Source organism: Phyllopteryx taeniolatus, unplaced genomic scaffold, assembly GCF_024500385.1.
Source record: "Phyllopteryx taeniolatus isolate TA_2022b unplaced genomic scaffold, UOR_Ptae_1.2 contig_27, whole genome shotgun sequence".
Lineage (NCBI taxonomy): Eukaryota > Metazoa > Chordata > Actinopteri > Syngnathiformes > Syngnathidae > Phyllopteryx > Phyllopteryx taeniolatus.
In genome coordinates, this window is record NW_026903195.1 from 211582 (window position 1) to 355760 (window position 144179).

Genomic DNA, 144179 nt, shown 5'->3' on the forward strand with positions numbered 1-144179 from the left:
GTAAATACGAAACCCTAATTTCACCAATATTGATATCAATTGCTGTTTTTGCAGCCATTCTGACATTTTGTGGATGTTGTTGTATCCCATGCATTCGGGCATTAATCAGTAAATTAATCACCACAGCAATTACCCCCATGGAGAACCGTATGGAGCTGATGTATCCATTACTCTTTGTTGATAATGATAATGATAATGATGATGATGATGATTTTGCTTTAACTGATTTGTTTCCTGATCCAGATGATTATGATGTTTAAACTACAACATTCATGTATGACAAGTTTACTCTGAGTGCAAATGTATTTGTTTCATAAAAATTATTCTACAGTTAAAAATCGAAATGAAGTGACTGTAAGATGATATGAGAATTTGTGCAAATACATGATAAACAGGAGGGAAATGTTAAATATATTTTAGAAGTTATGATTTATTTGCTTAGCTTGTATTCATGTTATGGACGATTTTGAGAAAGGAAGATGTCTCGCCTTCAAGAAGATGACTCAGCATCATCCACCTTGGAAGGGCGCCTTGACCACGGACGTGGTCGGATGTGGTCGGGGACGTGACAGGTGTTGGTCCCATGTTTTGTGTTGTGTCTTGTTGCTGAGAACGTTATGTCTGGTAAAACCGTCCTATTTTCAAATAAATGCAGGAGCGACGGGAGAGATTGTTTCGAGCGTATTGAGAGGCTGTAATCTGAACAATCTCCCATACGCCCTCCTCATGAGAAAGAGATACCAGCGTCTTCATTCCTTTTGTGCATTTGTATTGGTGTTGGGTGAGATAAACCCAACAGTGTGTGTACCAGCAAAGTCATTTCGCACATTCAACAACAACAAGGCGTGGTTCACTGCCAAGCTAAGGATATCAGAGCGGGGACAGGGCCGTGTATAATCGCGCTAGAAACCTGCTGACTAAAGAAATTAACATTGCAAAGAGGAACTATGTAGCAAATTTGGAAAAAACAGTTTAGCGCTAACGACTCTAAATCAGTCTGGCATGCATTCCAATCGCTGACCAATTACAAGCGACGATCCCCCCAAGCTGAGAACAATAACACACTAGCCAACGACTTGAATACCTTCTACTGCAGATTTGAAAAGGACACTTTCACACCCCACACCCACCCAGCTGCACCACCGACCACAATCACACCACCGACTTCTGCGTTAACCATCCACGAACAGGATGTGAGACGCATCTTCAAACAACAAAAGATTAACAAAGCGGCAGGCCCAGACCATGTGTCCCCATCCTGCCTCAAAGTCTGCGCGGACCAGCTCGCTCCAGTCTTTTCACAGATATTCAATAGATCTCTGGAACTGTGCGAAGTACCATCCTGTTTCAAACGCTCCACCATCATTCCAGTCCCCAAGAAACCTACAATCTCGGGTCTAAATGACTACAGGCCTGTCACCTTGACATCTGTGGTCATGAAGTCATTTGAACATCTCGTGCTGGACCACCTCAAGAGCGTCAAAGGTTCCCTGCTGGACCCCCTGCAGTTTGCCTACCGAGCGAACAGGTCTGTGGATGATGCAGTCAACATGGGACTGCACTTCATCCTAGAACACCTCGACAGTGCAGGGACCTAAGCGAGAATCCTGTTCGTGGACTTCAGCTCAGCGTTCAACACCATCATCCCTGAACTCCTTTCATCCAAGGTTCTCCAGCTCAGCGTCTCACCTGCCATCTACCAGTGGATTTACAGCTTCCTGACGGGCAGGACACAGCAGGTGAGGCTGGGGGAGGCCACCTCATCCACACGCAGCATCAGCACTGGGGCGCCCCAAGGTTGTGTCCTCTGTCTGCTGCTCTTCTCTCTCTACACGAACGACTGCACCTCAGCGCACCCGGCTGTCAAACACCTGAAGTTTGCAGATGACACCACTGTCATCGGCCTTACCAAGGACGGTGACGAGTCTTCTGAGAAAGCACGGCCTACCACAGGAGCTGCTGAGGCAGTTCTACACAGCGGTCATCGAATCAGTCCTGTGTTCTTCCATCACAGTCTGGTTTGGTGCTGCTACAAAAAAGGACAAACTCCGACTGCAACGGACAATCAAAACTGCTGAAAGGATTGTCGGTACCCCCCTACCCACCTTTGAGGACTTGCACGCTGCCAGAACTAAGACAAGAGCGTGCAAAAATCCTCTCGGACCCTCCACATCCCGGTCACTGGCTCTTCAGCTCCTTCCCTCAGGTAGGCGCTGCCGATCAATGCAAACTAGAACGAGCAGACATTCCAACAGCTTCTTCCCTCTTGCAATCAATTTCTTAAACACCTAACCTCCAATTCCATTACAACATGCTGGCAATTGTTTGACTTGAGTTTGTTGTCACATTTCTGTTGGGCCAATTATACATTACTCGTGCACTCACTGTAGTAGTCTCGCCACGCTGCACTATTTGCATATCTGTTGTTGACCAATACTGGCCACTCATGCCAGAGTAGCATCTGCTCCATTTGCACACTGATTGACATTGTCCCAGATTATCGCACTACTCGCTTGAAGTCTCGGCGCCCTTTGCACAATGGTCATTGCACCGGACTATTGCAATATTAGTCTTTCGACCTGCTCTAAGTGCTAGAGGACTCTGCATCTTTTTGCACAATTGTCAAAAAAAATATATAATAATAATAATGTACCGGCATTACCAGATAACTAGCAACCTTTTATTGCTCAGTGACTGTTTTTTGTTAATGTCTTTATGTCTCAAAAGTGTTCTCTGTCAATTGACTTTCTGTTGTCGTACTAGAGCAGCTCCAACTACCGGAGACAAATTCCTTGTGTGTTTTTGGGACATACTTGGCAAATAAAGATGATTCTGATTCTGATTCTGAACTCACATGTTTGCTATGAAGCTGTTTATGTCTCTACCGTTATGCAAGAAGTGTATTCCAGGAGGCCACCACTATTCGCCCTGTCAGTGGGTTCTATCAACAAAGCTGGCGCCAAATTTAAGTCGTTATCATGGTTTATGATTTTTCCCATATGAAAATAAAACATCTTGTTGTTCATATTATTTATCTCTTGTTTGTCTTTACTATTAGGGCCTACAATTTTTAATTGACCTCCTATGATTCACTGTGGCATACGCTCGAATTGAAAGAAACCAAGGGGACAAATGAATGCTGTCTTTTCTTTGTCCTCCTCAGCCATCTTTATCTGGTAGCAGCCACTACTCAGATCCAACACCGAAAACCATTTGCTACCCGACAATGAATCCAGAGCATCATCAATGCATGGGATTGTGTACTGGTCCGGTATGATGGAGTTATTCAATGTTCTGTAATCAAAACAGATTCTTAGAGTCCATTTCTTTTTCCAGACTACAACAATTGGGGAGGCACAGGGACTACGTGACTCATTTTATGTTTGCCTTTTAGGAATGAGGATTCTCTCACCTTCTTCTAAAGGTAAGTCTCTCACACAGTGGTCATAGTTTGCTTTGTTTTTCAGATGGATCTTTGTAGCGGCATTTGCTGCCAGTTGGTATGGTTTCTGCAGCGCTTTCCTCGTGTTTGTAATGTACTGTAGGTACAAAGACTCACTTTCACGATCTGGTGAAATTCCCAAAATGTCTATGGGTAATCTGGCTTCTCTTCCAAACTTGTGATAATAAGGGTTGTAGAGTTTGATTAAACCTTTGGTTTGTGTATCACCTTGAGGGGTAGGGGGATTTTCTTCATTTTCGGACATCCAGCATGCACAACAGCTCTTTAATCAGGCAACTTTCAAAATCATGGTCCTGATCAGAGTGAATCCAGATGGTAGTGCACAAAATACTTTTCCCACAATACCTTTGCAACTTGCTTTTTGATCATTGGTAGTAAATGTCTTTGGATATCTGTATATAATGAAATGTAACTACCAACACATCAGCAACACCTTTAGAATCAAGGCACTATCTGAAAGAAGTCAAATACAGACTAAATCTAATGGGCAATTGCTTGTAATTTGACTCAAACATGAACCAGGCTGTGGGAGCGTCTTCCTAGAGATACATCTTTTAACCTTGGAGTCTTGCCACGTGGGTGCATAATTTGGTGAACTCAGAGAAAGGTCTGACAAATGGAGGAATAGTTTGCAATAAACCCCCAATAGTAAACCACAGAATCCTAGGAAGGATCTGAGCCATTTCAGGTGAGCGGATGCTTCCCAATGTCAGAATCATCTTTATTCTGAGTCAATGTTTTACCACTTCCACCTTTTCTGGATCAATGCCTATTCCATTAGCAGAAACTATATGACCCACATATTTCACCTGAGGTTGACAAAATTTGCATTTATCAATTGAAACATTTAGCCCAAACTCTTCAAGTCTATCCAGAACCTTGAGAAGGCAATTTTCATTTTCTTCAAGAGTTTGGCCCAATGATGTCATCCAAGAACACCAGGGCTTACAAGCGATGCATATCTCCCACCCACCATTAAACGTTGGAAGATTGCAGGAGGTTGGATTTGGGATAAATATTTTGTGTGGTGGGCCCACAATATATTTATTGAAGTTGTTGCTATTGACTTGTTTTCATTTTCAGTGATGATGTTTTTATTTTGTACAAAAGCAGTAATTTCAAACTAATTTTCAAAAGTCAGATATATTTTTATAGCTATAGATATAATTTTGCTGAGATAGGCGCCAGCACACCCACGACCCTAGTGAAGATAAGCAGTTCAGAAAATGGATGGATAGATACAGATTTGCATACAACCCCAATTCCAATGAAGTTGGGACGTTGTGTTAAACATAAATAAAAACAGAATACATTGATTTGCAAATCATGTTCAACCTATATTTAATTGCATACACTACAAAGACAAGCTATTTAATGTTCAAACTGATCAACTTTATTGTTTTTAGCAAATAACTTAGAATTTTATGGCTGCAACACGTTCGAAAAAAGCTGGGACTGGGTCATGTTTACCCCTGTATTACATCACCTTTTCTTTTAACAACATTCAATAAACGTTTGGGAACTGAGAACACTAATTGTTGAAGCTTTGTAGGTGGAATCTTTTCCCATTCTTGCTTGATGAACAGCTTCCAACCATCCATCCATTTTCTACCGCTTATCCGGGTTGGGTCGCGGGGGCAGTAGCTTTAGCAGGGACGCCCAGACTTCCCTCTCCCCAGCCACTTCATCCAGCTCTTCCGGGTGGATCCCGAGGCGTTCCCAGGCCAGCCGAAGGACGCAGTCTCTCCAGCGTGTCCTGGGTCGTCCCCGGGGTCTCCTCTCGGTGGGACGTGCCCGGAACACCTCACCAGGGAGGCGTCCGGGAGGCATCCGAATCAGATGCCCCAGCCACCTCATCTGGCTCCTCTCAATGCGGAGGAGCAGCGGCTCTACTCTGAGATCCTCCCGGATGACCGAACTTCTCACCCTATCTCTAAGGGAGAGCCCGGACACACTGCGGAGGAAACTAATTTCGGCCGCTTGTATCCGGGATCTTGTTCTTTCGGTCACGACCCCCAGCTCATGACCATAGGTGAGGGTAGGAACGAAGATCGACCGGTAAATTGAGAGCTTCGCCTTTCGGCTTAGCTCCTTCTTTACCACAACGGACCGATACAAAGTCCGCATCACTGCAGAGAAATTCTGGAAGGAGCTGGGCGAAGTAGTTCTGAGCATTCCAGACAGAGAGAGAGTCGTAATTGGTGCAGATTTTAATGGACATGAAGGAAAACAGGGGTGATGAAGAAGTGATGGGTAAATTCGGCATCCAGGTAAGGGACCTCGAGGGATAGATGGTGGTAGACTTTGCAAAAAGGATGGAAATGGCTGGAGTGAACACTTCCAGAATAGGCAGGAACATGGGGTGACCTACAAGAGCGGAGGAATAAAACACACAGGTGGATTACAGAATACGTAATCTGAAGGAGGTTACTGACTGTAAGGTAGTGGTAGGGGAGAGTGTGGCTCGACAGCATATTATGGTGGCGTGTAAGATGACTATGGCGGTGGGCAGGAAGATTAAGAAGACAAAGGCAGAGCAGAGAACCATGTGGTGGAAGCTGAGAAAGGAAGAGTGTTGTGTGGCTTTTCAGGAAGAGGTGAGACAGGCTGCTGGTGGACAGGAGGAGCTTCCAGAAGACTGGACCACTACAGCCAAGGTGATCAGAGAAAAAGGGAGGAGAGTATTTAGTGTATCTTCTGGTAGGAAAATGGAGAAGGAGACTTGGTGGCTGTTGGATTTATCTTACCCAACATTATAATAGACACAAAAGGAATGAAGACGCTTGTTACTTTTTCTCATGAGGAGGGCGTATGGGAGATTGTTCAGATCACAGTCTCTCAACACGCTCTAAACAATCCCCCCCCCTCGCTCCTGCATTTATTTGAAATAGGAGGGATTTACAATCATAATGTTCTAAACAATAAGACACAACACAGAATATTTGATAATAAGAGGGTTTTTTCCCAGACATAGTATTCTAAGCAATAAGACACAACACATAATATTGGATCAACACCTGTCACGACCCGACCACATCCGATCACGTCCTTGGTCCAAGCGTCCTTCCATGGATGATGCTGAGTCTTCTTTTTGAAGGCGAAACATCTAAAATTGTCCATCATACTAATGCAAGCTAAGCAAATAAATGATAACTTCTATAATATATTTAACATTTCCCTCCTGTTTATCATGTATTTGCACAAATTCTCATATCATCTTACAGTCACTTCATTTCGATTTTTAACTGTAGAATCATTTTTATGAAACAAATACATTTACACTCAGAGTAAACTTGTCATATATGAATGTTGTAGTTTAAATATCGTAATCATCTGTATCAGGAAACAAATTAGTTAAAGCAAAATCATCATTATCATCATAATCATCATTATCATCATTATCATCATACAGTAAGGGATACATAAGCTCCATACGATTCTCCATGGGGGTTATGGCTGTGGTGATTAATTTACTGATTAATGACCGAATGCATGGGATACAACAACATCCACATAATGTCAGAATGGCTGCAAAAACAGCAATTGATATCAATATTGGTGAAATTAGGGTTTTATATCTACCAAAAACGTCCATCCAGCTGTCCCACAAAGAAGTGTCCACCCCAGAGTGGTTCTTCATCTTGTGATTGAGGGTCCGTAGACCATCGATGGCTCTGGTCAAGCTCCCATCCGAAGCTGTATTGTTTGGAATGTATGTACAACATTGTTCTCCAAACATACCGCAAACACCTCCCTCTCTTGCGAGGAGCATGTCGACAGCTATGCGGTTCTGGAACGTCATTAAAGAGGTAGCCTTGAGCTGCTCATGCACAGCTTCCAACCCACTCTGAGTCCAATTACCTAATCTCTGTACATTGAAGTGGATGTAGTTTATCCTATCAACATTTTTATTAATCGTACACCACCAGCATATGAAAGACTCAAATCCTCCTGCAACTTGGTCAGCCAATTTGTATTGATTTGGCACCCCACGAGGAACTCCTATGGCGTCTATGTATGTTGGATTATTTTGCCCCTGCCAGGACAAATCTCTTTTTTGTCTATGTTCTAGATTGGACAAAAACATTGGTGTCCTTTCCATTAAATTTTGAACAGGAATAGGGTATACTGACACATGCAATATCAAAGTAATAATAGCGCATAATCCAGATTTATCTTTAGGTAATCTATCAAACAGTCTATCATCTCCGCACCACCACCAGATGTCGCTCCGTGATATTGGCACAAAATTTGGTTTGACTTTTAAGATTACTTTACACTGTGTGTCGTTCAGTGGTCCTAATTTTTTTCCTTTATTAATCATGTTTATACAAGTGAAATTATTTGGTGCTACTAAAGTAGAAAACATTGGTTTGTGTTTATCTGCTTCTGTTACGGGATATATAGGATCCCATGATTTACACCTCTTTGTTGGTACAGTAGCGTTCATTAATGGAATAATACAATCTTGTGATATTTGTGCCGGAACTATGCGCAACAAAGGCCTGGGACCCATGCAAACTACACAATCTTTTCTCGTTACATTTGCTGCTTGTTCCACCAATAATAACCAATTATTATTTTGTCCTGAAACTCCTGTGACAACAAGAAACCAATCATCAGTAGTTATTTCGTTAATCGTTAAAATGTATCCACCTTTATTTGAAGTTTCTGATGGCATTTCTGGTTCGACATGGTTCCCATAACACAATGATACTTGGAAGTGGGGATCTTTTCCGCCAGTATATGCCCACAAGCTCACCGTCAAACACATTGGTTGATTTGATTCGTATTTCAATATTAAACTATGGACCGTTTTGCTTAAGTTAAATTTCTTTCTATGTTCTTTTGCTGTTCTTTTTGACCAACTGGACCAATCATAACCTGTTTCACCAATAAGGTCTTCCCATTTAAAGCCTATAGTTGCATACCAGTCATATCTATATCCCCAATTTTGCCCATTCTCTTGAGCGTCATTTGTGAGAGCCGCATATGGAATTATGATTAAAGCAGCTTGATTTTGGGGGGCACAAAATATTAAACCCTTTTGCCGTGTTTGGAGGCCATGCCCACAATCTTGATCATCAGTTGTACCCCTTTTGACACGAGTTAATGATTCAAATTTTTTTATTATTGGGTTTGTCATATTGGTCCAGTTGGTAGGTGATTTTCCATCAAAAAAATGGGTTCTATCATTTAGGGTGGGACGTCCCATGTACCACAAAAACAAAACCAACACCATAGTAGCCGAAATTACTACGTATCCACTTATCAAATGTCGTAACCAATGTGGGTGTGCCATTCTGCTGAGTTCTCACTAAACGGGTTGGTGTCTTTTTTCTTCACTGACCAGCAAGCGTTTTCAGAATCTACACATCTGCTCCCGCTCCGTTATCAGACTTTAGCTCACCTTCCCTATTTGAGTACTCAGCTGAAATGACTCTTTTACAGTGTGTTAAATGAACCCACGTATTTCTTTCTGCTATTTTTAGGGCTGTTGGTGTTGTCAATAACACTTGATACGGTCCTTCCCACTTTGGTGAATGCCAGTGCTTCTTTTTGATGCTTCGAATTAGGACCCAGTCTCCCGGTCCAACCAACTTGGTTTCCTGCTGGGAAACATATTTACTTTTAGCAGATTCTTTTAAAACATTTTGTTTCTCTAACAACTTTCTCATGTAATCAGCTAAGTTTGTTTCGTCATCAAGTTCCCATTTTTGTTTAAATAACGGAAGTCTATAAGGTCTTCCAAACAACGCTTCGTAAGGTGTTAAACCTGTGGTGCTTGTAATGTTGATGTACATTTTAACGAGGTCAAGACACTGTGTCCATGACCTTCCTGTCTCTTCCATACATTTTTTCAGTCTATTTTTTATTGTCCCATTCATTCTTTCCACTAGACCTGCACTCTGAGGGTGGTAAGCACAATGGTTTTTTAAATTGATGTGGAACATGGTTCCTATTTTATTAATTATTTGGTTTACAAAATGAGTCCCATTGTCGCTGTAAATGGTTTCAGGTATGCCATATCTTGGAATAATGTCTTTACATAGTGCTTTTGCCACCGTCAGAGCATCAGGTGATTTTGTTGGGAATAATTCGATCCATTTAGAAAATGCATCTATGATAACCAAGCAGTACTTCTTTCCTTCACTTTGACTTAATTCTATGTAATCCATGTGAATGCGTTGAAAAGGGTATGTAGGCACTGGGAATGTACCTCGAGTAGGTCGCAATTGCCCTTGCGGGTTATGTCGTGCACAGATCATGCATGCTCTACAATAATTCTTTGAATATAAATTGAAACCATAGGTTGTAAAGTGTCGATTTATCTGTGCCACCATCCCTCCAGTTGAGACATGTGATATACCATGGCTCAATATCGCAGCCCATTTAAATAGGTTTTTTGGAAGTATTTGTTTCCCTTCTGTGCTAATGTAAATCTCATTTTGTAGTTTTGCACCTTGTTTTTCCCAATTATTGCGTTCTTGTTGTGGACTTTGTTGTTGCATATCTTTTAATGTTTGGTCATCTAATGTTTGTTGTTCAATCTGTTCTTTTAAACCTAAAAATGGTTTAAAGGCTGCTTCTCTCGCGGTTCTGTCAGCGAATGCGTTTCCTTTAGAAACCTTGTCTGTGCCTGATGTATGCGCAACACATTTACAAATTGCCACCTTTCGCGGATGTTGCACTGCCTGTAATAATTGTTTAAGTAATTCAGCATGAGTTACTGGCTTCCCTGTTGACGTAATCATTCCTCTGTTATCCCAATATTGCGCAAACACATGAACTGTGGAATAAGCATATTGGCTATCAGTATAGATTGTAACATCTTTATTTATCATTAGTTTGCATGCTTCGGTTAATGCTACTAATTCAGCAGCTTGGGCAGAGTAATGTGATGGTAGTGACTCAGCTTTTAGTATAATGGTATCAGTTACCACCGCGTATCCTGTTTTTGTCTTACCTAGTTCATCTTTTTTCGAAGAACCATCTACATATAGAACCTGTCCATTACTTAATGGTTGATCTTTCAAATCACATCTACATTTAGCAGTTTGTTCAGCCAATTCCTGACAATCATGCTGTGTGCCTTCATCAGGTAAGGGTATTAGTGTGGCTGGATTTAAGGTTGTGCATCGCTCAACAGTCAAATGTGGTTGTGACAGCAAAATGGCCATGCAAGATAAATGCCTTGCAGGTGATAAAAATGCCATATTGGTTTGCAATAGTAGAGCAGACACTGTATGCGGCACTTTAAGAGTTAATGGATGAAATAACACTATTATGGAACTGCTTTCTATTGCCATTGAAGCTGCCACAACTGCTCTGACACAATGAGGTAATGCACATGTCACGTTGTCTAATTTAGTCGAAAAATAAGCTATTGGTCTTAGCTTATCACCGTATTGTTGTGTAAGTACGGAGGTCATGTAATAGTTTTTACAATCTACCATTTGAATGAATGGTTTATCATAATTTGGAAGGGCCAGTGCAGTGCTGGACACCAAATGTTGTTTAATGTCACAGAAGGCCTTTTCTGCCTCTGTATTCCATTGAATAGGTGATGTCATTTTAAGGTTTGTTTCATACATCAATTTTGACAATGGTGCAACAATTTCTGCATAGTTTGGAATCCATGCTCTACAATAATTTGTCAAACCTAAAAATGACATCATATGTTTCTTTGTCTGTGGTTTAGGGGCTTTTAAAACTATAGCTTTTCTGTCTTCTAATATAGTCCTTCCTCCTTCACTTAAATTATGGCCTAGATATTTGACTTGTTTTTTACACCATTGTAATTTATTTTTGTTAACTTTATGTCCCTCTCCTGCTAGATGATGCAATAAGGCCAATGAATCTTTGATGCATGTGTCTTTATCTAGAGATGCCAGCAGCACGTCATCCACATAAAGTAAAATTTGGCTCCCTCCTGGGGGAGTGAATTTAGACATGCTTGTTTTCATTATTTGTGAATAAATGGTTGGACTTTCACAGTAACCTTGTGGCAATCTAGTAAATGTGTATTTTTTCCCTTCAAATGTGAATGCAAACCAAAATTGACTTTTCTTTTCTACTGGTATAGAAAAGAAAGCATTACTTATGTCTACCACTGTAAACACTTTAGCGCTTGGTTTCAATGAATTTAACAATGTGTGTGGATCTGGTACGCATGCTGCTCTCTGAATTACTGCAGAATTTACTGCCTGTAAATCTTGCACCATTCGCCAACCAATTGAAGGTGGGGCCTTTTTTACTGGAAAAATGGGTGTGTTACATGGTGAATCTGGACAATCCACTATAACTCCTGCCTTAATTAGTGCTTCAATTACTGGTTTGATTCCTTCATGTGCATCTGGTTTTAACGGATATTGACGAATCCCTGGTCTATATTCTGTTTTGGGTTTAATTTGTACTGGTAAAGCCCCTTTAATAAGGCCTATATCAAATGGTCCCGTGGACCATAATTCTTTGGGGACTTTTTTCAATGTTTCTTCATCAATTTCAGTGAGAATCATTTGGTCTAATCAAACAGGTTGCATGTGTTTCCCTTCATCAACCTGTATTGTCCAAAACACCGCCTTTCTAATTAGACCAGTTGATGCACTGTATTCCAGTTTGTTTTCTATTTGCTGCCAATCATCTATCTCTTGTCCTTGTTTTACTAATGTTCCCATATGTTTCCATTGTGACTCATAATCTTTGCACAACGAAACATGTGGGACACTTGTATTTTTATACAGTTCCTTTAATTTGTCTGGTAAAATAATTCCTGCCGCGACTTTTGCTTCATTATCTGAGTATAGATAATCTACAGTAATCTCATTAGGTGTCGCATGTCGTAACTTGTTTTCATATTCTAGGTCTGGCCCTTGTGTGTTATTGTACCACAGAATTATATGCAGCTGATCACATTGTTTTTTATCTTCAAATTCTGTGATAAGCTGCAAGGCTGCAGACACTAGGGCCTTCCCCATGTTTAACGGTGGTTTGTTTGTGATATCGATTGTGTAATAGAATGTATTTTCTTTGTTTTCCAGTGTTAAATAGAGGTCCTCTCTCTTTAATTCATGTTTTCGTTTCACTACAATATTTCCATTTGATGATGGAATGAGTACAAGTCCTAATTGGAATAAGCCATCTCTTCCCAACAAATTCACAGGGCACTCCGGGACTTCGAAAATGGGCATTCTACAAGTTTTTCCCTGTGGGTCTCTAATCCACACAGGCTCAAGTTCCATGGCAAAAGTAATTTGTCCATTTGCAGATCTCACTAGTGCCTTATGTCCCGATAATCTGGAACCTGGAATCTTTTCCCGACATGCAGTCCTACATGCCCCTGTATCGCAAAGAAATGTCATTTGTTTACCATTTACTGATAAAGTTATTTCAGGTTTTTCAGTGTCCAAACTCAGAATGTCCTGTAAATTGAAATCCACCTCCTCATTCTCTGTAATGTTTACACAGGAGGATTTGTTGAGTTGGGAAGCAGGCTGGCTTAGTCATGCAGTAGTTTGTCCGTATTCTCTTTTATTTTTATTAGGGCAATCACGCGCAATGTGGCCTTTGTTTCCACAGCACCAACAGATGTTCTTATCACAATAATTTCGATTTCTATCATTTCTTACTCTCCAACGGCCTCTGCCGCGTCCCCTAAAATTATCTCTTTCTCTGCCTTGATAGTATATTTCTGCTCTTTCGTCGAGGAAGACATCAATTTTTTTTTTCTTCTTTTTCTCTAACACTCTCTCTGCGTGGAGGGCATGATTAACATATTCCTCCAGTGGGCCAGTTGCTAGGTTTATCCAATGTTTATCTACCCATCTGTTAATGTGTTCTTTTGAATTCGCATGTAAAGCATTTTTTAACTGCTGTTGATAAGGGCCCTGAGGACTAGCATCCTCATTCAAGCCGCTGTTTGCTTTAAAACAAGCAGTCATTCTAACTCTATATTCTTCAAAAAGTTCGTCATCCTTTTGTTTCACCCTATTAATTTCCGTGTAATTTGCTCTTTTGCGGAACCTGGCTGTGGTTCTCTCTATCAAACCCCTAACTCTATATTGTAATTCTTTGTCATCATGTGGCATTATAACACCATGGTGCTTTGGGTCCCAATCCCCTCGGCAAAGATGCCAATCAGGCCCCATTGCCGTCATCCAAACTTGTTGAGTCTCTGTCCCATTTAAATGATAAGATTGTCTAAGATTTTCTATTTCCTCAACAAACTGGACAATGTCTACTTTGTAAGGTGTGATGCCGGCTACGGCCTTTTTCACATCCTCATTTGTCCAGGTCCTATAGACCAAAAGAGTTTCTCTGCGATCTTCTTGTACATTTGGATTTGCCACTTCAATCATCGGAAATAAATCCATATCTCCCTCGTCTGAGGTTATATTTGTTATTTTGGGAGTGGGAGAAAATGTTTCTCCCAAATTTCTAGACCAATTCATTTGTACCCCTCCCGATCGTAAAATTCGTTGTGTTTGTGCCTCTTGAGTTGGAGGATTTTCATGAGGTGGCAAAACCGGGTACAATGGTGCTGATGCTTTTGTTTCCTTACTTTTTTTACAACTTTCTTCAATTATCTTTTTCTCGCTAGTTCTTATTATTGGTCCTGTCTCGTCATCTTCCTGTCTTTGAAACAACATATTTTTATGTCTACCTTCCTGCTCTTTTTGTTCATTTGTTAAGTGTTTCTTATTCTCCCTTCCTTTTTCTCTTTTTGACGCCATGTTTAACCAGAAGAGTAAGTCGTCAAATCCATCTTTTTGTATTTGTGATATATCATTTTTGTGTCGACACTTTATTTCGTTTTGAAGTTTCACTATTTTTTGCGAATTTAGCTGGCCAGCGAAACCGTATTTGGTTATCCACGTGTTTAAATGTTCTATTTTGGAAGGGTTTTGGAGTTGAACATATTTCCAATCTTTACATGTTAGGCCTATTTTTGGATCCGGTTTATTGTTGTTATTTCCCATTTTTGTGAATTTGGAAGTCAGTTCATTTGCACCTAGAGTGACCTAAATACTGACTTTATTCAAAAATGACAGGGTGACAATTAATGTCTGAGTTTTGGTAATTCTCAAGCTTCTACCCTAATTGGGGCGGAGAATTCTTGCCTTTGCTTCCAAACTCAGTTGTCACTTACAATCCTGTCTTATAAATTCATACTTTTACACATACACACGATATTAATAACGTTTTTATAAACACACGAAAACACGGAAACACAGAAACACAGAAATACAGAAATACGGAATTTAAGTACGTACAGGACTCCGCCGTCCCCACGGATTTTATCGGATTCCGTCCTCCATCTTTCTCACTTGCCAGTGACTAGTATTACACAAGGTTTATTCTGCCGCAGACTTCTTCGTCGCGCAATTCATTCACTCTTTTATTCCTTTTTCCTAAAATTTTTTTAAAATTTAACTCACCAAAGTCGTCTTCAATCCTGTGGATTGTCGTCAACCTCCAGATCCCAGTTGAGAAGTCCGAAGACCAGTCCCGGAAAGGGTCTCAAATGCCGTGGCCACGGTCTCTTAACTGGATGTCGGCTCCACAACTGGAATCTTCGGGTGTGTTGACATCCGGCTCGAAGGACCAATTTATGTTGGATTTATCTTACCCAACATTATAATAGACACAAAAGGAATGAAGACGCTTGTTACTTTTTCTCATGAGGAGGGCGTATGGGAGATTGTTCAGATCACAGTCTCTCAACACGCTCTAAACAATCCCCCCCCCTCGCTCCTGCATTTATTTGAAATAGGAGGGATTTACAATCATAATGTTCTAAACAATAAGACACAACACAGAATATTTGATAATAAGAGGGTTTTTTCCCAGACATAGTATTCTAAGCAATAAGACACAACACATAATATTGGATCAACACCTGTCACGACCCGACCACATCCGATCACGTCCTTGGTCCAAGCGTCCTTCCATGGATGATGCTGAGTCTTCTTTTTGAAGGCGAAACATCTAAAATTGTCCATCATACTAATGCAAGCTAAGCAAATAAATGATAACTTCTATAATATATTTAACAGTGGCGGAACCTCAAAGTACAGGAAATCAAACAAGGAAAGAGGTTAGGTAAGAAGAAGTGGGACACTGAGAGGATTGAGGAGAGGAGAAAGAAATACATGGAGATGCGACGTAGGGCGAAGTTAGAGGTAGCAAAGGCCAAACAAGAGGCATATGATGACATGTATGCCAGGTTAAACACTAAGAAGGAGAAAAAGATCTATAGAGTGAGTTGGAAAATGGGAGTGATTGATCATCCAGGACCAACGCACGAGTCCTGCCTCCACCCAAAGAAATAAGGACTAACTGTTTCTTTGTCACAGCAAATGTCTTTTATTCTTGTAGTTATTTATAGGCCTCCCACATCAAATGCCGCTTTCTATGAAAAGCTGGAAATGTTACTGAAACAACTCAATCTTGCAAAAGAGGTGATAATAATGGGTGACCTAAATGTTAATTGGGAAGTTAACAAAGTTAGGAAAAAATTGAAAAGGGTTATGGATGATATGGATTTGACTCAGGTTATTAATGGCCCTACGAGAATTACAAACTCCACCCGAACTCAGATTGATCTAGCCTTTACTAATAGGCCAGAAAGGATCTTGAAGCCATACAATATGCTCACAGGATTGTCTGATCACAATCTTATAATGGTTTCAAGAAAATTAAATAAAAAGCGCTTCAAACCCTTGGCCACCACTGAATCCAATAGGATACCAAAACATGAACAACAAAATTTCCAAGATTCCATCCAAGAAGTAAACTGGGATGTATTACTCGCTGGTAAAAATTTAGATGAGGATTGTTCTAAATTTGCCAACAAAATACAAGAAATTATTATACAATTTACACATATAATTAAACTAAAAGCTAGAAGGAATGGCCTGCCTTGGTTAAACACATTTATTCTGAAACTGATGAAAGAACGCGATCATTCCTTGAAGTTGTCGGTCAAATCAGGATACAATAGACAGCACTTTATCTCACTGAGAAATAGCCGGGCTGGCTTGAGGAGGCTGACGTGAAAAGCAGGGTGGACCTGCATCGACCTTGGGAGCCTAAGCTTCATGGTGACAGGGTTGATGATCTTTGTGATGGGGAAGGGCCCAATGAACCTGGGAGCGAGCTTCTTGGACTCCACCCGGAGTGGAATATGTTTGGTCGAGAGCCAAACTCGCTGACCCACTTTGTAGTTCGGGGCCGGTGTCCTCCGACGGTCAGCAGCGGCTTTGTAGGATCGTCCCTGGTGCAGCAGCATCTGGCGGGCTCGCTCCCAGGTCCTCCTGCAGCGTCTCACCAAGGTCAATGCCGCTGGAACTGTGGACTCGGGGGCTATGGCAGGAAACAGAGATGGTTGGTAACCATGCACAACGTGAAAAGGCGATAGACCAGTGGATGCAGAGGGGAGGGAATTGTGGGAGAATTCGACCCAAACCAGTTTCTGAGACCAGGATTGCGGCTCCTGTGAAGCGAGACATCGGAGCCCAGTCTCCAGGTCTTGGTTCAGCCTCTCGGTTTGGCCGTTGGTTTCAGGGTGAAACCCAGATGACAGACTGACGGTAGCACCTATGAGATTGCAAAACTCCTTCCAAATTGCAAAATGAATTGGGGACCCCTATCAGACACCACATTCTTGGGGAAACCATGGAACTTGAAAACCTGATTAATCATCAACTCGGCAGTGTCTTTAGCTGAGGGGAGTTTTGGAAGTGCAATGAAGTGTGCCATCTTAGAGAACCTGTCAACAACTGTAAGAATGGTGGTATTACCTTTAGAGGCCGATAATCCTGTCACAAAGTCTACGGAAATGTCTGACCAAGGAGGTTGTGGTATTGGCTGGGGTCGCAACTCCCCAGAAGGACGTTGACGAGAGGGCACATACCTGGCAAGCATTGACGTAATTGATAACATCCCTCCTAACATTAGGCCACCAAAAGCGCTGTTCGACCACTGATTGCGTTTTGGCAATGCCTGGGTGACATACGGTACAATTCGTGTGAGCCCAGTGGATGACTCTTCCCCTTAAGGTCGGAACCACATAAAGCCTGTTTTCAGGGCAATTTCAGGGCTAAGAATGTTTTTCAGAGCCTCTTTAACCGCAGTTTCAACGTCCCAAACAAAGGCGGAAATGAAACATGACTTGGGCAAAATAGTCTTAGGGTCGGACAAAGAATTCTCTTCGCAGAAAATACGTGACAAAGCATCTGGCTTACCATTTTTAGAACCAGGTCGGTAGCATAACATGAAATTAAATCTAGTGAAGAACAGAGCCCATCTAGCTTGCCTCGCATTTAGTCTTTTAGCAGATTTAATATACTCAAGGTTCTTGTGATCTGTCCATACTAAAAACGGAGTCTGTGCCCCCTCTAGCCAGTGCCTCCACTCCATCAAAGACACCTTGACTGCCAGCAGTTCACGGTCACCAATTTTATAATTTCTCTCAGCTGGGGTCAGTTTTTTGGAGAGAAAAGCACAAGTATGTAATTTACCATCCTTGAGAAATTTCTGGAAGAGCACTGCTCCTATTCCGACATCAGACGCATCGACTTCTACCACAAACTGCTGTTTGAGATCTGGCAAAGTAAGGATGGGGGCGGAGGTAAAGCTCGATTTAAGTTTCTGAAAAGGGTTCCATACAAAAGGTCTGTGTGGCGAGGTAAGATCATGCAAAGGAGAGGCTATAGAACTGAAATTTCTGAGAAATTTTCTGTAGAAGTTAGCGAACCCTAAGAACCTTTGTACATCTTTGCGTGACGTGGGAGTAGGCCAATTAATAACGGCATCAACTTTGCAAGGGTCCATTTTGACTTCACCTTGAGCCAGGACGAAACCCAGAAAAGAAACGGACGCCTTGTGGAACTCACATTTCTCAGCCTTGACATATAGTTGATTCTGCAGTAACCACTGCAATACAGAGCGGACATGAATAATGTGAGTCTCCTCATCCGGGAAGAATATCAAAATGTCATCCAAATAAACAAAAACATACACATTCAACATGTCACGCAGGACATCATTGACAAGGTTTTGGAAAACAGCTGGAGCGTTAGTAAGTCCAAAAGGCATTACCAAATACTCATAATGTCCCGTTGGTGTGTTGAATGCTGTTTTCCATTCATCCCCCTCCCTTATCCTGACTAGATGATACGCATTTCTTAAGTCTAGTTTGGTGAAAATCTTGCTCCCTCCAGGAATTCAAAGGCGGTTGAGATGAGAGGAAGAGGGTCCCTGTTTTTTTACAGTTATCTCGTTGAGACCCCGGTAATCGATACAGGGTCGCAGGGTCTTGTCCTTTTTGTGCACAAAGAAAAATCCTGTTCCCGCAGGGGATGAAGATGGGCGAATGATCCCGGCTGCCAGTGATTCTTCCACATACTCCTTCATGGCCTTGTGTTCCGGCCCTGACAGAGAGAACAACCTCCCTCGTGGGGGTGTGGTTCCAGGCAGCAAGTCAACAGCAGTCATAAGGTCTGTGGGGTGGAAGGGATTTGGCCTTGCACTTGGAAAAAACGTCTTTAATGTCATGGTAACAGGTGGGCACTTGAGACAAGTCAGGTTCAAAGTCAATAAATACAGGTGTATGAATTTCTTGATCTGGAGAGCATAGTGTCACTTTAGGAAGAACCCGGGTAGGGTCTTCCTTAATGAAATTTAGATTCAACTCTCCCATCCCCTTGCTACCGGCACCGGCAACTTTGATGTGACACAGGCACAGGGGGGATTGTTGGGAGGTTGAGGCAGCAGATGGCGTACGGGCCAATGTTGGGTCTGCATGTGAGAAGAAAGAGAAAAATGAGAGGATGCATGGAAAGGGATGACGACTGAAAGACGCATACGCAGATGTTGTCTCCAGCATTACCTTTGATTGTGCCTCGTCCCTCTTCTTCTCAGCGAGCCAGTCTTCCACTGAACGCCCTGCCGACTGAGAGCAAAAGTGCTCGTTCCTGTAACAGCTGTGGCCAAATGCTTTGGACTTGGGGTTTCCACAGAGCTTGCATGTATGTTGAGTCGCATTTCTCCTTTTGGGACCACCACTGCTGCCAGGGGGGGTGCTGACACTTGGAGTGGCAAAGCCCAGCGGACGAGGACGAAGCGGACACAGCAGACGAAGCAGACACAGCAGCAGCAGCAGCAGCGGAGGAGGACGAAGCGGACACAGTGGCGGAGCAGGGCGAAGCGGATGCAGCAGCAGCGGCGGCGGCGGAGGAGGAGGAGGATGAAGCGGACACACACGCTGCAAAAAGCTCTGGCAGGACAGGCCCTCTGTGAGTGACTGCCAGACCAGAGGTGTCGTTCGGGTGGTGGTATTCCAGGCCTTTACTGGGCTGCACCGCCTTCTCCAGTAAAGGCTTGGACGGTGGGAGTGCCTCTGCTGCGACCTGGTCTGCGGTGGGCGCTGGAAGCACTACGCACAGGCCCCTGGCCAGTTCCTCCTTGCTTCTCCAGTTGTACCTATTAAAATAAATAAATAAAAGGCAAAATAAAAATGCACAAAATATACAGGCTCGGATGCGTGCAAGTGAGCGAGTCTTACCACTGTGAAAGGGTCCGTTGATTGACCTCCACCAGCTGGATCGCAGCGGCGGTCAGCAGCTGCACAGACCTGCAGATCTGTTTGATGCGCCCGAAGTCACGCATCACTAGCCCCCATCGGCTCATCCGGATTCCGGCCAGGCTGTGCCCCTGAGTGTGGATGTGGCACAGCTCGATGAAAATGGCCTCCATCAACCTGCTCACACTCGGGAAGTGCGCCACCTCCGTGCCCTTTCCGATGGCGAGACTATCCACAGAAAACGCTGCCACATGAGTTGCCAGCCTGGAAACATCTCACATACCTTACAGGACAAACCGCACTTACCGTTTGGCACTGTCCACGCCCGTCGAGTGGCGATTTCTGGCCGAGGTCTTGAAGCGGCCCTTGGACAACCTGTCCTTGTGCCGCATGGGAAGGGCAAGGGGGGCCTTGTCCCTGGAGTCCAGCTTCAGCCACAGATCCCTGATGTTGGCCACCTGAGACTGAGTGACAAAAGGACACAGACGCAGCTTCACCAGCGCCGACGCCAGGCGACAGACGTGCTGGTAGCCTGTGCGTCCGTCTGGTCCGAGGACGTCCTGCGTCAAACGGGCGGCTTTTGGTCAAACTGGCTACTTCAGCAAAAAAGACAAATGGATGGAGAGGCCTCCATCCTCTACGTGGGCATCTGGAGGTGGTGGAGGCGCAGCAGTCCTGTCCCTGTCCCTGTCCCTGTCCTGGCACTCCATCATAGACTCAGACAAGGCCATGAACTCCGGGTCTCCTTCGTCCGGCTCTTCCACGTCGACCGCCCCGTCCTCCTCCTCCTCCTCCTCCTCCTCCTTGTCCTCCTCCTCCTCCTCCTCCTCCTCCTCCTCCTCCTCCTCCTCCTCTTCCTCCGCCACCTTGTCCATCCAAGCAGTCGGGTCCTCATCCTCCCCCTTCTTGTCACGACCAGGGTCCGGATGGAGTGCGGCGCCGGTCTGGGCGTACAGGTAGTCCAAGCCGATGAGCTTCCCTGAACGCGAGCAATTTCAAGTCAGAACGTGTCACGCCGGTGGGAGAGAGAGGGAGGGGGTTGGCCTGGCACATATAAAGTGGCGTTTTGGGGGGGTCCCACCATAGCTGGAGATCCGACGTCAGGATAATTTTCCCACGGGAGCGTTTGACGTAGAGCGCTTTGGCCAGCCATTCGTTCTCGGTCTCCGGCAAAGTTTGGCGCCAGCCCTTCGGCAGCACGTGCGACAGACGGACGATGACGACACGTAATAAGTGTGGGGCACCCACACAGGCACCCGTGTGCCTGCCCGCGTTGCAAAGCCTACCTTTGTGTCGGGGGTCGACTCTGTGCCAGCTGTCTGCCCTCTGGCAAGTGCACCTACGCCAGAGGCGGACGCGGCGGAGGTTGCGGTGGCTGCTGACGGTTCCTCAGACACTGTCGAGTCGAGACATTGCTGTCAATCTAATTTCATTCTCACTCAGACTGCGCAGTAGAGACATTAAATTCACTCACGCTGAGACTCGACTTCTGCGGCAGCTTCCATTAGCTGCTGGTCAGACGGCTTACCCTCTCCAGTAAAGAAACGCCTGTAAGTGTCAACAATCATTTTTAATAATGATTATGGTCTCTATGATGAACACGTTTACCTGCGTTGTACTTGGCCTGTCTGTCTCGGCCCAGAATGTACTGTTGGAAGGAGTGCAACCGCGAGCCCTGGAACACCTTGGTCTTCCTCATCCATGCCACGTATCGAGGATAGGATCATTTCATTTAACCTAACCTCCCTCATTTTGGTTCATGACATTTTTCACAGGCAATAAGACAACTTACGATCGATGCTCCTCACCGGGGGAGTCGTACAGGAAGTGATAGGTCTCATGGCGGTACTCCCCGAACTCCAGCAGCTTGTCATCCATCTCCCTGACCACCGGCGCGCCCATGAGCATCATGCGGTTGCGGACGGCCAGGGGCATGTCCGGGAATAGCTGCGCGTAGGATGCCAGGGCGTCTTTGTTCCGAGCCAGGGGCGACTGTGACGTGTCTCCGTCGTCCCGCTCCTTCTGGTGAGAGGCCAGGACAAAGCAGGCGTAGCCCACGTCATTGCTCAGCACCCACTTGAAGGTCCGGCCCCGGTACTGACCAAACTGGAGCTCACACTCGCTGATTACCAGCTGCCAGTCTCCTCCACCCTGGACCACACGAGCCTTGGCGTCCGCGGTCACCTGATCCGCCATTTTGCAGGTCGTGACCGTAGCTGCAGACCTACGATCATGACCAATTTGTCATTATAATCAAATAATGTCACACGTGATAGCAATGTACATTTATTGAGAGGGGGGGGGGGGGGGGGGGGCATCATCATCATCATCATCATCACGCTCATCCTACAGTGTACCTCGAGGCTCGGGCTATCTTGGAGGCTTCCTTGGAAGACTCCAGAGTCAGCTGTTTCGAGAAAGCCAGGTAGCGGAATTGAGGAGGGAAATCCATTGTGCTGAAAATAAAATCATATTATAATTTCTATCTACCATTAACAACTTTCTGACTGACTGGAAAGTCACGTGTGTCAACACAAACAATTAATGTGACCCAATAACAACGACGTAATAGGCTGAATACTATTATATCATCATTCAGTTAGAATTTTTCACAGACACCTGTTGAACTGTTGCTGTACTCATGACTCAGGAACAACGTGTGTGGACACAAACAAATTCATTCGCTACAAAAAAGTCATTTTAACCCAATAAAAACGATGTAATAGGCTGAATGCTATTATATCATCATTCAGTTAGAATTTTCACAGACACCTGTTGAACTGTTGCACTAATGACTCGGAAGCATCATGTGTGGACACAAACAAATTCATTTGACGACGCAAATAAGTAATTGGACGGACCCAATAAAAACTATGTAAAGTGAAGAAATTAATCAAAGGAAGCTTACCTTGAACGGCAATGGCGTCTGTATTACAAACGGCGGCGGAGGGTGGGAGGCACCCTCACTGAGGACAGCCAATCGTGAGTGTAGAGAGTTTATGGTGTACGCTGATTGGCCATCCTAATAAGTTAAGTGGACCCATCAGCGAACCCCGAGTATGGCTTCCCACGGGGTATTTGAAACAATCTTGCCTTTGTTTTAAGTGGTATTAGTAATTGCTCTCCCCACATTCCATTGGTAGGGTCCGACTCCTTACGTTCGGGTTAAAGTCTAGGTTAAGGTCCTGGATTAAAGTCCTTAGGTTCGAGTCCAGTTAAAGTCCAGGTTATAAAGTCTCCAGGTTCGAGTCCGATGTGGTTAGAGGTTCGAGTCCCCTACAATTACAGGTTTGAGTCCGACAATCAGGGGTTCGGGTCCCAAGGTTCGAGTCCGATAATCAGGGGTTTAGCTCCCCAACAATTTCGAAGATGTTCAAATATTGTGAAAAAAAGAGAAGCGCTTCTAACGGGTATTGGAAAATGGGAGGTGGGAAGAACAAAAACGAATTACTAGTGTACACGTCACCTATTATGTCTCGTATGAGGGAAGAATATGGAGAGAAGTCTGTGGAATGCATGGAGATGTGGATAAATGAATGTGGTTTCCCGGCCTGTGTACAACAACTAAAAAGGTTGAGGGAAAAAGAAAGTTGGTTGAGAAAGAACAAAGAAAGTCAAGGATTTGGAACTTTTAGATAGAACTGTCAAATGTCTGGAAATGTGGTTTACTGTTAGATTTAGTTAGAGCGTCAGCCTCACAGTTCTGAGGACCCGGGTTCAATCCCCGGCCCGCCTGTGTGGAGTTTGCATGTTCTCCCCGTGCCTGCGTGGGTTTTCTCCGGGCACTCCGGTTTCCTCCCACATCCCAAAAAACATGCATTAATTGGAGACTCTAAATTGCCCGTAGGCATGACTGTGAGTGCGAATGGTTGTTTGTTTCTATGTGCCCTGCGATTTGCTGGCAACCACTTCAGGATGTACCCCGCCTCCTGCCCGATGACAGCTGGGATAGGGTCCAGCACGCCCGTGACCCTAGTGAGGAGAAGCGGCTCAGAAAATGGATGGATGGATGGATGTTAGATTTAGATGCAAACAGGGACAGAAGCTTTCTGACAAAACTATGTGTAGGGCAAGTTACTGATAACTGTGTATCGCCTGTGGTCTAATCTGTCCGAGTTGGCCAGGGGTAGGATGTCAGGTTGTGGTCGTGAGCTGGGTTCCACAGTAGTCTCCAGTCAATCACCCTATGACAAAGATGAAGAAGAGTGCAATCTGGAAGAAGACCAACAACACAACCGCCTCCTGCGACCCACAGCACAGCTCTCCACTTCCAGCACTTTTGCGGCCCCCCCACCGCCCCTCACACAGCCTGCTGCAGTGTCACAACAAGAGTAGCCGTCTCCTTCCTACACTCAATGATGGCCAAAGCATGGAAAGCAAAGCACCGCTGCACCAAATTTGAGGAGGTTGAGGCTGGGAGCTGAACATTGGAGGGGATGTGGAGGGTGCAGAAGATGGTTCCATTGTGGAAAGAAGAGACATTGGATAGACATTGGATCAGAGACTGTCCGAAGGAGAAAAAAAAAAAAAAAAAGTCTTTTGTACACATGATGGTGATCGATGGTGCGGGACCCAGTTCGTCTGACGTCTGGCTGACTCCCGGCGGCCCCAAAGACAGAGCGGCGCTTAACTGGTTATATACAGACACACACACACGCATCCAACATTGTTTTCTTTTTGTTATTTTTCTGCAGTGAAGACGCGCTTGGCACTGATAACACTGCTTTGCTAAGGCTAGTTGTTTAATTTACAGTCACCACCAGACATTCATTTACACACTTATGGAATTAATGTATGCAACTATGAAGTATAATTGATAGATCCCTTTGAATTAGAAAGTTCTCCTCCCCTCTCCAAAACCAGTCCAAATTGATAGAATTAGCATTATATTTGGAACTCTCAGTGCTGTTGTTTGTTGTTTTTTTTTTTTAAAGTTTGTTGTCTTGTCATGACAACAAAAGATGAGATATAACAAAGATACATTGAAAATTGAATTACTTGAAATGTAGAATCATGACTTGTAATTGTCTGAGGATCTATTCCCCGCGTTAGATGTTGTAGATTTTTGATCTGGAACCTAAGGTGTAGCAGTTTGGAACTGCTTGAACAAATCTACAGTAGACCAGGGACGGTATAACTTGGTTTGGGGCCTAAGAGAAGGTGATCGAGGTATCACTCGAAATGTAAGATGATTTGTAATTTTTCAAGGTTTCGAGAAACTAATCACTAGTGGATATTTGGCCTGGGAAAAATAATTAAAAATGCATATTTTTAATTGATGATTGAACATTTTAAATAAACATTATTATTATTTTTGGGTACTAGATAAATCAAAATTCTGGTTAAACTCATGGTTAATCCCACTGACATAAATAAATTAACACAAATGTGAAACGCAAAATGTTAACTACTTAATGTGAGGGGTGAGAATATCGGGTTTGTGAAATTCACAACACTGAGTTCAGAACCTTACCCAACATTATAAAAAATAGACACAAAAGGAATGAAGACGCTGGTTTCTTTTTCTCATGAGGAGGGCGTATGGGAGATTGTTCAGATCACAGCCTCTCAACACGCTCTAAACAATCCCCCCCCCTCGCTCCTGCTTTTATTTGAAATAGGAGGGATTTACAAATCATAATGTTCTAAGCAATAAGACACAACACAAAATATTTGATAATAAGAGGGTTTTTCCCAGACATAGTATTCTAAGTAATAAGACACAACACATAATATTGAACCAACACCTGTCACGACCCGACCACATCCGATCACGTCCTTGGTCCAGGCGCCCTTCCATCGGATGATGCTGAGTCTTCTTTTTGAAGGCGAGACATCTAAAATTGTCCATTATACTAATGCAAGCTAAGCAAATAAATGATAACTTCTACAATTTATCTAACAGAACCACAATTTGTTTGCACTCACAGATTAACAGTTTTGTTTGAAATAATGTTTGTTTCAAATGCTGTCAAATGATCAAAGCAAATGTATTTATATAGCACGTTTCATTAATTAAAAATGTAACACCTAGTGCTTTACAGCAATTAAAAGGACAAAAAAGCTTTAAAGGTATTTGAGAATGAAGAGATAAGACTATCTGACTGACAAGACGTGTGTTCAATTTATGGACGAAAATGACTTGGTGTGAGTGACTGTGCGGTCTGCTGATTACTGGTGTGTTGGCGTGTTTAGCTATGTGTGTTGTGTTTGAGAGACGAATGCTGGAATTTTGGCCAAGTGTTTGATGAAAGTACGTTGTTTGATTACAGGAAGATCTGTTTTTCGCTGTGGCTACAGTATATATCTGTGTGCGTATTACAACTTAAGCAATGTGTTTTGAGCTGTTGCTCCAGGGGAAAAGAAGTTATGGAAATGTATTTATTTATTTGAGGATTCGATTGAGGATTAACTAGTGTGATGCTGTGATATTGTTGATCAAGAGTTTTGTTTTGTTTTTATGAAGTAGTGACAATGAGGCCTAGAGACCTGAACGAGAGTAACCTACTGATAGCAAGATAGAGTCCATTGGGGGGGGGGGGGGGGGGGGTAGTACAACTTTAACAATTTCAACATCAAACAGATATTTAATCTTTAAAAGGATTGTTGTATGCTGCAACCTCCAGTAATGACTTTGTGCAGCTGTGTGTTTTTATTTAATGTTGTGTTGTCTGTGTGTTTATGCGCAGCTATGTGTCATGTGCACATTTCTCTGGCGGAGCAAACTTCAGCGCGATTAGAAGAATGTCAGCCTTTTGCTTATCTGTTGGCGCACGATTAATTGGGAACGTTTTTTGTTTAACTCTGTCAAAGAACACAGATTTTTCACAACACGCATACGTGCTTTACATCGCGTCCTTCTTACGAATTGAACTTCATTTGCAATGTTCTTTTCTGCTTCCTTGACATTTCCCAAGTCCCAAGTAAAATCCCACCAATTGGGCTACCAGCAAATATAGGGTTAATCCGGAACTATCCGGCGATTTGATTGAACCTAAACTGCCCACCCGCCAGCATCCACTTGGCACGGACACTGTTGATGATATTTGTCCAGTATTGGAGTCGATACCCATTGGGCCAAATTCTGTCCGGTATTAACCACTTTTTGGTTGTCGAGAATGTTTTTTTGTTTTTGTATTTTATGAAAGTGAGCATGGATGGGACCATGTGTCACTTTATCAAAAAAAGGGGGAGTTTTGTCTGGAATTGTTTTTGGTTTTGTGTTGTTTTGTGCTCTGGAGTATGAAGGTCGCATTACACGTTGTTGCAGTGTTATTATGCTCGACTCGTTTGGTGCTGCTACAAAAAAGGACAAACTCCGACTGCAACGGACAATCAAAACTGCTGAAAAGATTGTCGGTACCCCCCTCCCCACCCTGGAAGACTTGCACGCTGCCAGAACTAAGACAAGAGCGTGCAAAATCCTCTTGGACCCTCCACATCCTGGTCACCAGCTCTTCCAGCTCCTTCCCTCAGGAAGGCACGACCGAACAATGCAAACTAAAACAAGCAGACATTCCAACAGCTTCTTCCCTTTTGCCATCAACTTCTTAAACAGCTAACTTACAATTCCATTGCAACATGCTGCCAATTTTCTCTTGAGTTTGTTGGCACATTTCTGTGGGGCCAATTATACATTACCCGTGCACTCACATAGTAGTCTCGCCACGCTGCACTATTTGCATATCTGTTGTTGACCAATACTGGCCACTCATGCCAGAGTAGCATCTGCACCACATGCACACTGACTGAGGAGTATCTGCAACATTTGCACAATCGACATTGTCTCAGATTATCGCACTGTCGTCACTTTAAACTGCATACATTCCTTGAAGTCTCGGCGCCCTTTGCACAATGGTCATTGCACCTGACTATTGCTATATTAGTCATTCAAACTGCTCTAATTGCTAGAGGACTATGCATCTTTTTGCACAATTGCTAAAAAAATAATAATAAATGTATCGGCATTGCCAGATTACTAGCAACCTTTTATTGCTCAGTGACTGTTTTTCTCAATGTCTTTATGTCTCAAAAGTATTTTCTGTCAATTGACTGTCTGTTGTTGTACTAGAGTGGCTCCAACTACCGGAGACAAATTCCTTGCGTGTTTTTTGGACATACTTGGCAAAATAAAGATGATTCTGATTCTGATACATATGGTGATTGGTCTACAAACATTTAATGACAATAATTTTGAACTCATTATGGAACATTCACCTATTTGGGTTGACATATGAAGCGATATAAAATTGTGCACATTTGTGATTAGGTCAACATGGTATGATATAGTGGCTGGCCACATACAGTATATATACTACAAATTGTAGGCAATAGACTTGTAGACAATAGAATGTTCATGTTTGAAAAAGCCAGACATGGGCCTTACTGAAATTCTTAGCTGATACTGGCATACAGTTAGCAAAGATACATTTTAAATGTCGTCTGAAAAACAAAATTTCTAAATTTAAAATCCCTGAACCTTCAGACGAAAAACCTAATAATGATACAGATGTTACGTTTGAGCATGACAAATTACTGCAGGTCCTGGATCAGTAATTATGCTTAACTGACTGTGTCACTGGCATCCCTTGGACAAAAAATGCTGAGGCAGATTTGATCCAACGGAAGAAAGTCTTCGATTGCCAGACTACTCAAATCCCTTCACTCGTTATTTACATGATCTCATGTTGACACAGACACGGGCTTTCGGGGGAAAGGAAAAGTACCGGTTCCTAGCAGGAGCTTTAATTCCACCCAAATTTTTGTAAAGTGTCTAGAGCAGGGATGTCAAACTCATTTTTGACACGGGCCACATCGTGACTGACTTCCCTCGGCGGGCCGCTACGACTGTGAACCCACATAAATCAAAGATTACCTCATAGATGGTAATTACGTACAGTATACACAACATATTGATGAATAGCCAGTTTTGAAATTAGGGCCCTATAAAATCATGTTTTTCAACTATTACAGTTGTTTTCAAAGGGGGATTGGTAACACAAAAATGTTTGCAAATATCTTAATGGTATTACACCAGAACACAATTAACAATTTTGATTTGCTTTCGTGGGCCACATAAAATGATGGGATGACCAGTTTAACACCTGTGGTCTAGAGCATTTTTTTATGTACAGTATTTACATTGAGTAATGTTTTGATTATCAGTCTCAAAGATAATGATAATATACAAATGTTATATTAGTTTAATGCTGACAATGGATAATGGGTCGGCCCATATTGACCCTATACTGATAATGTATCGAATGAAATAACGATCAATGCGCTTACAAAATACTGTCTAGATATGGTAGACATGTTAAAGTAAAAATTTAAGTAAGTGGTGGTAGCACAATTGACCAAAATTATTTTAAGAATTTTATTACAATTGTTCGAAAGCTTTTCTCTGACAACATCTTTCTGACAGATTTCAATTTGACTGCAGAACACATGATAGCTACCACCCGGAAATAAATACTGGGAAGTCAATTAAATTAGGTCAAGTATATATGAGGATGTGTGTGCCCCCTATCCCTTTTTTAAGATTGTCTTTGCAGGCACTCCATTGGACCGGATCCATTCGGGTCTACCAAAGCCAGATCTGGTGATGGGCATACAAATCGTTCAGGTATAACACATTATCGACTAATCAATTTCAGGAAAAAAGTCCAATCAGCACTCCCAAGGCTGGCCGACGGACCCCTGCATGTCATCAAACATTGCGACTTCATGCTGATTAAGAAATTCTGACGGAAAATGTGGCGACATCAGTTCTGGCTGGGGCCTTTCCAAGTCCTCCTTCTGACCCACACTGCAGTGGAATTTGCTGAAAGAGCTACGTGGGTTCACACGTCACACTGCAAGAAGGTCCCAGCGCCTCCTCTGGTCCCGACTCCTCCACTTCCCTCACCTTCTACGACGTATGACCGTAAGGGTCGGCCTAATAAGGCTAAGTAATCACCTCTAAGAAAGAGGATTCACTGTTAGCATGCACTTTTAGCTACAATCAGTGCTCGTAACTCATTGCACATTGATAGGTCATAGAGGAGCAGAAGATAGGTCATAAAAGCCGAGCAACAACCAATCATCTATCTGAACTGATGCGCGCGCACACACACACAAATGTATGTTTCATATATACCAAATATTACTTCTCTTAGTTTATACAACTTTCACATGCTTTATTGTTCCACGTTGTGACAGTTTTCCGGCCATGCCGTGCATACTAGTTGTTCCCAGCCATGTTGTGACGACTTGCTGTTTTTCGATAAAGATATGTTGAGTGCAGCTGGACAAAGACAATTGTTTTGCTTTTCTTCTGTCTTTCTCACTTCAATACAACAAAGGTGTTTTTTTTGTCTGGGCTTCAGTAAAGGGTGACAAGTCGTAAGACGTGTACCGTTTCCTCTCTTTGCAAAGACTTTTCCTTTTTTCTTGTAATAAAAATCCACAAAGACAAGATTGCTTCCTTACTTATTCTGTCAGAAAAAGATTTGCCAAAACAACAGGTTGGCCAGACAGGGGGATAGAGATGGGAAGGATGTGTAGCAGATGAGGGTGATTAAGGATAGAGAGCGACATAGATGTGTTGACTTGTACCAGGAGTGTGCTGGATAGATAGAAAGAATACTTTGAGTAGTTGATGAAAGAGGAAATTCAGAGAGAAAGAAGAGTAGAAGAACCTTCGGCCCAGTCTGAGGTCCTGAGCACTCTGGAGAAGGTTTTCATCCAGGATATCCCTGTACTTGGCCGCTTTCATCTTTCCTTGGATTGCAACCAGTCGTCCTGTCCCTGCAGTTGAAAAACCCCCAAAGCATGATGCTGCCACCACCATGCTTCACTGTTGGGACTGTATTGGACAGGTGATGAGCAGTGCCTGGTTTTCTCCACACATACTGCTTAGAATTAAAGCCAAAAGGTTCTACCTTGGTCTCATCAGACCAGAGATTCTTATTTCTCACCATCTTGGAGTCCTTCAGGTGTTTTTTAGCTCCATGCGGGCTTTCATGTGTCTTACACTGAGGAGAGGCTTCCGTTGGGCCACTCAGCCATAAAGCCCCGACTGGTGGAGAGCTGCAGTGATGGTTGACGTTCCAGAACTTTCTCCATCTCCCGACCGACTGCATCTCTGGAGCTCAGCCACAGTGATCTCTGGGTTCTTCTTTACCTCTCTCACCAAGGATTTTCTCCCCCGATTGTTCAGTTTGGCCGGACGGACAGCTCTAGGTAGGATTCTGGTCGCCCCAAACGTCTTCCATTTAAGGATTATGGAGGCCACTGTGCTCTTAGGAACCTTAAATGCAGCAGATTATTTTTGTAACCTTGGTCAGATCTGTGCCTAGCCACAATTCTGTCTCTGAGCTCTTCAGGCAGATCCTTTGACCTCATGATGCTCATTTGCACTGACATGCACTGTGAGCTGTAAGGTCTTATAGAGACAGGTGTGTGGCTTTCCTAATCAAGTCCAATCACAATAATCATACACAGCTGGACTCCAATGAAGGTGTAGAACCATCTCAAGGATGATCAGAAGAAATGGACAGCACCTGAGTTAAATATGAATGTCACAGCATAGGGTCTGAATACTTATGGCTGTGTGATATTTCAGTTTTTATTTTTTAATAAATCTGCAAAAGTTTCAACAATTCAGTTTTTTTCTGTCAATATGGGGTGATGTGTATACATTAATGAGGAAAACAATGAACTTAAATGATTTTAGCAAATCGCTGCAATATAAGAGTGAAAATTTTAAGGGGGTCTGAATGCGCCGGCACGGTGGGCGACTAGTTAAGAGCGTCTGCCCCACAGTTCTGAGGACCGGGGTTCAATCCCCAGCTCCGCCTGGGTGGACTATGCATGTTCTCCCCGTGCCTGCGTGGGTTTTCTCCGGGCACTCAGGTTTCCTCCCACATCCCAAAAAACATGCATGGTAGGTTAATTGAAGACTCTAATTTGCCCGTAGCTGTGAATGTGAGTGTGAATGGTTGTTTGTTTATATGTGCCCTGCGATTGGCTGGCAACCAGTACAGGGTGTACCCCGTCTCCTGCCCGTTGAAAGCTGGGATAGGCTCCAGCACTCCCCTTGTGAGGATAAGTGGCTCAGAAAATGGATGGATGGATGGATGGAGGGTCTGAATACTTTCCGTACCCACTGTATGTTAGAACAGTACAGGACGTGTATGAGGGCAGCAGAACAGTGGTGAGGTGTGCTGTAGATGTGACAGAGAAGTTGAAGGTGGAGGTGGGACTGCATCAGGGATCAGCCCTCAGCCCTCAGCCCATTCCAGTTTGCAGGCTAATGGATGAGGTTAGACTGCAGTCTCCGTGGACCATGATGTTCGCAGATGACATTGTGATCTGCAGTGAAAGCAGGGAGCAGGTGGCGGAACAGCTAGAAAGGTGGAGGGATGCACTGAAAAGGAGCGGAATGAAGATTAGCCAAAGTAAGACTACAACTACGTAAGAATATATGTGCATGAATGAGAGGGGTGGAGGGGGAAGAGTGAGGCTACGGGGAGAAGAGATACCGATAAGAGATAATTTTAAATACTTGGAGTCAACAGTCCAGAGCAATTGTGAGTGTGGTCAGGAAGTGAAGAAACGAGTTCAAGCAGGTTGGAATGGTTGGCGGAAGGTGTCAGGTGTCTTATGTGACAGAAGAGTCTCTGCTAGGATGAAGGGCAAAGTTTATAAGACAGTGGTGAGGCCAGCCATGATGTACAGATTAGAGACAGTGGCACTGAAGAGACAACAGGAAGCAGAGCTGGAGGTGGCGGAAATGAAGATGTTGAGGTTCGCTCTTGGAGTGACCAGGTTGGATAAAATTAGAAATGAGCTCATCAGAGGGACAGCCAAGGTTCGATGTTTTGGAGACAAAGTTAGAGAGAGCAGACTTCAATGGTTTGGACACATCCAGAGGAGAAATAGTGAGTATATTGGTAGAAGGATGATGAGGATGGAGCTGCCAGGCAAGAAAGCGAGAGGAAGACCAAAGAGAAGGTTGATACATGTCGTGAGGGAAGACATGAGGGCAGTTGGTGTTAGAGAGGATAGAGGAGATAGGCTTACATGGAAAAGGATGACACGCTGTGGCGACCCCTAACGGGACAAGCCGAAAGGAAAAGAAGAAGGAGAATATTGTATATCTGTGACGAGCTTCGCCAAGTCAAGAAGACGAAGCTTTCCGCGGAAACAAGGTGAGCTGGCCCGAGTTGGAAGACCAACTCGAGCAATGGATTAATGAGCAAAGAACAGCCGGGAGAAGCGTCTCTACAGTCACCATTTGACTTAGTGCAATAACTCGGAGCTTGCCATCATTCCGAGAGGCTCGACGAAGGAACTCCAACCGCTGGAGATTGGTGTAAACAGGGCGTTCAAAGTGAAGTTGTGAGCGGCATGGGAGCCATGGATGACAGATGGCTAACACAGCTTTATGAAGACTAGGAGGCAGTTACGCGAGTTACGCCAGAATTTGTGAATGGATTGTGGATGCTTGGGCTAACGTGTCTGCTTGCACTGTTGTTCGAGCTTTCATAAAAGCTGGCATCATTTCTGAGGAACCGCATCGCAACGAGACTGACTCCAACAATGACAAGAGGGAACCTGCCGTGTTTGATGGAGAACTTGCCCAGCTGTTCATTTCGGATACAGAAGAAGAGGACTTTGATGGATTTGTGGATGAGGATTGCTCAAAAAATAACATTAGTACATTGTTAAATACTTCAATAAAGTACAACCAAACTCAGTTTTGCTCCCACTGCCTTTTTAAAAACATTGTTTTAGCGTGCATGCATGCTACCGTATGTTGTATGCTAGCATATGTTTTACCATGCCTGCGCCCAATAATACGGTGCGCCTTATGCATCTGTTAAATACAGAAATAGACCCCGTAACTGAGACTGCGCCTTTTAATACGGTGCGCCTTATGGTCGTGAAAATGCGGTATTTTTTTTTTTTTAGATTCAGATTTATCAGATTATGAAGATGGCCCCGTTTTAGTTAATCTTCTTTGACACCGATTCAGACCTCAATTTAGTTTTTTACGGTTATTCCCGTAGTCATTTTTCTCATCCTCGTCAATTTTTGTCACATTTTCCGACCTCTGCGAGTCCAAGCCCAAGTCATTTCCCTCTGACCTTTACTTGGGCACCCGTTTGGCCATCTCTCCGCGTGTTTGCCAACGGAGGCGCCCAAGTAAAGGTCAAATTTTGTCCTCCCGCTTTTCTGCCCCTGTTTCAAAGTCACATAATTTTTCAACAGTTTCCACACCTTGTTCCACACCTCCAACAAAGTCACCTCCGTCCAAACCTGCCCCCAAGTCACCTCGTTCCATGCCTATTTCGTCACCTTGTCTCGTACCACCCGTGTTTCCTCATCCACCGTTCCTGTGCACTCTCCCCTCTTGTTTCTTGTGTTCCCAAACCTCTATGGCGGCAGGCTGAGGAAGCGCCTGCAAACCCTATCTGTGCTCCTCGGCAGCTGCGGCAGGTCCCCGTGCCTGCTCCTCGGCAGCTGCGGCAGGTCCCCGTGCCTGCTCCTTGGCAGCTGTGGCAGGCCCCCGTGCCTGCTCCTCGGCAGCTGTGGCAGGCCCCCGTGCCTGCTCCTCGGCAGGTGCTGCAGGCCCCTGTGCCTTTTTTTGGAAATTATTTTTTGTTTTAATATTCCTGCACTCCTGCCTTTCCTCCCTGCTTCCCTGCATTTGGGTCCTCCATATTTTGTCTTGCCTTCCAACACCACAAAAACCCAACCGTGAGATTTACAACTTCAAAAAAGTCTCATCAAGCTCAAAACAAATTCATGAAATTGTCAAAATACTTGTAACTTCCTGTTTTTAGTTTTTTATTTCTTGCTGGAAGCTCCTAGTTTGTCAGTCCACTTCCCATTAAAGGGACACTGTGAAGGATTTACATTTATGTCACTGGTCGCTAACTTTTTTTTTTTCACCTTGTCACCCTCGCCCTGTTGTCTCTTCATGCTAGTTTGCATCCATGCCATGCTCATTAGCTTCCTAGCCGTCTCATGCAACATGCAAACTCTACATAGGAGGGCCTGAGCCAAGATTCAAACTCTCAACTGATGTAAAGATGCTGACCACTACACTACGGTGCAGCTTGAAATTATAATTACTAGAGAAATACATTTCTAATAGTTGTATGTATACACTTGTCATCATATCATCACAAAATTTCCCCTGATTTCTCATAGTATTTTGGACAAACTGATAAGAGATGTGTTGTGTGTGTGTGTGTGTGTGTGTGTGTGTGTCATCCTCTCCCTCACAATGGCACCATGATGAAGATGATGAGGCTAAAGGCGAGAAAAAGAACAAGCATGAGTGACGGTGGGGAAGGTGAGGAGGTGGCACTCGTCATGATTGGAATGTCTTTCTGAGCTATTGTGAAGATTGGTAGGCCCTCCATTCTTGTTTCTTGTTGTCCTGCCTTTGAATCCACCTCCTTCCTCATGGCTGACTTCCTCTGGACTGTAGTGGGGGTCTGTGGGGGTGGAATGGTTCTGCTAGTGCTGCTGGTGATGTCCGCTTTGTGGTATGACTCTGTTGTTGTGAGAGGAAGAACAGGCACACCCTCCTCCTCCTCTTCTTCACCCGAGAGGAAGTTGGATTTGGATGTCACGAGAGGAGGTAGAAGACTGGGAGTCGGTGGCGGAAGGGTGGTTTTGCTAGTTCTGCTGATTCTGGTGGTGACGTCTGCCTGGTGGAATAACTCTGTTGTTGCGGCAGGAAGAAGAAGCATACCCTCCTCCTCCTCCTCTTCTTCGCCATCCATGTCATCCATGTCGGGAACTGCGAACCACACCACCATATAACATCTTACTAACATTTACCAGTTTTTTTTTCTGAACAGACGTTACATTAGCTACCATACTCTACATATTTCATTAAGCAAGTGTCCAACATCATTTATTCCAAATTATTTAGTGTGTAATACGTGTAACACGGTGGCACTGAAGTGCAAAACACAAAAGAAAATAATTAAACGCAACGGCAATTTAAAAACCACAACAGCAAATAATTAATCACGACAGATAACATAATACAACAGCAAATAAAAAATGACACAACAACAAATAACTGATCACAACAACAAATCAAAAAACACAACAAATAATTAATCACAACAACAAATAACTAAACACAACAACAAATAATTAATAACAACAACACATAACTAAACACAACAGCAAATCAAAAACACAACAAATAACTAAACACAAAAGCAAATAAAAAAACACGGCAACAGCAAAAAACACAGCAACAGCAAATGAAAAATCATAACAGCAAATAAAAAAACAAAACCTTTAAGCTACCGGAAGAGGTACGTACTGGTGAGGGAGACTCATCGCTGATTGGATGAGAGGGAGGACTGGATGCTTTGACCAGGAAGTTATTCTGCATCTGATTTTGTGCCTCTGAGTTGTGTTCTCGGTCACATAACTATGGCGATGCTTCGTGTGCGGTCGACCACACCAGGGTTCCAAACCACACTTCCACCGTGTCATGTATTGGTAGTACACAAACTGCTAACTCAGCGGCCAGCGCCCTCTTTTAAGAACTGGCGAGTGAGGTTTCTTAACGTATATCCACGCAGCCTAGCTTGTGAGTGCAAATGGTTGTTTGTTTATATGTGCCCTGCGATTGGCTGGCAACACGTTCAGGGTGTACCCCGCCTCCTGCCCGCAGTTAGCTGTGATAAACTCCAGCATACCCGCGACCCTAGTGAGGATAAGCAGTATGGAAAATGGATGATGGATGTTCGATAGTGCTTAACTGAGCAAAGGAGCTGGAAGAGGCGGTGACCAGGATGTGGAGAGTCCAAGAGGATTTTGCATGTCGGGTGATTTGAGGTGCAGTCGTTCGTGTAGAGAGAGAACAGCAGCGGAGAGAGGACACATCCTAAGGGCGCCCCGGTGCTGGTGGTGCGTGTGGATGAGGGGGTGTCGCCAAGCCTCACCTGTTGTGTCCTGCCCGTCACGAAGCTGTAAATCCATTGGCAGGTGGCAGGCGGCACGCTGAGCTGGAGAAGCTTGGAAGAGATTAGTTCGGGGATGATGGTGTTGAATACAGAGCTGAAGTACACAAACAGGATCCTCGCATAGATCCTCGCGCCGTCGAAGTGTTCTAGGATCAAGTGCAGTCCCATGTTGACTGCGTCATCCACAGACCTGTTTGCTTGGTAGGCAAATTTCAGGGGTCCTGTGATGCTCTTGAGGTGGTCCAGCATGATGCGATCCTTCATGACCACAGATGTCAGGGTGACAGGCATGTAGTAATTCAGACCCAAAATTGCAGCTTTCTTGGGGACTGGGATGATGGTGGAGCGCTTAAAACAGGATGGAATGTCACACAGTTCCAGAGATCTATTGAAGATCTGTGTGAAGACTGGAGCGGGCTGGTCCGCACAGACTTTGAGGCAGGATGGGGACACAAGGTCTGGATCCGCCGATTTGTTGGTCTTTTGTAGTTTGAAGATACGGCTCACATCCTGTTCATGAGTGGTCAACTCAGAAGTCAGAGGTGCCATGGTGGTCTGTGGTACGGCTGGGTGGATGTGGGGTCTGAAAGTGTCCTTTTCAAATCTGCAGTAGAAGGTGTTCAAGTCGTCAGCTAGTCCTCTTTTGTTCTCTCCTTGGGGGTATAGTCGCTTGTAGTTGGTTAGCGATTTTAATCCTCGCCAGATTGATTTAGAGTCGTTGGCAGTGAACTGTTTTTCCAGCTTTTCTGGATAATTTCTCTTTGCTATGTTAATTTTTTTTGTCAGCTGATTTCTAGCGCAATTGTACAGGCTCTGTCCCCACTCTGATGGCCGTCCTTTTTAGCCTGCCGAAGTTGCTTAAGTTTGGCAGTGAATCAAGGCTTGTTGTTATTGAACATGAAAATGTCTTTTTTTGGCACACACATCTTCACAGGAACTGATATAGGATGTGACAGTGTCTGTATATTCATCCAGGCTGCCAGTTGACGTTTCAAAGACACTCCAGTCTGTGCAGTCTAAACAGGTTTGAAGTTCTATCTTTGCTACATTGGTCCACTTCTTCAGTGTTTTCACTATATATAGGCGAGAGGTGGGTAGTAACGCGTTACATTTACTCCGTGACATTTACCCAAGTAACATTTTCCATAAACCGTACTTGTCAGAGTACTTTAAATGCACTGTACTTTTTACTTTTACTTGAGCATTTATGTGAAGAAGGATCAATACTTTTACTCCGTTACAATGATCGACATGCCGTTGGCTACTTTTATTTTATTCAATGCGCTAATGTTGTTTCGTTCGCGAACATTTCGTTCAGAAGAACGAATATTTTTAGTAAACAAACTGAACCAAATCAGTTTATGAAATGATTCGTTCTTTTAGCTTGGTCGCTGCCATGAGACAAGCGAGTCGGCTGGGAGCGGAAATGGAACTGCTGAAGCGTTCTGTCACTCACTTCTGAATGTTCGGCGAGTGACCAATGAGCAGCCAGCGTAAGGTAGCGCTGTGCAGGCAAGGGAGGGGGACTTAAGTGAACTGAGTGATTCATTCAGTGAACCGGTGAACTGGTGTACTGAGGAACTGAAGAACTGAAGAGTGATTTGTTCGTTGAACTTATCGTTCGCGATCCGTTAGACACGAGTGATTCGTTCATTGAACTTCTTCGTTTGGAATCCGCTAAGGAGCGATGTACTAGTACGATGAGTGATTCATTTGCGCAAGGGACGACGTAGTACGCAGTGAACATACTCATGATTGATTTTAACCGCAAGTCCTGAGGTCCTCACGGGGATAGCTTTCACTAGCAGCTTCAAGCTAACGGCTAATTTTTGAGTCAGTCAAGCACATGAAAACAAGCACACATATTTAAAATCAATGTAAATTAATAATAAATGTTTTTACGTACACATACACATTCCCTCAGTGTCTCTAATGAGATTATTAAAGTTTTTATTTCATCCATCCATCCATCCATTTTCTGAGCCGCTTCTCCTCACTAGGGTCGCGGGCGTGCTGGAGCCTATCCCAGCTGTCATCGGGCAGGAGGCGGGGTACACCCTGAAGTGGTTGCCAGCCAATCGCAGGGCACATAGAAACAAACAACCATTCGCACTCACAGTCATGCCTACGGGCAATTTAGAGTCTCCAATTAATGCATGTTTTTGGGATGTGGGAGGAAACCGGAGTGCCCGGAGAAAACCCACGCAGGCACGGGGAGAACATGCAAACTCCACACAGGCGGGGCCGGGGATTGAACCCGGTTCCTCAGAACTGTGAGCCTGACGCTCTAACCAGTCGACCACCGTGCCGCCTCTTTTATTTAATAATAATAATAATAATAATAATAATTATACATTAACCTTCAGCGCTTCTCAACACTCAAAGACACTTTGACAATAACAGTGAGTGAGCAGAAAGCCCGGCTGGTGGGTGCTGGTGTCAGCGACGCTGTCCACCGCGGTGGAATGCAGAAAAGTCACGCCGGCTGGCGAGAGCCTAGCTAGACGTCAGGGGACGCGGAGTATATTCGGTAGTTGAGCTCGCTGCACGCATCTTCAGAGAGAAAGATTGGTAGTTGATAATTTAGCAGTTTTTTTTTTTTTTTAAATAATAATAACCTTTCCTAGTTTATAATACATGACAACAACAACGCATAGTCTTTCGGTGAATGTGTTGAGTGAACATGAACCTCAGGGATGGATAATTAAATGAATGAGGAAGCACCTGAATGATTTTGTGTAAAAGAACTCGATTCGGCGAACGAATCTTTTTAATGAACTGATTCCAATGATTCAGTACACTCAAAAGAACTGCCATGCCCATCACTACTGTGTGCGTCTATTTTTAGAATCGATCTTCGACATCTGCATAGGGTGCCCGTTGCACCAATCAAACGGGATCACTAATGTCATTTGACTCCAATTCACTAATCAGATGACACAAGGAAGTCACATGACCACGTACGTAGCGTTCGCGAGCCAATCAAAATGACAAATTTTTCACCAATCAGACAACACAAGGCATTCGCCTGACCACGCACATAGCCTTCGCGAGCCAATCAAAATGACTCATTTTGGGGGGAAAAAACAGCCGCGCGACTGTGTTTATTTTACAGACTCCTAAAAACTTAAATTATGAATGCCGAAACTTGGATTTTTCACCCCACTTCTAGCTTGGGAAAACACCTTGCGGTAAGTTGCAGATGTTTCTATTGTTGTTTTGGCAGTTGATATGGCAAAATTAACACTATGCCTTGATGTCGCACACGCACACACATAAGTCTGTTCAGGAAACAGCTTCTTCATGAAGTCATTTAAGCAAATAAAGAAAATAATGTTTCTGTAGGGCCCAATCTATGTGTTGTAGGTATTTGGGCAGATAAAAATTTAAATGGTGGCAGGTGTGTCAACGCCCATATATTATCCATCCATCCATTTTCTGAGCCACTTCTCCTCACTAGGGTCGCGGGCGTGCTGGAGCCTATCCCAGCTATCATCGGGCAGGAGGCGGGGTACACCCTAAACTGGTTGCCAGCCAATCGCAGGGCACATACAAACAAACAACATTCGCACTCACATTCACACCTACGGGCAATTTAGAGTCCCCAATTAATGCATGTTTTTGGGATGTGGGAGGAAACCGGAGTGCCCGGAGAAAACCCACGCAGGCACAGGGAAAACATGCAAACTCCACACAGGCGGGACCGGGGATTGAATCCCGCTCCTCAGAACTGTGAGGCTGACGGTCTAACCAGTCGGCCACCGTGCCGCCCCCATATATTATTATATTTTTTAATTTTATTTTATGTTCATGCTCTGATAAAAAAAATAATAATCAGAAGTTACTCACAAGTTAATCTTTACTTGAGTAGTTTTTCCATTTAGTACTTTCTTACTCTTACCGAAGTAAATATTTGGATGCCTACTTTTTACTTTTACTTAAGTTATATTATTCTAAAGTAACAGTACTCTTACTTGAAAACAATATTTGGCTACTCTACCTGCCTCTGCTATAGATGGTATGGGTCATTTTGCGTGGTATAGCAGTGGTCAAGAATGTTGTTTTCCCTGGTAGGATGACAGTTGATGTGCTGCTTGTATTTAGGGAGTTCATGGTTGAGTTTAGGGTGGCATGGTGAGCGACTGGTTAGAGCGTCTGCCACAAAGTTCTGAGGACCGGGGTTCAATCCCCGGCCCCGCCTGTGTGGAGTTTGCATGTTCTCCCCGTGCCTGCGTGGGTTTTTTCCGGGCACTCCGGTTTCCTCCCACATCCCAAAAACATGATCGGTTAATTGACAACTCTAAATTGCCCGTAGGTGTGAATGTGAGTGCGAATGGTTGTTTGTTTGTATGTGCCCTGCGATTGGCTGGCAACCAGTTCAGGGTGTACCCCGCCTCCTGCCCGATGATAGCTGGGATAGGCTCCAGCACACCCGCGACCCTGGTGAGGAGAAACGGCTCAGAAAATGGATGGATGGAGGGAAGATGATTGTGTTTTACCTCAGACAACACGAAAATGTTACATCACAGACATTAAGTGTACTTAGCCACCAAATAAGGTTGAAACACTCATTGCATAGATTAACCATGGTGTGTGAGACAATGCAAACGCTGGGAATTGATTTCTTAGTTTAGATCCACTGCGTTTAGACCACAGATAATTCCAGAGTGAAATTCAATATCAGAGGTGTGGTCTGTCCTTCCTGCTCTGGCCTTTTGGGGCAACTGCCCTTTTTCTTGGTACAAAAGACCAAAGCCTTTTGTTCTCTCTTGCTGGTCTTCCTGCTCTGCTGGCTCCCAGCCAAAAAGCCCCACTCCTCACCACGAGAAGGAGATGGCGAGGCAAAATGGGCTAGGCCCGGCCAAATCTTCCTTGCCGCGCCGACAATCGCTGACCGCAGTTATTCTGCCAACTCCCCAACTACACTTTTGTGTGAGGGTGAGTCACCACCAAGAGGAATCTGGCAGGAAGGATTTGCATGTGAAAGTTTTCTCTTAGCATGTGGTGAACATCATCACACAGGCGCTTTGGCCACTCTACCCTTGCTTTTTCTTTTTCCTCCTTTTTCTTCAAATCAACCTGTCGACGGCCGTGCCCAGCCATCGGAAGGATTGACCCGCCTGCCTATTTGTGTTCTGTGCAAATGTGAGTACAACTTTCTGATTACCAAGTACAAATTGGTGTATAATTGGGCTTAAACTAGCGGTCACCTAATTCCCAGCTCTAGCATCGCTCACTGCACATCCATTCACCCCACACTTACGTCACAAGTTCAGGCTTCTTTTACGAATGTTTATCTGTATCTTTTTGTAGTAAAGTCCCTCTGCATTGTTTCCCCAACTTCCCCTGTAGATTTAATTAAATGTTCTCTAAAATTCCACTTCCTGTTGTGTACTTTGTGTGTTTGAGTGAAATAGTAAAACTGCTGTAATCGAGAACTATGATTTCATCCATGTTGCGAGCCTTCTAAAGTACTGAGATTGATTGAGGTTTTTCGTCACTTTTCCTAAATTTTACCAATATAAAAAGAGACGTGGTGCCCTACACGAGACAAATATAATTGGATTACAACCTTCTGGAGTTCGTTGGATCCTACCGGAGGTAGATGCAGGCATCTAACTACCGACTTTCCTTTTCCCAAATAACTTAAGCTTTTATCCAAACCCAATATAAGATACATTCCCAATGATTCCATTTTAATGGTTTCAAACTTTAGATTCTGCCATACTAAATTTTTCCTCAAAGAATAAGGAAAATAGAATTATTTTATCCACTCATCAGAAAAGTAAACAGGGGGGAGGCAAAAATGCTCCCAACATTTAACACTATTATTTAGCTAACCAATTAAAATACCTTATCAAATGGATGCACCACATCTTTCTTCTTCTTTCTTTTCCTTTGGGCTTGTCCCTTTAGGGGTCGCCACAGCGCGTCATCCTTTTCCATGTAAGCCTATCTCCTGCATCCTTCTCTCGAACATCAACTGCCCTCATGTCTTCCCTCACGACATGTATCAACCTTCTCTTTGGTCTTCCTCTCGCTTTCTTGCCTGGCAGCTCCATCCTCATCACCCTTCTACCAATATACTCACTCTCTCCTATGGATGTGTCCAAACCATCAAAGTCTGGTCTTTCTAACTTTGTCTCCAAAACATCAAACCTTGGTTGTCCCTTTGATGAGCTCATTTCTAATTTTATCCAAATGGTCGCTTCCTGTTGTCTCTTCAGTGCCAGTGTCTCTTATCCGTACATCATGGCTGGTCTCACCACTGTTTTAAAAACTTTGCCCTTCATCCTAGCAGAGACTCTTCTGTCACATAACACCTGATACCTTCCTCCACCCATTCCAATCTGCTTGGACCCGTTTCTTCACTTCCTGACCACACTCACCATTGCTCTGGACTTTTGACCCCAAGTATTTAAAGTCCTCCACCCTTGCTATATCTTCTCCCTGTAGCCTCACTCTTCGCCCACCACCCCTCTCATTCATGCACATATATTCTTACATAGTTACAGTCTTACTTTGGCTAATCTTCATTCCTCGGCTTTCCAGTGCATGCCTCCATCTTTCTAACTGTTCCTCCACCTGCTCCCTGCTTTCACTGCAGAGCACAATGTCATCTGCAAACATCATGGTCCAAGGGGATTCCAGTCTAACCTCATCTGTCAGCCTATCCGTCACCACTGCAAACAGGAAGGGGCTCAGGGCTGATCCCTGATACAGTCCCACCTCTGCCTTAAATTCGTCTGTCACACCTACAGCACATCTCACCACTGTTCTGCTGCCCTCGTACATGTCCTGTATTATTCTAACATATTATTCTAACATACTTCTGCCACTCCAGACTTCCGTACCACAGTTCCTCTCTGGGTACTCTGTCATAGGCTTTCTCTTGATCTACAAAGACACAATGTAGCTCCTTCTGACCTTCTCTGTACTTTTCCATCAACATCCTCAAGGCAAATAATGCATCTGTGGTACTTTTCTAGGCATGAAACCATACTGTTGCTTGCAAATACTAATTTCTGTCCTGAGTCTAACCTCCACTACTCTTTCCCATAACTTCATTATGTGGCTCATCTACTTTATTCCTCTATAGTTCCAACAGCTCTGCACATCACCCTTGTTCTTAAAAATGGGCACCAGCACACTTTTCCTCCATTCCTCAGGCATCTTCTCACCCGCTAGAATTCTATTGAACAAGCTGGTCAAAAACCCCACAGCCCCCTCTTCTAGTTGCTTCCATACCTCCACAGGAATGTCATCAGGACCCACTTCCTTTCCATTTTTCATCCTCTTTAATGCCTTTCTAACTTCCCCCTTACTAATCATTGCCACTTTCTGGTCCACCACACTTGCCTCTTCTACTCTCCCTTCTCTCTCATTTTCGTCATTCATCAACTCCTCAAAGTATTCTTTCCATCTATCCAGCTCATTACTGGCACCAGTCAACATATGTCCATCTCTATCCTTAATCACCCTAACCTGCTGCACATCCTTCCCATCTCTATCCCTCTGTCTGGCCAACCTGTAGAGATCCTTTTCTCCTTCTTTAGTGTCCAACCTGGCATACATGTCATCATATGCCTCTTGTTTGGCCTTTGCCACCTCTACCTTTGTCCTATGTCGCATCTCAATGTATTCCTTTCGCCTCTCCTCGGTCCTCTCAGTGTCCCACTTCTTCTTAGGTAACCTTTTTCATTGTATGATGTACCTGTACTGTGAGGTTCCACCACCAAGTCTCCTTCTCTCCTTTCCTGCCAGAAGATATACCAAGTACTCTCCTGCCTGTCTCTCTGATCACCTTGGCTGTAGTGGTCCAGTCTTCTGGAAGCTCCTCCTGTCCACCGAGAGCCTGTCTCACCTCTTCCCGATAAGCTGCACAACACTCGTCCTCTCTCAGCTTCCACCACATGGTTCTCTGCTCTGCCTTTGTCTTCCTAATCTTCCTCCCCACCACCAGAGTCATTTTACACACCTCCGTCCTATGCTGTCTAGCCACACTCTCCCCTACGACTACCTTACAGTCAGTAACCTCCTTCAGATTACATTGTCTGCACAAGATGTAATCCACCTGCGTGCTTCTACCTGCGCTCTTGTAGGTCACCCTATGTTCCCGCCTCTTCTGGTAAAAAGTGTTCACTACAGCCATTTGCATCCTTGTTGCAAAGTCTACCACCATCTGTCCCTCCAAGTTCCTTTCCTGGATGCCGTACTTACCCATCACTTCTTCATCACCCCTATTACCTTCACCAACATGTCCATTACAATCTGCACCAATTACAACTCTCTCTGTGTCTGGGATGCTCAGAACTACTTCGTCTAGCTCCTTCCAGAATTTCTCTTTCACCTCTAGGTCACATCCTCCCTGTGGGGCATAGCCACTAATCACATTACACATAATACTCTCAAGTTCAAGTTTCAGCCTCATCACTCAATCTGATACTATTTTCACCTCCAAGACATTCTTAGCCACTCTTCTTAAAATAACCCAGAATCCATTTCTCTTCCAATCTACACCATAATAAAATAATTTCAACCCTGCCCCTAAACTTCTAGCCTTACTGCCTTTCCACCTGGTCTCCTGGACACACAATATATTAACCTTTCTCCTAATCATCATGTCAACCAACTCCCGAGATTTTCCTGTCATAGTCCCAACATTCAATGTCTCCACATTCAATTTCCTCTTCAATTTCTGCCGAAGAACCCGCTTTCCACCTCTTCTTCGTCTTCGACCCACAGTAGCTGAATTTCCACCGGCGCCCTGCAGGTTGACGGCGCCGGTGGTGGACGTTGTTAACCCGGGCCACGACCGATCCGGTATGGAATTCTTTGGATGAATGCTCATATTTGTTTTGCAAAGTTTTAAGCCGTATGCCCTTCCTGACGCAACCATCTGCATTTATCCGGGCTTGGGACCGGCCTACAGTTTGCACTGGCTTGTGCCTCCCATAGGGCTGCATAGGAGGCACCACATCATTATTGGCTAGAAACATCAAACTCCCAAAACTCCAATTTATTTCTACAAGTCTCAAAAGCCATAACTGTTTCAAGAACCCAATAATCGCATGGTGGAAAAGTCTAGAAGCTACAGAGTCTGACACAATCCATATTTTGAAATTAACAACATATCCTTTTATTTTAACACATGGGAACAATGTGGAATTGACCACCTACAACAACCACCTACAACAACTGTTTAACAATAATAATAATACACGTGATGAATTGTTCCAAGAATTAAAAAAAAAAAATTAAAATCAGCAATAATAAAAAGAATACCAACACTTCAGAGCACCCTTCAACCGGAGTTTGTTGAGCAAGCTTCCTCTACAAAGAAAAAAAATCTTCTCAAAAGTTTATATATTTCATCTCATTTACAAAATCAATGAACTTACCAATCACTAAATGGGAAGAACACGTTTCTGTCTGCTGACCATAATTACTGGATGCAGATATGTAACAATACGTCTAGGATGACAAAAAATACGAATTTACAGCTTATACAATATAAAGTGCTCCACAGAACACACTTTACTCAATACACGATACATTAAACGGGCTTCTCTTAATCCAACATATGCACTCAATGCACTAAAAATACCCCAGAAACCTTTTTTCATGCTGTATGGGAATGCACACCAACTCTGGTCTTTGGTGACGCAGAAAGTCTTTTGAACTGAAGAATTCAACTTTCTCCAAGATTGTGCATACTCGGTGACTTAAGCATAGTCAACTTCCCAAATAAATTTTCAAAATCAATACTCGTTGCAGGAGCCATCGCAAACGGATAACTTGACCGGCCTCTCGGCGTGTGCTGGTGATGGATTTGCTCATGTTCCGCGGGTACTGGGGAGGTGCCAACTGGCGTCCGCTTTGGTTCCCCGTTCCGGCTGCTGGTGGGCGACAGTCGCTCCTCGGGCCTGCTTCCTCCTCATTTCTCCAGTCCTTGCGTCCGGCTGCGGTCGCTCCCCCTCTTCTCACAGCAGGCAGGAGGTTCCCTGGTGACCGTGGGGCCTGCTGTGGGGTTTTTCACTGCCTGGTCTCGGGGCGGATCCACCTCCCGCACTCTGGGACGGGTAGCAGGCGCTGGCTGGGATGGGGCGGTGGGGTGTTGGGGTTCCGAGGGGCGGTACTGCGGGGCTGGGTGTGGCACTCCTTTGTCCAGGTGGTTGTCCCACCGGGTAGGCCCGGCCTTCAGGAGCCCGGCCTTCAGGAGCCCGGCCTTCAGGAGCCCGGCCTTCAGGAGCACACACTCACACCATTTACTGTAATTTTTTCAGTAATCACATCCCGGCACACACACATACTCAGGGTTTCTTGCTGGGTTGGTGTAGGGTCGGGGGGGGGGGGGGGGGGGGGGGGGGGGGTGCAGTATTCAGTGCTGGCTCCTGGTCTAGACGTTTTGCTCCTCCACCCTGCCTGCCCCCCAGGTCTGCATTACACACACCCGTCCCTGTTTTTTAATGCCCTACATACACTGATTTCTGGGGGGCGGTGGAATTTGGGTTGTGGGGTTTTGGATGTGGGGCAGCAGTGCCCAGCAGCTGTAACGGGGGGAGGTGGGTTTCCACTAGGCTCACGGTGGTGCTCATGGGGCTGGCCCCCTCTGGCTGAATGGCTGCTCGGGGGCTCCCCTCTCATGCCCCGTGGCTGCTCTCCAGGGTGCCCCCTTTATCGTTCCCCTGTTATCGTCCCTACCCGCCATCCTTTCCACCAAGCGGATAGAAAATAAAAAATATATTGATGGATGGATGTAATCACGATTATTAATCACGATTTTTCCTCATGTTCGGGAAAAATCTTTGCTTCTATTGCATAAAAAAATCTTTACTTCTATTGCATAACTTTTCAACAAACAAGATGTAAAGCATTTTACACTTAAAACTATGTGAGTCCCAGGATGCACATGTCGGGAAACAATGAGTCTCAGCCCTATAACAATGAGTCCCTGCAACTTAACGGAAGACAGATACAGTTATCCTGCGCTCTATCACAGTTCTTGCTTCGCTGTCCTGCTACATTGCAGATTTTTATGACTGTTGTTGCTCTATTTTTATACTGTTTGTACAATATATTTTGTTATCCATTACTCTCGCTCTCAATATACAGTATTATATGTGTTTAGTTCATCCATCCATTTTCTGTTCCGCTTCTTCTCACTAGGGTCGCGGGCATGCTGGAGCCAATCACAGCTATCTTCGGGCGAGAGGTGCGGTACACCCTGAAATGGTCGCCAGCCAATCGCAGGGCACTTATAAACAAACAACCTTTCGCACTCACATTCACAGCTACGGGCAAGTTAGAGTCTTCAATTAACTGGTTAGCACATCTGCCTCACAGTTCTGGGGACCGGGGTTCAAATCCCGGCCCCGCCTGTGTGGAGTTTGCATGTTCTCCCCGTACCTGGGTGGGTTTTCTCTGGGCACTCCGATTTCCTCCCATATCCCAAAAACATGTGTGGTAGGTTGATTGAAGACTCTAAATTGCCCATAGGTAAGAATGTGAGTGTGAATGGTTGTTGGTTTCTATGTGCCCTGCGATTGGCTGGCAACCAGTTCAGGGTGTACCCCGCCCGAAGAAAGCTGGGATAGGCTTCAGCACGCCCGCGACCCTATTGAGGATAAGCGGTAAAGAAATTGAATATCGGCGGCACGGTGACCGACTGGTTAGAGCGTCAGCCTCACAGTTCTGAGGACCCGGGTTCAATCCCCGGCCCCGCCTGTGTGGAGTTTGCATGTTCTCCCCGTGCCTGCGTGGGTTTTCTCCGGGTACTCCGGTTTCCTCCCACATCCCAAAAACATGCATGAATTGGAGACTCTAAATTGCCCGTAGGCATGACTGTGAGTGCGAATGGTTGTTTGTTCCTATGTGCCCTGCGATTGGCTGGCAACCAGTTCAGGGTGTACCCCGCCTCCTGCCCGATGACAGCTGGGATAGGCTCCAGCACGCCCGCGACCCTGGTGAGGAGAAGCGGCTCAGAAAATGGATGGATGGATGGATGAAATTGAATATCTTCCCCAAAACTATCACAACAAACGATAGTATCATTGATGGTTTTATACCACTGATATAGTGACATTAGAGCATAATACTTCAAATACATCCTTTTTAAGAACAATTCGCGCAAACAATATGTTGAACATTAGCTTTGTAATGTCGAACAATAAATAAATATAAAAAATAAGAAAACACTGAGGCTCTGTTCACAAAAATTGCACTTGAACAAACAAATATTTGGCATAGATTACAGATTACACACATTCATGCCTGAGCAGGCAATACACTGCCAATCCAGTTTCCAGTTGATTATGAAAAAATGCAGATTAGTGCAACATTAACAGCACAAGTAGATCAAAGCAACCTCTTTTGATTCAAGATTTGTACTACTTTTCAAAAGTATGCAGCTTTTCTTGAAACGTTGCTTTGTGAACAAGAAATTGGGTGGGATAGTTATGTTTAAAACGGATTTTGTCACTTTGAAATTTGAAATTTTGTCTTTGTTGCGACTTCAATGCAGCCCTATGGGGGCACAAGCCAGTGCAAACTGTAGGCCCAAGCCCGGATAAATGCAGAGGGTTACATCAGGAAGGGCATCGGTCTTAAAACTTTGCCAAACAAATATGAGCGTTCATCCAAAGAATTCCATACCGGATCTGTCGTGGCCCGGGTTAACAACTTCCGCCACCGGCGCCGTCAACCTGTAGGGCACCGGTGTAAATTCAGCTACTGTGGGTCAAAGTCAAAAATAAGAAGAGGTCGAAAGCGGATTCTTTGGCAGAAAGAGAAGAGGAAAGCACAGAACCTAGAACTGAATGTAGGTACTTTGAATGTTGGGACTATGACAGGAAAATCTCAGGATTTGGTTGACATGATGATTAGGAGAAAGGTTGATATATTGTGTGTCCAGGAGGCCAGGTGGAAAGGCAGTAAGGCTAGAAGTTTAGGGGCAGGGTTAAAATTATTTTACCATGGTGTAGCTGGGAAGATAAATGGAGTCGGAGTTATTTAAAAGAAGAGTTGGCTAAGAGTGTCTTGGAGGTGAAAAGAGTATCAGATCGAGTGATGAGGCTGAAACTTGAAATTGAGGGTGTTATGTATAATGTGATTAGAGGCTATGCCCCACAGGTAGGGTGTGACCTAGAGGTGAAAGAGAAATTCTGGAAGGAGCTAGACGAAGTAGTTCTGAGCATCCCAGACAGAGAAAGAGTTGTGATTGGTGCAGATTGTAATGGACATGCTGGTGAAGGAAATAGGGGTGATGAAGAAGTGATGAAGTACGGCATCCAGGAAAGGAACTTGGAGGGACAGATGGTGGTAGACTTTACAAAAAGGATGCAAATGGCTGTAGTGAACACTTTTTTCCAGAAGAGGCGGGAACATAGGGTGACCTACAAGAGCGGAGATAGAAGCACGCAGGTGGATTACATCTTGTGCAGACAATGTAATCTGAAGGAGGTTACCGACTGTAAATTAGTGGTAGGGGAGAGTGTGGCTAGACAGCATTGGATGGTGGTGTGTAAAATGACTCTGGTGGTGGGGAGGAAGATATAGGAAGACAAAGACAGAGCAGAGAACCATGTGGTGGAAGCTGAGACAGGACGAGTGTTGTGTAGCTTTTCGGGAAGAGGTGAGACAGGCTCTCGGTGGACAGGAGGAGTTCCCAGAAGACTGGACCACTACAGCTAAGGTGATCAGAGAGGCAGGCAGGAGAGTACTTGGTGTATCTTCTGGCAGGAAAGGAGAGAAGGAGACTTGGTGGTGGAACCTCACAGTACAGGAAATCATACAAGGAAAAAGGTTACCTAAGAAGAAGTGGGACACTGAGAGGACCGAGGAGAGGCGAAAGGAATGCATTGAGATGCGACAGGGCAAAGGTAGAGGTGGCAAAGGCCAAACAAGAGGCATATGATGACATGTATGCCAGGTTGGACACTAAAGAAGGAGAAAAGGATCTATACAAGTTGGCCAGACAGAGGGATAGAGATGGGAAGGATGTGCAGCAGGTTAGGGTGATTAAGGATAGAGATGGAAATATGTTGACTGGTGCCAGTAATGAGCTGGATAGATGGAAAGAATACTTTGAGGAGTTGATGAATGAGGAAAATGAAAGAGAAGGCAGAGTAGAAGAGGCAAGTGTGGTGGACCAGGAAGTGGCAATGATTAGTAAGGGGGAAGTTAGAAAGACATTAAAGAGGATGAAAAATGGAAAGGAAGTGGGTCCTGATGACATTCCTGTGGAGGTATGGAAGCAACTAGAAGAGGTGGCTGTGGGGTTTTTGACCAGCTTGTTCAATAGAATTGTAGTGCGTGAGAAGATGCCTGAGGAATGGAGGAAAAGTGTGCTGGTGCCCATTTTTAAGAACAAGGGTGATCTGGGAACTATAGAGGAATAAAGTTGATGAGCCACACAATGAAGTTATGAGAAAGAGTAGTGCATACTAGACTCAGGGCAGAAGTGAGTATTTGCGAGCAACAGTATGGTTTCATGCCTAGAAAGAGTTCTACAGATGCATTATTTGCCTTGAGGATGTTGATGGAAAAGTCCAGAGAAGGTCAGAAGGAGCTACATTGTGTCTTTGTAGATCTAGAGAAAGCCTATGACAGAGTACCCAGAGAGGAACTGTTGTACTGCATGCGGAAGTCTGGTGCGGCAGATAAGTATGTCAGAATAATACAGGTACATGTACGAGGGCGGCGGCACGGTGGCCGACTGGTTAGAGCGTCAGCCTCACAGTTCTGAGGACCAGGGTTCAATCCCCGGCCCCGCCTGTGTGGAGTTTGCATGTTCTGCCCGTGCCTGCGTGGGTTTTCTCCGGGCACTCCGGTTTCCTCCCACATCCCAAAAACATGCATGAATTGGAGACTCTAAATTGCCCGTAGGTGTGAATGTGAGTGCGAATGGTTGTTTGTTTGTATTTGCCCTGCGATTGGCTGGCAACCAGTTCAGGCTGTACCCCGCCTCCTGCCCGATGATAGCTGGGATAGGCTCCAGCACCCCCGCGACCCTAGTGAGGAGAAGCGGCTCACAAAATGGATGGATGGATGGATGGATGGATGTACGAGGGCAGCAGAACAGTGGTGAGGTGTACTGTAGGTGTGACAGAAGAATTTAAGGTGGAGGTGGAACTGCATCAGGGATCAGCCCTGAGCCCCTTCCTGTTTGCAATGGTGATGGATAGGCTGACAGATGAGGTTAGACTGGAATCCCCGTGGACCATGATGTTTGCAGATGACATTGTGATCTGCAGTGAAAGCAGGGAGGAGGTGAAGGAGCAGTTAGAAAGATGGTGCCATGCACTGGAAAGCAGAGGAATGAAGATTAGCCCAAGTAAAACAGAATATATGTGCATGAATAAGAGGGGTGAAGGGTGAAGAGTGAGGCTACAGGGAGAAGAGCTAGCAAGGATAGAGGACTTGAAATACTTGGTCCAGAGCAATGGTGAGTGTGGTCAGGAAGTGAACGCTCTGGGTCCCTCGGTGTGATACGAGTCCCGTCCGCTGGGCAGCTCTCGGGTGGGCTCCTGGGCGCGGTCCCACCTCTCAATTGATTGGGTGAGGTCCTCAGCCTCGGCAGTACAGGCACAGTAATTACAGGACATTTCTGTCAGGCATTGTGTATGTGAAACGATGCGAATTCACTTGCATGTGTCCGCAGGCACACATCCCTGGGACCTTTTTGCTGGGTTTGGGGCCACTCAGTCATTGCGACAAATAACTCATAAATATGCGAATTGCTTTGGTATTCCTTCACTCACACTCTGGTCATATAGATATTTATAATTTACATAACCACTCCCACCACACTTCATTTGTACAGCCGGGTTCACGACCCTTGTCCAGCATGCTTCCTCTCCTGTCTCTGTCCTGTCTTGTCTTGTCCTATCTTTCCCTCAGAGGGTGTAGCACTACTGCTCCATACACCACTCATATCTAATGTGTCATTGTTCTAGATATATAATGATTTACTTTCCTCATCTTGTTTACAGTTAGTGCTTTGTCTTTTGTTGTCTTCTTTTCTCACTCCCCTCTAGAAACCTTGCTCTGTTCGACTGACCGACTCTGATTCTCAATAAATATCCATTATAAAGCTAAGAAACCACAGCGGCAGCTTAAAAATTCCACTGTGACACAGTAAAACTGTAAAAGGGATATAGATCCTCCATTCTGCCTGACCTATCAGCCAAACAGGACACCCAAAAAAAATCTGATAGAGAGTATGAGGGTCCCGCCCCCGCCCACCCTTCACTATCTCTGATTGCTTTAGAGACCAGATTGGTTTAATGTGTCTGCGTTCAAGTTGCAGAGATTTTTTTTTCTTTCTCAAATGGCTGGGCATACAGGTGGACCATATCCTACTACATTATTTGACTGTATTACACAAATTTTTTCGATTACAGTAATCCCTCGCTATATCGCGGTTTCACTTCAGTGCATCGCAATAGGTCAGTGTACTGCAGTTACTCACCTGCACATCTCTGGTACAGTTAACTTTACTGCCTGTATGATTTGAATGTGGCAGCAATGACTCACCTAAGGTCAATTGCCATATTATTCTTAGCAGAAGAAGAAACCTTTCTGAGTAATCGCAACTGTAATACAGTCAAATAATGTAGTGTAGTCAGATAATGTTGGTTGCATCAGGAAGGGCATCCGGCTTAAAACTTTGCCAAACAAATATGAGCGTTCATCCAAAGAATTCCGTACTGGATCGGTCGTGGGCCGGGTTAACAATGTCCTCCACCAGTAACGTTAACCTACAGTCCAGAGCAATGGTGAGTGTGGTCAGGAAGTGGAAAAAAACGGGTTCAAGCAGGTTGGAACGAGTGGAGGAAGGTAACAGGTGTGTTATGTGACAGAAAAGTCTCTGCTAGGATGAAGTGGTGAGGCCAGCAATGATGTACGGATTAGAGAGAGTGGCACTGAAGAGACAACAGGAAGCAGAGCTGGAGATGGCAGAAAGGAAGTTGTTGTTTCACTCTAGGAGTGGCCAGATTGGAAAAAATTAGAAATGAGCTCATCTGAGGGACAGCCAAGTTTAGATGTTTTGGAGACAAAGTTAGAGAGAGTAGACTTCGATGGTTTGGACAAATCCAGAGGAGAGACAACGAGTACATTGGTAAAAGGGTGATGAGGATGGACCAGTTATGCAAGAGAGCTAGAGGAAGACCAAAGAGAAGGTTAATAGATGTAGTGAGGGTTGACATGAGGGCAGTTGATGTTCGAGAGGAGAATACAGGAGATAGGCTTACATGGAAAAGGATGACACACTGTGGGGACCCCTCACGGGACAAGCCGAAAGGAAAAGAACAACTCAGATAATGTAGTATGTCGAGCGTGTGTGTGTGTGTGTGTGTGTGTGTGTGTGTGTGTGTGTGCGTGCATGGGTGCGTGTGTCTGTGTATTAGTAGTAAGATAGTTAGAATAATGTTTTCATACCACAGAGGTTGTTTTCACATGTTTGTAGTTTTTCCGGACATTGGGAGCACGAATCTCCTTCCACGTAAGGACGCTCGTCTTCGTAGTTCCCCCTGCACGCATGCACACGTTCACGCACACATGCACACAGACACAGACACAGACACACACACACACACACACACACACACACACACACACACAAACCCACTTAAAAAGTAGTGTTAGCACTGGGTTGCAGTACTCTTAACATTAGCATTAGCTCTGGTAATTAAGAGAAAGTAGCACTAACGCTGAGTAGCAGTACTGTTAGCAATAGCATTGGCTCTCATGGTAATGATGTGAGAGTAGCACCGGTATTGGGTAGCAGTTCTGTTAGCATTCGCATTAGCTCTGGTAATCGAGAGAAGTTAGCACTGACGCTGGGTAGTAGTTGCAGACCAGGAAAGAGATCCTCTCCCACTCCAGACCCTCCATGTTGTTACACAGGTGGACTGCACAGCCCACCCTGTGTGTATCTGACCACACCATCTGCAAAGTCAGAGCAAGGTTTCACGTCACGTACTTCCACCAGACTGCGGAACCATGCAGCATCCTTGTCGGGTGTGCTGAACATGACAAACACTGCGATGGACTGGTTGGCTATCTTCCTTTAGGGATGACATACAGTGGGAGTCCATTGTGAGATTAGCAATGTTTTGAAAGCCCTTGAACAGGGAAGATTAGCGGCGTTTAAAGGCCAGACCTTGGATCAAATGGGAATACAATCAGATGGTCATTTTATGTCATTTTGACAATTTGTGGTTGGAGCAGTGGTGTCCAAAGCTCCGGTGCTTCCCAGGGCAAATTTATATTATTTCAGGCCCCCTAAAACAAATAATCAGTGGTGGTGGTGTTGGTGTTGGTTGTGGTGGTGGGGATCGAACGTTTAATGCCCCCGAAAACGTATCCTCGATCTGGGGTGTTGATCCAGCTTTTGTGATGCCCCCCTCCAGGTGGATGCCCTGGGCCACGGCCGCCCGCTTTGCAGACCCATGGTTTGGAGCCTGTACTTTTGATGAAAAATGCTACAGCCGCTACTCTGTTACAGTAGAGGAATACACTGCAGTGACTTAGATGCACAGGCAGTAAAAAAGTCATTTATTACTTTGTGACAGCAAAGATGAATGAGAAATGTCAAATGCATAGAACTGCAAAAATGTTCAATTCTACATTTACAACCCCATTACAGCCAGGAAAAGAAAAGTGCAATGTGAATAGTGTGAAAGTAAAGTCAATCAAAGTTATACTACTATACAATACCATACTATTCAATGCAAGTTCAGTGAGCAGTACTTCTACTTTAGTAACTGAAGCTGATCTGCAAGAAGGGCATACCCGCAAGTAGATAACCCCCTCACGTTGCACACCTCGGACCGGGGGACACCTCCCGCTCGACAACTGCACTAGCTGTGTGTGCGTGTGTGTGTGTGTGTGCGTGTGCGTGTTGTACGTGCCTGCGTGCGTGAGCGTGCGTGCATGTGCGTGTGTGTGTGTGTCACTGACCTGTGTGTAGTGTCCACACATCTTGTCATCATCACAACTGTTGTTACGGAAGTCATAGTAGAGATGTTCTACACGCACACACACACACGCACACACACACAGACATTTTAGTGATTGAATTTGGAGCTTGTGACGACTCTCAACTCGAAGCGATACTTAATGAGCTCGTTAGGTTCTGTTGTTGGGGTTAGTAACAGAGTTGAAATGGACTCAGCAGTCTTTAAAATAAAGCTTCTTAACTTGTTCCAGTGGATGCTGCAACTGTCTTACTGCTTTTTAATTTCAACTGCACCAAATAAAAGTCTCCCCCCGAGGCTAGACCCCTCCTCTTATGCAGGATATGCAATGTGGTCAAATAATATGGTAAAATTGTGTAGTAATGTGGCTCAGTGATCAACAGTATGGTTTTGTGAGAGTACCACAGATGAGTTATTTGCATTGAGGCAGTTGATGGAGAAGTACAGAGAAGGTCAGAGGGAGCTGCAGTGTGTCTTATTAGATCTAGAGAAAGCCTATGACAAGGTACCCAGAGAGGAACTGTGGCAGAGAAGTATTTAACAGTAATATATGACATACTGTATGGGAGAAGTAGAACAGTGTTGAGGTGTGCTGTAGGTTTGCCAGAGGAGTTTAAGGTGGAGGTGGGACAGCTGGGAGCGCTTTCCTCTTTGCAATAGTGATAAATAGGCTGACAGATGAGTGGAATCCTCATGGAACATGATGTTTGTAAATGACATTGTGATCTGCAATGAAAGCAGGGAGCAGGTGGAGGAATATTTAAAAAAGTGGAGGCATGCGCTGGAAAGGAGAGGAATGAAGATTAGCCAAAGTAAGATGGCTGGGGGAAGCCACCTCATCCACACGCAGCATCAGCACTGGGGCGCCCCAAGGTTGTGTCCTCTCTCCGCTGCTCTTCTCTCTCTACATGAACGACTGCACCTCAGCGCACCCGACTGTCAAACTCCTGAAGTTTGCAGATGACACCACTCTCATCGGCCTCATCAAGGACGGTGACGAGTCTGCATATCGACAGGAAGTGGAGCGGCTGGAACTGTGGTGCGCCAGACACAACCTGGAGCAGAACATGCTCAAGACTGTAGAGATGATCGTGGACTTCAGGAGGCATCCTTCGCCACAGCTGCCCCTCACATTGTCCAGCTGCCTTGTGTCAACCGTCGAGACCTTCAAGTTACTGGGAATTACACTCTCTCAGGACCTGAAGTGGGCGACCAAAATCAACTCTGAGGTAGTTCTACACAGCGGTCATCGAATCAGTCCTGTGTTCTTCCATCACAGTCTGGTTTGGTGCTGCTACAAACATGGACAAAAAACATGGACAAACTCCGACTGCAACGGACAATCAAAACTGCTGAAAGGATTGTCGGTACCCCCCTACCCACCCTTGAGGACTTGCACGCTGCCAGACTAAGACAAGAGCGTGCAAAATCCTCTCGGACTCTCCGCATCCCGGTCACCAGCTCTTCCAGCTCCTTCCCTCAAGTAGGCGCTACCGATCAATGCAAACTAGAACTAGCAGACATTCCAACAGCTTCTTCCCTCTTGCAATCAACTTCTTAAACACCTAACCTACAATTCCATTACAACATGAAGATGGTTCTTTCTAGGAGTGACCAGGTTGAGTAAAATTAGAAATGAGCTCGTCAGAGGGACGGACGGCCAAGGTTAGATGTTTTTGAGACAAAGTTAGAGAGAGCAGACTTCCATGGTTTGGACACATCCAGAGGAGAGAGAGTGAGTATATTGGTAGAAGGATGATGAGGATGAAGCAAGTGATTATGTAGTAATTAACTACAGTTTCCCCCACGTCATAGGATTCTGGTTGACATCACACAGAGAGTTACTGTATTTTGTAGCAGAAGCCACGTGGCTTGCAGTATGCTTTGTACCATGAAATGTTGAACTGTTGCCGTTTATCCTTAAATGGGACATATTTGGTCAAACATTTTCTTGTATTTGGGATGAAATATTGACTCTATGGTGCCTCAGTAAATATGTGAAACATGTTCTCCCCGTGCATGAGTTTTCTCCGGGCGCTTCGGTTTCCTCCCACATCCCAAAAACATGCATGGTAGGTTAATTGACAACTCTAAATTGCTCGTAGGTGTGAATGTGAGTGTGAATGGTTGTTTGTTTGTATGTGCCCTGCGATTGGCTGGCAACCAGTTCAGGGTGTACCCCGCCTCCTGCCCGATGATGGCTGGGATAGGCTCCAGCACGCCTGTGACCCTAATGAGGAGAAGAGGCTCAGAAAATGGATGGATGGATGGATGAATTAAAATCGTCCATACATTCCTGAGTTAGTTTTTCTGAAATCAGGTCATTCGAATTTGTCGATCTTATCTACGTCACTAGCGAAGACCTTCCCTTTCCGCTCCGAGCCAGCACTGTCAACATAACAAACACGTGTACTCTCTCAAGTGGGTCTTCTACACAGAGGAAAGGGGGCGGAAAAGGATGCGTTCTTAGCCAAATATGGACAAAGCGGATACAAAACTGGGTCAAACAAGTATCTGTCAGAGGGGCCTTTTCTGAACACTTGAATGACAAAAGATTTTGAAATTAAATTGACACTTTTATACTAACTCCATGTTAGAGAGTCACATTGCAGTATTTTACTGAATGGTATGTGATAAGTAACTGCAGAATTTACAGCAATGTCAAGTGTACTGTAATATATGTTCCCAGCATGCATTGTAATATTCCACAGTGTTTAAGTATTTCGGTGTAAGTATCATGACACGTATATAACAAGAGACACATGCAAGAAATACAAGAAAGAGAAAGATTATAAAATCTATTGTGTAGAAATACTGAACACCAGTATGGCACCGTATAACCAGAGGTGGGTGTTAACGTGATACATTTACTAAGTAACATTTTACATAAACTGGACTTGTCAGAGTATACTTTAAATGCACCGTACTTTTTACTTTTACTTGAGTATTTATGTGAAGAAGGATCGATACTTTTACTCCGTTACAATGATCGACATGCCCTTTGCTACTTTTATTTATTCTTCTTATTTTGTTTTACCAGGAAAAACAAAAAGCTTTAGTTTTCCTTTTCATGTGTGTCCTCTGCTGTCTCACTCACCCAGGAACCACTTCTCCAGCGCTGCCCGCAGGTCTACGGGCCCAGTGCCAGCATATAGGTTCTCTCCAGTGTCCTCCAGGTCCGGGTTGTGGTTCCAGATGCACTTGGTGGCGTAGCTCTCTGCCAGCAGCTTCAGCACTGGGTCCCATTTCTGAAGAAGCAGCGAGTGAGTGAAGGTTTCACAGGTCAGTGCAAGCATCGTATTCATGTCTCGTCAAATCTTAAACTTCAACACTCAAGAGCATCAGAATCAGAATCATCTTTATTTGACAAGTATCTAACTTTGTCTCCAAAACATCTAACCTTGGCCGTCCCTCTGAGACGCTCATTTCTCAACCTGGTCACTCCTAGAAAGAACCTCAGCATCTTAATTTCTGCCACCTCCAGCTCTGCTTCCTGTTGTCTCCTCAGTGTCACTGCCTCTAATCCGTACATCATGGCTGGCCTCACCACTGTCTTATAAATGTTGCTCTTTATCCTAGCAGAGACTCATCTGTCACCTGAAAAAAACCTCACACTTTCTTCCAACCTTTCCAACCTGCTTGGAACCAATTCTCACCATTGCTCTGGACTGTTGACCCCAAGTACTCTCAAGTCCTCCACCTCTGCTAAGACTTCTCCCTGGAGCCTTACTCTTTCTTCTTCCCCTCTCATTCATGTACATACTGTATAGTCCACCAGAATCAGAATCATCTTTATTTGCCAAGTATGTCCAAAAAACACACAAGGAATTTGTCTCCGGTAGTTGGAGCCGCTCTAGTACGACAACAGACAGTCAATTGACAGAGAACACCTTTGAGACATAAAGACATTGACAAAAAAAAAAAAAAAAAAAAAAAAAAACAGTCACTGAGCAGTAAAGGGTTGCTAGTTATCTGGTAATCTGGTAATGCCGGTACATTTTATTTTTTTGGGACAATTGTGCAAAAAGATGCAGAGTTCTCTAGCACTTAGAGCAGTTCGAATGACTAATATTGCAATAGTCCGGTGCAATGACCATTGTGCAAAGGGCGCCGATACTTCAAGGAGTGTATGCGGTTTAAAGTGACGAGTAGTGTGATAATCTGGGACAATGTTGGTTGTGCAAAGGTTGCAGACACTCCTCAATCAGTGTGCAAGTGGAGCAGATGCTCCTCTGGCATGAGTGGCCAGTATTGGTCAACAACAGATATGCAAATAGTGCAGCGTGGCGAGACAACTACAGTGAGTGTACGAGTAATATATAATTGGCCCCACAGAAATGTGACAACGAACTCAAGTCAAAAATTGCCAGCATGTTGTAATGGAATTGTAGGTTAGGTGTTTAAGAAGTTGATTGCAAGAGGGAAGAAGCTGTTGGAATGTCTGCTAGTTCTAGTTTGCATTGATCGGTAGCGCCTACCTGAGGGAAGGAGCTGGAAGAGCTGGTGACCGGGATGTGGAGGATTCGAGAGGATTTCTTCAAATGGGGCCTTTGTTTACCCAACTGCTGTGGAGGGGGGCCTGTATTTGTCAGATTAAATGATACGAGACAAAGTTCTCGCTGTATGAAAATTGATGTCAAGTGAAAGTAACATTCCATCCATCTTCTTCCGATTATGCGAGGTCAGATTGCAAGGGCAGGAGCCTAAGCAGAGAAGCCCAGAATTCACTCAACCCAACCACTTTGTCCAGCTATTCCATTGCATCCGAGGTGGCCTGTCAGGAGATATAGTCTCTCTAGAGCATCCATCTCTTCCCCGTGTCCGAACCAACTCAATAGGGAAGTGTCCAGGAGGCATCCTAACCAGATGTCCAAGCCATCTCATCTGGCCTTTCTTGATATGGAAGAGCAGCGGCACTACTCTGAGCTTCTCACCATATTTCTAAGGGTAAGGCAACTCAACCTTTTGCCGCTTATGTCCATGATCTCATTCTTTCGATCGCTCCCACAGTTTGTGACCATGGGTCAGGGTGGGACTATAAATCGAGGGGTAAATTGGTATGTCTTCACCACGACAGACCAATCATCACTGCAGATGCTGCTCCACTCCATTTTTCCGTCACTCATGAACAAGACCTCAAGATACTTAAACTCCTCCACTTCGGGCAGGATCTTATCCCTGACCCAAAGAAGGCACTTCAACCTTTTCCGACGTAATACTCTCAGATTTGGTTCTCGTGTCATTTTCGGTTGTGAACCGCTTGAGTAATAGTTAAAGCTCATGGCTTGATGAAGCCAATGGCCTGTTAAAGTAAAAAGTTTAAAACAAACAAATAAGAACTATGAGGGATGGGAGAAGCAGTGTGCGCCTATCCTTATTAGCAACTCAAGGCACTTCTGATGACAAACGGACATGTGTGGCAGTGTTGGTTTATGAGCATGTCTCCAAAGACACACGCATATGAGAGGGCCACTCTTAAATTGATATACGCAGCCCTTTTGAATAATCCTGACTTCCTTGAATGTCCTCTAATCCATCCATCCATCTATTTTCTGAGCCGCTTCTCCTCACTAGGGTCGCGGGCGTGCTGGAGCCTATGCGAGCTATCATCGGGCAGGAGGCGGGCAACACCCTGAACTGGTTGCCAGCCAATCGCAGGGCACATACAAACAAACAACCATTCGCACTCACATTCACACCTACGGGCAATTTAGAGTCTCCAATTCATGCATGTTTTTGGGATGTGGGAGGAAACCGGAGTGCCCAGAGAAAACCCACGCAGGCACGGGGAGAACATGCAAACTCCACACAGGCGGAGCCGGGGATTGAACCCCAGTCCTCAGAACTGTGAGGCCGCCATCTTTATGAGGGACTCCTGCAATGGGCCCACCCTTCCACTCCATTCATTTCTTTTGAGACTTTGAGTTTAAGCACGCTAAAAAAAAATCATAACTGCCTAGACTCACATATGATATAAAGTGATATCCCATTTAATATGATGTTGGCCTACCATTTACAGCTATAACAGCTTCAACTCTCGTGGGAAGGCTTTCAACAAGGTTTAGCAGTGAGGTTATGGGAATTTTTGCTCATTCTTCCAGGACCATATTTGTGAGGTCACACACTGATCTTGGACGGGAAGGCCTGGCTCACTGTCCACTCCAAATCAACCCAAAGGTGTTCTCTCAGGTTGAGGGCAGGACTCTGTGCAGGCCAATCAAGTTCATCCATATCAAATTCCATGGTGGACGAATGGTTAGAGCGTCAGCCTCACAGTTCTGAGGACCCGGGTTCAATCCCCGGCCCTGCCTGTGTGGAGTTTGCATGTTCTCCCCGTGCCTGCGTGGGATTTCTCTGGGCACTCCGGTTTCCTCCCACATCCCCGAAACATGCATGAATTGGCAACTCTAAATTGCCCGTAGGTGTGAATGTGAGTACAAATGGTTGTTTGTTTGTATGTGCCCTGCGATTGGCTGGCAACCAGTTCAGGGTGTACCCCGCCTCCTGCCCGATGATAGCTGGGATAGGTTCCAGCACGCCTAGTGAGGAGAAGTGGCTCAGAAAATGGATGGATGGATGTCTTTTTGGACCTTGCTTTGTGCACCGGTGCACAGACATATTGGAACAGGTAGGGGTAATCAAACTGTTTGACTGTCCAAAATCTCTTGGTATACTGAAGCATTTTGAGTTCCTTTCATTGGCGCTCAGGGGCTAATATTTTGCAAATTTCCAATGTTAGGAATTCCGAGCGAGACCCAGGAGTTGCTCAGCCAGGCTCACAAGGAAAAATTCCTTGATGGAATTCCTTCTTCACAGTTCTTTTAATGTTTGGTGGTGATCCTGTTTCCAAATAAGAATTCTGATACACTAAAATTGTCTTTTGAGAATTTAATACAACAAAATCAGGCATACAGATTTACAAGCTAGGTGAAGTAGAAGGCAGCCCACCTGCTGGACTCTCTTCCCTCTCTCGTGGGATCCGGAAGCCGAGTGGCTCCCCTTTTCAGATAACAGTCTGTTCCTTCAGTGGCTCCTTATCAAACCAGTTATTGCCTGTTCTCAGTCTGAATATTATCATAACAATGTCTGTGGCGCATGTGTGTGCGTGTGTGTGTGTGTGTGTGTGTGTGTGTGTGCATTTATAACAGTCTGTGGTCAGTTTTAACAACCAAAAGCTAATGTGTGTGTGTGTCCTAGTGTCCTGTAAGCAGCAGCAAAGAAATATACTGTATCTAACACCAACTTTGTTGGAACAGTTTGGAGATTTACCATTCCTGTTCCAACATGACTGTGCATCAGTGTATAAATTAAGGCTCATAAAGACACAGATGAGAGCGTTTGATGTGATGAACTTGACTGGGCTGCACAATCCTGACCTCAACCCTATTTGAGGGTCCAAACACTTTTGGATGAATTAAGAGCGGAGACTGGGAGCCAGGCTTTCTTTTCCAACACCAGTGTGTGACCTCACAAATGCACTTCTGGAAAAATGGTCATAAATTCCCACAAACACACTCCTAAACCTTGTGGAAAGCTTTTCCAGAAGAGTATAAGATGTTATAATTGTAGAGAGTGTTCTAATGTCATATTAAATGCTATGGATTCACTTAAATTCACATCTGAGTCAAGGCAGGTGAGCAAATACTTTTGGCAATGTAGTGTGTGTGTGTGTGTGTGTGTACGAATGTATATATATATATATATATATATATATATATATAATTTATTTTTATTTTTTTACGTGCAGTGCATTTTGGACCTGGGCCTTCAACGGGCCTAAAGTGTCCAAATCCACATCTTAATCCCACCATAACATCACAAAATAATGTCCATAAACGCAATATAAGCGTGGCATGGAGAGAGGCGTTTAAGCGTATTTCAGGATGTATACCAACGTGGTGCTCGCACGCCTGTTCTAGAAGTTGCTCTCCCGAGATGGGACATTGCGACTTTCTAGATCTTGCAGAAGTGATCATTTGAAAATGTAAACACTGGCAGAGATTTATATAAATAGTGTTGCATATTGATATACATGTTTCCTAATTATTGTGAGAAATTATTAACGTGATCAATGTCTTTACACAAATGAAGATCATTAATAATTAATAATAACATTATAATAACATATTAAAGGTAATTTGAGCATTTTTGTTATTTCAGAAGTGTGTATCAAACTTCGCATTAATCAGTACCCAAGAAGTAGGTCAGTTTCATTAAGGTTGGTGACCCCTGATGTATACCATTCAGGGATCTCGTTTGAATTGCATCCTGCGTCTGAGATGCACAAAAATTAGCCGGGGATGCATAAGGTACGATCAATCTGCATCTTAGGACACAGAGCTATGGCTTAGTACTCCGTCGAGGTGCTGGAAATCCGGTGTGTGAATTTCTTTATTTTTCTTCTGGCGAGACAGGACTCGAGAGTGCTACTAATGTGGTAGCATATGCGACTTAATTCCTGAATGGTGCGGCAAAAAAAAAGAGGGTGCGAACAGGTGCCCAGTCATTTGGGGAAGGAAAAAACATTTCCTTTACTTCAAAGCACACACATGAAACCCATCGTGGTCTCTAAACCAGTCAGACATAGTGAAGGGTGGGGACGGCTGGGGACCCTTCCGGTGGGGACCCTGCCTCTGGGGACCTTCCCTCTGATTGGCCATGTGGTCCCCATCCTCTGATTGGCCATGTGTGTGTGTGTGTGTGTGTGTGTGTGTGTATGTGTGCGTGCAAGCGTTTGAAATTTCTGACGGCGAGCTGGTAGCTATACAGTTACAGAAAATTGAGCGGTATTGATGGAATTAAGTTCCCAAGCCTAACACCACCGTGATGATGTGGGTATATTTTGGACTCAAACCAGATGGACACAACCATCCCGCTAACACCAGCGAGCTGGTATGTCGAATTTATATGAAGTCGCAACAAAGACAACACAACTTAAAACCTCAAAGTGACAAAAATCCATTTTAAACAACTATCCCACCCAATTTCTTCAGCTGGGAACAAAAAACACTGTGGGACATTTCCCGTTACCTGTCAGCTTGCAATTATGGAACCCTTTGCCCAACAATACAGATACAAACGTGACAGCAAATATGGTGCACGTATGCTCACATTATATATAGTATAGTATAGCGTACCCACTATTGTAAGAGATATAGTCACTGAACATGTTGACAAAGCAGCGTTTAAAGAAAGGCTTTTGAAATGTAAGTACAAATCTTGAATCAAAACAGGCTGCTTTGATCTACTTGTTGTGTTGTTATTAATGTTGCTATTTTGCACTTTTTCTTAACTGTTAACTTGATTGGCAGTATATTGCCTGTTAAGCCATGAATGACTGTTTATACCTCTGTGCCAAATGTTTTTTTAAGTGCAATTTTTATGAACAGAGTTTGAGTCTGTTTTATAATTTTTTTTTATCCAAGATATTTATTGTTCTACATTACAAAGTCCATCCATCCATCCATCCATTTTCTGAGCCACTTCTCCTCACTAGGGTCGCGGGCATGCTGGAGCCTTACCCAGCCATCATCGGGCAGGAGGCGGGGTACACCCTGAACTGGTTGCCAGCCAATCGCAGGGTACATACAAACAAACAAACAATCATTTCCACTCACATTCACACCTACAGGCAATTTAGAGTTGTCAAATAACCTACCACGCATGTTTTTGGAATGTGGGAGGAAACCGGAGTACCCGGAGAAAACCCACGCAGGCACGGGGAGAACATGCAAACTCCACACAGGCGGGGCCAGGGATTGAACCCCGCTCCTCAGAACTGCGAGGCAGACGCTCTAACCAGTAGGGCCACCGTGCCGCCAATTACAATTACAATTGTTCTTAAAAAGGATGGACTTGCATTATTATGCTCTTATATCATTATGTCAGTAGCATAAAAAAAATCGATACTATCGTTTGTCCTGATAGTTTTTGGGAAAATATATCGTTCTAAAATATTTGCTATTGTGACAGGCCTAAACACATATAATATATTGAGAGAGAGCAGGAGCAATAGATAACACAAAAAGTATTTTACAAACAGTATAAAAAATAAAGAAAAGACTATAATAAAAATCCACAATTATAGTGGGACCGTGAAGCAAGAACCGTGATATAGCGGAGGATTACTGTACCTGTATTCCATGATGATAAGTTGCAGGGACTCATTGTTCCCGGGTTAGGACTCATTGTTTCTGTGACATGTGCATCCCGGGACTCACATAGTCTCAAGTGTAAAATTATCTATGCCAATATCACTGAAGCAAGGAACAAATACTGTAATGAAACCATTAACTTCTAACATCAACTCCCAAAAAATTTCAAACCTCTACACTACAATATGTCAGTTCTAAATTCTAATAACATGACAAAAGCATAAATAAAATACATTGTACGCACCAAAGATGCATATTATTTATAGACACACTGCGATATTGTTTGTGTTGGGTTGTCAGAGCTACCAGTAGCTTGCAGTCACAACTAGCAAGTTGTTGCTGCTCTCGAAGTGAAGCGAATAAACCCGTTCTGGGTTCAAACAACATCTTTAAGGCACCTGCGCGAACCCCAATGAATCCCCCTGTGTGGAGTTTGCATGTTCTCCCCATGCCTGCGTGGCTTTTCTGCAGGTACTCCGGTTTCCTCCCACATCCCAAAAACATGCATCGTAGGTTAATTTAAGACTCTAAATTGCTGGTAGGTGTGAATGTGAGTGCAAATGGTTGTTTGTTTATATGTGCCCTGCGATTGGCTGGCGACCAGTTCAGGGTGCCTCTCGCCCAGAGTCTGCTGAGATAGGCTCCAGCACCCCCGCAACCCTAGTGAGCATAAGCGATACAGAAAATTAATGAATGAATGCGAATGTCAGTGGTTATCATGTTTAGGCCAAACAGAGAAGGCTTTGGGCCAGCAGAGAAGGCTTTTTCTTGTCATATTTGTTCGAGTGCAAGTTTTAATGGTTGAAAGTCACCTTTTTTCCACTGCAATCTTCTCCTCTTGCACTAGAGAGAGAAAGAGAAAGAGAGAGAGAGAGAGAGAGAGAGAGGGAGAGAGAGAGAGAGAGAGAGAGAGAGAGAGAGAGAGCACCCTGTGACGCAGTGTTAGTCATTGTTCTGCATTCCATTTGAGTTCAAAGCGACCTGCTGCAATATGATTGGCTGCCTGCTACAACATAAATTTAAATCCCCAAATTGACTGCTTTCACAAACAGGCCAGTACGTCATTGTATCTGGCCAGTGGTGTGGCCACCACATACCTCTATTGACGCTGGCCCGCTACTTATTCATTTTAAATGACAAGTGTGAGCCGCCAACTCATCTGGACTATTGCTGAGCAAGCTAGCTAGTTCACACCTACCTTGTGAAGTAAAGTACTCCCGCTGCAAGTCACCTACAGCTAGTGATGGAGAGATGAAACTTCATGACGCATTGAAACTCTTCAGCCATTGGTTCGAGTGATGGTTCATTTCTTGATGCTTCATGTGCAAACGAAACCACCTGCTGGCCATGTGCATAATCACAGGCAGCTGTATCTTAAAGTGACTAAGACGAAAGACGAAGCAGATATCCGTTTTTTGTTTCTAAATACAGTACATTAAATATGTTTGACGATACGGTAAGTGCTGAAAACATATGTAGAGACATATAGTGCTGAATAGTTGAGATAGAGCTTAAGCATCTTTTTCACTGTTAGAATTTTCCTGATTTTGTGGGCGGGGCTAAAACAGCCCTGTGAATTCTCTGAGCTGGGGCTTATACTCTTTAGCGCGAGTTCCCTCCCCCACTATATTCGGACAAAGTGACGTGTTTGGCTATGCTGCTCAGTTGTGAGTTAGCTGTGTTTAGCTTCCATAACAAGGCCTATTTACCACTCCAGCGTGCAGTGAGCAAGCTAACGACGGCTACACCCCGAAAATGAATCTTTGCTGGATGGCTCAATTTACAGAACAGCTCGGTGACGATTTAAAAAAAAAAAAATAAGGAAATACAAAAGTGATGGATTCACATTTTGAAGAGACACACAGAAGGCGAGTTGAAGAGCAGCAGTACCACCTGACTCTGCAGTGCGCTTTTTACGACCGATAGTTTTGTCAACTTTCACCAGAGACAACATGGCTTCGTAGGTAACTTGATACTAGTGACTAAAAAGCGATGATTGACTTTTTGAAAACACGCAGATGGCGAGCTGAACTATCAACACCACCACCCGTCTCTGCAATGCGCATTTTGCAACGGGTAGTTTTGTAAACTTTCACCATAGACAACATGGTTTCGTGGGTAACTTGATACTAGTGAATGGGGCAATGCTGACTGTCTAACAACCTGGGCTTTCTCCTACGGTCCCGCTGTTCTCAGGTGCCATTTTCGGCTCTGACATTATGTCACCAACAATAAGGAGGGGGCTCTCCTTGAGCCATCACCTTATCGTGGTGGAGGGGTTTGTGTCCCAATGATCCGAGGAGCTAAGTTGTCTGGGGCTTCACGCCCCTGGTAGGCTCACCCATGGCAAACAGGTCCGAGGTGAGGGATCAGACAAAGCACGGCTCCCAAAACCCCAATGAAGAATACATTAAATGGATCTAGGTTTCCCTTGCCCGGATGCGGGTCACCGGGGCCCCCCTCTGGAGCCAGATCTGGAGGTGGGTTCGAAGGCGAACGCTTGGTGGCCGTGCCTGCACCCATGGGGCCCAGCCGGGCACAGCCCGAAAGGGTAACGTGGGTAACCCTTCCCATGACCTCACCACCTGTGGGAGGGGCCATAGGGGTCGGGTGCAGTGTGAGCTGGGCGGTGGCCGAAGGCGGGGACCTTGGTGATCCGATCCCCGGCTACAGAAACTGGCTCTAGGGACGTGGAACGTCACCTTTCTGGCAGGGAAGGAGCTGGTCTTTGAGGTTGAGAAGTTCTGACTAGATATAGTCGGGCTCGCCTCAACACACGCCTTGGGCTCTGGTACCAGTCCTCTTGAGAGGGGTTGGACTCTTTTCCACTCTGGAGTTGCCCATGGTGAGAGGCGCCAAGCAGGTGTGGGTATACTTATTGCCCCCCAGCTCGGCGCCTGTACATTGGGGTTCACCCCGGTGGACGGGAGGGTAGCCTCCCTCCGCCTTCGGGCTGACTGTTGTTTGTGCCTATGCACCAAACAGCAGTTCAGAGTATCCACCCTTTTTGGAGTCCTTAGAGGGGTTGCTGGATAGCGCGCCCGCTGGGGACTCCATCGTTCTGCTGGGGGACTTTAATGCTCACGTGGGCAATGACAGTGAGACCTGGAAGGGGCTGATTGGGAGGAACGGCCCCCCCAATCAGAACCCGAGTGGTGTTCTGTTATTAGACTTCTGAGCTCACCATGGATTGTCCATAACGAACACCATGTGCAAGCATAAGGGTGTCCACACGTCCACTTGGCACCAGGACACCCTAGGTCATCGTTCGATGATCGACTTTGTGGTCATGTCATCGGACTTATGGCCGCATGTCTTGGACACTCGGGTGAAGAGAGGGGCTGTCAAATGATCACCACCTGGTGGTGAGTTGGCGCCGATGGTGGGGAAGATGCCGGTCTGACCTGGCAGGCCTAAACGTATCGTGAGTCTCTGCTGGGAACGTCTAGCAGAATCCCCTGTCAGAAGGAGTTCCAACTATAGGGGGATCACACTCCTCAGCCTCCCTGGTAACCTCTATTCAGGGGTGCTGGAGAGGAGGGTCTGTCGGGAAGTCAAATCTCAGATTCAGGAGGAGCAGTGTGTATATTTTCCTGGCCGTGGAACAGTGGACCAGCTATTCACCCTGGGCAGGGTCCTCGAGGGTGCATGGGAGTTCGCCCAACCAGTCTACATGTGTTTTATGGAATTGGAGAAGGCGTTCGACCGAGTCCCTTGTGGAGTCCTGTGGGGGGTGCTTCGGGAGTATGGGGTACCGAACCCCCTGATATGGGCTATACGACCGGTGTCAGAGTTTGGTACGCATTGCCGGCAGTAAGTCGGACTCGTTTCCAGTGATGGTTGGACTCCGCCAAGGCTGCCCTTTGTCACCAATTCTGTTCATAACTTTTATGGACAGAATTTCTAGGCGCAGCCGAGGCGTAGAGGGTGTCCAGTTTGGTGGCCTCAGTATTGCAACTTTGCTTTGTGCAGATGATGTGGTTCTGTTGGCTTCATCAGGCCGTGATCTCCAACTCTCACTGGAGCGGTTTGCAGCCGAGTGTGAAGCGGCTGGGATGAGAATAATCCGTTATGCATCATCGTGAGTTGTATTTTAAATGCATTTAACATTTGTTTTTAAGCTGGTCGCATTAATAAATTTTTTTGCAATATGTTTATATGCGGCGGCACGGTGGCCGACTGGTTTTCTCGTGGGTTTTCTCCGGGCACTCCGGTTTCCTCCCACATCCCAAAAACATGCATTAATTGGAGACTCTAAATTTCCCGGAGGTGTGACTGTGAGTGCGAATGGCTGTTTATCACCCCCTCAGTATGTCTGATTCCTTTTGGCGCATCCATTCGACACACCCACAGCATCTGAGAGCTGAGAGGTTCCCCTTATAATTCAAGTTGAAGCCGGATTTTATATACTTAGCGATTTATTCATTTATACATCTTCCATTCCGCTTATCCTCACTAGGGACGCGGGCGTGCTGGAGCCTATCCCAGCTATCTTCGGGCGAGTGACGGGGTACACCCTGAACTGGTCGCCAGCCAATCGCAGGGCACATATAAACAAACAAGCATTCACACTCACATTCACACCAACAGGCAATTTAGAGTATTCAATTAACCTACCCTGCATGTTTTTGGGATGTGGGGGGAAACCGGAGTACCTGGAGAAAACCCATGCAGGCATGGGGAGAACATGCAAACTCCACACAGGCGGGGCCAGGATTTGAAGCCCGGTCCTTAGAACTGTGAGGCAGATGTGCTAACCAGTCGACCAGGTTTGAAGTCACTCGATCACCATCCGCCACGCAGAGAGTCGAGTCCACCAACCGCTGGGTTGTTTCCTGCCTGTTTCAAATATTCCCAGGTGTGACGTTTGACACCATGCAAGCTGTAATCAGTTCCAGCGATCTCCAAACTATAAACATTATAAAAACTCTACAAACTAGTAAGCTATACAAAGTACTGTATAAAATATTGGTCAAACTCTGAGCTGACCGGGACTTTATTTGAAAATTTTTTTGGGGGAATTTTTGAATGTTTAAATTGCTGTCAAACCTCTCGGCAAAATCTGAAGCGCTTCTTGAATCGGTCACATGGTACAGTGCAGTTTCGGACAGGAGTTGTGACGTTCACCAACGAACCAAATCTTTTAACCGGCTCATTAACATGAACGATGGGAACAGAGTCTCGTTTGGCTGGGAGCCGTTCTTTTTTCTCTCTCACACAGATGCTCACACAAGCTCCTCCACTGAGTGAGACGGAGAGTGCATGTGGAGGAGCGCTTATTTCATATACAAATGTCGCATGAGTTGTGCACGCTCCCTTCACGTGAGTGCTTCAGTGAAAAACGAAAACAAAAAAGCGAGTGCCTAAGAGTCGCCAGTGCAGTCAACATGTTGCAGACTTTCCTCACCGACAAGAACCCCATTGTCTCCACCCTGGTCGTCACCAGTGCACCTGTCTACCCTTTATCTTCAGAAAAATGGACTACATTCCAGGAGTTATGCACCCTCTTGAAGCCATTTGAAGAGGTGACTGTTGAACTCAGTGCAGAAAGGTATGTAGTCCAACTGGTCAGTGGGAGTTTCCTACAGCATGCATGAAAAATAGCTGATACTAAATGACGAATATACATAAAGGATACTGTATTATGCATTATAGTATTTATTATTGTTGGTACAACTTCATCATTGTATCATTATAATAACATTTATCTTTTTTCTCTCGAGCTACGTGACTGCCTCCAAAGTAATACTGCTGGGCAGGCGACTGCAGAGAGCCACAGCTGATTTCCAGAGGAGGGTAACAACACAGGCAACAAAAGACATGGTCAACTCCCTTTCTTCTGGCATGTCAGCTAGATTCCATAGAATGGAATCATACCACTTCCCATGGGCTCACCACCTGTGGGAGGGCCCATAGGGGTCAGGTGCAGTGGGAGCTGGGCGGTGGCCGAAGGCGGGGACCTTGGCGTTCCGATCCCCGGCTACAGAAGCTGGCTCTCGGGACGTGGAATGTCACCTCTCTGGCAGGGAAGGAGCCTGAGCTCGTGTATGAGGTCGAGAAATTCCGACTAGATATAGTCGGACTCGCCTCCACGCACAGCTAGGGCTCTGGTACCAGTCCTCTCGAGAGGGGTTGGACTCTCTTCCCCTCTGGAGTTGCCCACGGTGAGAGGCGGCGAGCAGGTGTGGGTATACTTATTGCTCCCCGGCTCGGCGCCTATACGTTGGGGTTCACCCCGGTGGACGAGAGGGTAACCGCCCTCCGCCTTCGGGTGGGGGGACGGGTCCTGACTGTTGTTTGTGCCTATGGAGCAAACAGCAGTTCAGAGTACCCACCCTTTTTGGAGTCCTTGGGGGGGGGGGGGGGGTTGGAGAGCGCTCCCGCTGACTACTCCATCGTACTGCTGGGAGACTTCAATGCTCACGTGGGCAAGACAGTGAGACCTGGAAGGGCGTGATTGGGAGGAACGGCCCCCCCCAATCAGAACCCAAGCGGTGTTCTGTTATTGGACTTTTGTGCTCATCACGGCTTGTCCATAACGAATACCATGTTCAAGCATAAGGGTGTCCACACGTGCACTTGGCACCAGGACACCCAAGGTCGCAGTTCGATGATCGACTTTGTGGTCGTGTCATCGGACTTGCGGCCGCATGTCTTGGACACTCAGGTGAAGAGAGGGGTGGAGCTGTCAATTGATCACCACCTGGTGGTGAGTTGGCTCTGATGGTGGGGGAAGATGCTGGTCCGACGTGGCAGTCCTAAACGTATTGTGTGGGTCTGCTGGGAACGTCTGGCAGAATACCCTGTCAGAAGGAGTTTCAACTTCCACCTCCGACAGAACTTTCCTCATGTTCCGGGGGAGGAGGGGGACATCGAGTCCGAGTGGACCATGTCCATTGCTGAGGCGGCCAACGGGGCTGTGGCCGTAAGGTGGTCGGTGCCTGTCGTGGCGGCAATCCCCGAACCCGTTGGTGGACACCAACGGTGAAGGATGCCGTCAAGCTGAAGAAGGAGTCCAATCGGGCTTTTTTGGCCTGTGGGATTCCTGAGGCAGCTCATGGGTACCGGCTGGCCAAGGGGAATGCAGCTTTGGTTGTTGCTGAAGCAAAAACTCGGGCATGGGAGTTCGGTGAGGCCATGGAGAAAGACTTCCGGACGGCTTCGAGGAAATTCTGGTCCATCATCTGGCGTCTCAGGAGGGGGAAGCAGTGCACCATCATCACTGTGTATAGTGGGGGTGGGGAGCTGCTGACTTCGACTCGGGACATGGTGAGCCGGTGGGGAGAATACTTCAAAGACCTGCTCAATTCCACCGACACGCCTTCCCATGAGGGAGCAGAGTCTGGGTTCTCTGAGGCGGGCTCTCCTATCTCTGGGGTTGAGGTCACTGAGGTGGTTAAAAAGCTCCTTGATGGCAAGGCGGTGGATGAGATTCGCCCGGTGTTCCTCAAGGCTCTCAATGTTTTAGGCCTGTCCTGGTTGACACGCCTCTGCAACATCGCGTGGGCATCGGGGACAGTGCCTCTGGATTTGCAGACTGGGGTGGTGGTCTCCCTTTTTAAGAAGGGGGACCGGAGTGTGTGTTCCAACTACAGGGGGATCACACTCCTCAGCCTCCCTGTTAAGTTTTATTCAGGGGTGCTGGAGAGGTGCCTCCGTCGGGAAGTCGAATTTCAGATTCAGGAGGAGCAGTGTGGCTTTCGTCCTGGCCGTGGAACGGTGGACCAGCTCTACACCCTTGGCAGGGTCCTCGAGGGTGCATGGGCGTTCGCCCAACCAGTCTACATGTGTTTTGTGGACTTGGAGAAGGCGTTCGACCGTGTTCCTGGCGGAGTCCTGTGGAGGGTGCTTCGGCAGTATGGGGTGCCGAACCCCCTGATATGGGCTGTTCGGTCCCTGTACAACCAGTGTCAGAGTTTGGGCCACAGTAAGTCAGACTTGTTTCTGGTGAGGGTTGGACTCTGCCAAGGCTGCCCTTTGTCACCGATTCTGTTAATAACTTTTATGGACAGAATTTCTAGGCCCAGCCGAGGCGTAGAGGGGGTCCGGTTTGGTGGCCTCAGTATTGCATCTCTGCTTTTTGCAGATGATGTGGTTCTGTTGGCTTCATCAAGCCATGACCTCGAACTCTCACTGGAGCAGTTCGCAGCTGAGTGTGAAGCGGCTGGGATGAAAATCAGCACCTCCAAATCTGAGACCATGGTCCTCAGTCGGAAAAGGGTGGCGTGCCCTCTCCAGGTCGGGGATGAGATCCTGCCCCAAGTGGAGGAGTTCAAGTATCTGTCATGTGTGTGTGTGTTCCAGGTTTTGTCGCCCCCTCCCTGTTTCACACACACCTGCTCCTGTGAGCATCTTCACCACCTGTGCCTCATTCCCCCTAATTACCTATTGTATTTAACCTCATGTCTCATTCCCTCTCATTGCCAGTCCGTTGTACCTTGTTGTCGCGTTCCAGCATTCCTTGTTTCCACGTCATAGACTCACAGTAAGGCTTGACCCTGTTCCGATTATCGACCGTGCCTCTTTGCCTCATGTTTTTGGATACTGTTGCCTTTCTTGGATTGCCTGCCTGTGTACCGACCTATGCCCGTCTATTAAACCTCTCTTTTTGGAAACTGTCCATCTGTTTTGGAGTCGTGCATTTTTGAGTCCTATCCGCTGTTCCGTTCATGACAGAACGAACTGGCCATAACATGGACCCAGTAGACTCAGACCCGGTGCGCAAAGCCCTTCAAGCGCAGGGTCAACGCCTCATGAAGCAGGATGAGCAGATTGCTCCCCTCCACCTTCATCTAGAGGGACTGTCAAGTTATCAGGACAATATGATGAGACAGGTGGCCTCGCAGTTTGAACTTCTTATGAAATTTTTTCAAGAGAAGGAACCAGTTGGCACCACACCCAGTACCGCTACGGTACTTCCATGTGAAGTAGTCACCATGCAGCCACCTGCCACCTCCGCTGCTGTCTGCCCACAGCTCTCTCGACCGGAGAGGTTCTCTGGAGATTCTGGGAACATTAAGCCGTTCATCACGCAGTGCGAACTCCACTTTGAGCTGCGGGCAGCTGCATTCCCCACCGAGCGGGCAAAAATCGCATTCGTCATTTCCCACCTGATTGGTCGTGCGGAGGCGTGGGCTACTGCTTAATGGAGCCGCAATTCCGCCGCGTGTCATTCATGGGCTTTTTTCGTAAAGACTATGGCGCAAATTTTTCAATTCTCCACTCCTGATCGTGAGGCAGCTCGCTCCCTTGTCACCTTACAACAAGGCAAGCGCCGGGTGTCAGATTACGCGATTGAGTTTCGCATTCTAGCAGCTGAGAGTCATTGGAATAATCGGGCGCTACTCAATGCCTTTTTTCAAGGACTATCCCCCGCCGTCAAAGATCATTTAGTCCCGCTTGACCTGCCGACCGACTTGGACACTCTCATTGCTCTCGCCGTAAAAATCGACAAGAGGCTTTTGCATCGCAAGCTAGATGGAGATCGGCGGAGGGCTGCGTCAACGCGTACTTGGAGGACGAGCCTCGGTGACCAGCCAAACCAGGGCAGATCCCCTGGTTCCGGTCTCAACCCACTGGCTAGCGTCCCCACGGAGGAACCCATGCAACTGGGCAGGTTCCGTCTCTCCCCTGAGGAACGTCAACGCCGGCTGAGGGAAGGGCGGTGCTTCTACTGCGGTCAGTTGGGTCATTCCGTGAGCAACTGTCACGTCAAAGTTGCCGGTGCCGGTAGCCAGGGCACGGGAGAGGTGAGTCTGAATTTCATGAAGGAAGACCCTACACGGGTTCTTCCTAAAGTGACACTATGCTCTCCTGATCAAGAAATTCATACGCCTGTATTAATTGACTCTGGTTCTGATGCAAACTTACTCAACTCATCCTGGTTAGACATATGCACCTTAGAACCTTTGGAATAAAACGCCACCGCAACACCTATGCTGCAGACGGCAGTTTTATGGGCAAGATCACTCACCGCACCCAAACACTCACATTGACATTCCCTGATTCTCACTCGGAACGTATTAGTTTTCATGTTTTTGATGAATCATGACGTTATCTTAGGGAACCCATGGTTGAAATTACATAACCCCCACATTGACTGGTCCTCTGGGCAGGTTATGTCATGGGGCAGCAATTGCGCCCGGAACTGTTTCAAGCCGCCACGTGATGTTCAGGGTCATGTTTCTAAGGACACTCCACAGACCCCATCTGGGGATCCTGATTTATCTCAAGTGCCCACCTGTTATCAGGATATTAAAGATGTTTTTTCCAAGTCCAAGGCCAAATCCCTTCCACCCCACAGACCTTATGACTGTGCTGTTGACTTGCTGCCTGGAACCACACCCCCACGAGGGAGGTTGTTCTCTCTTTCAGGGCCGGAACACAAGGCCATGAAGGAGTACGTAGAAGAATCACTGGCAGCCGGGATCATTCGCCCATCTTCATCCCCTGCGGGAGGAGGATTTTTCTTTGTGAACAAGAAAGACAAGACCCTGCGACCCTGTATCGATTACCGGGGTCTCAAAGAGATCACGGTAAAAAACAGGTACCCTCTTCCTCTCATCTCCACCGCCTTTGAGTTCCTGGAGGGAGCCAATATTTTCACCAAACTGGACTTAAGAAATGCATATCATCTAGTCAGGATAAGGGAGGGGGATGAATGGAAAACAGCATTCAACACACCAACGGGACATTATGAATATTTGGTAATGCCTTTTGGGCTTACTAACGCTCCAGCTGTTTTCCAGAACCTTGTCAACGATGTCCTGCGTGACATGTTGAATGTTTATGTTTTTGTTTATCTAGATGACATTTTGATATTCTCCCCGGATGAGGAGACTCACATTACTCATGTCCGCTCTGCAGCAGTTACTGCAGAATCAACTCTATGTCAAGGCTGAGAAATGTGAGTTCCACAAGGCGTCCGTTTCTTTTCTGGGTTTCGTCCTGGCTCAAGGTGAAGTCAAGATGGACCCTTGCAAAGTCGATCCAGTTATTAATTGGCCTACTCCCACGTCATGCAAAGATGTACAAAGGTTCTTAGGGTTCGCAAACGTCTACAGAAAATTCATTAGAAATTTCAGTTCAATAGCCTCTCCTTTGCATGATCTTACCTCGCCACACCAACCTTTTGTATGGAACCCGCTTTGTCAGGCAGCTTTTCAAAAACTTAAGTCGAGCTTTACCTCCGCTCCCATCCTTACTTTGCCAGATCTCAAACAGCAGTTTGTGGTGGAAGTCGATGCGTCTGATGCTGGAATAGAAGCAGTGCTCTCCCAGAAATCTCTCAAGGATGATAAGTTACATCCTTGTGCTTTCCTCTCCAAAATATTGACCCCAGCTGAGAGAAATTATGACATTGGTGACCGTGAATTGTTGGCAGTCAAGGTGGCTTTGATGGAGTGGAGGCACTGGCTAGAGGGGGCACAGACTCCGTTTTTAGTATGGACAGATCACAAGAACCTTGAATATATCAAGACTGCTAAAAGATTAAATGCGAGGCAGGCTAGATGGGCTCTGTTCTTCACTAGATTTAATTTTACGTTATCCTACCGACCGGGTTCTAAAAATGGTAAGCCAGATGCTTTGTCACGCATTTTCTCCGAAGAGAATTCTTTGTCCGACCCTAAGACTATCTTGCCTAAATCATGTTTCATTTCCCCGTTTGTGTGGGACATTGAAAATGCGGTCAAAGGGGCTCTGAAAGACACTCCTAGCCCTGAAGATTGCCCTGAGAACAGGCTTTATGTGGTTCCGACCTTAAGGGGAAGAGTCATCCACTGGGCTCACACGAACCGAACTGTATGTCACCTAGGCATTGCCAAGATGCAATCAGTGGTCGAACAGCGCTTTTGGTGGCCTAATGTTAGGAGGGATGTTATCGATTACGTCAATGCTTGCCAGGTATGTGCTGCTAACAAGCCCTCTCATCAACGTCCTTCTGGGGAGTTGCGACCCCTGCCAATATCACAAACGTCCTTGGTCAGACATTTCCGTAGACTTTGTGACAGGATTACCGGCCTCTAAAGGCAATACCACCATTCTTACAGTTGTTGACAGGTTCTCTAAGATGGCACACTTCATTGCACTTCCAAAACTCCCCTCAGCTAAGGACACTGCCGAGCTAATGATTAATCAGGTTTTTAAGTTCCATGGTTTCCCAAAGAATGTGGTGTCTGATAGGGGTCCCCAATTCATTTCGCAATTTTGGAAGGAGTTTTGCAATCTCATAGGTGCTACCGTCAGTCTGTCATCTGGGTTTCATCCTGAAACCAACGGCCAAACCGAGAGGCTGAACCAGGACCTGGAGACGGGGCTCCGATGTCTCGCTTCACAGGAGCCGCGATCCTGGGCTCAGAAACTGGTTTGGGTCGAATTCTCCCACAATTCCCTCCCCTCTGCATCCACTGGTCTATCGCCTTTTCACGTTGTGCATGGTTACCAACCATCTCTGTTTCCTGCCATAGCCCCAGAATCCACAGTTCCAGCGGCATTAACCTTGGTGAGACGCTGCAGGAGGACCTGGGAGCGAGCCCGCCAGATGCTGCTGCGCCAGGGAAGGTCCTACAAGGTCGCTGCTGACCGTCGGAGGACACCGGCCCCGAACTACAAAGTGGGTCAGCGAGTTTGGCTCTCGACCAAGCATATTCCACTCCGGGTGGAGTCCAAGAAGCTCGCTCCCAGGTTCGTTGGGCCCTTCCCCATCACAAAAATCATCAACCCTGTCACCGTGAAGCTGAGGCTCCCAAGGTCAATGCGGGTCCACCCTGCTTTTCACGTCAGCCTACTCAAGCCAGCCCGGGAGTCTCCTCTGGTCCCGCCTTCCAGGCCCCCTCCTCCCCCCCGGTTTGTGGATGGGGGCCCTGTCTTCTCTGTGAAGCGGCTGTTGTCGTCTCATCGGAGGGGGAGGGGGTTTCAATATCTGGTGGACTGGGAGGGCTATGGGCCTGAGGAACGTTCATGGGTACCGTCTGCGTTTATCATGGATAATTCGCTCATTCGGGACTTCCACGTTGCGCATCCAGGGGCCCCAGGGCCGTCTGGGGTCGGCCGTTAAGGGGGGGGGGGTACTGTCATGTGTGTGTATGTTCCGGGTTTTGTCGCCCCCTCCCTGTTTCACACACACCTGCTCCTGTGAGCATCTTCACCACCTGTGCCTCGTTCACCCTAATTACCTGTTGTATTTAACCTCGTGTCTCATTCCCTCTCGTTGCCAGTTCGTTGTACCTTGTTGTCGTGTTCCAACATTCCTTGTTTCCACGTCATAGACTCACAGTAAGATTTGACCCTGTTCCGATTATCGACCTTGCCTCTTTGCCTCATGTTTTTGGATACTGTTGCCTTTCTTGGATTGCCTGCCTGTGTACCGACCTATGCCCGTCTATTAAACCTCTCTTTTTGGAAACTGTCCATCTGTTTTGGAGTCGTGCATTTTTGGGTCCTATCCGCTGTTCCGTTCATGACAGTATCTTGGGGTCTTGTTCACAAGTGGGGGAAGAATGGAACGGGAGATCGATAGACGCATCGGTGCAGCGTTTGCAGTGATGCGGACTTTGTATCGGTCCGTTGTGGTAAAAAAGCAGCTAAGCCGAAAGGCATAGCTCTCGATTTACCGGTCGATCTACGTTCCTACCCTCACCTATGGTCACGAGCTGTGGGTCATGACCGAAAGAACAAGATCCCGGATACAAGCGGCCGAAATGAGTTTCCTCCGCAGGGTGTCCGGGCTCTCCCTTAGAGATAGGATGAGAACCTCGGTCATCCGGGAGGATCTCAGAGTAGAGCCACTGCTCCTCCACATCGAGAGGAGCCAGATGAGGTGGTTGGGGCAATGGATATGGATGCCTCCCGGACGCCTCCCCGGTGAGGTGTTCCGGGCACGTCCCATTGGGAGGAGACCCCGGGGACGACCCAGGACACTCTGGAGAGACTACATCCTTCGGCTGGCCTGGGAACGCCTCGGGATCCCCCCGGAAGAGCTGGATGAAGTGGCTGGGGAGAGGGAAGTCTGGACGTCCCTGCTAAAGCTACTGCCCCCGTGACCCGACCTCGGATAAGTGGTAGAAAATGGATGGATGGATGGAATCATACCACATCCTTGCGGTTGCTGCTGCTTTTGACCCAAGATTCAAAAGGATGGCATTCAGGGCAGAACTGCAGATGAGGCTTTTCAAAGAGTATCCACTGCAGCAGCAAGACTCGCAATTAGCAGCAGCGACCGCATCCAGCAACCGGTGCAAGAGGAGAAGGCAGGCAGTGCTGCTCAGGAATCAGTTGTTTGGAGCTATTTCCATCACAATTTTTTCTCTAAATCTAGGATGACATCAATCTAATATCACAATCTCATAATAAAATAGTTTTATCTCCACCCCATGGTTGCATCTCCCACCTATATGAGCAGGTAAGCTGGAACAGTGGCAACTCGGAACCCCACAGCAGACGATGTCATGGAGGTGCGGCCGTCCCAAGAGGAGCCTCGTTCCAAAAAATGAACATCCTCTCAAGTGGTGGAAAAGTCAGGTGCCTGTGTACCCCAGGCTAAGCAATGGCTAAGAAGCTTTGCGTTGTGGCCACATCAAATGTTATGGGGTCAGTTAAAATTCATATTTGCATTGTTTATATGTTATGTAGCGGCACGGTGGCAGCAGCAGAAAATGGATGGACGGATGGATATATGTTATTTAATATGTTTGCATGTAATACAACCCCAATTCCAATGAAGTTGGGACATTGTGTTATACATAATTAAAAACAGAATACAATGATTTGCAAATCATGTTCAACCTATATTTAATTGAATACACTACAAAGACAATATATTTAATGTTCAAACTGATAAACTTGATTGATTTTAGCAAATAATCATTAACTTAGAATTTTATGGCTGCAACACGTTCCAAAAAAGCTGGGACAGAAGGCAAAAAAGACTGAGAAAGTTGAGGAATGCTCATCAAACACCTGTTTGTAACATCCCACAGGTGAACAGGCTAATTGAGAACAGGTGGGTGCCATGATTGGGTATATAAGGAGCTTCCCTGAATTGCTCAGTCATTCACAAGCAAAGATGGGGCGAGGTTCAGTGATAAATTAGTCAAACAGTTAAAGGACAATGTTCCTCAATGTAAATTGCAAGCAATTTAGGGATGTCATCATCTACGGTCCATAATATAATCAAAAGGTTCAGAGAATCTGGAGAAATCACTGCATGTAAGTGGCAAGGCCGAAAACCAACATTGAATGCCCCAGACCTTCGATCCCACTGCATCAAAAACCGACATCAATGTGTAAAGGATATCACCACATGGGCTCAGGAACACTTCAGAATACCAATGTCAGTAAATACAGTTCGGCGCTACATCCGTAAGTGCAACTTGAAACTCTACTACGCAAAGCAAAAGCCATCTAACAACACCCAGAAATCTCGCCAACTTCCCTGGGCCCGAGCTCATCTAAGATGAACTGATGCAAAGTGGAAAAGTGTTCTGTGGTCCGACAAGTCCACATTTCAAATTGTTTTAGGAAATTGTGGACATCGGGTCCTCTGGGCCAAATACGAAAAGAACCATCCGGACTGTTATGGACGCAAAGTTCAAAAGCCAGCATCTGTGATGGTATGGGGCTGTGTTAGTACCAATGGCATGGGTAACTTACACATCTGTGAAGGCACCATTAATGCTGAAAGGTACATACAGGTTTTGGATAAACATATGCTGCCATCCAAGCAACGTTTTTTCATGGACGCCCCTGCTTATTTCAGCAAGACAATGGCAAACCACACGTTTTACAACAGTGTGGCTTCGTAGTAAAAGAGTGCAGGTACTAGACTGGCTTGCCTGCAGCCCAGAACTGTCTCCCATTGAAAATGTGTGGCGCATTATGAAGCGTAAAATATGACAACGGAGACCCCGGACTGTTGAACTGCTGAAGCTGTACATCAAGCAAGAAAGGGAGAGAATTCCACCAACAAAGCTTCAACAATTAGTGTCCTCAGTTCCCAAACGTTTATTGAATGTTGTTAAAAGAAAAGGTGATGTAACACAGTGGTAAACATGACCCTGTCCCAGCTTTTTTGGAACGTGTTGCAGCCATAAAATTCTAAGTTAATGATTATTTGCTAAAAACAATAGTTTATCAGTTTGCACATTAAATATCTTGTCTTTGTAGTGTAATCAATTAAATATAGGTTGAACATGATTTGCAAATCATTGTATTCTGTTTTTATTTATGTTTAACACAACGTCCCAACTTCATTGGAATTGGGGTTGTACATCCACGTCACTTCCAGCAAGTTGTCAGCTATAGTTTAGCTAAAAATGAAGTTTTTATTCTGTGCATTGAGCACTCCCCGAATATTCCCGAAGCTCAAGAAGTGGTTACTCTAATCCACCGCAAGGGCTACCGGAACTGACGTGACTAAAGCCAAACACCGCGCATGTGTTCATCAAATAAACAAGGCAGGTTTTATTCCTAAAGAGTATTTTTAATATTACTGTAATAGTCAAACATTATGCACAGTTACAGCATCAACATTGCACTTGAAAATAAGAAAATGAAAAAGGTGCATTTCACTGACTTTTTTTTTTTTTTTATTTTTTTTAAATTAACATTCAGGGTCTACAGGTACATTGCATACAGACGATTCACACGATGGATCTATCACATCCTTGGGAAGAAAAACAGAAGAGTTCTGTGTTGTTAGTGGAATACGTGCTCAGTGAGAACTACAATTATTGTGGATTTAAATATCCAAAAGTCTAATTAAACCAGAACTTTAAAGTAAACGGACTGATGTTTTTGTAGGTCTGGTATAGGCAAATACTCAACCAAGGACATTTCAGGAGTCATCCTCAGGGTTTAGCTCTATTTTTATTAAATTTTTTACAAAGCAACTATATGCACCTCAGGACAATTCAGTAGTCCATTCTACAGTTTGTATTAGTAATACTAGTGGGGTGTGTGCACATTTTTTCTCTAATTTATTGTAGTTTTATCTATTTTTCTAATACTTGAAGTATTGTTTTTGAGTTTTCTATCAAAGTATTCTTGTGTGAAACGTTTTTCTCTCTCAAATTTGCACTAAAACAAGACACGGTGTTACTGACCAGCAACTTAGTATTTTTTTTTACAGCACCTTTAATCTTTATTATAAGCCTTCATTATATCATTTTAAAATATTGTTTCGAGCTTTTCTGTATTGTTAAAAATTTTCTTGTGTGGAATTTTTGCACTAAAAGCTTTTGCAAGGTACTTCATTGTAGCCTGCTTTGTTTTGTTTTTTTATTGTGTATTAGCTAAAAATGAGGTTAAGTGTTGAGGTGTTTCACGAATGACATATGTCAAAGTAGTTTTACACACATACACACACTTTATACAAAGGGTAAATAGTGATCTCACTGTCAACTCAGAGGGATATGGCAGTGGAATACAATGAATCCATATCAGACTTTAAAATCTTGTCCACACGTCAAATTCTATAATTAATGTTTCACAATAATTCAAACTCAAATATTGGTGGGAAATCTGAGTTCAAAATTATTCTGATACAAAGCTCAGCCCATCATTCCTCCCTGTGATTATTTCCAGGATAATGAATTAAACCCAGGCTGGCTTCTTAAAAGTGAATAAATCTAAAAATGAGCTAGTCTTTAGAATGGCTCTTTGAAATGAACAGATCCCAAAGATCTGGCTCCCTCCAAAGAGCCATAAATTCAATCTCTACTTCGGACGTCATCACTTCCTGCTCCTCCTCTAAATGAAGCAAACCTCGATACTCGCTTTGCAGAAAACCCGAAACACGTTTCAACACATCTCGTAACATAGCTACCTACAGCTTTTCTTTTTTTTTTTTACACACATTATCAATACTCCTACATTTCTCATGGGTAAAACCAAAAGTTATTTATCTGTGTGACGTCACGTATGATCATCTCAAAATTACAAGGGTGTGTTTGTGTGTGTGGGGGGAGGCTATACCGCGCACTGCAGAGACTGACTTCTTAATGTGTCTGTTGTTTTCATTTCACTCATTATTACAAACACAGAGTCATGTGCAAAGAGGTGGAAAGCGGGTTCTTCGGCAGAAAGAGAAGAGGAAAGCACAGAGCCTAGAACTGAATGTGGGGACTTCGAATGTTGGGACTATCTCGGGAGTTGGTTGACATAATGATTAGGAGAAAGGTTGATATATTGTGTGTCCAGGAGACCAGGTGTAAAGGCAGTAAGGCAGAAGTTTAGGGTCAGGGTTGAAATTATTTTACCATGGTGTAGATGGGAAGAGAAATGGAGTCAGGGTTATTTTAAAAGAAGATTTGGCTAAGAATGTCTTGGAGGTGAAAAGAGTATCAGATCGAGTGATGAGGCTGAAACTTGAAATTTAGGGTGTTATGTGTAATGTCATTAGTGGCTATGCCCCACAGGGAGGATGTGACCTAGAGGTGAAAGAGAAATTCTGGAAGGAGCTAGACGAAGTAGTTCTGAGCATCCCAGACAGAGAGAGAGTTGTAATTGGTGCAGATTGTAAAGGACATGTTGGTGAAGGTAATAGGGGTGATGAAGAAGTGATGGGTAAGTACGGCATCCAGGAAAGGAACTTGGAGGGACAGATGGTGGTAGACTTTGCAACAAGGATGCAAATTGCTGTAGTGAACACTTTTTTCCAGAAGAGGCACGAACATAGGGTGACCTATAAGAGCGGAGGTAGAAGCACGCAGGTGGATTACATCTTGTGCAGACGATGTACCAACTGTAAGGTAGTCGAAGGGGAGAGTGTGGCTAGACAGCATAGGATGGTGGTGTGTAAGATGACCCTGGTGGTGGGGAGGAAGATTAGGAAGACAAAGGCACAGAAGAGAACCATGTGGTGGAAGCTGAGACAGGACGAGTGTTGTGCAGCTTTTCGGGAAGGGGTGAGACAGGCTCTCGGTGGACGGGAGGAGCTTCCAGAAGACTGGACCACTGCAGCCACGGTGATCAGAGAGGCAGGGAGGAGAGTACTTGGTGTATCTTCTGGCAGGAAAGGAGAGAGGAGACTTGGTGATGGAACCTCACAGTACAGGAAATCATACAAGAAAAAAGGTTAACTAAGAAGAAGTGGGACACTGAGAGGACCGAGGAGAGGCGAAAGGAATACATTGAGATGTGACACAGGGCAAAGGTAGAGGTGGCAAAGGCCAAACAAGAGGCATATGATGACATGTATGGCAGGTTGGACACTAACGAAGGAGAAAAGGATCTACACAGGCTGGCCAGACAGAGGGATAGAGATGTGAAGGATGTGCAGCAGGTTAGGGTGATTAAGGATAGAGATGGAAATATGTTGACTGGTGCCAGTAGTGTGCTCGATAGATGGAAAGAATACTTCGAGGAGTTGATGAATGAGGAAAATGAGAGAGAAGGGAGAGTAGAAGAGGCAAGTGTGGTGGACCAGAAAGTGGCAATGATTAGTAAGGGGGAAGTTAGAAAGGCATTAAAGAGGATGAAAAATGGAAAGGAAGTGGGTCCTGATGACATTCTTGTGGAGGTATGGAAGCATCTAGGAGAGGTGGCTGTGGAGTTTTTGATCAGCTTGTTCAATAGAATTCTAGTGCGTGAGAAGATGCCTGAGGAATGGAGGAAAAGTGTACTGGTGCCCATTTTTAAGAACAAAGGTGATGAGCAGAGCTGTGGGAACTATAGAGGAATAAAGTTGATGAGCCACACAATGAAGTTATGGGAAAGAGTAGTGGAGGCTAGACTCAGGACAGAAGTGAATATTTGCGAACAACAGTATGGTTTCATGCCGAGAAAGAGTACCACAGATGCATTATTTGCCTTGAGGATGTTGATGGAAAAGTACAGAGAAGGTCAGAAGGAGCTACATTATGTCTTTGTAGATCTAGAGAAAGCCTATGACAGAGTACCCAGAGAGGAACTGTGGTACTGCATGCGGAAGTCTGGAGTGGCAGAGAAGTATGTTAGAATAATACAGGACATGTACGAGGGCAGCAGAACAGCGGTGAGGTGTGCTGTAGGTGTGACAGAATTTAAGGTGGACGTGGGACTGTATCAGGGATCAGCCCTGAGCCTCTCTATCTATCTATCTATCTATCTATCTATCTATCTATCTATCTATCTATCTATCTATCTATCTATCTATCTATCTATCTATCTATCTATCTATCTATCTACCTATCTATCTATCTATCTATCTATCTATCTAAACGCTGTTCATGAGACATATGAAGACGTGCAAAGTTAGACTTCCCAGACTCCATTAACTCATTCACTGCCGGCCTTCCCAGTTAAAATGGATATTTGACTACTAAAGCCGTCAATGGCAGTGAATGTGTTAAAGAGGATTGTATAGGAAAATAATCCATCCATTTTCTGAGCCGCTTCTCCTCACTAGGGTCGCGGGCGTGCTGGAGCCTATCCCAGCTGTCATTGGGCAGGAGGCGGGGTACACCCTGAACTGGTTGCCAGCCAATCGCAGGGCACATAAAAACAAACAACCAGTCGCACTCACAGTCACACCTACGGGCAATTTAGAGTCTCCAATTAATGCATGTTTTTGGGATGTGGGAGGAAACCGGAGTTCCCGCAGAAAACCCACGCAGGCACGGGGAGAACATGCAAACTCCACACAGGCGGGGCCGGGGATTGAACCCGGGTTCTCAGAACTGTGAGGCTGACGCTCTAACCAGTCGGCCTCCGTGCCGCCGGAAAATAATCTATCATTAAAATAATAGTAATGATTTATTTATTTGTTCTGTCTTGGACTATAATTTTAAATAGGTACATTGGTTTCTTTTGCTACTAAATAATTTGCAAAATAGTGTGCATAATCATAAACGATACTGTTTATGGTGGGTACACTTATGCAATAATTTTGTCAATCACATGGTTGTGTCAATGCTCAAATTGAAATGCTTTTCCCAGGGGAAGAGGGTTTAGAGGCCTCACTATAAAAAAATGGTCAAACAAATGATCAAATAAAAGTAAAGCCTTTTTTGTTTTGTTTCTTAAATTTAATTAACCTGTTTTGTCTGCTCCTGCTTGTTCCAGACAAACTTCTTGTTCGCAGTAAAATATTTTGAAAATATCATATCTGGAGTTGCTGTCAATCAAAACTATGGTATACCATGGTCATGCTGTACGTCCTCAAAAAATGGTGCGACCAAATCATGTGCTGGTGCGACCAACTGAAAAAGTTGCAAACAGTGCTCATTCATTCATTCATTTTCCATTCCGCTTTATCCTCACGAGGGTCGCGGGCGTGCTGAAGCCTATCCCAGCTATCTTCGGGCGAGAGGCGGGGTACACCCTGAACTGGTCACCAGGCAATCGCATGCACCAGTGCTACTTTTAAAAAAGTTAGTATAGAGCCCTGTGTGTCGAGCCCTGTGTGTGTGTGTGTGTGTGTGTGTGTTATGAACTTAATTCGTTCCCTGACCCTGTTTGTAACCTGAAATGGTATGAGACCGAGGTAATTTTTTTCTCCGTTTAAATGAATCGAAATGCAATTCTTCCGTTCAAGCCCCAAAATTGAAATACACTATACCTTGCTCATCAGTGTGTGGTTGAAAATATATACAGTGCAATATAGAAATAAGTGAAAACACACTATTATAAAGAAATAAAACACTAAATAAATATAATAGTTTATTGCTCATTAACTTGAAAGGTCCCGTATTTAGCCAAACCATCTTTTATTCAGTTTTTTTAATGTATTATTGTCTCTCTGCTGCCTCAGTTAATGTAAAATATGAATTCAAATTGTCCACGCATTTCTGAGTTGCAGAGGTTTTTCTGCCGCGAGGCCTGTAATCAGGTCATTCGAATTTCTTGAGGTTATCTACGTCACGAGCAAAGATCTCCGCCGACCTCTGAGCTCGCGCCGTCAACATAACAAACGTGTGGGTCACAAGTGGGTATTTTACATGGAGGTAACCAATCAGAGGAAATATGGACAAAGCAGATACAAAACTGGGTCAAAGAGAAGGAGCTGTCAGAGGGGCCTTTTTTGGACACTCGTATGACAAAACCAACCTGTTTTTTATTTAAATGAAATTGACACTTTTATACTATGTCCATATTAGAGAGTCACTCTATGGAGGTCTAAATAGTCAAAATATGGGACCTTTAACTAAGGTGGAAAAAGAGGAGGATTATAGCTATTCACTGAAGAAGAGCCTTTTTCCATAGTAAGATCGGGAACTTCTGATTCAGGTTTATTCTTTTGTCGATCCATCCATCCATCCATTTTCGCTTATTCGCACTAGGGCCACGGGCATATTGGCGCCTATCCCAGCTGACTCTCGGCGAGAAGCGGGGTACACCCTGAACTGGTCCCCAGCCAATGGCAGGGCATATATAGACAAACAACCATTTGCACTCACATTCACACCTACAGAAAATTTAGGGTCTTCAGTTAACCTACTGTGCATGTTTTTGGAATGTGGGAGGAAACCGGAGTACCCAGAGAAAACCCACACAGGCACGGGAAGAACATGCAAACTCCACACAGGCGGGGCCGGGGATTGAACCCGGGTCCTCAGAACTGTGAGGCTGACGCTCAAACTAGTCGGCCACCGTGTCGCCTAGTTCTAAACAGTCAAATACTAATGGCTAACAAAAAATATGTTAGGAATAGTGTTAATGATACATAGAGAGATAAATGCAGCCCTTTGGGGGCACAAGCCAGTGCAAACTGTAGGCCGGTCCAAACCCCGGATAAATGGAGAGGGTTGCGTCAGGAAGGGCATCCGGCTTAAAACTTTGCCAAACAAATATGAGCGTTCATCCAAAGAATTCTATACCGGATCGGTCGTGGCCCGGGTTAACAACGTCTGCCACCGGCGCCATCAACCTGCAGGGCCCCGTTGGAAATTCAGCTACTGTGGGTCGAAGTCGAAGAAGAAGAAGAGGTGGAAAGCGGGTTCTTCGGTAGAAAGAGAAGAGGAAAGCATAGAGCCTAGAACTGAATGTGGGGACTTTGAATGTTGGGACTATGACAAGAAAATCTCGGTAGTTGGTTGACATGATGATTAGGAGAAAGGTTGAAGTTTAGGGGCAGGGTTTAAATTATTTTACCATGGTGTAGATGGGAAGAGAAATGGAGTCAGGGTTATTTTAAAAGAAGAGTTGGCTAAGAATGTCTTGAACCAGGAAGTGGTAATGATTAGTAAGGGGGAAGTTAGAAAGGCATTAAAAAGGATGAAAAATGGAAAGGCAGTTGGTCCTGATGACATTCCTGTGGATGTATGGAAGCATCTAGGAGAGGTGGCTGTGGAGTTTTTGACCAGCTTGTTCAATAGAATTGTAGCGTGTGAGAAGATGCCTGAGGAATGGAGGAAAAGTGTGCTGGTGCCCATTTTTAAGAGCGAAGGTGATGAGCAGAGCTGTGGGAACTATAGAGGAATAAAGTTGATGAGCCACACAATGAAGTTATGGGAAAGAGTAGTGGAGGCTAGACTCAGGACAGAAGTGAGTATTTGCAAGCAATAGTATGGTTTCATGCCTAGAAAGAGTACGACAGATGCATTATTTGCCTTGAGGATGTTGATGGAAAAGTACAGAGAAGGTCAGAAGGAGCTAAATTGTGTCTTTGTAGATCTAAAGAAAGCCTATGACAGAGTACCCAGAGAGGAATTGTGGTACTGCATGCGGAAGTCTGGACGGGCAGAGAAGTATGTTAGAATAATACAGGACATGTACGAGGGCAGCAGAACAGCGGTGAGGTGCGGTGTAGGTGTGACAGACGAATTTAAGGTGGAGGTGGGACTGCATCAGGGATCAGCCCTGAGCCCCTTCCTGTTTGCAGTGGTGATGGATAGGCTGACAGATGAGGTTAGACTGGAATCCCCGTGGACCATGATGTTTACAGATGACATTGTGATCTGCATTGAAAGCAGGGAGCATGTGGAGGAACAGTTTGAAAGATGGAGGCATGCACTGGAAAGCAGTGCATGAACGGGCGGAGGAAGGTGTCAGGTGGGTTATGTGACAGAAGAGTGTAATACATGCATGTCACTTCCAGCAAGTTGTCAGCTATAAGTTTAGCTAAAAATGAAGTTTTTATTACGCGTCTTGAGCACTCCTCGAACATACTCAAAGCTCAAGACAGCTTCCCCTGTCGATTGACTTTCCCCATTGATGTGGTCTCCTTTTTCACTTGGAAAGCCAAAGAAACTCTTGCCACTGCCTGAACCCTTTGTACATGAGAGGGGTGGTGGGGGAGGAGTGAGACTACAGGGAGAAGAGATAGCAAAGGAGGAGTACTTTAAATACTTGGGGTCAACCGTCCAGAGCAATAGTGAGTGTGGTCAGGAAGTGAAGAAACGGGTCCAAGCAGGTTGGAACGGGTGGAGGAAGGTGTCAGGTGTGTTATGTGACAGAAGAGTCTCTGCTAGGATGAAGGGAAAAGTTTATAAAACAGTGGTGAGGCCAGCCATGATATATGGATTAGAGGCACTGAAGAGAAAACAGGAACCAAATGAAGATGTTGAGGTTTGCTATCGGAGTGACCAGGTAGGATAAAATTAGAAGTGAGCTCATCAGCGGGACAGCCAAGGTTCGATGTTTTAGAGAGAGCAGACTTCGATGGTTTGGACACGTCCAAAGGAGGAATAGTGAGTATATTGGTAGAAGGATGATGACGATGGAGCTGCCAGGCAAGAGAGCTAGAGGAAGACCAAAGAGAAGGTTGATGGATGTCGTGAGGGCAACCCAACATGAGGGCAGTTGGTGTTCGAGAGGAGAATGCAGGAGATAGGCTTACATGGAAAAGGATGACGCGCTGTGGCGACCCCTAAAGGGACAAGCCGGAAGGAAAAGAAGGAAAAGAAGAAGATACATAGAGAGATAAATAAATGAACAAACTTGCTCTTTGTAGCACAAACATGAGCCTGAAACATTTTCAGTAGCCTCCTCCTCATCTGCCATCAACCAGAAAGACTGAGATCTTAAATGTCAAAAGTGTTTAGAAAACAACACACACACAAATACTGAGGTGTCTCATCGAAACACTAGGGGCTCTACGGAAAGGAGTGACTAGATATGGGGTGTAGAAAAGGAAATAAAGAAGAAAAGAGACTGAGAAGAAAGTAGCCTTGACAGTGGAGTAAAGGAATTGTGAGGTAAAGGAATTTAAAAAAAAATTCTTAAATACAAAAGATACACCCCTCCATATAAATCATGATCCCACGGTGAGGTAAAGTAAGCCATTTTCAACAAGACTACTTATTTTTCGGACGGAAAATGTCCCCACCACCCACTTTCTTGAAATTGTCATTCAATCTGTGATGTCAAAAAACTGTGAACAGGACTTAAACAGGGAGCTATACTATCCATCCATCTCGGGCCCAGTAGCTTTAGCAGGGAAGCCCAGACCTCCCTCTCCCCAGCTATTTCATCCAGCTCTTCCGGGGGGATCCCGAGGCGTTCTCAGGCAAGCCAGGAGACGTAGTCTCTCCAGCATGTCCTGTGTCATCCCCGGGGTCTCCTCCGGATGGGAGGCGTCCAGGAGGCATCCTAATCAGATGCCCGAACCACTTCATCTGGCTCCTCTCAATGTGGAGGAGCAGCGGCTCTACTCTGAACCCCTCCCGGATGACTGAGCTTCTCACCCTATCTCTAAGGGAGAGCCCAGACACCCTGCGGAGGAAACTCATTTCAGCCGCTTGTATCCGAGATCTTGTTCTTTCGGTGATGACCCACAGCTCGCTTATTTGTTCTACTTTCTTTGTATGAATGGATTACTTGGGTTGACAAATGGTGACATGTTAAATACTTAGTACATATATATATATATATATACACACACACACACACACACACACACACACACACACACACACACACACACACACACACACACACACACACACACACACACACACACACACACACACACACACACACACACACACACACAAACGGTGGGCCTACTGGTTAGAGCGTCTGCCTCACAGTCCTGAGGACCGGGGTTCAATCCCCGGCCCCGCCTGTGTGGAGTTTGCATGTTCTCCCCGTGCCTGCGTGGGTTTTCTCCGGGCACTCCGGTTTCCTCCCATATCCCAAAAACATGCGTGGTAGGTTAATTGAGAACTTTAAATTGCCTGTAGGTGTGATTGTGAGTGCAAATGGTTGTTTGTTTATATGTGCCCTGCGATTGACTGGCAACCAGTTCAGGGTGTACCCCGCCTTCTGCCCGATGATAGCTGGGATAGGCTCCAGCGCTCCCACGACCCTAGTGAGGAGAAGCGGCTCAGAAAATGGAGTGATGGACATATATCGTCCAGAGTAAAATGGGATAAGCTCCAGCATGCCACAACCCTAGTGAGGATAAGCGGTACAGAAACGGATATATATATATACACAAACACAGTTTATATATCAGAAAGTAACTTCATCATCATCAACTTTAAAAAGAGAATAATCCATCCATCCATTTTCTGAGCAGCTTCTCACTAGGGTCGCGGGCATGATGGAGCCTATCCCAGCTATCATCGGGCAGGAGGCGGGGTACACCCTGAACTGGTTGCCAGCCAATCGCAGGGCACATACAAACAAACAACCATTCGCACTCACATTCACACCTACGGGCAATTTAGAGTCTCCAATTCATGCATGTTTTTGGGATGTGGGAGGAAACTGAAGTGCCCGGAGAAAACCCACGCAGGCATGGGGAGAACATGCAAACGCCACACAGGCGGGGCCGGGGATTGAACCCCAGTCCTCGGAACTGTGACGCAGACGCTCTAACCAGTAGGGCCACCGTGCCGCCAAAAGAGAATAAAATATGGGAATTCATTTTGTTAAGGATATCCATCCATCCGGTTTTTATATTGCTTATCTTCACGAGGATCACGGATGAGCTGGAGCTTATCCCTGTTTACTCTGTGCGAGATGTGGGTATACTCTGGACTGCTCGCCAGCCACTCACAGGGAACATATCGACGAACTCACGAATTCACATTGATGTTCACACCAAAGGTCAAGTCTTCAATTAACCTAAGAAGCATGGTTTTGGAATGTGGGAGGAGGCAGGAGTACTCGGAGAAAACCCTCACAAGCATGGGGAGAACATGCAGACTCTACACAGGAAGTGAAACGCCCAGATTAAAACCCCAACCTTAGAAATGTGAGGCGGGTGCTAGCCACTCGGGCTCCGTGCCGCCCTTTATGAGAAACATCATTAAGTATTCAATACATGCCTTTAATTTTCTTTCTGCTTACCAGAGGCAGCATGGCAGAGGCACTCGGGAACACCTGCCCTCTGTAGTAGTTGTGGAGCTCCACCAGCAGCTCCTCCTCCTGCTCACTGAGGAGGCTCCAGGCTCCAGGAGCCAGCAGCGTGGCCAGCAGCAGCCATTTCAACAGAGGAACACCCTGGGTTGTGGAGCAGTCGGACACGCGCCCCCTCCTCGCCGGAACTTTGCTGTGTGTCTGGATCTCTAATGTGCCCTGCTGTTGCATCTTGGGAGTCTCAGGGGGGGTCCGTCCAGAGTTGTCAGCGTGTGTGTGTATTGTGTGTGTGTGTATGTGTGTGTGCGTATGCATGCTGTCGTCTCCACGGTGCAGATGTGCACCTCGCGCGCCCCAACAGCAGCTTTAAGAGCGCAAGGGTCCTCCCCATATGCAGATTACACACACACACACACACACACTCCATCCTTCTCTTCCTCCTCCATCATCCCTCCCTCTTTTCCCACTCATCAACTTCACATCTCCTCTGTAACAGAACAGCCAGAATTTTGCCACCTTTCACACAGAACCCAACGAAGCAGGATATTGCAACAATGTGGCATCCTGCGTTCAAATCATTAGATCGTGGTAGCGGCTGATGTGACATATGAAATGCTTTTGCTTTTAACACAACAAAGATGGAAAGGTGAGTGTCTATCTACGGTAGCCCCTTTCATACAGCTGCCGTCTCAACATTTCTACCCCTGAATCTGCAGGTTGATTTCAACACCCCATTCCGTATTGTGGACACAATGAACATTAAATAACACAAAAGCGTGTAAAAGTACAAATTAAAGACAAAAAATAGCAGAGCTCTTGTAACATTTACTTGTTTCTTTGATTATTGATCTAGTTTTGGGTTTGGTTCATTCATTCCGGTTTGGTTTTGACTTGGTTCTTCGGTATTGACTTTAGTTATTCTTGACTTGTTCTTGTTTTGGTTCTTGACTTAGTTTTTGTTTATTGTTGGTTGTTACTTGGTTCTTGGTTGTTTGGTCCCTGCCTTGTAAACTACTGTAGTTCATGTGAGTAATTGATATAATTAAAATTCAGGTGATCAAGTCAACAAAGAAGAGAAATCACACACACACACGTGAGCGTGTCAGTGTGACCAAAGACAGCAAGCATAAAAAGAGTAGAAAAACCACAACAAAACTTGAGTGAATCACACCCTGGAAGTTCTGAATGTCCCTAAGCTGCAGGGTGGAGTCACCAACGTAAACACACTTCACATGTGCAGTCATTTATTCTATTCACACATTGCTACATTGCATTGTGCGTGTTTGCAAGCATGCAAACCTTGGATGGAATTCCCCTTTAATCACAATGCGAGAATGATGGGAAAACACACACACACACGCACACACTTCGCGTGCACACACACACACACACACGCGTACATCATGAGAAGACTATGCAGTGATGTGTGAGCCCCACCCATGTGAACTTGTTGCCATTGACTAGCTGCTAATGGCTACCAGATGATTACTGTATGTGTGTTTGTTAATGGCTTCCTATGCTTTGTGTCCTCACAGTGCGACGTGCATCATCCAAGAGAGCATGTCTGGCCACGACATGGCAGATGACGCCGCTGCTCGCATGGAGCTGAAGGGCAAAGATGGCAAAGTCAACACATGCTTTGATGTGCTGTGTGCGTGTCTGTATATGGTGTGGACCCTGAGTTGTACGATGTTTGGGGGTCTGCAGCCAAATCAGACACACAACACACACTTAACAGCAGACTCACGTTTTAAGTTGTTAAAAAAGTGAATACTTGTGTCATTCTTCCATGATGGCTCCTCTGTTGAGAATTATCTTCTTGTTGTAAAGTGTCAAACAAGGCGTTCACATGAAGTGCTCAGAGAGCCTGATGAAGATGATGATGTCATGGCTGTGGAAGCCGACAGTTCCTTAGACACCACGCCAAACATTTCGCAAACATCTGGACCAGTGGACCCCAACCCAAGGATTGGTTTCACTGGAGGCTTGCTGTCCACGTCCAAGACCAGAAGACAAAGTGATCCTTTAACTTTGTATGCTTGTAAAAAGCTACTGTAGTCTGCTTCTTAACTACTGTTGAGCTGCCCTTAAGCATGGCATCGACACTCCGCACAACAAACCTAGCTCAAGGTGCAGCCCTCTTGTGTTCCCCTTCACTCTCCTTCTCTCCATCTCTCCTTGCATATGCCTGAATGAGTGATTAGATTGGATTACATTACTTTTATTATCATTACATTGTGCATGACAGATGGCATGGCGTAAGATAGCTGTCAAAAGGTGTATGGATGGGTAACAATTCGTATTCACAATGTACACATGAATCAAAATGGGGGTTTTGGTTAGAACTTTTTTGAAACATTTTTGGTGGGGGTCAGAACTTATGTGAGGATGAATTAAACATTTGTGGGTTAGAACCTTTATTGAGTATGAAACAAAAAAACTTTTTTGTGAGTATGAATCAAAATGTTTTGAGTTAGAATTTTTGTGTGGGTATGACTGAAAGCTTTGAGTCCAAACTCCAATTTCTACGACTACGGATCTCCGCTGTGGACACAAATCCATTTTTGTGGGTGGGAGAAAAAAAAGTTTAAAATGATGTCACGTAGATTACAGTGGCGGCACGGTGGACGAGTGGTTAGAGCGTCAGCCTCACAGTTCTGAGGACCCGGGTTCAACGCCCGGCCCCGCCTGTGTGGAGTTTGCATGTTCTCCCCGTGCCTGCGTGGGTTTTCTCCGGGCACTCCGGTTTCCTCCCACATCCCAAAAACATGCATTAATTGGAGACTCTAAATTGCCCGTAGGCATGATTGTGAGTGCGAATGGTTGTTTGTTTCTCTGTGCCCTGCGATTGGCTGGCAACCAGTTCAGGGTGTACCCCGCCTCCTGCCCGATGACAGCTGGGATAGGCTCCAGCACGCCCGCAACCCTAGTGAGAAGAAGCGGCTCAGAAAATGGATGGATGGATAGATCACAGTCAGGTCACAGAGGAAGTAATCGATATAGACCAAGATGATCGATCAAGAACGGCTTGTTTGTAGCTCCCAGTTTCTGTGAAGAATCACAGGTAAAGTAAGTAACGTGGAGATCCAATATTTATTTCTTAAAATTGTACCATTTTAAATCAAATATAGCTGTGGACTTACACACTTACTGCTTTAGCCCGCAAGCTAACGACATGCCTCAATGCTAGCATTACTTTCGTAAAAATTTGGGTACTGCTAGTTAATTAGCATTGACATGCAAAATATGAAATTTGAGACTGTAATGTTGATCAATATTTGACTATCAATTTAGAACTAAGAAATTGGGTCATTTAGCAGATGTGAATTTGGCCATAGTATCTTCTTTGCCTTTCGGTTTGTCACATTAGGGGTTGCAACAGCGTGTCATCCTTTCCCAGGTAAGCCTATCTCTTGCATCCTCCTCTCTAACACCAACTGTCCTCATGTCTTCCCTCACTACATCCATCAACCTTCTATTTGGTCTCCCTTGAGCTCTCGCCTGGCAGCTTCATCCGCATCACCCTTCTACCAATATACTCCCTCTCTCTCCTATGGACATGTCCAAACCATCGAAGTCAGCTCTCTCTAACTTTGTCTCCGAAAACATCTAACCTTAGACGTCCCTCTGATTAGCTCATTTGTGATTCTATCCATAATGGTCAACCCGAGAGAGAACCTCCACATCTTCATTTCCGCCACCTCCAGCTCTGCTTCCTGTTGTCTCTTCAGTGCCACTGTCTCTAATCCGGACAGCCTGGCTGGCCTCACCACTGTCTTATAAACTTTGCCCTTCATCCTAGCACAGACTCTACTGTCTTACAACACACCTGACAGCTTCCTACACTTGTTCCAACCTGGTTGGACCCATTTCTTCACTTCCTTAGCACACTCACCATTGCCCAGGACTGTTGACCCCAAGTCCTCCACCCTCGCTATCTCTTCTCCCTGTAGCCTCACTCTCCCCCCTCCACCCCTCTCATTCATGCACATATATTCTGTTTTACTTAGGCTAATCTTCATTACTTCTTTCCAGTGCAGGCCTCCACCTTTCTAACTGTTCCTCCACCTGCTCCCTGCTTTCACTGCATATCACAATGTCATCTGCGAACATCATGGTCCACGGGGATTCCAGTCAAACCTCATCAGTCAAGGCCTCTTTATACTCTGGCGCGGCCGACAATGCCCGCATTGCATCACGTGACCGACGAATTGGCCCGCGCGGCCCCTCTGCATAGCTTGACAGGCACACGACAAAAATTGTTGCTGCGCGTCGAACGCCACGGAGATCATCTCTCGTGATTGGTCCGTTTCAGTTACATGCTGTGATGACGTATTCAGTGTGCCCCATGGTTCTACATACCATCTACGCTGGCGTCTTCTCGATCAATTTTGCAGCATAATTAAAAGTATCATCTGGTTATCTAGGTACATTTGTTCAAGCAGACACTGTTTCACGGTCGCCATTGTTGTTGCTTTGTTCCTTGTTACTGAAAGTAAAGTAAGAACGGCTACCGGAAATGGCCCAAAAAATGCAGAGGCAACTCCACCCTGTGGTGTCCGAGCCAATACCGGCCGTAGCGACACCCCCGACTTGGAGGTGAACTGCAGTACATTTTCAAAACTGCATGGTTGGGTTCCGCTCAAGTATAAAGGCAAACTACCCGCGGGACAGCCGCAGTGACGTTAGCGCAGTCACCGTCCGCGCGAGTATAAAGAAGCCTCCAACCTATTCATCACCACTGCAAACAGGAAGGGGCTCAGAGCCCTGATGCAGTCCCACCTCCACCTTCAACTCTTCTGTCACACCTACAGCACACCTCACCACTGTTCTGCTTCCCTCATACATGTCCTGTATTATTCGAACATACTTCTTGCCAATCCAGACTTCTGCATGGAGTACCACAGTTTCTCTCTTGGAATGTAGCTCCTTCAGACCTTCTCTGTACATTTCCATCAACACCTTTAAGCCAAATAATGCATCTGTGGTACGCTTTCTCGGCATGAAACCATACTGTTGCTCGCAAATACTCACATTTGTCCTGAATCTAACCTCCACTAATCTTTCTCATAACTTAATCAATTTTTCTTCCATCTTCTCACCCGCTAGAATTATGTTGAACAAGCTGGTCAAAAACTCCACATCCACCTCTCCTAGACGTTTCCATACCTCCACAGGTATGTCATCAGGACCAACTGCCTTTCCATTTTTGATCATCTTTAGTGCCTTTCTGACTTCCCCCTTACTAATCATTGCTCCTTCCTGGTCCACCACACCTCTCTTCTCTCAATTTCCTCATTCATCAACTCTTCAAAGTATTGTTTCCATCTATCCAGCTCATTACTGGCACCAAGTCAACACAGTTCCATCTCTATCCTTAATCACCGTAACCTGCTGCACATCCTTCCCATCTCTATCCCTCTGTCTGGCCAACCTGTATAGATTTTCCTCTCCTTCTTTAGTGTCCAACCTGGCATACATGTCATCATATGCCTCGTTTGGCCTTTGCCACCTCTACCTTCGCCCTATGTCGCATCTCCATGTATTCCTTTCTCCTCTCCTTAGTCCTCTCAGTGTCCCACTTCTTCTCTAGCTAACCTAATACTTTGTTAATCTGTTTGAACCAGACACATTCACCCAGTCACATACCACATTGGATTGAATTAAGAAGCTTAAAGATCCATCCAGTCTAGACCTTGCATTCTCGCCAATGCACACTCCGTGATCAAAACACTACTGAACCAGATAGTAGAAGTAAGGTCTCGACAGCAAAGTTTGGTGCCGAAACCCGGGAGCCAGTGATTACGGAGTGAAGATGGATTATGATCTGTAGAGACGTGGTGGCTGTCCACGGAGGGCAGTATGACCACCAGGATGGATGAGTGATTGTGAGGGATACAAACGGCCACTTGCCCCACAAGCACAGTACAGGACCAGAGATGGATACGCCAAGATGACGCCCCACCCTCAACACTCTGGACAAATAAGTGATACATCTCCTGGGTACATCGTAACCCACTTCACCAGATCAGCATTATCTAGTGCTCCCTACAAGTTGATAAACATGGTTCAGCAGCTGCGGGAGGATAAGAGGCGTCTGCAGATGTTGAAAGCTGATGTTGGAAGCTGATGTCAAGTATCCAGTTGTCTTGGAGCCTAAACATCTTGTAACCAGATTACTCATCAAGCAGACGGATAGTGAGTTGATGCATCCAGGGACTGAGAGACTGTTTGAGGAGCAAAGAAGGAAATTTTTGATTCTGCGAGGCCGTGAAGCGATCAAACATGAGCAGCATTCTTGTCCAGATTGCCAAAGGTGGAGAGCTCAACCGGTCAATCCAAAAATGTCCGACCTTCCTACGGTACAGCAGCAACCCTTTTTCTCCACTGGCATAGACTGCTTCTGCCCGATGCTAATGGAAGTAGGTCATCATAATGAAAAACGCTGGGGCCTGTTCTTTAATGCTTGACAACTCGAGCTGTCCGTATCGAGATGTTGTCCAGCATCAGCGCCGACTCCTTCCTCATTGCGCTAAGAAGGTTTATCTCCTGTTATGGGAAACCAGATGAGATACTTTGTGACCAGGAGACTAATTTCTGCAGCAAGGACTGAGAACTACAGGAAGCCTTTAACACCCTGGATCCATCTCTAAAGGCACAGTTAGCAGAACCCCAACTCAAATTTCACTTCAATCCTCCCAGTGCTCCTCACTTCGGCGGATCCTGGGAACGGGAGATCGGATCTATTAAGGGCATCATCCACTCTAGGCTCTCAAGTTGTAAGCTCTGAAGTACTTCAAACTGTGATACTCGAGATAGAAGGAATCCTCGACTCAAAACCATTGGGGTACATTTCATCAGACCTGGCCGACCCAGACCCTGTCACCACAAACATGTTGCTGATGGTGCAGCTGGATTACTCACTTCCTCAGATCATCTACCATGATTCAGAGCTCATCAGAAGCCAACCTTGGAGGACCTATCAAGTATTGAGAGACCACTTTTGGAAACAGTTTTCGCACCACTATCTACCAACCCTGCAAACGAGGTCCAGGTGGGAGAAGGACACGTCCCCCATTCAAGTGAGAGTGGGTGACGCAGGTACACTTGCTCGAGTTGTCAAGAGCCTGACTTGTTTTCAGTTCATGAGCTGTCATCCGGGGCCACTTCTTGCAACATCTAAGACCTCCTGCGACTTCCGCCCTTCTGTGACAAACAAGATAAAAATACCCTTGCCAGCATATTGCCAAAATGTCTATGTTTATGGCCAATGTCATTTGAAATTAAATCTACTTATTGCAAACCATGTTAGCTATTCTGATTATTTGATGAACTGAAATATTGCATGATTGTTTCATTAGATGAAATATTTGCCTAATCCTTACAATCCTTCTCTTGAGCTCAGCTAGCCTGAGGTCAACCAAAATCATTTAAGCGCAGAAATTTAATCCCCCTTATCACCTCAGATATTCTGAGGTGAACACTAACTTTAGCAACTTTGGATTTCAAATTTTGATTCATGCGTTGCACTTTCCCCTGCGACTGGGGATGGTATACCGTGCCAAATGAGTGTTTGAGGCCAAGTACTGCCTCAATCTTTTGAAGGTGTTAATTTTTAAAGTGACTGGCATTATCTGAGTGGATTCAATTGGGGAAGCCATGACTTGGAATATAACTGTTGACCAACCTCGCAATTCTGAATAAAATTCTCAATTGTATCCTGCAAATGAGGGTGCCACCAATGTATGAGTGCTCGTGTCAGTTGTACCTTACCCTCATGTGCTGCAGCAGCAGTTGGGTCCGGAGTCCACAGTGCCTCAAGCAACTGCGTAAGAAGTCTTTCAGCCTCGGGGTGATCCATCCGCTCCCTAACGTAATCCCGTGACATTTGGTGGTGTTCTAAAATTGAAGAGTTTGTAACATGAGCCGATATTCGATATGCTGACATAGTGGATGAGAATTCATCATCAATAATGGAAGTCTGGCCCTAATCAGTGGCTTTTACGCACTGTAAAATGTTTGGGCCCAAATCTTTGCCTGGTGATGAGCTCCTATCGCCAATGTGATGTGTGGTACAGTCGTATCCCCCATCTCATACCAGTCTCCCTGCTCCTGTGTAAGACAAATGTGAGGCAATGCCAGTTAAAGTGACATATAAGTAGTCAGAAAATAATGACCACAGTTGACCTTCAATTTGAGCTGAAAAGTGGTCTTGATAGACTAGGTCATGAGACCTATCATAATACAATGTACAATGCAAGGGGTCAATTGGCAGAGTGTAAGGGTCCAGGCTAGTAAGCCATGGAGACCAAAGTTAATAAAGGGTGTGCACACCGCAGGAGGAGGGAGACCCAGGGTTCAGGGCTGCCCACTAGATGTCAGCATTTTGATCTTAATCTGCCATGGGGGCAGTGGAAAGCGAACATGTGGTGCCCCTGGTACATAATCATAGTCAATTTCAGTCCCATCCGGTAAGGTCACTTGGAGCCCCACTGGCCCACAAAAGATGCTGGGTCCAAACATAATTAGCCTGTCGCGGCCCATAAGGTTCACTGGACAGTTGGGGGAGTAGATAAGTGAATGAGTCAGTGTCTGTTTTCCCACCTGCACAGGTGTAGGTTTCGTCAATGGCAGAAGCTTGGGGACCCCTGAAAAGCCAACCAGGGTGACTTTCCTGTCGCTCACTGGAACACGAGGAGGAGAAGAGGAGCATAGAATAGCGAGCGCCAGTGTCGACCATCATGGAGAGATTATGTGCATCTACAGTCACCGGAATGCAGGGGTCTGCCAAACCCTGCACGTCGAGGCTTCCCGGGCAACCTTATTGGCGAGCGGCGTACTGGCCCAGAGGTGGGGGTCCAAGGTAGGGATTTGGCAGCTGTTGGACCATCGCAGGCTGTCCGTTCAGGTTGGCGGGAGGATGCGTTCTGGCAAAGAAAGCTGAGGCAATGTGGCGAGCACTTATCCATCTCAAAGTTACAGGAGCAACCTGGCCATGGTGGACAGGGGCATTCCCTCGCCCAGTGACCCCACATCCCGCAGTTATAACACAACCCATCCAACACCCCGGCCTCACTCCACCCCTACCGCTCGCTCCTTGTCCACGCCCTCGCTGATTGGTTTGGCATGGTGTTCCCAATTGGTAATACTGCACCTCACTTGGAGTCTGAGCTGGAGCAGGTGGAGCGGCGGTCGTGGTCCTCTGCTGCACCAGTTGTTTCTCCTTCTTAATAGACTGTGAATTTTTCCAGCTTTGCCTCTTGCACCTGTAGATGTAAAAAATATTTTTTTCAGTAGGGCATCCTTATCTTTATTAACTTTTTCTTTTTTAGTATGTCTGGGTAAGGAATGTAAAAAGTGTGTTTTCCACTCAGCAGGTGTCGCCGTTGTCCTGGCTGGGTTGTCTGTCATAGCCTCAGCCACTAGCTGGGACGCTCCTCGGAGCACCACCTCTCGGTAAAGTTGAGTCATTACCGGACCACTAATGGATCACTTCCCGATGCTTCCGACCAATCTCGGTGCGTGCGTGGCAAATAAGCAAGACCAGTTTCTCCGTCGGCCATCTCAAAGACACAGTTGGACAAACTCCAAGTGGAGCGGAAACATTTCGCCCACAGCAAATCCGATCTCACCCAAAATTTCGCCATCCAAGGGAAGATTATCGCGATAGGCTGTCGTACGGGCGATGCCCTCCAGTGTTTGCAGCTCCTGATAAGTGAGTTTAGTTCCCACAATTGCTCTCAAGTCTCTCAGAGGTAGTGGTATTCCCCACGTCATGTCGACAGAACTCACCAGTAAAGGCACCCTGGAACTTCCTATTTCTGCTCTTATTCTTAGCCTTACCAGACCCCCTCTCCTCCTTGGGGAGTCCTCTTCCTTTTTCTCGCCATCTGTTGCTGCTCGCTGCTGCATTCTAGGCGCCTCACTCCCTCTTTATCAGCGGTTGCCACATTTGGCTCCTCACCGTTCCCTTCCTGGCAAGATGCCTCCTCTAATAACTGATAAGCTTCCACCGAACCCTCCTGACTTCAGCCTCGCTCTGCGCTCACTACTTATCTATTCTTGCATGAGCTGCCCTCAGTTGCAAGCGTAAATAATCCAAATCTGAAATATCCGTACCAGCATTAACTTTACCTAATTCTTGTCTCACCGACTCACATGCTGCAGTTGACCCCTTTGGCAGGCTGCGTGTCTTTCGTCTCAGAAAGCCACTAAGTTGGTTTCCTGTGTAGTCAATCCGGTCGTCTTCCCAAGGTTGATCGGCCCCGACCCTGAGGAAGCAGCCACATTGGAGGATACATTATTAGGGCCCCGAGCGGGCCCACTAACCACAGGTTGATCACCCACAATATCAAACGCTACAGACCCTCTGATTATCTCTGCTTGAACAGCAGGCTCAGGCTGCGGAGGAAATGCGTGGGGTGGAGGGATTGTAGCCAGCCTCATAAGACATTTTTAATTCCTTCATCTCGTTCTCTTTTTGAACTATTTTTTTGTAATTTGGTGGCGGACGCCATTTTGATAAAATCTAATCTGATATTTTGCTATTTTGTCAGCGCGACCTCGTAAACCTTGATTTTTAAATGCATTTTTGTTCTTTTTACATTTTTTCTGCAATTCCTGCTTTCGTAGCGCAAAAGCATCACGAATTTGAATCAAAACCTCTAATATATTCGTTTTCTCATCATTTTTAGGAAAGAAGCCACCGTCCTGACATTTTTCCAACATCCTTTTCATCTTTTGAATGGCCTTTGACTTTTCTCTCATCTCCGGAAATAGTTTCCTCAAAAATGGCCACATTACTTTGGTTTGTTCTCCCCCAATTAATTGTATCATTCCCCACATTCTCAAAGCTAAACCTTTTCACCTTTCCACACAAACTCCATTGTAATAAACAATATCATGAATAATCAACAACAATACACTTATTATTATTTTATTTTTCCCACGGTTTGTTCTCACCGCTTTTACTTATCTTTATTTTTTTTAGATTTTACTGTCTTTATGAGTTTTTGTACTTTTCTCCTGGTAGATCCAGTGGTTTATTGTCGCCACACCGATACCGCAACGCGAAGTATTGTCCAACATCAGAGGAGCCCAGAATCGACCCACACATACTAAGTTTAGTGTGGGGTTGTCACTACCACTCTCCAAAGCACTGTTATCACCGCTCTGCAGAGGTGGGTAGAGTAGCCAAATATTGTACTCAAGTAAGACTACTGTTACTTTCAAATAATATGACTCATATAAAAGTAAAAAGTAGTCATCCAAATATTAAGGAAGCAAATAAGGACGCAATGAAAAAAAATACTAAGTAAAGAGTTTTTTGTGCAGCACGGTGACCGACTGGTTAGTGCGTCTGCCACACAGTTCTGAGGACCGGGTTCAATCCCCGGCCCCACCTGTGTGGAGTTTGCATGTTCTCCCCGTGCCTGCGTGGGTTTTCTCCGGGCACTCCGGTTTCCTCCCACATCCCGAAAACATGCATGGTAGGATAATTGAAGTCTCTAAATTGCCCCTAGGTGTGAATGTGAGTCTGAATGGTTGTTTGTTTATGTGCGCCCTGCGATTGGCTGTCAACTAGTTCAGGGTGTACCCCGCCTACTGCCCGATGATAGCTGGGATAGGCTCCAGCACTCCCGTGACCCTAGTGAGGATAAGCGGCTCAGAAAATGGATGGCTGGATGGATGGATGGAGTAATTTGTGAGTAACCAGTTTTTTATTTTTTATTTTTTAAATTAAAGCATGACCATAGAAAAAAAGAGAAAAATGTGTGAGTTGACAAACATATGCCACCATTTGAATATTTAACTACCCAAAAACACATGCATTGGGCCCTACAGAAACATTATTTGCTTTATTCACTTAAATTACTTCCCGAAGAAGCTGTTTGCTGAACAGACTGAGTGATTGTGTGTGTGTGTGTGTGTGTGCGCTACTTCTGCCACATCCACTGCCAAAACAACAATAGAAACATCTGCAACTTACCGCAAGGCATTTTCTCAAGTTAGAAGTGGGCTGAAATATCCAAGTCACAATTTAAGAGCTGCATGACAAAGCTGTTGTGTTTTGGTCTGTCAACACACTCGCGCGGCTGTTTTATTTTCCCAAAATGAGTCATTTTGAGTGGCTCGCGAAGGTCATGTGACTGCCTTGTGTCGTCTGATTGGTTAATTGGAGTCAAATGACATTTGTGTTCACGTTTGGCGTAATGGTCACCCTATGCGGAAGTCGAAGATGGAGTCTAAAAATAGATGCGCACACGCATTAATGGATAAATAAAAGTAGCGAACAGCATGTCGATCGTTAGAACGGAGTAAAAGTATTGACCCTTCTTCATATAAATACTCAAGAAAAGTACAGTGCATTTAAAGTACATTGACAAGTACAGTTTATCGAAAATGTTACTTGAGTAAAGGTAACGGAGTAAATGTAGCACGCAACTACCCACCTCTGCCACTCTGGTAACGTGGCGCAAAGTATTGTCCAGCGTCAGAGGAGCCCACACGTACTAAGTATAGTGTGGGGTTGTCGTTACCACTCTCCACGAAGGCACAGTACTGTGCACCATAAAGCACCTCCTATTGGGACCTACTCCCAGTAGATGGCTAGCCCACTGGCTGATTGTAATCCCAGGAGATCCCAGACCTCTAAGGTTATTTATTGTTGGCCTACAATAAACCTCCCAAATATTGTGTCCCAGACACCGAGTCTCCCAGATCCATACACAATCCTATCGCGATTTATACTAACGAATAAATACAATCTATACTGAACTCTGAATTACTTTTAACAAAGTTCAGCCACACTCCTTATTCCACAATACCCCAATTTCACTTAGCAGAGAAATCAGGTGAATTTGAATAAACAGGCTTCCCCTTACCTTTTTATTGGCCGGCCAGGGTTATTAGTGGAATAGAGAAGAGCAGCTGGACGACCAGATTCCAGGACATGCCTTTTCACTGGAAAATCACGTCGGGACGTCACCAATTTCTTGGAAGATTGAGTCAATTCCTTACCCTTATTTAACAACTATCGCCACAACTCCCGCTGCGTTTTACTTTTTTTTTTCAATGAAAGGTAACCAAAGAATGAACTCACACTTGTTGCAATTTGATCTGTATTTATGTTCCAGAGCTCAGTACCATTACAGAGTCACACACACACACACGGAATTCCAAGCCATTTTTCCCTGCCACCGAACATCCCGTCATGAGTAGGCAGAGAAAGATTTTTTCAGTCGGGTAATGGCAGCAAAATATGCAGTTTTCAGAGACTTTTATTTTAAAATACAATATCAGATCTTCATCAAACCTCGTTCACTGGAGTCCTTGGTGGTCTGTCACACAGATCTGGACTTGTCTTGCGATACCAATGGGATTATGTTGGGGTGGCTTAGGCTCAGTAGGTAGAACAGGTTCGAATCCGTGCTATGGCTTTCCGCATGTCGAAGTGTCCTTGGGCAAGACAATGAACCCTAATTTGCTCCAGTGGGCCTGGAAGCGCCTCGCATGGCAGCAGTCCCCCATTGGTTTATGAATGTGTGTGTGAATGTGAGTCTTTGTAAAGTGCTTTGGCCACTGTGATGATGTAGATAAAACGCTATATAAGTGCAGTCCTTTGCCATTTATTTTTCCTAAGATATCAAATAAAGTATTTTTTTAAATGTATGCAGTATATTGCCATTTATTTTTCCTAAGATATCAAATAAAGTAATTTTTTTATGTATGTATGTAATGTATCTCAAGATTCAAATTAACTTTGCTAGGTGCATTCCTTAACCGAAGAGCACTGACGTCCGTATTATTGAGAAGCTTTTATTTTGAAGGTGGCTTCGCCGTGAGTTGGCGACCTATTACCGTAATGCCTAGTATGAACAAAATTAGGGGCGGTTGTCTTAACTGCTACTTTACGAGTGGAGGCTGGCTTGACCCCAGTGTGTGTAACGTGTAGCGTATATTGGTTTGGATAAAAACGTAATTAATTTAGGAGAAAAGAATAAACTGGAAGCGACGCCTTCGTTACTTCCGGTTTAGCGTGATTTTCAGTTTAAGCCTTTAAATAAAATTATTTTATCTCGAAAAGGGGCACCACATCTCTTTTTAGATGTGTAAAACTTCAGGACAAAGTGATGAAAAACCTCTATGTCTCGTAATCTGAAGGTTGCTACAGGAATTAGATGAGAGAGCTTGATAAACAGAGATATTTTGTCGAACCCAAACACACACAAATGATACAGGTAGTGGATTTTTTTTTAGAAAATCTAATAGGGGAATCTACAGGGGACGTGCAGAGAAAACACAAAACAAAGGACAGACGAACATTAGTAAAAGGAGATTGAATTTGTGATGTGAGGGTGGAAAGAGCCTGCACGGTGACAAGGCAGAGAACTGAGGGTTCCTGTTCTCGTTCATTTAAACCCAAATATGCACCAATCTGTACTTTAGTAGACCGCAAATTGGACTTGTGTTACGTGGAACACAATTTAGGCAGGCTGGTCGATCTCCCGAATGCTCTCCGGTCCGTATGGGCAACAGGTGGATTTCAAGGAAAAAGGAGGGGGGGGGAAAAGAAAAAAAAACAAGAAATAAAGTTCCAAGTGAAGGGCAGCAAGACGCTCGAAACAGACGTGTGCCGACCGTTCCCTTACCAACGGAGCTTGTCCGTGAGCTGCCCAGGCACCCGCAAGTGTAGCTCGGGGTGCTGGCAGGGGGCGCTGGCAGGGTGCCCTGCGGTGGGGAAAGGTCTAAAGTGTCCTCGCCACCTCGTGGTGAGGGCTGGGGCTTCCTGGCTGAGCCAGTCTTCGGCATGGTGGTCGAGCGAGCGAGAGACCAAAGGGAGCTATCGCTTATGCCCGGATAATGGGCGTGGTCCCACCCCTCCCTCCCTGGGGGCCCAAATGAGAGATAGACCACCTCTTAATGCTACTTTTCCATCCTAGGATTATTTTGTGGTTTAAAACCAGTGGGAGAAAATATTAATTATTGTATCTTTGATAACGAGACCGATTTCCATCTTTGCATTGTCACGTGCACATCCTCTTTAATCGCTGTAATGAATGTTTCAATGGTATGTGGTTGTTGAGAGAACTGTAATATTTGCAATGTGGCATTTCCGTTTTGTGGGGTGAAACGTCGCATCCGGTTCAGTTGACAGATTGGACATCAGACATTCAAATTCAAAAAAATACAATCACTAGTGACAATGGTGTGGTGATGAAGACTGGGGACATTCGTGCAAAGTTCTTAAAAATGTCACACAACATTCAAATTCGGTGAAGCTATGTTTCAGTGGTAACTCTCAAGCGCTGGGTGCAGTAACTCTCCACCGCCTGCGGGTGTCACTCGTGTCCCATCCATTGTCCCAGAGGTCCTCAGTTGCATTTCAAAACCACAAATCGCCCTTTTGAACTTTTATCTTGGCATGCGCGACCAGCGGATTTTCAAGCTTTTTGGGTCGGTATCTTTAGCCCTCCACACAGGGTGTCTTCTAATGACTAGGAGTCCAGGTTTCAGGGGTAGCTGCTAATTAATTTAAAGTCCAGTTTAAAACATTTATGGCCTGCAAAATTTTTTTGAATTCCTCTTTTGTTATTGGAACCCCAAATTATGTAAAAATAAATACTTGAAATTGTTTAATTGTAGGCCCTGAATCTATAATCTATGGAAGTAAAAGTTTTTGAACAGTTATGGAAATAAATTAACTTTTCCATGATATTCTGTGTGTATATATATATATATATATATATATATATATATATATATATATATACATACAGTTACTGTTGGTATGATGTTCTTTTTCTGAAATGTGGTGTTACTTTTACACCAGATGTAATGGGACACAGACCTTCTAAAAGGTTCTTTTGTCTCGTCAGACCACCGAGTATTTTCCCAAGTCTTGTCTTCTGGCATAATTGAGACGAGCCTTAATGTTCTTTTTGCTCATCAGTGGTTTTCGTTTTGGAACTCTGCCATGCAGGCAATTTCCCCCCAGTATCTTTCTTATGGTGGCCTCATGAACAATGACTTTAACTGGGGCAAGTGAGGCCTGCAGTTCTTTGGATGTTGTTGTGGGATCTTTTGTGACCTCTCATGGCTGCGCCCTTGGGGTAATTTTGGTCAGCCGGCCACTCCTGGGAAGGTTCACCAATGTTTTCGCCATTTGTGGGTAAAAGCTCTCACTGTGGTTCGCTGGAGTCTCAAAGCTTTAGAACTGGCTTTATAACCTTAGAGAGCGTACTTTGAGTTAATTTCCGATTGTACCCTTTGTAATCTGCGCTACTAGCAGCATGGAACAGCATAGATTTCCCCCACTCCGTAAAGACAACAATGTGGGTTTGGAATGAGGTACTTTGGGGAAAAAAACAACAACAACAAAGGCCAGTGGGGTCCTTTTGCACGACAATAACCCTCTAGCAGCTCAACTGAAGTTAAAGTCAAGTTGACCTTGTATAGCAGCTAGTGCTAGCGGTAAAACAGAAGCATACTGCGTGTATGAGAACGAGCCAACAAGGTCTTTATATTTATGATGAAGATGTTCGTGCTCAGGTACATCGATTAATCCCGCTCTTATTTTAGTGATAAATTTGTGCATTAACTTTATGATGACACAAAGAAAAACTGAACCAAGCCAGCTCGGGCCATGTCTGAAAGCGACATTGCTGCAAACTGTTTCACTTTGTTGTAGAGGAATTGTGGTTAGAAATCCCAGACAATGATTGTCACAGGTAATGCTGCAAATATGCATGCTTCTCCAGAGCTGGAAAATGTAACACACTGTAGTTGTTTTGACTAAAACGCAAAGGCACTTGCACGACGAACAGAATATTATTATATTGACATCTGCATGGCATATTTTCAATGTCAGATAATTTTGGGCTTGTTCTCATGTATTTTTTCCTGATACAAGTTCATTTATATTACATGACATATAGAGATTTTTTTTTTTTCCTTCTGTGATTGCGTTTTGTTTTTGTGTATGTTTTGTAGTGATGCAAGGTTCCATCAAGCTCGCCTGTTTTAACAATTGTTACAGTGGGAGAGTCTCACTGACCGGTCAATGGTGAATATTAATATCGAGTTGTCCTGCATGTTGACTGACATGTCCAAGTAGTCTTGCTACACCCTTGTCCTGTCTCACCCAAAATGTTGTATCAAACATGATCCTTTCACCACTGGGCTGAGATACAGTCCCCTCAAAAAGTATTGGAACGGCGAGGTCAATTCCTATGTTTTTATTGTGTATTGAAGACATTTGAGTTTCAGATCAAAAGATGAATATGAGACAAAAGTTCAGAATTCCAGCTCTTATTTCATGGTATTTACATCTAGACGTGCTAAACAACTCAGGACAAAGCACCTGAAGCTGCCTCTTCAGGGCAGGAGTGAAGGTACCACAATCCACTGTTCGAAGACTTTGAGAGAAGAAATATACAGGCCATACCACAAGATGCAAAGCACTCATCAGCAAAAAGAATCGGAAGGCCAGATTGGATTTTGCAAAGAAGTACAGAGATGAGCAACAAAAGTTTTGGAACACAGTTTTATGGATTGATGAGACCAAGATTAACCTCTATCAAAGTGATATAAAGGCCAAACAAAGTATGGAGAAAGAAAGTATCTGTTTATGATCCAAAACACACAAGTTCATCTCTGAAGCATGGTGGAGGTAATGTCATGGCTTGGGTTGCATGGCTGCTTCTGGAACGGGCTCACTAGTCTTTATTGATGATGCACTATATAAAAAATACATTTGTCTAACTATGCAAACAACAGCCCTTTGCTCTAAAAATACAAGCTTATGATAAGTAAAAGGGAAAAAAGAAATCATCTGATAATTGTCATGTGTACACACACATTTTTGCTGTCAAGCAAGGGAGCAGAAGTGTAAAAATGTACCATGTCACAAAAGCTGCTTCTGACATTCTGTTTCGAGATGAAGATTTCTCAGAAGGTGGAGTTCAGGGCATGGACAACAGCAATAAACGAATGTGGTTTTTTGTTGGATCTATCTCACCCAACACCTATAAAAATAGACACAAAAAGGAATGAAGACGCTGGTTTCTTTTGCTCATGAGGAGGGCGTATGGGAGATTGTTCAGATTACAGCCTTTCATCACGCTCTAAACAATCTCTCCCGTCGCTCCTGTATTTATTTGAAATATGGAGGTTTTACAAGACAAAACATACTAAGCTACAAGACACAACACACTAAGGGGAGGGTTTCAAGGTGAAGACATGAGACCAACACCCGGCCACGTCCTTGGTCAAGGCGCCCTTCTCTCTGATGATTCCTGCTGAGTCATCTTCTTGAAGGCGAGACATCTTCCTTTCTCAAAATCCTCCATAATACGAATGCAAGCTAAGCAAATAAATGATAGCTTCTCCAATATATTTAACATTTCCCTCCCGTTTATCATGTATTTTCACAAATTCTCATATCATTTTACAGTCACTTCATTTCGATTTTTAACTGTAGAATTATTTTTATGAAACAAATACATTTACACTCAGAGTAAACACCTGGATCAGGAAACAAATCAGGTAAAACAACATCATCATCGTCATCATTATCAACATCCAATAAAGGATACATCTGCTCCATACGGTTATCCATTGGGATTGGGATAATTGCTGTGGTGATTAATCTACTGATTAAAGCCCGAATGCATGGGATACAACAACATCCACACGATGTCAGAATGGCTGCAAAAACAGCAATTGATATCAATATTGGTGATATTAGGGTTTTGTATTTACAAAAAACGTCCATCCAACTGTCCCACAAGGAGTGTTGATTGATCACCATCGATGGCTCTAATCGTACACCACCAGCATATGAAGTATTCAAATCCTCCTGCAACTTGGTCAGCTAATTTGTATTGATTAGGAACCCCACGAGGGTTGCGTCGATGTATGTTTTATGTTGGATAATTTTGCCTCTGCCAGGATAAATCTCTTTTTTTTGTCTATGTTCTAGATTTGACAACAACATTGGTGCTTTTTCCATTAAATCTTGAACAGGCATAGGGTATACAGTGGTCCTAATTTATTGCCTTTACTAATAATGTTTATACAAGTAAAATTACTCAGTGCTACTAAAGTAGAAAACATTGGTTTGTGTTTGTCTGCTTTTGTTACGGGATATATAGGATCCCATGATTTACACCTCTCAGTTGGTATCATTCAGGGTGGGACGTCCCATATACCACATAAACAAAACCAACACCATCATAGCCAAAGTTGCTACGTAACAACCTATCGAATCTTGTAACCAACGTGGGTGTTCCTTTCTGCTGAGTTCTCACTAAACGGGTTGGTGTCTTTTTTCTTCACTGACCAGCAAGCGTTTTCAGAATCTACACATCTGCTCCTGCTCCGTTATCAGACTTTTGCTCACCTTCCCTGTTTGAGTTCTCAGCTGAAATGACTCTTTTACAGTGTGTTAAATGAACCCACGTGTTTCTTTCTGCTATTTTTTAGGGCTGTAAAGTGTCGATGTATCTGTGCCACCATCTCTCCGGTTGAGACATGTGACACACCATGGCTCAATATAGCAGCCCATTTGAATAGTTTTTTTTTTTTTAAGTATTTGTACCCTTCTGTGCTAATGTAAATTTCATTTTATAGTTTTGCACTTTGTTTTTCCCAATAATTGCATTCTTGTTGTGGAATACGCATATTGGCTATCAGTATAGATTGTAACATCTTTATTTATCATTAGTTTGCATGCCTCGGTTAATGCTACGAATTCAGCAGCTTGTTCAGCCAATTCCTGACAATCATGCTGCGTGCCTTCATCAGGTAAGGGTATTAGTGTGGCTGGATTTAAGGTTGTGCATCGCTCAAGAGTCAAATGTGGTTGTGACAGCAAGATGGCCATGCAAGATAAATGTCTTGCATGTGATAAAAACGGCATATTCGTTTGCAATAGGAGAGCAGACACTGTATGTGGGACCTTAAGAGTTAATGGATGAAATAACACAATTGTGGAACTGCTCTCCACTGCCAATGAGGCTGCCACAACTGCTCTGACACAATGCGGTAATGCACACGTCACGCTGTCCAATTTAGTTGAAAAATAAGCTATTGGTCTTAGCTTATCACCGTATTGTTGTGTAAGTACGGAGGTCATGTAATAGCTTTTACAATCTACCATTTGAATGAATGGTTTATCATAATTTGGAAGGGCCAGCGCAGTACTGGACACCAGATGTTTAATGTCACAGAAGGCCTTTTCTGCCTCTGTATTCCATTGAACAGGTGATGTCATTTTAAGGTTGTCTTCATACATTAATTTTGACAACGGTGCAACAATTTCTGCATAGTTTGGAATCCATGCTCTACAATAATTTGTCAGACCTAAAAATGACATCATATGTTTCTTCGTCTGTGGTTTAGGATTTTTTAAGACTATAGCATTCCTGTCTTCTAATATAGTCCTTCCTCCTACACTTAAATTATGGCCTAGATATTTGACTTGCCTTTTACACAATTGCAATTTATTCTTGGTAACTTTATGTCCCTCTTCTGCTCGATGATGCAGTAAGGCCAATGAATCTTTCATGCATGTCTCTCCATCTGGAGATGCCAGGAGAACATCATCTACATATAGTAAAATTTGGCTCACACCTCGGGGAGTGAATTTAGACATGCGTGTTGTCATTACTTGTGAATAAATGGTTGGATTTTCACAGTAACCTTGTGGTAATCTAGTAAATGTATATTTTTTGCCCTCAAATGTAAATACAAACCAAAATTGACTGTTCTTTTCTACTGGTACAGAAAAGAATGCATTACTTATGTCCACCACTGTAAACACAGTAGCGTCTGGTCTTAATGAATTTAACAGTGTGTGTGGATCTGGTACGCATGCTGCTCTCTGTATTACTGCAGAATTAACTGCCTGTAAGTCTTGTACCACTGAAGGTGGGGCCTTTTTTTACGGGGAAAATGGGTGTTACATGGTGATTCTGAAGACTCCACTATAACTCCTGCCTTAATTAGTGCTTAAATTACCGGTTTGATTCTTTCACGTGCATCTGGTTTTAATGGATATTGACGAATGCATAGTCTATATTCTGGTTTGGGTCTAGTTTGTACTGGTAAAATGATTCCTGCCACGACTTTTGCTTCATTGTCTGAGTACAGATAATCTATAGTAATTTTAGCAGTCGTAACCTTTTCTCATATCAATGTCTACTTTGTAGGGTGTGATGCCGGCTACGGCCTTTTTCACATCCTCATTAGTCCAGGTCCTATAGACCAAAATAGTTTCTTTGTGGTCCTTTGGATTTGCCACCTCAATCATTCTTTTCACACTTTTTTCTCAAGCATCTTTTTCTCGCTTGACTCTTACCACTGGTCCTGTCTCGTCATCTTCCTGTCTTTGAAACAACATATCTTTATCCCTACCTGCCTGCCTTTTCTGTTCACTTTCTAAGTCCTTCTTTTTCTTACTTCCTTTTTCTCTTTTAGACACCATGTTTAGCCAGAAGAATAAGTCGTCATATCCCTCTTTCTATTTTTTATAAATTATTTTTGTGTCGACATTTTATTTCGTCTCGAAGTTGAACCAATTTTTGCGAATTTAGCTGTCCAGCGAAACCGTATTTGGTTATCCACGTGTTTCAATGTTTTATTTTGGAAGGGTTTTGGAGTTGAACATATTTCCAGTCTTTACGCCTTAAGCGTTCTTTTGGATCCGTTTTACTGTTATTTTTTCCCATTTTGTGAATTTGGAAGTCAGTTTATTTGCACCTAGAGTGACCTAAATACTGACTTTATACAAAAATGACAGGGTGACAATGAATGTCTGGGTTTTGGTAATCCTCAAGCTTCTACCCACATGGGGCAGAGGATTCTTGCATCTGCTTCCAAACCCAGTTGTCACTTACAATCCTGTCTTATAGATTCATACTTTTACACATTCACACGATACTAGTAACGTTTTTACAAACACACGGAAACACGGAATTTAAGTACGTACAGGACTTCCTCGCGGAATTTCTCGGACTCCGCCGTCCCTCTTTTACTTGCCAGTGACTAGAATTACACAAGGTTTATTCTGCCGCAGACTTTTGTCGCGCAATTCACTCACTCTTTAATAAAGTTTTTTTTAATTTTTTTATTTTAACTCACCAAAGTCGTCTTCAATCCTGTGGATTGTCGTCAACCTTCAGATCCCAGTTGAGGAGAACGAAGACCAGTCCCGTAAAGGGTCTTACTTGCCGTGGCCAAGGTCTCTTAACTGGAAGTCGGCTCCACAACTGGAATCGGGTGTGTTGACATCCGGCTCGAAGGACCAATTTAATGTTGGATCTATCTCACCTAACACCTATAAAAAAAGACACAAAAGGAATGAAGACGCTGGTTTATTTTGCTCATGAGGAGGACGTATGGGAGATTGTTCAGATTACAGCCTCTCATCACGCTCTAAACAATCTCTCCCGTCGCTCCTGTATTTATTTGAAATAGGGAGGTTTCTGAGTTACAAGGCATAACATACTAAGCTACAAGACACAACTCACTAAGGGGAGGGTTTCAAGGTGAAGACATGAGACCAACACCGGCCACGTCCCCGGCCACGTCCTTGGTCAAGGCGCCCTTCTATCGGATGATTCCTGCGGAGTCATCTTCTTGAAGGCGAGACATCTTCCTTTCTCAAAATCGTCCATAATACTAATGCAAGCTAAGCAAATAAATGATAACTTCTATAATATATTTAACAGGAACTATGCAGCAAAGTTGCAAAAACAGTTTAGCGCTAACGACTCTAAATCAGTCTGGCATGCATTCCAAACGCTGACTAATTACAAGCGACGATCCCCCCAAACTGAGACCAATAGCACACTAGCCAACGACTTGAATACCTTCTACTGCAGATTTGAAAAGGACACTTTCACAGCCCACACCCACCCGGCCGCACCCCAGACCACAATCATACACCTGACTTCTGCGTTAACCATCCATGAACAGGATGTGAGACGCATCTTCAAACAACAAAAGATTAACAAAGCGGCAGGCCCAGACCATGTGTCCCCATCCTGCCTCAAAGTCTGCGTGGACCAGCTCGCTCCAGTCTTCACACAGATCTTCAATAGATCTCTGGAACTGTGCAAAGTACCATCCTGTTTCAAACGCTCCACCATCATTCCAGTCCCCAAGAAACCTGCAATCTCGGGTCTAAATGACTACAGGCCTGTCGCCTTGACATCTGTGGTCATGAAGTCCTTTGAACGTCTCGTGCTGGACCACCTCAAGAGTGTCACAGGTCCCCTGCTGGACCCCTGCAGTTTGCCTACCAAGCGAACAGATCTGCGGATGATGCAGTCAACATGGGACTGCAATTCATCCTAGAACACCTTGACAGTGCAGGGACCTACGCGAGGATCCTGTTCGTGGACTTCAGCTCAGCGTTCAACACCATCATCCCTGAACTCCTTTCCTCCAAGCTTCTCCAGCTCAGCATCTCACCTTCCATCTGCCAGTGGATTTACAGCTTTCTGACAGGCAGGACACAGCAGGTCAGGCTGGAGGAGGCCACCTCATCCACACGCAGCATCAGCACTGGGGCACCCCAAGGTTGTGTCCTCTCTCCGCTGCTCTTCTCTCTACACGAACGACTGCACCTCAGTGCACCCGACTGTCAAACTCCTGAAGTTTGCAGATGACACCACTGTCATCGGCCTCATCAAGGACGGTGACGAGTCTGCATATCGACAGGAAGCGAAGCGCATGGAGCTGTGGTGCAGCCGACACAACCTGGAGCTGAACACGCTCAAGAGGAGGCATCCTTCACCACAGCTGCCCCTCACGTTGTCCAGCTGCCTTGTGTCACTCGTCGAGACCTTCAAGTTCCTGGGAATTATAGTCTCTCAGAACCTGAAGTGGGCGACCAACATCAACTCCGTCCTCAAAAAGGCCCAGCAGAGGATGTACTTCCTGTGGCTTCTGAGTAAGAACGGCCTGCCACAGGAGCTGCTTAGGCAGTTCTACACAGCGGTCATCGAATCAGTCCTGTGTTCTTCCATCACAGTCTGGTTTGGTGCTGCTACAAAAAAGGACCCTCTTGCGATCAACTTCTTAAACACCTAACCTACAATTCCATTACAACATGCTGGCAATTTTTTGACTTGAGTTCGTTGTCACATTTCTGTGAGTGCACATTACTCGTGCACTCACTGTAGTTGTCTCGCCACGCTGCACTATTTGCATATCTGTTGTTGACCAATACTGGCCACTCATGCCAGAGTAGCATCTGCACCATTTGCACACTGATTGAGGAGTATCTGCAACATTTGCACAACCAACATTGTCCCAGATTATCGCACTACTCGTCACTTTAAACCGCATACACTCCTTGAAGTCTCGGCGCCCTTTGCACAATGGTCATTGCACCGGACTATTGCAATATTAGTCATTCGAATTGCTCTAAGTGCTAGAGGACTCTGCATCTTTTTGCACAATTGTCAAAAAAAATAATAATAATAATGTACCGGCATTACCAGATAACTAGCAACCCTTTACTGCTCAGTGACTGTTTTTTGTTTTGTTTTTTTGTCAATGTCTTTATGTCTCAAAAGTCTGTTGTCGTACTAGAGCGGCTCCAACTACCGGAGACAAATTCCTTGTGTGTTTTTTGGACATACTTGGCAAATAAAGATGATTCTGATTAATACGTAATTTACTTTTAATGGGAAGTGTTGTTTTGTTGATCACCTTTTTTTTGACAATGCATCAAAGTCTGGTGTTAGTTTTGTCGTGGCAATTCTCAGAACACAGCTGAGGTGTTCATCACACAGCTGGGATCTCTAGGATGTTTTGTTGGTGTTCATCACACTAAAAGTTTGTTCACACACATATGTAATGCCAAACACCACCAACGTCCTCTGTGCCATCATCGGGATTTTTGGAAATTTATCTGTGCTTAATGAAGCATAAAACTCATCCAGTTTGAGAGTTGAACTTCTCTTTTAAGACAGTATCACATTGGAGATCAATCAGTTCCCGTGGCACTGTTTCAGGGTATTATGTGACTGAATCTTGGATGGCAGTTTGTCAGATAAAGGAGTTTTGCTGAGCCTGCAAGCTTGATTTTAGCATAATCAGCATGCTTGGTAGAAAAGTGAGGGGTGATGTTATATTCCTCTAAAACCGCAATGGTTTCTTAACAAATTAGACATACAGCCTTTGACCGGACTTCAGTGAAAAAGTATTTAGTAGTCCATTCTATATTAAACACTCGGCACTCACTGTCGACTTTTTTCTTTGGCCCACTCTTGGTTCAAAGCAGTAGCAGAGTAAAAACAGAACAGCCGAAGTGAAGTCAATGTATCACTGTACCTACTGCGCTACCCGGTGGAACCAATGGGCATTACAGGATAACCTGGTGGAACCACTCGGCATTACAGGACAAGATCAAATGAATGTAGTCATGATTTTGATATGATTTGGGCAATTCTGTACCAATCTTTGGTGGGCTGGATGTAGCCCGCAGGCCGTAGTTTGCCCATCACTGCTCTAGGTTGTGGTGGCATATTGGAATGAAAGCGTACAGCTTTTTCATAACCTCTAGATGGCAGCATACATTTATAAAATGTGAAAGTGTTTTTCCATTTCTCCTATACCTATGTATAATGCGCACTATTGACTTTTGACAATTTTCTTTGGGGGGGAATGCACACTATACATGAGAAATTACAGTAATAGTTATCGAGATGTGAGATCAGACACTGCCCGATCACGATTGAAGTGACACGAGCCAGTGCTAGAATACTGGACAAAGTTCTTAGAATGACATAATTGAACCATGCATATGTCTTGTTAATAAAATCTGTTTAAATACTTTGTTTTATATTTCTTGTTTTAAATATACAATCCATGAACAAGCGTTATATAGGCCACTGATTATGAACTGGAAGGAGATATGTAATGTAACATTTTGATTTCTGAGTGGCAATTGTGAAGGAACCATTCGTTTTCAGTTCTAACAATTGAACAATTTAAAAATGCTAAATGTGCAGACATTCCTAGAAGTAAAAAAAAAAAAAAAAAAAAGGTGCAAATGGATCTACAAATATAAAATAACATGCACATTTCTACTGGAGCAATGATTTGAAAATATTAAATATAGATACCTATTAGGGCACGGTGGGCGACTGGTTTGCACTTCTGCCTCATAGTTCTGAGGACCGGGGTTAAAATCCCAGACCCACCTGTGTGGAATTTGCATGTTCTCCCCATGCCTGTGTGGGCTTTATCCAGGCACTCCGGTTTCCTCCCACCTCCCAACATCCGTGGTAGGTTGATTGAAGACTCTAAATTGCCCATAGGTGTGAATGTGTGCGCGAATGGTTGTTTTTATTTTATCCTCACGCCCGTAACCCGCGTGAGGATAAAGTGGTACGGAAAATGGATGGATACCTATTTGTCTGAAATATATATACTGTATATCATCATCAGCGATTTTCTGTCCACTGCAAGATGAAGGCTTCTTCACGTTTCCAACTACTATGGCAGTTTGCAATTTGATATCAGTGTATTCCGGTGTGTTTAATAATTTCATCAATCCATCTACAACCCCAATTCCAATGAAGTTGGGACGTTGTGTTAAACAAATAAAAACAGAATACAATGATTTGCAAATCATGTTCCACCTATATTTAATTGAATACACTACAAAAACAAGCTATTTAATGTTCAAACAGATACACTTGATTGTTTTTAGCACATAATCATTAACTTGGAATTTTATGGCTGCAACACGTTCCAAAAAAACTGGGACAGATGGCAAAAAAGTTGAGGAATACTCATCAAACTCCTGTTTGGAACATCCCACAGGTGAACAGTCTAATTGGGAACAGGTGGATGCCACGATTGGGAATAAAAGGAGCTTCCCTGAATTGCTCAGTCATTCACAAGCAAAGATGGGGAGAGGTTCACCTCTTTGTGAACAAGTGCGTGAGAACATAGTCGAACAGTTTAAGAACAATGTTCCTCAACGTACAATTGCAAGGAATTTAGGGATTTCATCATCTACGGTCCATAAAATCATCAAAAGGTTCAGAGAATCTGGAGAAATCACTGCATGTAAGCGGCAAGGCCGAGAAACAACATTGAATGCCCGTGACCTTCGATCCCTCAGGTGGCACTGCATCAAAAACCGACATCAATGTGTAAAGGATATTACCACATGGGCTCAGGAACACTTTAGAAAACCAATGTCAGTAAATACAGTTCAGTGCTACATCCGTAAGTGCAACTTGAAACTCTACTAAACTCTACAAAGCAAAACCCATTTATCAACAACACCCAGAAACGCCGCCGGCTTCTCTGGTCCCGAGCTCATCTAAGATGGACTGATGCAAAGTGGAAAAGTTTTCTGTGGTCCGACACGTCCACACTTCAAATTGTTTTTGGTAATTGTGGACGTCGTTTCTTCCGGGCCAAAGAGGAAAAGAACCATCCGGACTGTTATGGACGCAAAGTTCAAAAGACAGCATCTGTGATGGTATGGGGCTGTGTTAGTGTCAATGGCATGGGTAACTTACACATCTGTGACGGCACCATTAATGCTGAAAGGTACATACAGGTTTTGGAGAAACATATGCTGCCATCCAAGCAATATCTTTTTCATGGACGCCCCTGCTTATTTCAGCAAGACAATGCCAAACCACATTCTGGATGTGTTACAACAGCATGGGTTTGTAGTAAAAGAGTGCGGGTACTAGACTGGCCTGCCTGCAGTCCAGACCTGTCTCCCATTGAAAATGTGTGGCGCATTATGAAGCGTAAAATACGACAACGGAGACCCCGGACTGTTGAACAGCTGAATCTGTACATCAAGCAAGAATGGGAAAGAATTCCACCTACAAAGCTTCAACAATTAGTGTCCTCAGTTCCCAAACGTTTATTCAATGTTGCTAAAAGAAAAGGTGATGTAACACAGTGGTAAACATGACCCTGTCCCAGCTTTTTTGGAAAGTGTTGCAGCCATAAAATTCCAAGTTAATGATTATTTGCTAAAACAATAAAGTTTATCAGTTTGAACATTAAATATCTTGAATTTGTAGTGTATTCAATTAAATATAGGTCTAACATGATTTGAAAATCATTGTATTCTGTTTTTGTTTAACACAACGTCCCAACTTCATTGGAATTGGTGTTGTATACGTGCATATATACAGTGGGTACGGCAAGTTTTCCGACCCCTTAAATTTTTCACTCTTTGTTATATTGCAGCCATTTGTTAAAATCATTTAAGTAATTTTTTTCCTCATTAATGTACACATGGCACCCCATATTGACAGAAAAAAAACTATTGTTGAAATTTTTGTTGATTTAGTAAGAAAAACTGAAATATCACACAGCCATAAGTATTCAGACCCTTTGCTGCGACACTCATATATTTAACTCTGGTACTGTTCATTTCTTCATTAGAGTCCAGCTCTGTTTGATTATACTGATTGGACTTGATTAGGAAAGCCGCACACCTGTCTATATAAGACCTTACAGCTCACAGTGCATGCCAGAGCAAATGAGAATCATGAGGTCAAAGGAACTGCCTGAAGAGTTCAGACACAAAATTGTGGCAAGGCACAGATCTGGCCAAGGTTACAAAAAAGATTCTGCTGCACTTAAGGTTCCTAAGGGCACAGTGGCCTCCATAATCCTGAAATGGAAGATGTTTGGGACGATCAGAACCCTTCCTAGAGCTGGCCGTCCGGCCAAACTGAGCAATCGGGGGAGAAAATCCTTGGTGAGAGAGGTAAAGAAGAACCCAAAGATCACTGTGGCTGAGCTCCAGAGATGTAGTCGGGAGATGGAAGAAAGTTCTAGAAACTCAACCATCGCTGCAGCACTCCACCAGTCGGGGCTTTATGGCAGAGTCGCCCGACAGAAGCCTCTCCTCATCGCAAGACACATGAAAGCCCACATGGACTTTGCTAAAAAAAAAAAAAAAAAACACCTGAAGGACTCCAAGATGGTGAGAAATAAGATTCTCTGGTCTGCTGAGACCAAGATATAAATAGTTGGCCTTAATTCTAAGTGTCATTTGTTGAGAAAACCAGGCACTGCTCATCACCTGTCCAATGGAATCCCAACAGTGAAACATGGTGGTGGCAGCATCATGCTGTGGGGGTGTTTTTCAGCTGCAGGCACAGGACGACTGGTTACAATCGAAGGAAAGATGAATGCGGCCAAGTACAGGGATATCCTGGACGAAAACCTTCTCCAGAGTGCTCAGAACGTCAGACTGGGCCAAAGGTTCACCTTCAAAAAAGACAATGACCCTAAGCATACAGCTAAAATACTGAAAGAGTGGCTTCAGAACAACTCCGCGACTGTTTCTGAATGGCCCAGCCACAGCCCTGACTTAAACCCAATTGAACATCTCTGGAAAGACCTGAAAATGGCTGCCCACCAACGTTCACCATCCAACCTGACAGAACTCAAGAGGATCTGCAAGGAGGAATGGCAGAGGATCCCCAAATCCAGGTGTGAAAAACATGTTGCATCATTCCCAAAAAGACACTATTAGCGCAAAAGGGTGCGTCTACTAAATACTGAGCAAAGGGTCTGAATAGTTATGGCTGTGTGATATTTGAGTTTTATTTCTGTCAATATGGGGTGCTGTGTGTACATTATTGTGGGAAAAAAAAAGAACTTTAATCCTTTTAGCAAATGGCTGCAATATAAAAAAAAGCGAAAAATTTAAGGGGGTCTGAATACTTTCCGTACCCACTGTGGGGGTGTGTGTATATATGTAAAACACACACACACACACACACACATAAAAAATGTTCTTGGGGATTTCCCACAAACTGTATATTGGTGATGGGCGGCCTTGGCGGAATCGTTTGTTGTTCTCTCCAGGGTCACGGAGGTAATCAGCTGTCCGAATGTCATTCCACATTTGTGTGACTGAGTAAAACTCCTTTGTTCAAGATGGTGTCCATGAGGTTTGTCATCTCTCTGCAGTTATGGCTGACACCAATCCATTGATCAGGGGGTGAAGAGTCGGAGGAGCTTCCCCAGATGTTTCATGGCGGACGTCAAAACATGAAACTGAGGTCACGTCACGGAAATTTCTTTATCCCAATATGTGGTTACTCTAACTCCCGTCTATCAGCTCTCTCCTGTAAAGCAGGACATTATGGTGATTAGATTTTGTATTTGTTAAATTGGCTTTCCGTTGTTACAAATATTGCATCTATTCTTTCTGATGTCCACATATAAAAGCAGTTTCAACGAGGACGTATTTGAATAATTCCCTCATACACATCCCATCAACCAAAATTAATGAATATGGTACCATTTTTTCTATTTTTATTACATACATAACAGACATTTCCACACAGCGGTGTTAAACTAATTTTCGTCACAATTTCCCTCAAATGGCCGTAAAGACTGGAAATAAATGTTTAATTGGTTCATCATATTAACTATACATACACAAAAACATTGATGGATAACTTGTTTTGACAGGAAGAGTAATAGTTTGTTCAGCTATTCTTCAAGTTACTGTAAAAATGGGTTTGGAATTGGTAACAAAAAAAGGCTTTTGCAACAGCTCAGCCTTTTTTTACATATGACAATTTGGACGTTTTGGGACACTTTTTAGCAAGAATCATGGTAGTTGACAATATGCTTTCACTTGTGATTTACAGTTTCTAGAAACATGTTTGTGTGTAAATTCGTGTGTAGAAATCATGTGACTATCAGACAGTGCATAGCACACTTAAGAGATATACTAGGCCAGGGGTTGTAGTCAGCCAGTCACCAATAGCTGTGCTCTCCTCTTAGGAACTCTGAAGAGCAAAGGATATAGATTCACCGGACATTGCCTCTAATGTGGAGTATTGATATTTATAGGTTTTATCAAAGCTACTTGTTGCTAAATGGGGCTAATAATGAATGAAAAGTAATTTTCATCCTAATAACTTTCTATAATGCCACTAGTTAGTTTGCCACATATAGAGTATGAAAATTTTTTGTTTTGTTTTTACTTACTGGTAAACAAGACATGCCGAAAATGACAGTTGGCGTCGTACAAGCTGAACCCAAAGAGACCAGGCAAGGAGACAATGTGAAGGACATGTCATCAGGAGGAAACCATAAAAGGGTCAGAGGGGGGTTTGACACAAGAAATGAGATAAAGGGTACAGGTGATGAGAACACAGGAGATGAGGAGACAGGAGGTAAGGCTAAAGGGAATGAGGACACAGGAGACATGAGATAAGGGTTCAGGTGATGTACGCCAGACACAGTAGACGGACCACGAACGGTGAAGGAGGAAGCAGAAGCGAGGCAAGCGTGTGTGTATGTATGTGTGTCCATACATGTATGCACGCCACCACAGACGGTCCGTGAGAAAAATGCAGACTCCTAACCGGTCCGCGGTGCAAAGGTTGGGGAACACTGATGTACGTGATGTGGACAGAGGTCATGAGAACACATAAAACCAAGACATGCGATAAGGGTGCAGGGGAAGGACATGGCAAACATGGAAAAACATGGGATGGGGACAGAGCAGATGAGGAGACATGTGAAGCAGTGGAAAATGAGAAAACATGAGATGATAGCGTGTGGCATGAGGTCAGAATGCAGACGTTTTCCTGGTGAGTGCTGCCCCCTCATGGTGACGAAGTAAACAAAGGCCCCCTCATGGTGACGAAGTAAACAAAAGATGTCACACAAGGTCATGATAAATAAAAATCTATTGTACTCTTCATTGACTAAACAAAGATCCAGCGAATAAGTCACATAACACGCGAGGTTAGGTGTTATCAGTGAAAACTTGACCGAGGACAGAGAGTCGAGTGCTGAAATGCTGAACGGGACAGGACAGCGGGGGTGCCGTCTTCCCCTTGCCTACTTTCAGAGCGATGCTCTCTGATTGGCCGTGTGAAGGAGAATCTTCCGATAGGCCACCATGTTCTTTGGCGGACTGTGACAGGCCGAGCAGGATATCGCTGAGCTCCTGTTGCTCGCGGCCGTGGTAGCTGCAACAGTAGAGTGCTGCTGGATCCAGCGGGTGGGCTTCTGTGTTAAAAATGTAGCCCCCTGAGCTCAGGATGCAGTGGCCATCCTCCCCACCTTCAACCCACATCTCTGCCCCGCCGCTGTGTAGGAAGTGGGTTGGGTCAAAGAGTAAGTAGAGATACTTGATGGTCTCAGCAAGGAAGAAAGACTCCATTCTGTTGTCAAGCTGGTGGTCTCGCAGGTCTTTCACCTGAAAGCACAAACGCTATCAGCTTGGACCATTGGCCTCGCGCCACTTCTGCGAGGGAGGCACTCACACTGGCATAGCCGCATGGCGTTTTGGCGATCCGCTCGACGGACTCGACAGCATCCAGGCCAAGCTGCAGGTATGTGTGATCGTCCGTCGCCCTGAACAGGTACATGGCGCTCTCAATCAACTCTGCACCGCACGAGACAAGGAAACCAAAGATGAGGAATTTGGAGATAAGGATACATGAGAGGAGGAGACAAGAAACGACAATGAGCACATATGAGATCACAATAAGAGTGATAAGGACACATGACACAAGGGTACATGAAATTATGATACAGATGATAAGACACAAGAAAGGAAACCCAGATGAGGATGAGGATGAGATGAGATGAGGATAAGGACACAGTAACAACATAGCTGGGTGGGACTGTTTCCGCTCTCCATTGTTGTCTGGCTGGACTGACTCCCGCAGGGGTCTTGCCTCCTAAATCACACACTTATCCCACACACTTAGATGAGTCACGTTGTCAACTTTATTACTCCACAATGACAGTGTGTGACGTCAACTAGTTTCCTCCCACATTCTAAACACATGCATGGTAGGTTAATCAAAGACTAAATTGTCAGTAGATGTGAATGTGAAAGGTTGTCTATGTCTGCGCTACGATTGGCTGGTGAACAGTTCAGGGTATACCCCACCTCTGCCCGAAGTCAGCTGAGATGATAGACATGCTGCGGCTTAGACTGTGACGAGTCTAATTCAGGGGTGGTCAAAGCATAGCGGGCCCCCTCTATTGTTTAATCTGACCTGACAAGCATTTATCAAGAGTCACAAATACTTTTTGCATTGTGACAATTTTCCTAAAAAATGGGATTAAATGTATTTTTTCATTTTATCTATATTGTAATCATTTCTCTTATAATTGGTTTAATGAGTGAATATTCATACAAATACTTATACATTTAAAATATATTATATTTATATATTCTATCAAATATATTTTACCTCATGAAGAGGAGACTGAAGGGAGAAACCGCCAGAAACAAAACAACTGAAAGAGGCTGCAGTAAAGGCCTGGAAAATAATTTCAAATGAAGAATGCAATAGCCTGGTGAAGTCAATGGGTCGCAGGCTTGATGCAGTTATTGCAAGTAAGGGTTATTCCACCAAAATATTAAATGTTATTCACTAAATTAATTTAATCCTGTCTGTTCCAATACTTTTGCTCGCTTGAAAAGTGGGTGGCTTCAAACAAAAGGTGCTCTTTCCTGAGTTGAGAAACATATCCATCCATCCATCTATCCATTTTGTTCCGCTTATCCGAGGTCAGGTCGTGGGGGCAGTAGCTTTAGCAGGAAAGCCCAGACTTCCCTCTCCCAAGCCACTTACTCCAGCTCTTCTGAGGGGATCCTGAGGCGTTCCCAGGCAAGCTGAGAGACGTAGTCTCTCCAGCGTGTCCTGTGGCGCCCCCGGGGTCTCCTCCCAGTTAAACATATCTTGATGTAAATTCCATGAACTGAAAGCTGGAATTCTGAACTTTTGTCTCATATTCATCTATTGATCAGAAACCCAAATGTCTTCATTATACAACAAAAACAAAGAAACTGACCTTGCCGTTCCAATACTTTTGGAAGGGACTGTATGGCTTGGATGCAGCTGCTTGGCCATGGAAACCTATTCCATGAAGCTCTCTGCGGACTGTTCTTGAACTAATATGAATGCCCCATGAACTTTGGAGGTTTTTAGTGATTGACGCTGGGGAACGTTGGCAACCTTTTCACACTATGCACCTCAGCATCCGCGGCCCCCGCTCTGTCAGTTGACGTGGCCTACCACTTCGCGGCTGAGTTGCTGTCATTCCCAAACGCTTCCACATTCTTATAATACAGCTCAGTCGACTGTCGAATATGTAGGAGTGAGGATATTTGCATTTTCAGTTGCATCAGGAAGTTCTAAAGTATTGCAGCACATGTGGATGAAGCAAATGCTGTTCTCACATATATTGACGGTAAAAAAAATAACTGAATTGAACTTTATTTAGCATTTTAGTATCATTTATATGTGTTGGTTATTTTTTTAAGATTTTCAATTGTTTTAGCTATTCACTGTAGAATATGTTTATGTTTACGTTAAACAGTGATTATGTTGCAATTTAAATGTAATATTTTTTGTTACTGGTTTTATTGAAGTCATTTTTCAGGATTTTCTAATATAATTTTATTTTATTCAATTGTAGTACATTCTTATTTTTAAAGTTACTTTAAATAAATGGGTCAGTTTTTCCTCATACCTACCGTTGCTGATTATTGTTCTCAGTTTGAGTAATATCACTTGATCAAGCCTTTTCCAACATTCCATACCACTATATAAGTGTGTATGATTATTACTGACGTCAGATTGGACCGATATTGGAATCGCCCAAAACTCAAGGTGGCAATATCGATATCAGATCGGAAATGAAAAAGTTGGATCGGGACATCCCTCATAGTAATCTAATTTTATCTAAACTTCTGTCTTTGAAGAAAGTAATGAAAAATTAACTTAAAATATAATTTTCTCATTATTCTGGAATTCAGAAAAATCATTTTTATAAATTTAATTGAACAAAAACAGGAAAAGTTTAATCTAATCTGATTTCATATCCGACTGAGAAAAAAGTGGATATAATGTAGTGTACGGAAACGTCTGTATTTGCAAACACCGCAAATTCCCAATAGGGCTGTCAATATTGAATATTCTTAGAATTGAATATTCTATCGATTATTCCATCGATTAATCTGATGAAAATATATTTTGCATTACGCTGCAGTATATAACTTTTTTTGGGGGGGGGGGAAAAAAGTCATTTTCATCCAAGTCACTCACTGGAGGAGATGACACAATTCTTCCTATCAGCTCCTCTAACATCTTGTATTTTTCAGGATATGATCTTTTAAATTTCGTGTCGACCAGTGAAGTTCCTGTGCTCCGCGTTTACTGGGGCACCGGAAATGACGGACTGAAAGTGATGCATTTTACCTAGCAATGGGCAGGGCTCGGCCTCTTGTCTCCAGTTTGTAAAAAGCTAACTAAACATTATTTTGCTTTTCTGTAGCAGCAAATAATTATACAATAAGTATCTTATTCGACAAATCCAACAGTTTTTGTCGCCAGCTGTCTTTCAAAACAATGTTATTTTTATTATTCCTTTGTTTAAGCAGGTAATGCAATTAAGAACAGTTTCTAATTTACAATGTAAACCTGGAGGAGATTTAGGGTTCAGTGTCTTGCCCAAGGACACTTCGACAGCGGAGAGTCAGAGCCGGCCGGGAACCACTGACCCTTCACTCAGTGGACAAACGACCGGCTCTACCAACTGAGCCACTGTCGCCCCAATAAGAATAAGAACGTTCACAAGAAACAGAATCACACCGTGGGAAGCAAGGCTAGGCATCGCCTACATCAGTGATTCCCAACCTTTATTGAGCCAAGGCAGATATTTTACATTTGAAAAATCTCACGGCACACCAACAAACAAAAATGTCACCAAAAGTGGATACATAAGTCAATTATACACTTTGTGCCATCTAATAAAAAGAGTATTTGTTCTGTCTTTCTTTATATGCCGCTGGCGTAGATAGGTGAACAAATAGACATTTTTTGTAAATAAATTATATTCTGACCAATTAAGTGAAATTTTATCATTTCTGCGGCACACCAGAAGATCTCTCACGGCACGCTGATTGGGAATCACTGGTCCAACATCATATCAAAGCGATGGCTTTGTTATTGTAATGCAGAATTCCAGCCTTGGGGGTGAAAGAAGTTACGCACTGCAGCTTTAAAGTTTATTGCGAAATCATTTTTTTCCAATTAGTTTATTAACTAATTATTATTGTTTATTTGGTATTGTTTAATGATTAAATAAAACCATACGCATCACACGAGAGGGAGTGATATTGTATTCAACAACCTTTTTGAAAGTTACTTCTTGGGTACTGGTTCATGCAAAGGGCTACTTAGTTTGATATACACTTCTGAGGCTGCTTCAGGTTATTGCAGGTTATACTACGACTGCAAAAAAAAAAAAAAAAAAAATCGTAAAAGATTAAACTGTTATTTATCCATAAATTGATTCATGATTCAGTTATTGGTTTGGTCTGTAACATAAAAAAATGGGGAAAAATGTTGATCATTGCTTTCCAAAGTAAAATCAGATGTTTGTAAATGAAACCAAGGCTCTAAAACAGGGGTCCTCAATGCGTCGATCACGATCGACCAGTCGACAGCGAAAGTAGTATTGGTAGATCGCATGACATCGCGTGACATAAAAAAAAAAAAAAAAAAAAAAAAAGACATCAGCCTATCATCCATCCCGTTGCTTGATTGATATACATATATTATCAATGATATCTGAATTTTTCTGACACTTAGGTCACGCACATGCGCAAACAACGCTGCTAAAAGGTAACTGCAGATACGCAAACAACGGCGAAAAACTGTGTCAAAACTAACAAGCTAGTCAGTGAGTTACCTCCAATTTTTATCTCTCGGTGTTTTCTCTTAAACTTAAAGGGTATAAAAATGATTGGGGGAGCTGGACCAAGTAAAAAGACAGAAACTTGCCACTTTCATACGGAATGGGATGAGGAGTATTTTTTTCACAATGACATTTTCAAAATGTGTATGCCTCATATGCCAGTCTGCCATCGCATTACCAAAGAACGGAAATGTGGAGCGGCATTTTAGGACTGTGCATGGAAAATACGACACTGACTACGCATCCCTGGCTGATTCACTTCAGTGCAAGTCATCGGCGTAAACTCAGGTAATGACAAAAAAAAATTACATTGTTAATTATATTGTGTTGTGCAAGATTGGCTCATGCGGTGATGCAAGGTACATCAACATACATTGGTGCTGAGCTGTATCGTCGGACCAGAATCTTAGCTCACTGGTAGCGCTCTGCACTCTCAAACCGGAGACATGGTCGCGGCCCCCACACCCCAAAAAAAAGGTAGATCGCGGGAGGTTGGCTGCTTGAAAAGTAGATCTTGGGGCAAAAAGGTTTGGGCACCCCTGCTCTAAACGATTAATCAAAATAGTTGATTAATTTGATGACCGACGAGGTGTCGGGTAATTAATTAATTAACAGCTCCAATTTCCACCATGCAGAACCCGCTGCTGTGGTTGGCCCAGAATGAGGACAGGTTTCCCACTTTGGCCAAGTTGTGCAAACTTTACCTGGCTGTCCCAGAAGCAAGCACACCGACCGAGAACATTTTTTTTTTGGGCTGGAAATACAATCATAGTTTTAAAAAAAAATGGACGTGAATTGGCAGCCTGTTAAAACAGCTCTGCTAATTTTCTCCTTAATGTGTACTTTTCCACCCTTTTTTGTCATTTCATGTTTGTCGTGCTAACCCGTTTTGGACTGTTTTATGCGTTTTTGGCCGCGACATTCTTTGATGCAGAGTATCCGCTCTTGCTGTTGTGTGCGCCTTCACCGGCAGCCTGTTTACAAACATTGCTTTCTCCCTCATTTTACACGACACACTTTGAGTCTTGCTGGGCTGTTTGCACTATTGCAAGCATTTTGACAGTGGTATTTGATTGAGCAGGGATTATTGGCGGCATTGGAGTTTCGCTGTTTGTCGAAAATTCTACAACCGCAAAGGATTTTACCACAACATAGAGCCGGCTGACATCCATTCAAAGAATGCATATCTGAAGAGATATGGATAGGTAGAAAATGCCAGCATTAAAATTACGCGAAGTGTGAGAGTACTAAATGGGACAGGAGGATTGAACCTTTCCATCTGTATGTGTGTCACTCTCCAATGGACAAACTAACGGCTGTTAGAAAATTGCAGTTATTTGTTAATATTCAAACTTCAGCTTGCAGCCATCACAGGTGACGTCGTGCACTCTGTGATCACGAAATTACAACTTCAGCATCCATACAGTCATAGACATTCATCACCACCCTAATACTGCTCATCTCTCATCTACTACTAGTAGCAACGTGACAGTGGCCGCCATCTTTTTTGAATTTTCTAAAAAGCATGGAATGAGGACTTTAAGCGCCTTTAAAATCCTACTTAACAAATAAATTCACAAAAAAAACAACTGATTACTGATGTGACCTACTGACCACAGTGCTCTTCTCATGAATAATGTTCTATTTGCGCTATTTAGGTCAAATTTTTAAGGGCAAATGATGCCATTTGCGTCAAGCTAATTTAGACGCATCGACTTGGAGAACTCCATGGAATTTCGGCCCGTATGAGCTTATTGGTGAATAGTTTTAACTGAAACTTGTCACCCAATCAGAAAAGGGGTTCGCTGCGTAGGAGACGAAACATAAGGATCAAGGAGATATGTTGTGAAATAATGAAGTTATACCGTTTTACTCTAATTAGTACGTGTTTTTGACCAGATTTTCTACAGGCAATATTACACAAAAACATTCCCCAAAAAGGCATCCCCCCCCCCCCCCCCAACACAAAAAAAACTCAATTGCTCCGGAAGCAATCAGGTTGAAGTGGCCATTCCAACCAGACTTAGCATTATGACAGACTGCCATTTTTGGGAAATCTTGTAACATTGGTACTTACATCTTCCCGTGACATGTACTGTAGAGCAAGGGTTCGTAACTTGATTGTTTTTAGCAAATAATCATTAACTTAGAATTTTATGGCTGCAACACGTTCCAAAAAAGCTGGGACAGGGTCATGTTTACCACTGTGTTACATCACCTTTTCTTTTAACAACATTGAATAAACGTTTGGGAACTGAGGACAGTAATTGTTGAAGCTTTGTAGGTGGAATTCTTTCCCATTCTTGCTTGATGTACAGCTTCCACTGTTCAACAGTGCGGGGTCTCCGTTGTTGTATTTTACGCTTCATAATGCACCACACATTTTCAAAGGGAGACAGGTCTGGACTGCAGGCAGGCCAGTCTAGCACCCACACTCTTTTACTACGAACCCACACTGTTGTAACGTGCAGACTGTGGTTTGGCATTGTTGAGTTCTGGACATAAATATATGTATCAAATTGCAATGATTACGAGTTCATTCTTTCTTTATCTTTCATTGGAAAAGCAACAAACAGGCAGCGGGAAGTTGTGGCGAGAGTTGTTCAATAAGGGTAAGGAATAGACACACACTTCCAACAAATTGGTGACATCCCGAGGTGATTTTCCAGTGATTCCAATATCGGTCCAATCCGACGTCAGTAATAATCATACACACAATACACACTTATTTTGTGGTATGGAAAGTTGGAAAAGGCTTGATCAAGTTGTAAAGATGGCGCCTACCAGTGTGGTCGCCTCGGTAACGCGCTCTCTAGTATTGTCTTTGTTATTGTCTTTGTTTTTGTGTTTTTCGTCCGTCTTTGGAGACCTTACACGACTCACTTACACAAGGGGAGACCTGCTAACCATCAAGGAGTCTACTCCGGACTTTCTGTCACCAACTTTCGAATATCCGCTCAGTTTTTTCCCCCGAGTTACTCACCGGAGCGGCGTCCGCGGTTTTCGGCGCATGGAGACGGAAGCGGCGCCACAGAGGGAAGCGAGCCGGCATTCAGGTGAAACTCCGCAAGAGAGGACACAGATTGGCGTTCCCGTCGATCCACCTCGCGAATGTACGCTCCCTACCCAACAAAATGGACGAGCTTCATCATCTGTTAAAGACCAGGAAAGACTTCGGACGTTCCGCGGCCATGTGCTTCACGGAGACCTGGCTTTGCGATGCTGTACCCGATGGCGGCGTCATGCTCCCCGGCTTCCACATTCATCGAGCGGACCGCGACATGGAATCATCGGGGAAAACAAAGGGCGGCGGGATATGCCTCTATATCAACGAAAAATGGTGTACGGACGTCACGGTGCTCAGCACACACTGCAGCCCGCATTTGGAGTCGCTATTCTTAAACTGTAAACCATTCTACTCGCCACGTGATTTCGCATCATTCATACTGGCTGGAGTCTATATAACGCCTCAAGCTAACACGAACGCCGCATTACTAACGCTCGCCGATCAAGTCAACGAAATTGAAAAAAAAACACCCCGACTCACCCCTCATTATTCTTGGGGACTTTAACAAAGCTAAACTCAACCACGAACTCCCTGAATACAAGCAGCACATCGACTGTCCTACCAGGGAAAATAATACTTTAGACCACTGCTACACTACGGTAAAAAACGCATACCGTGCTATACCTCGTGCAGCCCTGGGCTCGTCTGATCACTGCTTAATTCACTTAATACCGACGTACAGGCAAGAACTTAAATGTGCGAAGCCTACAGTGAAAACAGTCAAAAAGTGGACAAATGAAGCAAAGATGGAACTTCAAAGCTGTTTAGACTGCACAGACTGGAGTGTCTTTGAAAATTCAGCTGGCAGCCTGGATGAATATACAGACACTGTCACATCCTATATCAGTTTCTGTGAAGAGGTCTGTGTACCAACAAAATCATTTCGCACATTCAACAACAATAAGCCGTGGTTCACTGCTAAACTTAAGCAGTTTCGCCAAGCTAAGGAGGACGCATATCAGAGTGGGGACAGGGCCCTGTATAATCGAGCTAGAAACCAGCTGACTAAAGAAATTAACATTGCAAAGAGAATCTATACAGCAAAGTTGGAAAATAAGTTTAGCGCAAACGACTCTAAATCAGTCTGGCATGCATTCCAATCGCTGACTAATTACAAGCGACGATCCCCCCAAGCTGAGAACAATAGCACACTAGCCAACGACTTGAAAACCTTCTACTGCAGATTTGAAAAGGACAGTTTCACACCACACACCCACCTGGCCGCACCCGCGACCACACCTCTGACCTCTGCGTTAACCATCCATGAACAGGATGTGAGACGCATCTTCAAACAACAAAAGATTAAAATAGCGGCAGGCCCGGACCACGTGTCCCCATCCTGCCTCAAAGTCTGCGCGAACCAGCTCGCTCCAGTCTTCACTCAGATCTTCAACAGATCTCTGGAAATGTGCGAAGTTCCATCCCGTTTCAAACGCTCCACCATCATTCCAGTCCCCAAGAAACCTGCAATCTCGGGTCTGAATGACTACAGGCCTGTCGCTTTGACATCTGTGGTCATGAAGTCCTTTGAACGTCTCGTGCTGGACCACCTCAAGAGTGTCACAGGTCCCCTGCTGGACCCCCTGCAGTTTGCCTACCAAGCGAACAGATCTGCGGATGATGCAGTCAACATGGGACTGACCTTCATCCTAGAACACCTCGACAGTGCAGCGACCTACGCGAGGATCCTGTTCGTGGACTTCAGCTCAGCGTTCAACACCATCATCCCTGAACTCCTTTCATCCAAGCTTCTCCAGCTCAGCGTCTCACCTGCCATCTGCCAGTGGATTTACAGCTTTCTGACGGGCAGGACACAGCAGGTCAGGCTGGGGGAGGCCACCTCATCCACACGCAGCATCAGCACTGGGGCGCCCCAAGGTTGTGTCCTCTCTCCGCTGCTCTTCTCTCTCTACACGAACGACTGCACCTCAGCGAACCCGACTGTCAAACTCCTGAAGTTTGCAGATGACACCACTGTCATCGGCCTCATCAAGGACGGTGACGAGTCTGCATATCGACAGGAAGCGGAGCAGCTGGAGCTGTGGTGCGGCCGACACAACCTGGAGCTGAACACGCTCAAGACTGTAGAGATGATCGTGGACTTCAGGAGGCATCCTTCGCCACAGCTGCCCCTCACGTTGTCCAGCTGCCTTGTGTCAACTGTCGAGACCTTCAAGTTCCTGGGAATTACAATCTCCCAGGACCTGAAGTGGGCGACCAACATCAACTCCGTCCTCAAAAAGGCCCAGCAGAGGATGTACTTCCTGCGGCTTCTGAGAAAGCATGGCCTGCCACCGTAGCTTCTGAGACAGTTCTACACAGCGGTCATCGAATCAGTCCTGTGTTCTTCCATCACAGTCTGGTTTGGTGCTGCTACAAAAAAGGACAAACTCCGACTGCAACGGACAATCAAAACTGCTGAAAGGATTGTCGGTACCCCCCTACCCACCCTTGAGGACTTGCACGCTGCCAGAACTGAGACAAGGGCGTGCAAAATCCTTTCGGACCCTCCCCACCCCGGTCATCAGCTCTTCCAGCTCCTTCCTTCAGTTAGGCGCTACCGATCAATGCAAACTACAACTAGTAGACATTCCAACAGCTTCTTCCCTCTAGCAATCAACTTCTTAAACAGCTAACCTATAATTCCATTACAACAAGCTGGCAATTTTTTGACTTGAGTTCGTTGTCACATTTCTGTGGGGCCAATTATGTATTACTCGTGCACTCGCTGTAGTTGTCTCGCCATGCTGCACTATTTGCATATACTGGCCACTCATGCCAGAGTAGCATCTGCTCCATTTGCACACTGATTGAGGAATATCCGTAACATTTGCACAACCATTGTCCCAGATTATCGCACTACTCGTCACTTTAAACCGCATACACTCCTTGAAGTCTCAGCGCCCTTTGCACAATGCTCATTGCACCGGACTATTGCGATATTAGTCATTCGAACTGCTCTAAGTTCTAAGTGCTAGAGGACTCTGCATCTTTTTGCACAATAGTTTTTTGTCAATGTCTTTATGTCTCCAAAGTGTTCTGTAAATTGACTGTTGTACTAAAGCGGCTCCAACTACCGGAGACAAATTCCTCGTGTGTTTTGGACATACTTGGCAAATAAAGATGATTCTGATTCTGATTCTGAAGTGATATTACTCAAACTGAGAACAATAATCAGCAACAGTAGGTATGAGGAAAAACTGAGCCATTTATTATTAACCATTGGGTTACATAAAGTAACTTTAAAAATAAGAATGTACTACAATTGAATAAAATAAAAATTATATTAGAAAATCCTGAAAAATAAATAAAATCAGTAACAAAAAAGATTACATTAAAATGTCAACATAATCACTGTTTAACATAAACATAAGCATATTCTACATGTGAATAGATAAAAAAATTTAAAATCATAAAAAAATAACCAACAAATATAAATGATGCTAAAATGCTAAATAAAGTTCAATTCAGTTCTTTTTTTTACTGTCAATATATGTTGGAACAGCATTTGCTTCATCCACACGTGCTGCAATACTTTAGAACTACTTGATGCAACTGAAAATGCAAATATCCTCGCTCCTACATATTCCAGTCGACTGAGCTGTATTATAAGAATGTGGAAGCGTTTGGGAACGACAGTAACTCAGCCGCGAATTGGTAGGCCAGGTCAACTGACAGAGCGGGGGCCGCGGATGCTGAGGTGCATAGTGTGAAGAGGTTGCCAACTTTCCGCAGCGTCAATCACTAAAAACCTCCAAACTTCATGGGGCATTAATACTAGCTCAAGAACAGTGCGCAGAGAGCTTCATGGAATAGGTTTCCATGGCCAAGCAGCTGCATCCAAGCCATACAGTCCCCTCCAAAAGAATTGGAACGGCAAAGTCAATTTCTTTGTTTTTGTTGTATAATGAAGACATTTGGGTTTCAGATCAATAGATAAATATGAGACATTCAGAATTCCAGCTTTCAGTTCATGGAATTTACATCTAGATATGTTTAACTGGGAGGAGACCCCGGGGATGCCCCAGGACACGCTGGAGAGACTACGTCTCTCGGCTTGCCTGGGAACGCCTCAGGATCCCCTCAGAAGAGCTGGAGTAAGTGGCTTGGGAGAGGGAAGTCTGGGCTTTCCTGCTAAAGCTACTGCCCCCACGACCTGACCTCGGATAAGCGGAACAAAATGGATAGATGGATGGATGGATATGTTTCTCAACTCAGGAAAGAGCACCTTTTGTTTGAAGCCACCCACTTTTCAAGCGAGCAAAAGTATTGGAACAGACAGGATTAAATTAATTTAGTGAATAACATTTAATATTTTGGTGGAATAACCCTTACTTGCAATAACTGCATCAAGCCTGCGACCCATTGACTTCACCAGGCTATTGCATTCTTCATTTGAAATTCTTTCCCAGGCCTTTACTGCAGCCTCTTTCAGTTGTTTTGTTTCTGGCGGTTTCTCCCTTCAGTCTCCAGGAGGTAAAATATATTAGATAGAATATATAAATATAACATATATTAAATGTATAAGTATTTGTATTAATATTCACTCATTCAACCGATTATAAGAGAAATGATTACAATATAGATAAAATGAAAAAATACATTTAATCCCATTTTTAGGAAATTCGTCACAATGCAAAAAGTATTTGTGACTCTTGATAAATGCTCCGGCGGCACGGTGGCCGACTGGTTAGAGCGTCAGCCTCACAGTTCTGAGGACCCGGGTTCAATCCCTGGCCCCACCTGTGTGGAGTTTGCATGTTCTCCCCGTGCCTGCGTGGGTTTTCTCCGGGCACTCCGGTTTCCTCCCACATCCCAAAAACATGCATGAATTGGAGACTCTAAATTGCCCGTAGGCATGACTGTGAGTGGGAATGGTTGTTTGTTCCTATGTGCCCTGCGATTGGCTGGCAACCAGTTCAGGGTGTACCCCGCCTCCTGCCCGATGACAGCTGGGATAGGCTCCAGCACGCCCGCGACCCTAGTGAGGAGAAGCGGCTCAGAAAATGGATGGATGGATGGATGGATAAATGCTCCTCGGGTCAGATTAAACAATGGAAGGGGCCCGCTATGCTTTGACCACCCCTGAATTAGACTGGTCTCAGTCCTTGTCCTTAAACTGTTCGACTATTTTATCACGAAGAGGCAAACCTCACCGCATCTTTGGTTGTGAATGACTGAGCAATTCAGTGAAGTTCCTTTTATACCCAATCATGGCACCCACCTGTTCCCAATTAACCTGTTCACCTGTCAGATGAAACAGTTGTTTGATGAGCATTCCTCAACTTTCTCAGTCTTTTTTGCCACCTGTCACAGCTTTTTTGGAATGTGTTGCAGCCATAAAATTCTAAGTTAATGATTATTTGCTAAAAAGAATCAAGTTTATCAGTTTGAACATTAAATATCGTGTTTTTGTCGTGTATTCAATTAAATATAGGTTGAACATGATTTGCAAATCATTGTATTCTGTTTTTATGTTTAACACAACATCCCAACTTCATTGGAATTGGGGTTGTACATCAAAGCTACAACTTTAATAATAAATAACATAATAAAATGTGATCATCAAAAATACTTTCATTGAATGTGTAAACCTTGACACACAACACTATGTCAAACAGGCAACGAATCAAATTTAGCTTGGTCTTAGTCTCAATTCAAGCGTATTAACGTAAAAATAAATAATAATTAGATTTTAATCTCAGCAAAAAGGATGGAAAATTAAAATGAATACAATTATGAGGTGATAAAATAAAGAATAAGTATTACATTTAAATAAATAGTGCAAATGAAAATATGTGAATTAATCTAACAATTGCAAGCTGTCTTCATTTTTGCATGGCAGAACAAAAGGTTCCTCTGAATATCTGGGACAAATGAACAGTCACAAGAGTCCATTTTTCTTTTTGCAACTCCTATTTTATCCATTTAGATTCTGGTGCACGATAAAGTATCTGCCTGATGACACCGTGATGCTGTCCAGTCATTGACACTGCACCAATCGCTGCACAGCCCAACACAATTCTGCCAGTCCAGGCCATGCTCAGTAAAATAATTATCCACGCAACGGAAACATTCTTGACCCGTAGCTCGTATTGACAGCTCTCTACAAAACAGTACGTCTTCATGCAGACTACTGTCCCAAAAACAATGAACAAAAACCATACAAAAGACTAGTGAAACAAATATGACACGGGCTGATCTGATGAGCTAATGTTTCGCCTAAACGTAAGTGTAGCAATAGAGGTTGTCCGCTCCAGAGGTGGGTAGAGGAGCCAAACATTGTACTCAAGTAAGAGTACTGTTACTTGACAATAATTTGACTCAAGTAAAAAGTAGTCCTCCAACAAATTAATTGAGTAAAAAGTACACAGTAAAATAATTATGAGTACTGAGTAAATAGTAACTTTAGATTTTTCTAACCACAGCATGAACATAAAAAAAAAACTAATCAAAAAAAAAATGTGAATATGCAAATTCTGATGTTGCTGTGTGTGTGTGTGTGTGTGTGTGTGCACAGTCAAACTACAAAAAAAACATTGCAATTTACTGCACACTGTTTTCTCAAGTTATAAGTGGGCTGAAATGATCACATTTGGGCAGACAGGGCCAGACAAATACCACAAAACATGAAAGCTGTTGTTTTTTTCCCGTCTAAATGTAAACACGAGAAGCGCCCCATTGCCTTCATGGAAACAACGACCTTCCCAACAGGGCCACCGCCACCAACGACCCCCACAAGAAAAACTCATCGGATCCATACGATTCACGTAAATGGCCTATTTTGAGTTCAAAACGGCGAATTTCGCCAAAAGGCGACTGATTTGCATCTCTGATTATTATTTTAGTTATTGTCTATGTTTTATGTACAGCAGTTTGTTACAGCTGCAGTTATTGTTAAATTGTTAATGATTAAGTTGCTTGGTGTTGGGCTATTCCCTAATTGCTATACACAACCATTCTGATTTTCTCCCATCATACACTGGTAGCACTGCTTGGCTCGCTACCCCTGTCCTAATCTGACCTTACCTTGCTATTTGTGGAATCCCTTTTTCAATGGGTTTAGCACTACTTTACCAGTCCACTGGTAGAGCCTGCCTTCTGTAACGTTGTAGTTATCAATATGCCATTTTATACTGCTTCTCTGTCTTGGTGTGTGCGTGTTTGCACTGTTCTCTTTTCTCACACGAATATCACAATATAAATAACCCCGGAGGGAGTAATGTATATCAAACTCCCCTGTTACACAGAAAAAAATGTCCCAGGCTAAAAAGGTATACCGATCCTCCATTCTGCATTACCAAGGAGTCGGAAAATGACAGGTTAAAATAAAACAAACAGACATGAGGACAGAGAGCCAAAGACGAGGACACGTGATGACGACATGAAAGACAAATGAGACAAAGAAAGCAAGAATGTTTTAATGAACAGACCAGGTCTGAGCGGGTATCCCTCCCTCTTATCCACGGGGTAGCCCTGAGAGATGCTGTAGAACTCAGGAAGCCCTCCAAACTGCCTCCACACCGAGTAATAGTTCTGGAAGGTTCTGACGGCACCGTCCAGGTTACCTAGCAGAGTCTGCAACAAAGACAAAGTACTTTAAAGCACTGCTCGCTCCTCACCGAGCAGTAGCACGTGGGCGGCATGGCTACCTGCAGGCCGGGCCAGAAGGCCTCCAGGGACTGGAAGACGGGCATGGACACAGTACCTTTGTGCATCTGCACCCACAAGTACCAGTCATCAAAGCGCGTGTAGTTTTCAAGGGCCCGGTCGTAGGCTGTCGAACCAGAGTGACGCCGCATCACACGTCGCTCTTATCTCTGCAAGTGTCACTGTGACTCACCGTCAAACATGTGCAGCAGCTCCTCGTCCTGCAGCAAGATGGCACCCTTCACCAGATACTCAAAGTAAGAGTCCACGCCCGCACCAATGCCTGCGTCCTGCGCCACCCACTTTTTGGAGACCACATCGATGTGATTGCCCACCTGCAAGCCCACAATGATAATTCTTCTTTCAAATAAATGAGAGCTCAGGTCAGTGAGCATCTGAGGATTAACTCTCTGTGTGATTTGCTTTTCCTTGGACTTTTTAGCCTGACACTTATGCCAAAGAAGGAACAGCTGCAACAAGGGCTGTTGAGAGTAATGTGTGACATCACATTCAAATTAGTAAGCATTTTTTCACTTTTTTTTTCTTACCTTTTACTGTCATGGACGTTAAACAGGAATCCAAACGTTTATTGCTCCCAACAAATTTATTCGTCAAATATGTTTTTCAAAGGGTAAGGGTGTAAGAGGGTCTTACCCAGCTTGTCTGTGAAATTCAAACTTGTACATAACTGTAATGATGAACAGATGCCAGTAAATGACAGCATTGCATCACTTTGGATTTGAGATCAGAGGTATCGATAAAGGCTAGAGGGTTATTCTTGGATTCTCACGTCGATTATGAGAGAGAAATGCCAACATGTTGGAAGTCGGACAGGTTTAGGCAACTTACACGCAAAAAGAGTATGTATATGTATGGTATAAACAGAGTATTTGTCGTAGTAGAAAGTTTGTGTCACAATCACAGGTCATGTATTGAATGGCGAACATTATATGAAAAACTCGAGTCAGTTTTGCTCACGGCGTGTTTCTTAGTTGTTTATCTGTAAATGATTTTGCCATCCAAAGACCATTCTCAGTCTGTTTGTTGTTTTATAGTTTTATGCTTATAGCAAAAGCTCATTTTCTTTTCTTTGGAGTCAGAGACTGGCGCTTTTACTGAAACCGACCCATGCTCGTGTGCTTATTATTAAACAGTGGGAAAAAGGCGAGAAAAAACTTTTACTGGTGATAGAAGAGAGTCTAGTCTTGTATAAAGTTCGTTTATATTGTCACAGAAAATAATATTCTATGGGTCTTGAAAGATCAGTCAAAATGTGCTAAAATGACTAACAATATGGGAAATTCTACTTTGAAAATGGCTGGCAGTTGAGTTAACAGTGGTTAACTTATTTTTATCCTTGTATGTTCAACTGTTCGGTTAAGTTCAGGATGGCACACATTTTTTTCCTCCCCAAAGGTTGTGAGGGGTAACCTAATAGATTGCAAACCTCAAACCTATTTTGGTAGCAAGCACAGTGTTGGGGACTGTACCCCAAGGCGCGGAACTGGACCAATTGAAGTATAATGACTGGTGGACAGACTAGGGCTGGGCGATATGGCTGAACAATGGACCACAATGTAAGTATTTCATTTCAGTCAATATCGATATTTATTGATAGTTTTTTTTTTTTTTTTTTTTTAACCTATTCAAAATAAAGGACATGTACCAGTCCAATGTCCGACCTGGTCTTCCACAGAGCCCTCAACGCCCGGCGTGCAGTGTCCTCAAACGTGGTGTCACCGGTAAGTCGGCTCAGTGTTGAGAATTCCAGAATGAAGGTTCCCACACCGGCGGTGCAGGTGACTGATGTCTCGGTGGGACTGACGCCCCGCAGCAGGTTGACCGTGCCATACGGCATTCCGGTGGGGGTCTCGAATGCTGGAAGATGTCAAAACACCATGTGAGTGTCGGGACAATGTGGCCATGTTTCTTTGTAGGTTTTATGATCTCCTTTAAGCTTCCAAATGTTCTGCTGTTCTACTAAAAACAGTTTTGAAATGTCACAGTGTGTGTGTTTAGTACCAGGCAGCAGTTTCCTGGCGGCGTCCTCAGCCATCCTCAAGAGTGGTCCTGAACATGGCCAGCCGGGCTCCAGCTGCACACCGGCCCGACCTGAGAGCAGGTGAGCAGACAGCAGACCACCCACCACTGAAGGACGGACACCGAGAAAAAAAATTATGTTCATGTCCTCTGATACCCCTGGTGGATTTGATCATCATACTTTGACATTATGCAGTAATGCAAAAAAAAGTGTGTACCATACATCACAATAGTGAAAGATAGAAGAAGATACTTGATCACACATAAATGATCAGGGCTTTCTTTTAAAAAAAAAAAAAAAAAAAAAGAAAAAAGGCAGGTACGTCTTGCCAAAGTTGCGGTCTACTTCTCCAACGGTAAAACTTTCCTCTTTCTTCCTGATGGGCGTCTCCATCTGCATTTCCAAATTTGGGCATGCTGCACCGAGGTGCTGTGGTCGTCGCTGTGATGCGCGGTCCATGCACACTGAGCAAGTGGGGTTTGAAAAGGTCTATAGGGATAGAAACTACTCAACTCTCAAATAAATTCAACTTTATTTCCACTGTGTTTCAGTGTAAAGGGTTAGAGACTTGGAGCGGGCCAGCTGGTCAAACAGAAATAAAACACAGGTTGGACTACAAAGTGCTACAGACCTTATTCTACAAACTCCCTTTGCTGCTTTGACAACGCCATCTTTACCGTCTAATGTGATATATGATTTAATTATTTGATTAGTTTGTGGTTGAACAGTGGTACTTTGTTGCAGGGAAGATAAGGGTGTGGGGGTGTGCTGCTTAAAAGCTCTTAGTAGGGTGCATGTGGAGGCCACAGGGAACATCTGTCGGAGACAACAGTGGCTACAAAGGATTGCTGTAAACTTAATGAGAAACGAGACGTGTGGAGACAGCGTCTGGCACCAGTGGCAAACGGCCATCATTCTACATAGCAACGATGACGTCAATGGACCCTGGACCTATCAGACGAAGACGATTCCACACTTCCTCTTTGAAATATAGTATAAGTCTGGAGCAGGAACAGATAGCTTGGTTCAGACTAAACTATCTCTGCTAAGGCTAAGATAGGGGTAGCTGCGGACCCAGAGCTCTGAAAAATGTAGAGACTCCTTTGTCAGGAATAAATTGGTTGGCTTTTAACACGCCGTTATAATCGTAGTTCTTTCACGAAAACGAACATGCTTGGAACCTCGAGAGTTAATAGGTGATTTTAAAACACAGGTTCCTTTAAACGGTGACCCCGACATGATCCTGGAAGGACATTAAATA

The 144179-nt window shown here is 44.5% G+C and overlaps 3 protein-coding genes across 3 annotated transcripts in view; all 3 read right to left on the reverse strand.

Moving 5' to 3' along the window:
* Positions 1-19133: 19133 nt before the first annotated feature.
* LOC133473518 (uncharacterized) lies at positions 19134-20820 on the reverse strand. Its single transcript, XM_061765190.1, has 4 exons — positions 20355-20820; positions 20031-20276; positions 19356-19948; positions 19134-19264 (listed from the first exon to the last, which is right to left on the reverse strand). The coding sequence occupies exons 1-3, from the start codon at positions 20438-20440 to the stop codon at positions 19384-19386; spliced, it is 897 nt and encodes a 298-aa protein (XP_061621174.1). The 5' UTR covers positions 20441-20820; the 3' UTR covers positions 19134-19264; positions 19356-19383.
* A 4744-nt stretch (positions 20821-25564) lies between these two features.
* On the reverse strand, positions 25565-93849 carry LOC133473511 (peptidase inhibitor 16-like). Its single transcript, XM_061765175.1, has 7 exons — positions 93390-93849; positions 59117-59267; positions 56003-56070; positions 54879-54988; positions 54479-54570; positions 35325-35847; positions 25565-32457 (listed from the first exon to the last, which is right to left on the reverse strand). The coding sequence occupies exons 1-7, from the start codon at positions 93711-93713 to the stop codon at positions 32319-32321; spliced, it is 1407 nt and encodes a 468-aa protein (XP_061621159.1). The 5' UTR covers positions 93714-93849; the 3' UTR covers positions 25565-32318.
* Positions 93850-125104: 31255 nt separating this feature from the next.
* The window catches only part of edem2 (ER degradation enhancer, mannosidase alpha-like 2), a 61838-nt gene continuing 42763 nt past the window's right edge, over positions 125105-144179 (reverse strand). Inside the window, exons 5-11 of the mRNA XM_061765165.1 lie at positions 142900-143025; positions 142544-142755; positions 141071-141212; positions 140880-141004; positions 140661-140805; positions 125705-125826; positions 125105-125637 (exon numbers count right to left, since the gene is read on the reverse strand). Of these exons, the coding sequence (XP_061621149.1) occupies positions 125182-125637; positions 125705-125826; positions 140661-140805; positions 140880-141004; positions 141071-141212; positions 142544-142755; positions 142900-143025 (1328 nt within the window). The 3' untranslated portion in view covers positions 125105-125181. The remainder of the gene's footprint in view (positions 125638-125704; positions 125827-140660; positions 140806-140879; positions 141005-141070; positions 141213-142543; positions 142756-142899; positions 143026-144179) is intronic.

Coding starts and splice junctions, on each gene's coding strand:
- LOC133473518 (XM_061765190.1), bottom strand. CDS start 20,440: ATGCGGCACAAGGACAGGTTGTCCAAGGGCCGCTTCAAGACCTCGGCC. Junction 20,277..20,354: donor GGCGTGGACAGTGCCAAACG/GTAAGTGCGGTT, acceptor TTCTGTGGATAG/TCTCGCCATCGGAAAGGGCA. Junction 19,949..20,030: donor CAACGGACCCTTTCACAGTG/GTAAGACTCGCT, acceptor TTATTTTAATAG/GTACAACTGGAGAAGCAAGG.
- LOC133473511 (XM_061765175.1), bottom strand. CDS start 93,713: ATGCATACGCACACACACATACACACACACACAATACACACACACGCT. Junction 59,268..93,389: donor CCTCTGCCATGCTGCCTCTG/GTAAGCAGAAAG, acceptor CTGCTTCTTCAG/AAATGGGACCCAGTGCTGAA. Junction 32,458..35,324: donor ATCTTCATCATGGTGCCATT/GTGAGGGAGAGG, acceptor GCTCCTTTTCAG/TGCATCCCTCCACCTTTCTA.